The 144,179-nt window shown below is 44.0% G+C and overlaps 6 protein-coding genes and 1 pseudogene across 6 annotated transcripts; all 7 read left to right on the top strand.

Moving 5' to 3' along the window:
• The first annotated feature begins 54,866 nt into the window (after positions 1–54,866).
• Positions 54,867–68,596, top strand: LOC136548122 (thioredoxin H-type-like). Its single transcript, XM_066539754.1, has 3 exons — positions 54,867–54,959; positions 68,045–68,167; positions 68,304–68,596. Exons 1-3 carry the CDS (start codon positions 54,867–54,869, stop codon positions 68,454–68,456), a joined length of 369 nt encoding a protein of 122 aa, XP_066395851.1. The 3' UTR covers positions 68,457–68,596.
• An 11,025-nt stretch (positions 68,597–79,621) lies between these two features.
• On the top strand, positions 79,622–80,657 carry LOC136551032 (thioredoxin H-type-like). The gene is made up of 3 exons (XM_066542628.1): positions 79,622–79,786; positions 79,972–80,097; positions 80,278–80,657. Exons 1-3 carry the CDS (start codon positions 79,694–79,696, stop codon positions 80,437–80,439), a joined length of 381 nt encoding a protein of 126 aa, XP_066398725.1. The 5' UTR covers positions 79,622–79,693; the 3' UTR covers positions 80,440–80,657.
• Positions 80,658–85,516: 4,859 nt separating this feature from the next.
• Positions 85,517–86,292, top strand: LOC136551031 (thioredoxin H-type-like). The gene is made up of 3 exons (XM_066542627.1): positions 85,517–85,641; positions 85,825–85,950; positions 86,131–86,292. The coding sequence occupies exons 1-3, from the start codon at positions 85,549–85,551 to the stop codon at positions 86,290–86,292; spliced, it is 381 nt and encodes a 126-aa protein (XP_066398724.1). The 5' UTR covers positions 85,517–85,548.
• A 12,286-nt stretch (positions 86,293–98,578) lies between these two features.
• LOC136551030 (thioredoxin H-type-like) lies at positions 98,579–99,926 on the top strand. Its single transcript, XM_066542626.1, has 3 exons — positions 98,579–98,782; positions 99,273–99,395; positions 99,532–99,926. The coding sequence occupies exons 1-3, from the start codon at positions 98,693–98,695 to the stop codon at positions 99,682–99,684; spliced, it is 366 nt and encodes a 121-aa protein (XP_066398723.1). The 5' UTR covers positions 98,579–98,692; the 3' UTR covers positions 99,685–99,926.
• A 5,666-nt stretch (positions 99,927–105,592) lies between these two features.
• LOC136549471 (thioredoxin H-type-like) lies at positions 105,593–106,217 on the top strand. The gene is made up of 3 exons (XM_066540767.1): positions 105,593–105,682; positions 105,837–105,959; positions 106,113–106,217. Exons 1-3 carry the CDS (start codon positions 105,593–105,595, stop codon positions 106,215–106,217), a joined length of 318 nt encoding a protein of 105 aa, XP_066396864.1.
• Positions 106,218–122,328: 16,111 nt separating this feature from the next.
• On the top strand, positions 122,329–123,391 carry LOC136549470 (thioredoxin H-type-like). The gene is made up of 3 exons (XM_066540766.1): positions 122,329–122,492; positions 122,676–122,801; positions 122,982–123,391. Exons 1-3 carry the CDS (start codon positions 122,400–122,402, stop codon positions 123,141–123,143), a joined length of 381 nt encoding a protein of 126 aa, XP_066396863.1. The 5' UTR covers positions 122,329–122,399; the 3' UTR covers positions 123,144–123,391.
• A 5,855-nt stretch (positions 123,392–129,246) lies between these two features.
• On the top strand, positions 129,247–129,927 carry LOC136551028 (thioredoxin H-type-like; annotated as a pseudogene).
• Positions 129,928–144,179: the final 14,252 nt, after the last annotated feature.

Raw genomic sequence — 144,179 nt, 5'->3', positions numbered from 1 at the left:
TAACAGAAGATCGAGATCCCTGTCCCCATTCAGTGGTATTCAGAGCTAAGGTATACCGTTAGGTTCATATTTATCCCCTAGTTTTGAGTGTTTCACATTCGTACCTTAGTCTAGTGCCATACTCATTTTTTTCTATCCTAGAACCTTTCGCGCCATAGCCTTTGCATATTTTAGTTTTAGAGTCCATCATGTTGAGTTTGTGTCCTAGTCGAGGTCTTATTGCTGGTTAGGTCATGTTAGAGTCTAGTTCGTGTGTTTTACCCATCGTTTCCATCAAATCCTTACTGTCATGACCAATTTTGTGCGCATTGTTCCCATTTTGTCCTCTAATTCGGAGTCAGTTCTCAAAACTGGTCTAGTTTTCGCATACAAACTCGGATTTTAACGTTCCATATATCAAAATCGATCAGAAAAAAATTCAAATCCATTCATCCCTAGGCTTACCGAGGTCAGAAAATTTTATTTTGGCTAAAAAATGGTCACAAGATCCTCTTTTCATGGTCAAAAGCTTTGTGTCAATTTTGAGCACGCCTTTCACTTGTTTAAGCTCATATTTTCTGTGGTTACTTCTTTTGTGCTCCTAAGTGAAAAAAAATATCAAAAAAATAAAAAGAAAAAGTCAAAGTTTCCAAAAAAACGACAGCCCAAAAAAATAGAAAAAAGGGAGGGGCAAAAGAGGAACAATATCTAAAGGAGCACATAGAGAAGGCCCAAGTGAGCTATGTTAGCGTGTGCTGCGTGGTTCCTTATTCGTATTGCTCTTGCTATCCACCATACTTGTTTGTCACACACCTGACACTTGGAACATTTTAGACCAGCAATGAGAACAAGTACTTTGGACTATAATTCAGCATTACTTTCTGTTACTGACTTGTGTGCCAAATATACATATTATTCTTTGTGTGCCTTTCAAGCTCCACAAACTCTTCAGATCAGTACAGAAAAAGGCCCTTCCAATCTCGATACCATCCACTGCTTGCGTTGGTAAGAACTTTGTAAGAGCTTGGTAAGACGCTTCCACTTGCTGTGAAAAGTGACACCACTGCAACCACGTAGTCATTTGGTAGGGATAACTTTCACCATTTGTTCCTATTTTTGTGTTTACAATGGCAGGAGATGATCAGACTAGAGATAACAATCCCAAGGATTTCAACGAGTGTGTCAGCCAAGAGCAACTACAAGCTACTATAGAGAATGCCCAAAAAAGAATGAATGAGGCCGTCAGGAAGGCCGTCACTAACGCACTCATTGAACTCAACATTGGCAACACTATGGAGAGATTGGACAAACGGATTTCCACGTTAACTGACAAGGTTACTGGGTTGGAAACCTTTGTGGTGGCCAACAATGACGTCTCCAGCAGCAACACCGATGGTCTCTTACCAGAAGACTCAGTGTATGATGCCAATAGGAACATAGATCGAGCAGCCTTCCAACAAGCAAGATTACAACGACGTCTTCGCCGCAACACGACAGGTATGGGTGGTGTCCACCACCATCAAGGTAATAATCATCATGTGCCTGATGATCCTTATGCTAAGATTAAGTTCACAAAACCATCTTTTTTGGGTCATTATGATGCTGAGGGATATCTTGATTGGGAGATGATGGTAGAACAAAAGTTTAGTGCCCACCTTGTGCATGAGTAACATAGAGTTCGACAAGCTACTAGTGAGTTAAAGGACTTTGCCATTATTTGGTGGAATGGGCTAGCTGCACAGGATGCTTTACCTAGTACGTGGGAAGAACTTAAGATAGATATGTGTGATCGTTTTGTCCCTCCTTATCATAGAGACTTGCGTAAGAAATTGATGTGTTTAGAACAAGGAGAGAAATCTGTACATGATTACTATGGAAAGCTCCAAAAGGGATTGATGTGTTGTAGTGTTGTGGAGGGAAACAAAGATTCCATTTGTTGTTTCTCTTTGGGTTTGAGGCATGAGATTCAGGACATTGTTGATTATAAAGAATTTAACACTGTCAACCAGTTGTTTTAGTTCGCTATGCTTGCAGAAAAGGAATTGCAGGGGTGTGAATAGCAGAGCAAGAGCAAGGTCAACACCACATACACGCCACGCTCGGCACCATCATCGGGGCTAACCAAGCCAACCACTTTTCGAGCACCTCCACCTATCAGCAAGCGACCAGCAGCCTCTAGAGTTACCGCTACACCTAAGGCACCTCCCGCATGACCTTTAGATTCAGGTAAAAATACTTTGCAGGTGCCTGCCATGAGTGCCTCATCCGTTGCATCGACAGGACGCACTTCGGGCATTTAGTGCCACCACTGCCATGGAATTGGCCATGTGCAGAAGGATTGCCCAAGTCAGCAGGCATACATTGCTATAGAAGATGGTTACATCAGCACCTCTGACATTAAAGAGGAAGAAGACGAAGATACACATGAAGAGGGTGGCAAAGTCCTTGGTGACGAGGCCACGGTGGCCTATAGGAGCATCATTGTACAGCGGGTGCTCAACACACAAGTGCAGCAACCTGAGAAGCCACAACGCCATAACTTGTTTCAGATTTTCTTCGTCATCAGCAACCGTCGAGCATGTGCCATTATTGATGGAGGTAGCTGCAATAATTTAGTGAGTTCTAATTTGGTCAAGAAGCTTGGCTTGACCACATGCCTGCACCCACGTCCATACTATATTCAGTGGCTAAATGATTCTGGAAAAGCAAAGGTAACACAAACTTGTAGAGTTTCATTTTCCATTGGTTCTTATGCTGATTCTGTTGATTGTGATGTGGTACTTATGCAAGCCTATTCACTCTTATTGGGTCATCCTTGGGAACATGACAATGATGCTACACACCATGGTAGAAGTAATAAATACACTTTTGTGCATAAAGGAAAGAAAATTACTTTGGTACCTTTGACCCCTGCTCAAATTATACAAGCTGATAGAGAATGCGCTGCTAGTTTGAATGATGTTCAATCTGAAAATCAGCAAGTTTCTAATTCTATTCTCCCACCTAAAAAGAATAAGTCTACATCTATTTCTAAGGCCGAGGCGATTAAATTGAAGGGTGGTGTTATGCTTGCAACAAAATGTGACTTTGCTGAAATTTTTGATGATGATATTTGCTATGCTTTGGTATGCAAACAAGCTTGTTTTCGCTAGATGATATTGTTAGTTCGGTGCCTTCTGCTGTCACTAACCTTTTGCAGGAGTATGAGGAAATTTTCCCAGCTGAGATACCCCTGGGGCTACCACCTATAAGTGGGATAGAGCATCAAATCGATTTAATTCTGGGAGCAACCTTGCCCAACCGTGCTGCTTATCGAACCAATCCTGAGGAGACTAAGAAAATTCAGCGACAAGTCCAAGACCTTTTGGACCACGGGTATGTACGTGAAAGCCTTAGTCCTTGTGCCATTCCTGTACTTTTGGTTCCCAAGAAAGATAGAACTTGGCATATGTGTGTTGATTGTAGAGCCATCAATAATATTACTATTCGGTATCGTCATCCTATTCCTAGGCTAGACGACATGCTTGATGAGTTGTGTGGTTCTATAATTTTCACCAAGATTGACTTGCGAAGTGGCTACCACCAAACTAGAATGAAACTTGGAGATGAATGGAAAACCGCGTTTAAAACCAAATTTGGGTTGAATGAGTGGTTAGTAATGCCTTTTGGTTTGACAAATGCCCCTAGCACTTTTATGCGCTTAATGAATGAGGTTTTAAGAGCTTTTATTGGTCATTTTGTGGTAGTTTACTTTGATGATATATTGATTTACAACAAGTCTTTTGTTGAACATATGGATCACTTACGTGCTGTTTTTAATGCTTTACGTGATGCACAATTATTTGGTAACCTTGAGAAGTGCATCTTTTGCATGGATCAAGTTTCTTTTCTTGGCTATATTGTAACTCCACAGGGAATTGAGGTGGATGAGATGAAAATTAAAGCCATAAAGAGATGGTCGGTTCCCCAAACCGTCACATAGGTGAGGAGTTTTCTTGGTCTTGTAGGATTCTACCATCGCTTCGTCAAAGATTTCAGCACCATTGCTGCCACATTGCATGAGTTGACGAAGAAAGGGGTGGTGTTTCATTGGGGAAAGGCACATGAGGAGTCCTTTGACACATTGAAGGACAAGCTCACACAAGCACCATTGCTGCAACTTCTAAACTTTGGTAAGACTTTTGAGCTAGAATATGATGCTAGTGGAGTTGGCATTGTGGGTGTTTTGATGCAAGATGGTAAACCCATTGCTTACTTTAGTAAAAAATTGCATGACCCTATTCTGAATTATTCTATGTATGATAAGGAATTGTATGCACTTGTCCATTCTTTAGAGACGTGGCATCATTATTTGTGGCCTAAAGAATTTGTTATTCATTCTGATCATGAATCGCTTAAGTATCTTCGCTCTCAACATAATCTGAATCGTAGGCATGCTAAATGGGTTGAATTTATTGAATCTTTTCCTTATATTATCAAACACAAGAAAGGGAAGGATAATGTGATTGCTGATGCTTTGTCTAGACGATATACCTTGTTGTCCCAACTTGATTGTCAGATTTTTGGGCTTGAATCAATAAAAGAACAATATGCGATTGATCCTGATTTTAAGGACGTGTTGCTGAATTGTAGAGAGGGACATACATGGAATAAGTTTATGATCAACGGTGGGTTTTTGTTTAGAGCTAACTGCCTATGCATTCCAGTTGGCTCCGTTCGTCTTTTGTTGTTGCAGGAGGCACATGGAGGCAGATTGATGGGACATTTTGGTGCCAAAAAGACGGAGGATGTGTTGTCCACACATTTCTTTTGGCTAACGATGAGGCGAGATGTAGAATGGTACGTGGCTTGGTGCGCCACATGTCAAAAAGCTAAGTCACAGTTGAACCCATATGGTTTGTATATGCCTCTTCTTGTTCCTTCTACTCCTTGGGCTGATATATCTATGGATTTTGTATTGGGTTTGCCAATGACTAAGAGGGGGAGGGATAGTATTTTTGTGGTAGTTGATCGTTTTTCTAAGATGGCATATTTTATTCCTTGTCATAAGAGAGACGATGTTGTTCATATTGCTGACCTTTTCTTTCAAGAAATTATTCGTTTGCATGATATGCCTTCTACTATTGTTTCAGATCGCGATGCAAAATTCTTGAGTCATTTTTTGTGCACTTTGTGGAATAAATTAGGGACGAAGCTGTTGTTTTCTACAACATGTCATCCCCAAACTAATGGGCAAACTGAGGTAGTGAATCAAATATTGTCCACCATGTTGAGAGCAATTTTGAAGTGCAATTTGAAGATGTGAAAATAGTGTTTACCATATGTGGAGTTTACATATAACAGGACGGAACATACCATCACCAAGGTAAGTCCTTTTCAGATAGTGTATGGTTTTAACCCCCACGCTCCTATTGACCTTCTGTCTTTACCTACCACTGAGAGAACACATAGTGATGCTAGAGAGCGTGCTAATTTCATTCGTAAGTTGCACAAAACAACTAAAGCAAATATTGAAAGAATAAATGAAAAGTATAGAATTGCTGGTAGTAAAGGTAGAAAAGAAATTAAACTTGAACTGGATGATTTGGTTTGGTTACATTTGAGAAAAGATAGATTTCCTGAGCTGCGTAAGTCTAAATTAATGCCAAGAGCAGCTGGTCCATATAAGATAATTAAGAAAATAAATGATAATGCCTACAAACTTGAGTTGCCACCTGAGTTCGGGGTTAGTCCCACCTTTAACATTGCAGATTTGAAGCCTTATTTGGGAGAAGAAAATGAGCTTGAGTCGAGGACGAGTCAGTTTCAAGAGGGGGAGGATGATGAGGACATCACTCCTTCGGATGTACCCGCTGATCCTCCAACCGTCATGCAAGATCCAATGACTCGAGCTCGAATGCGTCAACTCAATTTAGAGGTGAGCTCGTTCTTAAGCGATCCTTTTCATACTTTTAAGAATAGACTACTACCTAATAATGTTATCTTGCTTAGGAACATAGGAGAGGGTAATGAGGAACTTGGAGAAAGGCATAGAGGTGGAGAAGACCAGCAAGGACGACCAACACAAGCTGGAGGCCCAGTCCAACTGAAGTTGGAGCCCATCTCGGGTTCCAGGACCAGTCTGTCATAAAATTGGTCACACAGGTGTGTCCGGGCTCCGTTTTCGACGATCCATATATGAATGGAAAGCTAATTAGATAAGGAAGCCAATGCAAGTGGTCTCACGTCAAAAGCCCTTCGGAATCAATAGGAATCGTCGAAACAAGTCAGCGTCCAGAATCTGCCAGGTGCTGTGACACCGGCTTTTGGTCCGTTGGACCGTGTATCGTATTTGGGCCCATTAGGGGGCGCGTCCAGAGGTCTTTGCACGACCCTAGAGTATTCATAAACAGCCGCCACCCCTCCATTAGGGTTGGGTTTTGCTTACATTAATCTGTCAAGAACAGTTTCGCCGTTCATCGGTTTGTGAGACCCTAACTTCGTGAGATTAATCATTCATCTGCAATTTGGTTGCTTTCTTTCTTGGTCTTGCTTGTGTTTTTCGTTGCGCAGGCAGGGATTAGCCTTCTTGGCGAGGTCAACCGGATCCGTGTCTCGGTTGATAACCAGAGGAGTTGTGGTGCTAAGATTGTAGGCTTCGATCTTTCGATTTGAAGTCGGATCAGTGTGTCATTCTCCGCCACAATGATAGTTACCTCTACCTGACAGAAGATTGGGATCTCCGTCCCCATTAACATGTTCCAGTTTTTCTCATTGATGCTGTCAAAACATCCTGTCTGCAATGGCTCAATACAATTATATGGATACATAGCAGCACGGGATGAGAAGGATGGCATGTGTAACTACCTTGTGAATTATAGCAGGGATAACCCCATCGTTGTGCAGCAGGGTCCTCTAATCGAATACTATGAGAAACTATTCAGGTTCATCTCTTGCATCTTCAATTGATTCCAGCAAGCGCTGTACATCCGTAGCCTTGTTGTCGAATACTCGTCTGCATCGCTGCTTCCATAGATTCCAAGCTGTGTATACTACGTGAGTATCAGTAATGCCTCTAGATGTGTTTCAAATATATACAGGGCATCCATGTTGTACTATTTGTTTATTTGGCCATCGCATTCTCCTATAATTAAAGCTGGTAATGGTTTGGGTTAAAACCAGCTTTAGGCCTTGTTTGTATACACATGTATTGGTCTCAATCCATATGTGTTGAAGTGGATTGAAGTGGAATTAAACTAAGTTCTATTCCATTCCACTCCAACATATGTGGATTGAAGTGAATACACGTGCATCTAAACAAGGCCTTACTGGTTTGGTGTTCTATTTGGTTATGTGTGATTTGGTTGGAAATTCTAATAGGCTGGTTTGGTTTGGATCAGTAACTACAATGGGTTGGGTTGGGTTGGAATTGGTTCTTGATGGTTCGGCTAAGGGATTCAGATCCAGTGTGCTTGCCAGCGCGTTCTTCACCAGCGACCGTGCTCATGGAGTCTGTGCTTGAGCTCAATGCCGAGCACAACATGCCCTTCCTTCGCACTCGCTTACGGTGCCACACCCATGGGCAACCATCTTCAGCATCTGGCGCGTGAACTCGTCGGCGTTGGAGACATGCACGACGTCCCCGCTGTATTGCGGCGCGTCGAGGGACCTGCTGACGGGTAAGCCCTCGCGGGCGACAGCCCAGGTTCCCATGAACCGCCACATGTACGGCCTGGCCGTCGGCGATGGCGTGGTGCACGTAGAGGCCCACGTAGAGGCCGAGCGCGATGCTGCCGTGGATACGCATGGTCTGCGCTAACATCACGGGCACCTTGGTAGGGAGCTCCGGCATCAGGTCAGAAACTCCGGGATGTTGTGCGCCTTGTCGCCTGCAAGCCGGCGGATGTCCATCATCTTCATCCTGGTGCAATCGGCCGACACCTCCGCAGCTTCGACGAAGGCGCCATGGCCATCCCCGGGTCGGCAGCGCAGTCAATAACCAACTCCACACCTCACTACACCTTAACAGAGTTCTATCTGAACATGCAAGTGTCCACGTTTACTATATATTATTAGACGCAATTATAACCAACTAGCATCTGCAATTATAATATCCACATCAACAAGACACATCATCATCTACTAATATGCTTTGAGTTGTACATATTAGCATGCCATGCCATTCACTGACATTAATTTATAATAGTTCTCTTCGTATAAGAAATTATATGTAGTCTAATTTTATTCTAAATCAACCGTAATTCTCGTAGCAACACACAGGTTATGCTTCTAGTATCTTATATAAATTTTTAAACCCCACACACTAGAAATTTTATTTCAACATGCGAGTCATCCGCACCATTCCTCACTAACTATCCATATCATGTCCCACTAATGCCACGGCAGCCCACTAACTTCTAACCTATTAATTAATGCAAGTCATTCACATCACCTCAATAAATGCAATTATTATTCTCAATATATACGAAATATGCAAATCATGCATATATTGTTATTTGTTTTTCATTCCATTATCTCTTATAATCCGATCTAATTCTTTTAGTCGTTTTTATTGGATCCTTTTGTTATTATGCCCAATTTTAATAAGAATTGATGCAAGAATATGTATGCATTGCGTGGCAACACGTGAGGTATGCTTCTTTCATTAATTATTCAGAACGACAGACCAAGTGCATCGTATATCACACACGTAAACAAAGGCATCATACCGCTGTGTTTTCTTGGACGAACTCTGGTTAAAAAATGTATGCTTCCATCCGCGGATACAGAGGAAGCATATGCTAAATACAGAATCCGTTTTTTCTTTTTTAAAAATGTAACATAGAGATGAAGCCTTGCACAAATTTAATTTGACAAAATTTGTTTACCCACCTAATACTATAAAATTGTGCTAATTAGTACTACTGCTGTATTTTTCAAGGCCAATACTTGATTATGAGTAGTCTATCCTATATACACTGATACCTAAATAAACGGAATGCATATGCCCTGAGCGTCTTGTCTTACGGGTGGCTTTTTCCTGGGCCTCCCATAGTCCCATTGCACGATAAGAAACCGCAGCAACAGATGATTGGTGCTTCCATGCTTGTAACTGCGACCGAACAAATTGGATGCATGCGAACGCGGAACTCAGATCACTCTGATGGCTACGCGTCTCCAAATACCAAATTCTTTGTTCCACTTCCAGATCACCTAGAGAATATGATGTTCCAAGGATGATGACATGCATTAGACATCAAGTTTAATTTGTTAAAATTCCTAAATAGTCCTTTTCCAACAATAATGTGCACAAACGCAGTTTGATGATAAAATTAAAATAGAAGCAAACTTATATTCATTGACTGGTTTGTACTCTGCATTTTCCTTAATTAAGTTGGAGTTCATACATTTTACTTTATATAAGTAGCAGTTATCAATAGAGATACGGCAATGCCCTAACGCGCTACTACTACTACAAGATATCGTTGGGTGGCAATGACCACCCTCACCTTCCAATAATAATAATCTCAAATGGTACATGGTTGGGTAGTGCACGACTCAATATTTTCCCTTCGCAGTAAACTTACATCACTTTATAAGTGCTGTGTACTACTAAGCATAGCTTAATTAGGCATGAGGGGATATGTATGCACAAGTGCAGCTTGATGACAAAATGAAAATAGCAGCAAACTTCTATTCATTGACACCCCATGTGCATATGTATGGTCTCTACTCTTTGCATCTTCCTGATTAAGTTTGGGGTTCATATATACATTATCAATAAAAACACGACAAATTCCCTAACGTGATACTAAGTCTTTAGGTGGCAATGACAAATCACCCTCACCTTCCAATAATATATCCGATCAAAGGTGTACATGGATAGTGCACGATTATGAAGTCTGCTTTGTCATACATCCCCTTTGCTACAAGCCTACAAACCTATACGTTCATATGGGGGGATATGTGTCAAGTTAAAGTACAAAGGGTCTAAAAAAATTTAATGTACAAAGGATTTTGAGAAGCTAGCTTGGGGTGTTTAGCACATGTGGTTGTAGTTCCTCCCCACCAAGGATCAAATACTAGGTTTTTGAATCCCGGTTTGTCTCATTAAGACAAAAAGTTATCTAGTATTGTAGTTTGTAGGCAACGTGTGCCGTGACAAAGAGGTTCCCAGGGTGACGGCTTCATCAACCTCAAGACTTAGCAGCTCCCTAATCACATTTCATATAGTGGTACGGACATCAACACACAGTAGTTATTTTTCTAAGAACATCATGACAAAATATTTTTAAACTACTAAAAAAGAAAAATTACCCATAGTAGCAAAAAATTAGCCATACATTTCTTTCCTAAAAGATAATTAAAATACACAAAAAGGTATTAATGGTCAAATTTTCCATACATTGACTATATTTGATTCATAGCATGGTTCAACGCTTCTAACGTCGAAGCGCTGAAAGTGCTCTTCTAGGGCGGCGGTAAGGAGTCGCGCCAATAGCAGCAGAAGCACAAGCAACTAAGGATGAAAACGGTACGGAAATATCCCGTACCGAACCGCATCGTTTTCTACATTTAATCCGATCGAACTCGTATTTTCGGACAAATTCGAATTCGGTTCGAAATTCAGAACACCAAATTCGAAATCGGAACGAAAAATGTTTAGACATTTTTTTGACCATTTTCTACTTTTCTACTTTTAATTCGGAGTATCCCGAATTCAAAATTTGGTTTCGAAATTCGGTTTAAACCAAATTTGGCCCACTACAAGTCCAACCTTAGAAAAATTATATCTTTTTCATACGATCTCAGATGAAGATGATTTTTATATGATAATTGTAGCTCTCGACGAGATCTACAACTTTCTTGTTCTTAGTTTTTTCATTGGATGTCTTGAAGATGTTCAAAAAAAATTAAACAAAGTCAGCGATATATTAATCACGTACAAGCGCTTGTTGCCTTAAACACTAGTAGAGAACAGACCTTTGATCCTCGGCCAAAATGGGCTCTAGTCCCGGAATTTTTTGCCCCCGGGACTAGAAATACCTTTAGTCCCGGTTGGTGGCTCCAACCGGGACTAAAGGTCCCTGCCCAACGGCTACTGCGCCAGACAGAGGTGGCAGGGACCTTTAGTCCCGGTTGGAGCCACCAACCGGGACTAAAGGTATACTTTTACTCCCGGTTGGTGGCTCCAACCGGGAGTAAAGGTCTACTCCCGGGCCGTGGCTGCGCCCGGGGTTGGAAAGTTACCTTTAGTCCCGATTGGATCTATCAACCGGGACTAAATGTTCTCCCTTTATAAATCGGCCGTCTCCTCCTTCCTCCCCGAGCCCGAGCTCAGCACATTTTGAAGCTCACTGCAGTAGTGTTCTTGCTTCCTCCCTCCCTCCATTGTTCCTCCATCCATTCTTCGATTCCTCCGTCGATTCTTCAGTTGTAAAGGTTACCAATCTCATACTCTCATTTTTTACCATTTTCTTATACCATTTTATTCACTATATATATTTATGGTTCTTTATTGTGGTTTTTTTTCATTTGTAAGCAATTTGAGCTCAAAATCACTTTAAGCTTGCATATTTACATGAAAGAAGGTTAAAGTATATATAAATATAAAGTTAGAAAATAGTTAGAAAATTATAGCAAATCCTTACTAGTTGAACTTGCGGACCGTGTTCAGGTCGGCGAGGATGTTCTCTGCCGAGCGGTAACGGACGTCAAGGAGGAGCTTTGATTCTACGAGGGAGAGCGATAACGGTCGTGGAAGACCGTGTTCCCTTCCTCGTAGAATCGGAGCTCTTCCTTGACCAAGTACGGTGCCGTCCGGTGGAGAAATCCTCGCCGAGCTGATCACGTAAGCAAGGTCAACTAGTACGGATGGTTATTTATTCACATGTCCCGATATCGTCGTAGTAGTCTGTCAATCACCGTACCTAAACGTAGTATATATAAATAAAAACTTAGAAAATAGTTAGAAAATTATAGAAAATCCGTACTAGTTGAACTTGCGGACCGTGTTCAGCTCGGCAAGCATGTTCTCTGTCGAGCGGTAACGGACATCAAGGAGGAGCTTTGATTATACGAGGGAGAGCGACAACGGTCGTGGGAGACCGTGTTCCCTTCCTCATAGAATCGGAGCTCTTCCTTGATCAAGTACGGTGCTGTCCGGTGGAGAAATGCTCGCCGAGATGATCACGTAAGCAAGGTCAACTAGTACGGATGGTTATTTATTCACACGTCCCGATATCGTCGTAGTAGTCTGTTATGTGTGTACATTCCCATTCTTCTGTTAATTTGCGGAAATATCATATGAATTACTTACCTGCCGCAGTAAAAGACGAGAACACAATGACCATTAAAAATATCATTGTTTAGAGATCTAGATAATTTTATAGTTTGTTAATTTTATTTGTTTATAAAAGAAGAAATTTATAGTGTATTAAAAAATGAGTATAGAGAGTAGATGGCAACTGCTTCCGGGTCCTCGGCCTCTCATGGGTTTCCAAAGCGACTTAGGCCGGGCCTTCCTCTCATTCCATGCGGCAAGTGTCGTGATGAGATGAAGATTGTGATGGAGTACCGAGTGAAGAAGGAGGGTCCCAACAAGGATCGTATCTTCTACAAGTGTCCGGATCGCAATGTGAGTTATTTTATCGTATTTAATGATTATGGTTAGTTTATACCTATTTTCATGATGGTTGTGATTAAAGTTCTAGTTTTTTGTTTTAATTTCAGTGGGATGGCAGTGGACGATGTTCAGGCTTCTACTGGGAGGAAGAGTATGTTGAACTCGTGCAAAAATATCTTGCACAACAGGCAGATACGGCGGCTAATGAGGCAGTGATCCAGTCGAAGAAGCCCAAAGATGTTGCACAATCGGGGGATCTGTCTGTTTTAGTTGAGATTGGTCGCGAAATCCTTGTGCTCCTGAAATGTATTTTAGCTTTAGTTCTTTTAGTGGTAGTTGGGATTGTCTACATTGTAGCGATGCTTTCATAAATTTGTATCTTTTGTGGTGGCACGCATGTTGTATAAATAATTAATTATGATCTAGGTTTTAATATGATATTTATGTCATGTATTGCAGATGAGCCGTCATTGGATGTATAATGCTGATCGCCGCTCACAAGAGTTCATTGACGGCGTGCATTCTTTATTACGTGCGGCCGAGACAAACAAACGCGACGGTTTCATGTGCTGCCCATGTGCCATATGTAAGAATACGGTGGAATATCCTTGCTCAAGGACTCTTCATTCACACTTGTTCAAGTCGGGTTTCATGCCAAACTATATTTGTTGGACAAAGCACGGAGAAACCGGTGTTGTAATGGAAGAAGATGAAGAAGAACAATGGGACGACAATGATATTATTCCTGATGGTGCGTGCTTCAATGATACTGCAATGGGAGAAGCTGAAGAAGAGGTAGCCGCAGAAGATGAGCCGGCTGATGATCTTTGTCAGGTCATTCGTGATGCACAAAGAGAATGTGAAAGTGAAAAGGAGAAGATCAAGTTCGAGCGGATGCTAGAAGATCACAAGAAATTGTTGTACCCAACTTGTGATGCAGGGCAGAAAAAGTTGGGAACCACACTAGAATTGCTGCAATGGAAGGCAAAGAATGGTGTATCTGACAAGGGATTTGGAGAGTTACTAAAAATCCAAAAGAAGATGCTTCCGAAGTACAATGAATTGCCCGCCACTACCTACGAAGCAAAACAAGTTGTCTGTCCTATGGGGCTAGAAATAGAGAAGATACATGCATGTCCTAATGACTGCATCCTATACCGTGGCAAAGAGTACGAGAAATTGGATGCATGCCCGGTATGCCATGCGTCGCGGTATAAGATCAGGCGAGATGACCCTGGTGATGTTGAGGGCGAACGTCCACGTAAGAAAATCCCTGCCAAGGTTATGTGGTATGCTCCTATAATACCACGCTTGAAACGTCTGTTCAGAAACAAAGAACATGCAAAATTGTTACGATGGCACAAAGAAGACCGTAAGGTAGACAATATGTTGAGACACCCTGCTGATGGGTCCCAGTGGAGAGCAATCGATAGAGAATTCCCGGAGTTTGCAAATGACGCAAGAAACTTAAGGTTTGCTTTAAGTACAGATGGTATCAATCCTTTTGGAGAGCAGAACAGTAGTCATAGCACTTGGCCTGTTACTCTAAGTATCTACAACATTCCTCCTTGGTTATGCATGAAGCGGAAGTTCATTATGATGCCTGTGCTCATCCAAGGCCCGAAGCAACCTGGCAATGACATCGATGTGTACCTGAGACCACTTATTGATGAACTTCTCATTTTGTGGAATAAAGAAGGTGTACGTGTGTGGGATGAGTACAAACAGGAACACTTTGATCTGCGAGCATTGTTGTTCGTAACAATCAATGATTGGCCTGCTCTAAGTAATCTTTCAGGACAGTCAAACAAGGGATATAATGCATGCACACACTGCTTCGGTGATATTAGAGGTGTATTCTTGAAAAAATATCGAAAGGTCGTGTACCTTGGCCATCGTCGATTTCTTCCTGCAAATCACCCCGTAAGAAAGAAAGGTAAGCATTTTAAAGGGAAAGCAGACCACCTGACCAAGCCTCGCAACCGAACCGGTGAGGATGTACTCGATATGGTCAATGATGTGAAAGTCGTCTTTGGAAAAGGACATGGAAGCCAACCTATTCCGAAAGACGCTAACGGTCACGCACCCATGTGGAAGAAAAAGTCCATATTTTGGGACCTACCCTATTGGCAAGTCCTGGAGGTCCGTAGCTCGATCGACGTGATGCACCTGACGAAGAATCTTTGTGTGAACCTGCTAGGCTTTATGGGTGTGTATGGAAAGCCTAAGGACACATTTGAAGCACGACAGGACCTGCGTTGTTTGAGAGAAAGAGACAACCTGCATCCAGAGAAGACAGATGATGGACGCCATTACTTACGTCCTGCTAGCTACACTCTAAGCAAAGAGGAGAAGGAAATCATGTTTGAATGCTTAAACAACATCAAGGTACCATCTGGATTCTCCTCGAATATAAAGGGTATTATAAATGTGACAGAGAAGAAATTCTGTAACTTAAAGTCCCATGACTGTCACGTTCTCATGACGCAATTACTTCCAGTTGCATTAAGAGGAATTCTACCTCCAAATGTACGTCTAGCCACCGTAAAGCTATGTGCATTCCTCAATGCAATTTCTCAGAAGGCAATTGATCCAACTGATCTAGCTAAACTACAGAATGATGTGGTTCAATGTCTCGTCAGCTTTGAGTTAGTGTTCCCTCCTTCCTTCTTTGATATTATGACACACCTCCTAGTTCACCTAGTCAAGGAGATTTTCACTCTCGGTCCTGTGTTCCTACACAACATGTTCCCCTTAGAGAGATTCATGGGAGTCCTAAAGAAATATGTTCACAACCGTGCTCGCCCAGAAGGAAGCATCGCCAAGGGCTATGGAACAGAAGAGGTCATTGAGTTCTGTGTTGACTTTATTCCCGACCTTGACTCGATTGGTGTTCCTGAATCGAGACATGAGGGGAGACTAAGCGGAAAGGGGACACTAGGGAGGAAAACATATATTGGTACGGATGATGATTATTTCAATAAAGCGCACTACACATTTTTGCATTAACGAAATAATAAATATTAGTTACATTATGTTTTATAATTCTAACAAAAAATAAAAAAAGTTAGGTTATCGATTTTTCCTATGTGCAATAAACAAAAATAAAATTCATATTTTTAACAAAATAATTTTATGCCTTTTATTTAATTTACTATGTATTTAATAAAAACTATTGCATTTCTATTGTATTTAACAAGACTATTGCTTAAAACAGGCGGGAAACGAAACTGCAGGCCACCTTTACTCCCGGGTGGGAAGCCCACCCGGGAGTAAAGGTGGGCTGCAGTTTCGTGGCCCGCCAAAAAAAGCCTTTACTCCCGGTGCGTGTTACCAACCGGGAGTAAAGGTATACCTTTACTCCTGGTTGGTAACACGCACCGGGAGTAAAGGTACCTTTACTCCCGGTTGGTAATACGCACCGGGAGTAAAGGGTTTTTACTCCCGGTTGGTGGCTGGCACCGGGAGTAATTCTCCTCTGCTATATAACCTCCAGCGCCTGGCAGATCGATCTGCTCGTCTTCTTCCTCGTCGAACACCGCTGCCCGGCCTCTTCTTCGACCTCGCGCCGCGTCGGTTCGCCTTCCGTGACACCGGCGCCGCCGTCTTCTTCCTCGTGCGGCCTCCACCGCGCGCGCCCGTGCCCCTCCTCCGCGCTTGCCCGTGGCCCTCCACCGCGCCCTCCTCCGCGCCCGAGGCCCTCCTCCACCGCGCGTTGCCCCACCGCGCCGGCCCGAGGCCCTCCAGTACGTACACTGCCGAGCTTCGAGGTGATATATTCGTCGATCTCTTTGTACATTCGTCCGAGCCCTCCACTGCCGAGTTATAGATCACATCGAAAACTACAACTTTGGTGTAAGCCATGTCAACGGTCGAGGTCGATTGAAAATTCCAAATTTTGAATCACAAAATCTATAGAAACTAAAAATGAATATTTGGAACTCTAAATGATTTTAAATAAAAACATATCTTAAGGCAAGTTTTGAATATTTGGAACTCTAAATGACAAGTATAATTAAGGATCACCAATGAAATTATTTTAGAAATTAATTAGATCGATGTAAATCCATGGCTTGTATAATAAACACGCTATATATTATTTGGAAACAACGCTACGAACCATCCGCTAATGATCCAGCCCATCAACCGCCATATATTCATCACTATATGATATGCCATTATTTCAAGATGCAGTTTCAATAGAAGAATTTTTTCTATCTTCATAGATCAATGTTTGTTAACGAAATTTTATCCAAATATATTCATGTAGGGTCTTTTTTTTTGAAGGATTTGTTGTAGGATATATAATGGTCAAATAGGAACTCAATTTTGATACCCAGTTTATAAACTAAGCGTTTTTTAGTTTATCAAAAATATCACATGTTTCTTCATTTGTGAACTTTGAATATACAAATATAATAAATATTAATGTTGCTAAAGTAATATGAGCATTACATATTTTTTTCCGGGAAGACTATCTTCAAACTTTATATCATAGCATCAGAGATCGCCTGTAGAAGAAGAAAATAAATTCTTATCATTTCGGAAATAGTAATGGTTATATGAGCAATAAGACACGTATACTTACATTTCATAATGGCTTATACTTATATTATTAACATAGAATTTTCTCATATGATGAATGACTACATGGTTGATCACATGGTACATAGGATCACAACATCACGCACCGACACCGCCCCGGCCCGCCTCACGTCGTCGTCGTCGTCAGCACGCCGGCCCGCCTCACGTCATCGTCGTCAGCACACCGGCCACCGCGCCGACACGTATATATACGTCATTTGTATTCATATGCATTTCGTCCATGCGTTTCTATGTATACGGCGGAGCACCGCCGCCCTCGTTCACCCATGTGTACAGACATATATACGGCGGAGTGGAGCACCGCCACTCTTGTCACACCGCCCTTTCTCGTGCCCTAATTCGCCCTAGTACCGACGTAGTTCGTCCTAGTGTGGCGAATTGCGTCCGTGATCGAGGGGCAAGATTTAATAATGCATATTGTTTGTAGATTTTACGCATGTAATAAGCAAAGATTTGACGTACTATATATTGGTTTTGTTTTTTGAAGCTAGATGGCCGACCCGAGAAATATGGATGAGGAGGAGTTGATGATGAATTTGATCAACACTGGCACTCAAGTTGCCGGCGATGATGGTGCTAAAAATAACGTGCAAGAGGATGTAGATGACGGGAGTCAGTACTTAGCTCTTGAACAAAATGAGCAACAACATATTGGCCAAGTATATATTTTTTATTATTAGCTATATATATATATTATCATATGTCTTATGTGTGCTCATGACATTAAAAATAATGTTTATGTTTTGTAGCCCTCTGGATCGACATCAACAACTACAACGAAGAGTAAAAATGTTCGAGGTCCCAAAAAGCCATTGGAGGGTCGCTTCATCATCTCGGAGTTCAATGTGGATACAGGAGAACCGGGGGGGCCGAATAAAATGAAATTTGTGCACCACTGTGGTTACCTTGTACGGGACCGGCTCCCGATTAGTACCCGTGAATGGAAGAAGAAGACCAATGCTCCTCATATCAGTTTTGTCTCCGATCGTGACAAGGCGTTAATTTGGAATGATGTCTTGGTACATTTCACGCTCCAAACAGATGATTATGATGATATAATAGATGGTGATGAATTGAAGGAGCGAGTTAGGGATTGGGCAATGAAGAAGATGGCCACCCAGTTTCAGACTTGGAAGAAACACCTATACACGACGTATGTCAAGAAGAACATAGCACCAGATTTTACTGTCCCAGGCCCGATCTCAAAGCAGAGGCCCTATTGGGATGAGTTTGTACAGTACAAGACTTCAGAAGAGGGTGTGAGTCGGGTGATAAAGAACCAACGTAATGCCCAACAGAAGACATACCACCATACCTTGGGATCAGGTGGCTACCCGACTGCCATTAAGAAGTGGAACAAAATGGAAGCAGACCTTCTTGCCAAGGGTATCAGACCAGAATCACTCGAGTGGGGAGAACGTGCAAAGAATTGGTTTTTCGCTCATGGGGGAACACTAGACCAGGAGACAGGGAAGTGCGTTTATGGCGCAAGACTGCAAGAAGCAGCAGAAAGATTGTTTTATGCTCAGAGAGCTGCTGCTAGTGGTGAGTTCAGGCCCAACAGAGAGAAGGATGAGCTGACATACGCCATCGGGACTATTGAACATGGTGGCCGAACTAGAGGCAAAGGAAGTGTCTCGTGGGAGCATGGATTCCCTCAGGACAGACCTTCCTACAGAAGTCGCCAGAGAAAGAAGGAAGAAGAGGCACACCGGCTCCAGAGGTTGGAGGAAGCGGTGCGTGAAGCACAGGAGCGGGAAAAAAACCTTGAAGCGAGAATGCAGGAGGAAATCAAAAGGCAAGTGCAAATAGCAGTGAGTGCAAGCAAGCAGGCATCAGAGCCAGGAATCAACATTAGCCAATCTGTTCAGTTGAAAAGCAGCTGCGCTTCCACGGAGATACCAAATCAAGGGGACACAGGACTGCGCTTCCCTGTGGATGACGTCACTGAACCTTGTACAACGTGTGAGCTACACATTCCGAAGGAGAATTCCACAATCAAGGTGGCTATCGGTCTTGTTAATCCTATCGACCGAACCAAGACACCAAGGATTCATGGGAATATAATCCAAGAAGGATATGCCACCATCTCGGTAGATAAAGCTGAAAAAGGTTTTAGTGATTTGCCTCTTGACATTCCTGGAGGTGATGGCGAGAAGACTCTAGGAGAAGCGGAGAAGACATTCATTCTATGGCGCAAGCGCTACATCATCATTCCAGGGATGTCGGCTCCACCTCCTTCTGAACTACCTCACCATAGGTACGTGCGGATGAAAACACTACATCATTAATTTGTATTGGCTTAAATAATTAACAATCTGCTCATAATAATATGTCATTCCTTTTTTTGTAGCAGATCCTCCCCCAACCTAAATCCAATTGTTCAATCGCCAGATCATCATAGTGCTCTGTATGATGACATTGTGTTGGAAGACGAGGCTGCATCCACACCCTCTCCAAGGAGGTCTCCAACGCCACAGCCACCACCTCCAAGGAGGTCTCCAACGCCGCTGCCAACACCTCCAAGGAGGTCTCCAACGCCGCTGCCAACACCTCCAAGGAGGTCTCCAACGCCTCCCCCGCCCCCGCCTACCAAGAAGCCTAGCAAGAGGCCAGCCCCTCAAACGAAGAACCAGTCCCCGCCTGCAAAGAAAGCCACCGTGAAACCAAGGGCTATTCCCAAAATAATATCTGAAGAGAAGGAAGAAGGAACTGATGCATATAAAAAAGACATGTCTAGATTCTATGACAAACTTAAAATGAATCAAGAAGCAAGGAGAAACTCAGAGAAACCGTACTTCTTCGTAGCTCCGGATATTTTAAGAAAAAAGGTGACTTCTTACCAGCATCAACAGCGGGAATCTCGTAAGCCGTCCAAATCAACGTTATCAGACTATGACCGCACTCTCACCAAGTCAATTGAGGCGGCACAGAAAAAGAAGCGGGCAGGGAAAGGAGTTGCCCAACTCGGACAACAAGCGCACCAATCAATCCCCCCGCTAGTTGTTGGTAATGAATATGGTTCGAATTTAGGATTAATGCATCAGGCAAACATACCTCCGGATGTCGATTTGGATCACCTTGGTGAATTTCTTGATGAGACTGGTCTCGACCTTTACCAGATGTTTGGTGATGGAAAAATTGAGAGTGCGGCGGAGGTTGATATTTGGAAGAAAAAATTTGTACTAGGCCAGAGTCTATACAACCCTCAAGCCTTATCTGATCTGGGGACGCAAATGTACCTGCTAAACAAGTGGTACATGCAGGCGTCTACCAGTGGAGACTTCTGCGTTGGTGTCAGAATTAGAGACGAACATTGGTTCCGTGGCGATGATGTTATGTATGTTGACTTTGCAGAATTTCATCAACTATGCCACCTTACCTCTCTGGACAAAGTTATCATTAGCTGCTATTGCCTGTAAGTAATAATTCTTTCGATCTATTATTAAACTCATCATATGTGTGCATATGCATATAAATTATCCTAACAAGTACTATATATATGCAGATTTACAATGACAGAGCTCAGAAAGGAAGGCTGCAATGAAATTGGTTTTGTTGATCCGCATATAGTATTCAAAGACCCAATTACTCCAATGACTAATTGGAAGTCTGAGTCAGAGAGTAACATCATGAACTTCTTAGTGAACCAACGCCACAAGAAGGATATACTCTTTCCCTATAACTTCAAGTGAGTGTTAATCATGTCGATCATAGCCTTAATGGCTCATATGTTGATTCTAGTTAATTAATGAGTGTTATGCGTTATATCCTATAAACACATGCAGCAATCACTGGATATTGATGGACATCGATCTGGTGAAAAGTCACTTGATAATCTATGACTCGATGAGAAAACCACAACAAGACTACCAAGATATGATAGATATTATCCAGAGGTAATTTCGGGATCTCTAGCAACTATATATACACACAAACATGATGATTAACTATATCTGATGACGTGGCAAATTTTTTATTGGGCAGTGTTTGAAAAACCTTTATTGAGAAGCAACACATGGAAAAATGCAAAGCGCCACTGAATGTAATCCCATTGAAAGTAAGTCCCCTGAATCGCATCATCTTTATTAATTAAACATATAGCTTTCACCGGATCACCAGATTGGATGACAAATCTTTTTCTCGTAAAGTGGTGTCTGAGGCAGGAACAGGGGAACAACTACTGTGGTTACTATGTTTGCAAGTTTATCAAGGTGCTCTCCCAAAGAACTCCTACAGAGAGACTCAAAGTACGTTAAAAATACACTATATATTCATTTAATTATTATTATTGATTGTGTTACTATGTCTTTATATATATATATATATGTACATATATTAATTTATTTTCCTTTAATTCAAACCTGTAGACTCGATGGTTGGAGGAAAAGGTCATACGGCAAGACCAAATCAAAGCAATTCAAGAGTCTATAGCCGGATTTTTTAATGAGCAGGTCATCGATTCCAAGGGCGAGTTCTACTTCGACCCAACACTGCCATTGAAGCCAAGCTAGAGGATGAGAAGAAACTTGTTATGTCACAACAACTATAATGCAATCTTTTGTAATATATGCACATGAAATAATATAATGTAAAATACACATATGCATGCATGCATGTAAATATATATATGATGCATGCATATATATATATATATATATATATATTTCTATGCTTGAATTGTGTGATTTAATACGTTCATTGTGCTTGAACCGAAACATACTATATGCGCATATAAATGTATAATTAGCAGCGTACAATACGACTTCGAAAACCTATTTTGAAAAGAAAACAAAAAAATGAAAAGAAAAGAAAAAAGAAAAAAACCTTTAGTCCCGGTTCGTATTACCAACCGGGACTAAAGGTGCCGGCCATCGTGGCATGTCAGGAGGCACCTTTAGTCCCGGTTGGTGTTACCCACCGGGACTAAAGGTCCTCCTTTAGTCCCGGTTCCTGACCCGGGACTAAAGGACCCCCCCTTTAGTCCCGGATGCTTGCTCCCGGGTGGGGAACCGGGACTAGAGGGGGTTCCCCACCGGGAGTAAAGCTCGGTTCTCTACCAGTGAAAAAATCATATCTTTCTTACATCGTGTCGAATGGAGATACTTTTTAAGAAAGTTGTAGGACTTGTTAGTTATTATGTACTTGTTAATTGTTATGCACTTGGTCCTACGGGTCAATATTCCGTATTGATTTTTCGTATATCGACCGTGTTCGACATAATTCCGCTCGAACTAGTTTGTTTTCGAAATTTTTGATATTCCGTAAGTTCGTGTTCGTTTTCGTGTTTGGCTTTACCGCTTTCGTATTCAAATGTAGAAGTAGAAAACAATTGAGAGGTTTTCCGATCGTTTCTGACCGTTTTCATCCCTACAAGCAACCTCCGATCCCTAGGTTGTGTCGCTGCTCTTGTCCCTGTTGTCTACCATGTGTATAATATCGAAATATGTACCTATTTGGTAGGATGATCCTGAGGGCTGTTTGTTTCGTTGGCCCAGGCTGCTAGCTATGCCCGCCGGAGCCACCTGCGTGTGATTGTTTCCTTGGAGAGCGCATGAGCCTGGCCAGCACGAGCACCAAAGCAGCCCAGCGCCAGGCTCTACGGGAACGGATGTTTCTTTCGTTTCTGCGGGGCACGGCTTGTTCCGGTGCACGCGCTCGCCCACGGTGCTCGTGAGTGGCTGGTGAGGGTGACTTCCAAGTAAACAAACATAGGCTGAGAGGAACTAGGCCCAAATGAGACAGGCAAACAAACATGACCATTTTTCCTCTGTGAACCAGCCCCAGCTGTCCTGGCCAGGCTGGGCCATAAGGGCCACCCTGAGCTAGGAAAACAAACAGGCCCGTCAGAAGCGCATCGTGTGTTTTAAACTTTTCTATCTTAATATAAAGATGCACAAATTTTTTGTGTATTCGAGAAAATTTTTTTGGTAGGTGAAGTACGATAATTTTGTTTTGGAACAAATCTAGCATAAGATCGAGTTGTCGATTATATTAAAACGGAAGTGCTAGCGTGTCGACGTCCGACGGACGCCCGCGCTGCACTTCGTCTCCGGCGCACTGCACTCACTCGCGCCAGCAGGTCTCTGCTGGGTGCAGCCGCCAGACTGCGCGCGGGGACCGCTCGTGCCCCTCCCGCTTCCCACGTGCATCTCTATGTGCAACACCCGATCTACTTTTAAAATATCAAGATACAACATTTGCAACTTAAGTCTAAGGACAGATGAAACACTTGAAACATGCTTATGAAATACTTGCACAAGCACCTGTAAAACACTTGAAAAAACATTGCAAAACATACGCAACATTCAGATAAAATATTTGCAGCATATGTGTGAAACGTATGCAACATATAGATAAACACACTTGCAACATACGTCTGAAAAAATATATGAAACATAGGGAACAAAAGCTTGCAACATACATGTACAACTATTGCAATATATGCAACATCTCGATCTGCTTTTGCAACATCTGCATGAAACAATTGCAACATAAATCTGAAACATTTGAAATATACACTTGCAACATGCGCTTTTAGCGCAACTGTAAGGAAAATGGACCCTAGGCCCATTTATTTTGGATTTTGGTGTTTGATGACCAACACAACCAATTTGGACTAATGAATTTGCAAGTAATTGTTTTGTAGTCCAATATGGTGCAAGACATGACTTGGACGAAGGCGACATGATGATACCATGATCAACACCATAAGCAAGACCCTAGACGCACAATAGAAGATCCAAGATATCGAGCAAAGTCCAAGCACGAAGATGGGAATCAAGCTGGACGCAAGATCGTGAAGAAACGAGCTCGGCAGAGGTGACTGGACGCGGCCCTATAAGTGACCGGACGCGTCCGATCAGTAGTCTGAGACTACGGCAAGCGTCAGCATGCGACCGGACGCTGAAGAAGAAACATGTCCGGACATGACGATGGCATTGTTCCTCGTCACAGCAAAATTTTCGGCATGACCGGACACGGCGGCACTGGACGACCGAAGGCAAGAACTACAGCGTCTGATCGAGTCCAGAGAGGTTCTAGAGCGGCGTCAGCGCGACCAGATGCGTTCGATCGATAGTGACCGGACTCAGCGCTGAGTCCGATCAACGCACGCGCTCCAATAGTCGAGACGACCAGACACGTTCGGTCAGGACGACAGCAGCGTTCGGTCAGTAGCAGAAAGCTGGGTTTCGTCCCCAACAGCTACTTTCTCAGTGGGCTTATAAATAGACCCCCAACCAGCCATTTGAGATGCGTGGAGCTGAGGAAACATACCAAGGGTGTTAATACACCATTTTAGTGATCTCCACTTACTAAGTGCTTAGTGATTCATTAGCTGATTAGCGTAGGTGCTTTGCGAAGTGCTTAGGTTGATTAGACCATCGCTTATGCGCTTACTCTAGGTTTAGGCCTAGTGTTTAGTGAGGTTTACATACCTCTTACCACTCGGTGCTTGCATGCACCATTGTTGTATATCGGATGGGCTTGTAGTCTTGCAAGACCACACCAACCGCGTTTATGGTGTGGCCGCCACTGTGTACCGGAGGGAACAAGGCTAGCGGCGTTTTGGCTGGAAGCTTGATAGTGAAGACGGCGGGGAGCGGTCCGGGAGAGGCTTGCCGGAAGGCACACCGAAGACCCACTTACGCGTGGGGAAGGACCGGGGCTATCCACAGAGTTACCCGACCGAGAGCTTGGCCCCTACGAGAGATTTCTTGCAAGGGGCTCTAACGAGGACTAGGGGGAAGCTTGCGCGCTTCTCGATACCTCGATAAAAATACCAGAGTCGTCGATGGGAGTTTGCATATCTCTACCTTACTCTTTGGCTTCCGCATTTATATTGCAATCTTGGTGTGTACTTTACTTTCCAAGCTTAGTGATAGGCTAGTTGATAGGTTTGGAACCTAGGTTGCATAACTCCTTTTACAGTAGAGATAGAAACATACTAGCAAAACTGTAGTTACACCTTTAGATAGTTTATCTTTTGCATAGGTTTTGCTAAGGGTAGAAAAAAGGCCATAGTTTAGAGTTAGAGTTTTAAGTTGCCTAATTCACGCCCCCTCTTAGACGTCATGGCTCTGTACAAGTGGTATCAGAGCCGGATGGCTTAATTTGGACCTTTGGCTTCACCGCCGTTGAGCCGACGCTATTTAGAGTGGTTGGAATGGATACCTCTAGGCCTCCATACTTTGACGGCACTAACTTCCCCTACTATAAAGGTAGAATGGCTTGTCACCTTAAGGTGGTAGATTTGGGTGTTTGAAGAGTCACTCGTGACGGAATGAAATCCATTAAAAATCCCGATAAACCCACAAAGAGTGAAGAAAAAGAAATTCATTTCAATGCTAGAGCTAAAAATTGCTTGTTTGAATCTTTTAGCATGGATGTGTTTAACCAAGTGTTCACTTTAGATATGGCACATGAAATTTGGTTAAAACTCCAAGAGCTCCATGATGGCATAACTAATGTCCGTGAGCAAAAATATTGTCTAGCTCAATAAAATTATTATTCCTCTAAAATAAATGATGATGAGCTTGTTCATGATATGTATTCTCGTTTGAATCTAATTATCAATGAGCTCCATTCAATAAGATTAACGAAGCTAGATGATGCGGACATCATGAGGAAGATCATCTCCGTGCTACCATAAAAGAAATATGCAAGCATCATCACCATTCTTCACAACATGGAGGACTTGAGCACCATGACCCCGGCCATAGTCATTGACAAGATAGTGGCATTTGAAATGTCACGGAAGATGGGTCAAGAAGAAGCCTCGTCATCAAGCAAAGGCAAAGCTCTCACATTTAGTGAAAAAAAGAAGACGAAGGGCAAGCAAGTTGAGACAAGCTCAAGCTCAAGCTCCTCAAGTGAAGAAGAAGAAGAAGAAGATGATAATGATGATGATGATGATGATGATGATGATGATGATGATGATGATGATGATGATGATGATGATGATGATGATGATGATGATTCAAGTGATGATGATCAATCTTCCTCCTCCACCTCCAACTCTGATGAAGAATCAATCAAACTTATCAATAAGGTGGAGAAGATGAACCAAAGGCTAAATGTCAAGGGTGTGCCCATCCAAATTCAAGATTTCATCTTCACCAATCAAAGAAATGAGCAAAGAAAAAAAAGGATGCTATGGATGCGGCGAGTTGGGGCACTTTGTGGAAGTTTGTTCAAACAAGCCCACACCCAAGACAAAGAAGAAGGCGTGCAAGAACAAAGCCCTCACATCAATAAGGTCATGGGATGATTCTTCAAGTAAAGAAGAAGACCACCACAAGAGGCGCGGGCACAAGCACTCATCATCAAGCACCTCACGTGTGTGCCTTATGGCACAAGGTAACAAAAAACCTATCTCTAGTGATTGTGACAATGATAGTGATAGTGATGATGAGCTACCTTCTTATGATGAAATTGTGCAAGAAAATCTTAACTTTGCTAAAGTTTGCACTAGTCAACAAAAGAAGCATGAAAAATTAAAAGAAAAACTAGATAGCTCACAACAAGCTTATGCTACTTTGCTTGAACAATATGAAACTTTTATCAATCTTAATATGGAGCTATCTACTAAAATTGAGCAACTTGAGACTAGTGCAAACACAAATAATTGCACAATCAATGATGATCAACTTGTAAAGAAAAATGAAAAATTAAAAGAAAAGTTAGCTAGCTCACAAGATGCTTATAAAAGTTTGCTTGCTAAAATAGAAACCATGCGTAAACATTGTGATGAGCTAACTAATGAAGTTGCTAATCTTGAAGCCATCGGTACAACCCTCACAAAGGCACCTAAAAGGAAAATTTCTATTTTTGACATGCCTAAAAAGGATGCTTCTACTTCTTGTAATGATTTATGTTTAGACTCACCCTTATGCAACCAAGTTTGTGTTAAGAAAGTTGTTGTAGATACATGCACACAAGAGGTTGCAATGGAGAATAAGCAACTCAAGCAAGAAGTGGCTCGCCTTACCAAGGACTTGACTCAAGTAAAATGCAAAATAGAGCAAGCCCAACTTCATCAAGATAACACCGTCAAGGGAGTGAAGAAGTTTGATGAAGGACAAATCGTGGTTTGCTATGTATGCCACAAGGAAGGCCACAAGTCCTATGAGTGCAAGGTAAAGAATGGGGGAGGAGCTAAGAAGAAAGAGAAAAACAAAAAGGAAACAAGCAAGCTCTCCAACATCTACACCAACAAGGTGGACAAAAAGGCCTCCACACCTTATCTCTTGAAGAAGAAGAAAAATAATAAGGTGGTGGCCATCAAGGTGAACAAGCAAGCCAACAATGGGGCCAAATATATTTGGGTGCCAAAGGAGATCATTTCCAACATGAAGAGCACCAAGAAGGTTTGGATCCCAAAAGGGAAGTGAGAAGTCCGATGGACTTTGGGGAATTTGGAGACTTGGCAAACTATGGGTGCATTTCATGGGGTGCATCATTATGGACAAGGTAATTGCCAAGTGGGTTAGTGGATACTATGGACCCAAATTCCCCTCCCTATGTTAGGTAACTAGATTTAATTTCTTGCAATTTCAATTAGCATCTAGTTCCTTTTCATGCCTAGGTTTGCATTTGCATGCTTAAATCTTGTCTTGCATACACTAGGTATATCTTATGGTAGGCTTGCTCGGTTTTACTCTTAACCCTTGGAGCAAACCTACATGGTTTAAATTGTTTAAGGAGCATGACACATAGCTTGTTTTACAATTGTTCATCTAATATGTGCCAAAGTCCAAATTATAGATAATTTCTCCTGGATATTACTTTCAAAAATGATTCTCACATTCGTGTGATGTCATCTTTCAAGTGGTATTTTTTATTCTAAAATCAATGTGCATGTCTCCTGTGCATAAATTTAGGGGGAGGTTACTCTACAAGTTGGATGCTTTGAGACTAACACCTCTTCAAGCTTATCATGTGTGTAGTAGTCTCATTGCAAGGAAAATGGAGTCCCCGGAGTTAAGCATCATAATTCAAATATCCACCACCTATTCCAAGTGGTATAAATCAAATTAGTTTTCACATGTGGTATTTCTAAACCGGTACCATCATGTTGATTTCACTTTGGTATTTATATGCTTTCTCCATGCATTATATAGATTAAACTCCCTTGAGCATTAATTTGCCAATTATGCATAAATTACACTCTCCATCATATGTATGCATATATTTAGGGGGAGCTTATTCTATATAATGTGTGAGTCAAATTTTATGACATATTCCACTCGACATACAAAGGATCACAAAGTTTGACCCTCCCTTGTGCTACTAATGTCTTCCTTTTCGGTGTTTGATTCCAAAGGGGGAGAATTTATAGGACCAAAAGCAAGCCCGATCATAATAATCTACAAGTGGTAATGGTCCGAGAAAGGGAGGATAGTGGATTATGGAGTTAGGGGGAGGCTTAAATCCATAATGCCACATGGGTATATTTGCAAGGGCAAGATAAGTTTCCAAAGATGTTTATATGTGGTATCTTTTAGCATCATATAACCTTGCTGAAGGGTCGAGATGGCGACTAGAGGGGGGGTGAATAGTCTTTTCTAAAACTTAATCGCATCGGCTAACCGATATAAATGCGAAATTAAAACTATCGGTCTAGCCAAGACTATACCCCACTAAATATGTTCACTAGCACCTTGCAAAGATAATAATTATGCAACAAAGGTGCCGGGCTAGCTAGAGCTCTCCTAAACAATTCTAGGAGCAAGGTTACACAAACCTATGCCACTAGTACTTTAAGTGACAAGGGAGCTCCTACACATGCTAGTAAGCAAAAGCACAAAGCTAACTAAGCTCACTAGCAATGCTCAATAACAAGGCAACCAATGCCTAATTAGAGAGCGCAAATACTTAGTTACACAAACTAAGCAATGTGACTAACAAGGTTACTAAAACCAAATTAGCCACGCAAGGGAGCTACTTCTATGCTACACAAGCAAGAAGGTAATTAGCAAGCTACACAAGCTATCTAATTACAAGAGCAACTACACAAGCTTAATATGTATAAAAGTAATTGCAAGCTTGTGTAATGGGGATGCAAACCAACGGGAAGAACAAGGTTGACACGATGATTTTTCTCCCGAGGTTCACGTGTTTGCCAACACGCTAGTCCCCGTTGTGTCGACCGCTCACTTGGTGGTTCGGCGGCTAATTAGCATCACCCGCTAAGCCCGCACATCGGGCGCCGCAAGAACCTACCCCTTGAGTGAGGGTAGCTCAATGACACACTTTACTAGAGTTGCTCTTCGCGGCTCCCGCGGGGCGAGCACAATGCCCCTCACAAGCACTTCTCCGGAGCGCCGCACAAGCTTCTTGCGCGCTTCGACGGAGACCACCACCAAGCCGTCTAGGAGGTGGCAACCTCCAAGAGTAACAAGCACCACCGGCTTGCAACTCGATCACCTAGTGCCACTCGATGCAACCTCACGATGCAATCGCACTAGAATCGCTCACTCACACAATCGAATGATCACTATCAAGTATATGTGTGATGGAGGGCTCCCAAGCACTCACAAGCATGGACACTAAGTCCCTTGAGGTGCTCCACACCAGCCATGGCCGAGGGCCACTTCTATTTATAGCCCCAGGGGCTAAACTAGCCGTTACCCCTTCACTGGGCAACGGTCGGGTCGACCGGACGCTCCGGTCGAGTTGACCGGATGCTGGACCTCAGCGTCCGGTCGCCCACAGACGACCACGTGTCCCGGTTCCAATGGTCACTTGACCTGACCGGACGCAGCAGCACTCAACTAACCGGACGCTGAACCCCCAGCGTCCGGTCGTTTCTAGTAAGCTCCCGAGCATGACCGGACGCGTCCGGTCGAACGCGATCGGACGCAGCCAGCGTCCGGTCACTCTCCAGCTACTGCGTCACCGTACGTCAGCGCGACCGGACGCAGCCTGCCAGCGTCCGGTGCATTCAGATCCAGTGTCCGGTCAGTTGACCGACGCCAGCATCTTCTCCATTCTCTTCACCCTTGCTCAAGTGTGCTAACCACAAGAATTTGCATCCGGCGCAATAGAAAATAGGCATTCCATTTTCCCAAAAGCGCTGAATCCCGCCGAGCATGTGTATGTGTGTTAGCATTTTCACAATCATTTCCCAAAGGATGTTAGCCACTCAACTTGCCACGCCACTCGATCCTAGCGACAATGCAAAGTTAGATCACTCGAGTGGCACTAGATGACCGATATGCAAACAAGTTTGCCCCTCTTGATAGTACGGCCATCTATCCTAAACCCGGTCATAAACTTCTCTACACACCTATGACCGGTGAAATGAAATGCCCTAGGTTATACCTTTGCCTTGCGCATTCCATTCCATCTCCTTTAATGTCGATGCAACACATGCACCAACATGATCAACAATGATATGATCCACTTCATATCATCACATGATCATATTGGTTCATCGATCTTGACTCTACTTGCTCTTCACCGTTGCCATCGTCCATCGGCGCCAAGTCTTGCTCAAGCTTCACCGCCACGCGGTCCATCACTCCAAAGCCTTCGACTTGCCCTTCACGCTTGCAACCGGTCCATCAAGCCAAGTCTTGTCTTGATCTTCTCCACCTTGATCACATGACTCAATGTCATGTCTCATGTGCATTTAAGCTCCTTCATCATCACATGTGTGAGCTTTGCAACATCTCCAAGCCATTTTCACCTCCATGGCATATGTTGCTCACACACATGTACCTGTGGACTAATCACCTGTGTATCTCACATAAACACAATTAGTCCACCTAAGTTGTCACTCAATTACCAAAACCAAACAAGGACCTTTCACTTGCCCTTTTACATTGCATCCTAGCAAGTAAATAGTTTTTAAACTCAAAAAAATTTATTATTTCCTTGTTTTGGTCATGTTTTCATCAATCACCAAAAAGAGGGAGATTGTAAGGAAAATGGACCCTAGGCCCATTTACTTTGGATTTTGGTGTTTGATGACCAACACAACCAATTTGGACTGATGAATTTGCAAGTAATTATTTTGTAGTTCAATAGGGTGCAAGACATGACTTGGATGAAGGCGACATGATGATCCCATGATCAACACCATAAGCAAGACTCTAGAAGTACAAGAGAAGATCCAAGATATCAAGCAAAGTCCAAGTAAGAAGATGGGAACCAAGCCGGACGCAAGATCATGAAGAAACAAGCTCGACAGAGGTGATCGGACGTGGCCCTATAAGTGACCGGACGCGTTCAATCAGTAGTCCGATACTGCGGCAAGTGTCAGCATGCGACCGGACACTGAAGAAGAAACATGACCGGACGCGATGATGGCACTATTCCTCATTACAGCAATGTTTTCAGTGTGATCGGATGCAGGAACTGCAGCGTCTAATCGAGTCCAGGGAGGTTCTAGAGCGGCGCTAGCGTGACCGGACGCATCCGATCGATAGTGACTGGACTCAACACTGAGTCCGATCAACGCACATGCTCCAATGGTCGGGACGACCGGACGTGTCCGGTTAGGATGACAGCAGCGTCCGGTCAGTAGCAGAAAGCTGGATTTCATCCCCAACGGCTACTTTCTCAGTGGGGCTTATAAATAGACCCTCCAACCGGCCATTTGAGATGCGTGGAGCTGAGGAAACATACCAAGGGTGTTAATACACCATTTTAGTGATCTCCACTTGCTAAGTGCTTAGTGATTCATTAGGTGATTAGCGTAGGTGCTTTGTGAAGTGCTTAGGTTGATTAGACCACCGCTTATGCGCTTGCTCTAGGTTTAGGCCTAGTGTTCAGTGTGGTTTGCATACCGCTTACCACTCGGTGCTTGCATGCACCATTGTTGTACATCGGAGGGGCTTGTAGTCTTGTAAGACCACACCAACCGCGTTTGTGGTGTGGCCGCCACTGTGTACCGGAGGGAACAAGGCCAGTGGCGTTTCGACCGAATGCTTGATAGTGAAGCCGGCGGGGAGCGGTCTGGGAGAGGCTTGCCAAAAGGCACACCGGAGACCCCACTTGTGCGTGGAGAAGGCCTGGGGCTATCCACGGAGTTACCTGACCAGAAGCTTGGCCCTTGCAAGGGATTCCTTGCGAGGGCCTCCAACGAGGACTAGGGGGAAGCTTGTGTGCTTCTCGATACCTCGGTAAAAATACCGGAGTCGTCGACGGAAGTTTGTATATCTGTACCTTACTCTTTAGCTTCCGCATTTACATTGGAATCTTGGTGTGTGCTTTACTTTCCTAGCTTAGTGATAGGCTAGTTGATAGGTTTGGAACCTAGGTTGCATAACTACTTTTGCGGTAGAGATAGCAACATACTAGCAAAACTATAGTTGCACCTTTAGATAGTTTATCTTTTGCATATGTTTTGATAAGGGTAGAAAAAGAGGCCATAGTTTAGAGTTAGAGTTTTAAGTTGCCTAATTCACCCTCCCCCTCTTAGGCATCACGGTCCCTTATAGCAACATGTCTTTGCTTCTTAGGAGAAATGTAGGCTCATCAGCATTTGAAGTTCATCGGCGTAGAGCTCGCCGGTAGCACGGAGCGAACGGCTAAGGGGACACGATGCCATCAAGCACATCACAGCCATGCTCTGCACCCCGCCATAGGCCCCTTGAGGCATCATGAGAACTGGGTCTAGATTCACATGGGGGAGGGTGCCCGTCGCTGCCACCGTCGGTGGGAGAGGGGAGGTGGCTTGCTGCCACCGCTAGTATTGAGGCGGAAGGGAGGGAATCGCGGCATAATCCATAGGCGAGGAGGAAGCATCGTTAGAGGGGAAGGAGAAGGAGCGCTGCCATCGGGAGAGGAATGGCCACCACGGTTGTCGTCGGAATTGGGTAGGGCGTCGTGATCGCCATTGTCGAGATGGGGAATGGCATATCATCACAACCGCGTGGGGCTACGGCCCCTCGGCCTCGGTCGCTTGCGGTGAAGAGAACCTTATCATTCCATCTAGATAATGGAGGCAGCAGGATAAGGTTAGAGACGTTGTTGGGCCGTTGGGCTGGTGCCGTGGCCCATGAACACGACCGTCTAGATAATCGAACACCCTGACCAGAGAATTTCTGATATTAAAAACAAGAGAAAGCTCAGATTAACCGGTACAATAAATCATTGATCACCCCAAATAGTCAGCAATCATGACAAAGGACCATATACCACAACTACTAAAAACAACTATCAACAACAGCCGATTATAAAGGGTCTCAACATGTACGCGCTGCACAACACCATCTTACGCTCCATAAGCCCCGTACTAGCACCAACCTGTTGGAGTATGATTTTTTTTCTGTCGCACCGATTTTGCGCCGTGGCAACCGACCGTCGATAAAAAACACACCGACAGGCACACCGTATCTAGAGATTGAGCTCAAGACCGGCCAATAATACGAATCGTACACAGGCCACACGGGACCAGAGCCCGGCCCGCTCCTAGCTCCCGCCTCGACCCCAAATGTCGTCGCTGTGGCTATAAAATCCACGCCTCGCGCCCTAGGTTAGGCCACCAATGCAATCTCTCTGCAAGCTAGCCATGCTGGTAGAGAATAGACTTTTGATTTTTGGTTTTTGTCACGGCCGGAATTTGGCCTAAGAGTAATAGGAGATTTAGTTCTGGTTAGAACCACCAACCAGGACTAGAATCATGTGCCTAACGGATAGTGCAGCAGGCTTTTGCTGCACGGACCTTTAGGTCATCTTTCAATCCTGGTTGGAACCACCAACCGAGACTATAGGTTGATCCTTTAGTCCTAGTAGGCTCCACCAAGTGGGACTAAAGGTCCCACCTATATATACCTGCTTCTAGTGTCCCTCCAGCCCGAGACACAGGCGGCCAAATCTTTGGTCTTTGCTTGTGCGCGTGTGTTCATCCGTGTTCTTGCTTGGGGAGCAAGTTCTTGCTCTCGGCTGCCGGCTTCATCTTCAATTTTCTAAAGGTTAGCAACTTCATCTTCTAAGCTTTCATTGCTAATAATGTAGATTATTTCATGGTTTAGTAATAAGCGTAGAAATATGTGGTTTTTTAATTAGGAATAATAATGGTGGATTTTATTTTTATTTATACATCATTTCTACATAAACTTAAACATTTATAGTTTTCTAGATCTTTGTTAGCAACATTATTTCTTGATGAGAGTTAATAATCGTAAAAAAATTATGTGCAAAATGTTTAAGTTTACTTGGCATGCATATATACATATATATATATATATATATATATCTTGATGATTTATTTTTTTATATGTTCCCTTAATATATATTGTTGCATGGTATATTTATATGGGGTTCTATGTTTAATCAGATGTTTTTTCAAATTTTTTAATTATGATGAATGGTGGTGGACTTCCCCAGCCACAGTAATCAGGTTTTCACCCTGGTGATCTTCCATTCGCGCCATCACAAAATAGGGCCGTTCCGCGTCACCCACACCCATCAATAGTATATAATATTTTAAATTTTGTGTGCTAATATAATTTTTGCATATATACATTCATTCATAACAAGATTGTTGCATATGTCATGGAATATAAAACCGATCAAGTGGCTAGAAGCAACACTATGACTTCTCGGGGTGTGGGACATCTTTGAGATGACGATAAGTGAGGTCGTGAATGATGGAGGCGAGTTATGGATGTGCAGTCTCACCTTGGACATCCCCATTAGGTACAATAATGAGGTGCGTCAGGACATCGTGCAGACTGGACGACAGTCACCAACCAACATAGGCGCCTAAATCGATGCTGTGTTGCTTTCTTTGCACGTAATTGAGCGAATTGGCTACCATATGCCTGATTTCTCATCCTTGAAGATAGAAGCTTTACGTCAGTATAGTCTTGATGTGCTGTGAGTAAGCGAGAGGCATGCGACATTCAACCACATGGATGTGGTACATCATGTATGATATGAGAGTAATGTTTATTTATTTTTATTATTATATGAGCGCTTCTTGATATTTTTTGTTTGTCCGCTTGCAGGTTTTGCTCTATGATCTCACCTATGCTACATGTAGCTTACAGCCCATTCTCACACAAGCTATTATGTGACTAGGGTACGGCTAGGACTTCATGGAAGCGATGGGCCAGAGGACGATAGCTGACATCTAGTATTGTGTAAGATTTAGGCAGAACTAGGCCATCGATAGTCTGTTAGTAGGCTACATCTATGGGATGCCATGTCATCGACATTGTGGGGCAATGGAGAGTGCTTTAGTGCGGGCCTTGCATTATATAGACAATGATCGTGGTTACACAATCCAAACACATACACTATTGGCAGTGGAGACAGGCTAGGGTTGTAGCCAGTTAGGATCCATGTGTTAGTTAGGTTTATTCGTACTGTTATGTTTAATTAGGTTTATTCAAATAGTTATATTTAATTTGTTTATTTGTATGGATATTTTAATTATGTTTGTATGCAAGTTATTTATGTTCATTAGGTTTATTTGTATGGATATTATAATTATGTTTGTATGGATTGAAATTTAACTCGTGTAGGATTGAAATGCATAAGCAAATAAAAAATCAGAGAAATAAAAACACAAGGCATTATATAGGAATAATAAACAGAAACAAAAAAGCCCTTTTAGTCTCGATTTGTACTACAAATTAGGGTTAAAGTGTACCTTTAATCCCGGTTTGTGTTACAAACTGAGACTAAAAGTCCCCCACCTACCACCACTGCTCCCACGCCACTTGATCACCACTCATCCCACCTACCACCCTGTAACACCCTAGTGTTAAGTATGCATTGGGCACTTGCATTTCATGAGCACAAGCATCATCCAAGCATTCATGAGCATGAGCATAAGAAGTTTCATCTCATTCACTTTATCTTTATCACGTGTGATGTTGCTTATATACATATATATATATATATATATATATATATATATATATATATATGCTTGCCATTGTGTGTGACCAATGCATGAAATGGTTGTGAAGTCACAAAAACAACTTAGACACACTTAGGATGGTACATGGAACAAGTTTGGTATTCATGACTTGGACCAAAACAGCCCCCAAGTCATAGTTAATCTAGAAACTTCTATTTTCATGTTACTACTTTGACCAAAGTTGAATTATAGCATAAAGTGTTTGCATGGTAGTGCACCCTTAAGGAAAGTTATAGTACTTGACTAGAGTAGCAACTTTTATTTTTGGGTCAAGAGCTAATTCAGTGCCTAACATGGTCAAATAGGGCTCACAAGAATCAATAAAATGTTGTTTTCAACTTAGAAAATTTTGTTGTCATGAACTGATTTTTAGTTTCGATGTACCATACTTTGAAGCTTTGCATTTTGAAAACCATGGTGAATAAGAGGAAACTTTATAAAGCAAAGTTGTAGACCTCGTGTAGCTCTACAATTCTTAGTAATGGAGTTTTTGCTAAGTCGCCATGGATTTGGAGTTAGACGATCACAAAGTAGCGTTGTTAGACACTATCATCGGAACTGATGGCTGTGTCCACGTGTGCGTTAGTGGCCGACCGGCCACAGGCCGTGGCCGCCGCGTAGCGGCCGTACACCAGTGATGGCCTAGCCGGTCAGGCTAGAGCATGCACAAAGGCGCCGAGTCCCTGCTGCTCACTCCACTCGTCCGCTCTCACTTCCTCCCTCTCGCTCTGCCTTGCCAAAGCAGAGCTCTGAGCTCGCTGCGTCACCGCCGTAGCTCCGCCATAGCCGGTCACCGCCGACGTAGCTCCACCGGTCGATTTGTCTCAGCCATAGCTGCTCCACCATCACCTCCACCTCCTCGAGCCACCAACACCACCTCTCGACCTAAGGTAAAGCGGTGTTTTGCTTCACCGTAGCCGCCATTGCCACCGGAGCGCCGCCGTGCTCTCAGCTCACCATGGCCCGGCAGCTCCACCGCATCCCCTACCTTTCTCTTCTCCGATCTGGCACCACGCTAGGATCTAGATGCTCAGGATAAATCTTGGGTAGACGCTACCACCAGGTTGCGTAGGAATGCGTTGTCGCTCTACGCGGCCGCCATGGCACTCGAGCTCGCCGTTGCCAAGGTAGCCCATCGCCTCCCTCCTCTCTCGCTTATCTTAGGTTGAGTAACCCTAGACCTAGCAGATGGCATGACGGAGACCTGCCTTTCACCGCCGTCTAGCCAGAACGGTGGGAGCACCACCGTGCTCCGTGCGTCGCCGCGCGGCCATGCATGCGGTCGGAGCTCACCGTCACCTCACCAGAACCCTAACCCACCCTAGATAGCTTCGTTAGGATTCCATGAAGCCATAGCACACCTCACTAGAGCACGTGATGGCCAAAGAACACCGGCGTACCGCTGCGCTACCTCCGTCGTCTGCCATTGTCGTCGGCGAGCCATCTCCGGTGAACCCTTAGTCACATCTTCACCACCAACCGACGCGGCTTGATGAGGGGAACATGTTGGTGTCACCCTCGTTGCCGGTGATCTCGCCACTAGCAAGATAGGGCTGGCTGGAGCGCCTCCCCTGCCTAGGTATCACTAACATGTGACTCCTACTGATCAGCGGGTCCCAGCTATCAGCGGCTGCATTAAGAATTTGAATTTATTCTTTTTCAAAAATATAGGCAAATTTTGAAAATTCATAACTAGAGTTGTAGATGTCCAAATTGAGTGAACCAAATTTTGTAGGATTCATCATGAAGTGTAATATTTGATAAAAATATGAAACCTACTTTTTGGGATGTTTTCCTAGGAGAATTAAATTAAGCTAGATAAGTGCTTTTAAATTGTTTTCAATCTTGTAAAATGCATAACTTGAGCTATGAAAGTGATAAAATTGTGATTTCAATTTTGCTGATCTTGTGTTGACATGATATAGCTATGAAAAATAGTAAACCTATAGTAAGAATACTTGGAATATGATCTTCCTATTTAGTCTTAAATAATTGCTAGTTTCTAGTGAAAATAAATAGGGTAAAAACACATAACTAATGATCATGAAAATTTTTACACAGTGATATGGTGCAAGGATGAATGTAAGAAAAATATGAAATATGTTGTTTGACACTTTTCACTAGGCTAAACTATTTTTGCTAAAATAAGCCTATGCAACTTGTCATTTTTGTAGGTATCCAAATGGCATGAAATTTGTACAGTAGACTTTTGGGGTCATATGTAGGCTATTGTAATTTTCTTAGAATTTACTCTACAATTTGATATATTTTCCTTATTTCACCTTAGCGTCTAAATAAATTAGTAAATGCATTTAAATAATTTATTTGGGCTTGACCATCATGTTTTCCAGAGTTTGTATGATGCCTATGAACTGTTGGTACCATTGGTTGTTCCCAAATTTGATTGCTTGTATGCTGTGAAATATTAATTGCTCTATAATTCAATTATAGTGACTGTTCGGACAGTTTTGGTTGTAAAGAAAATTGCATGGGTAAAATGATGTTTTCTGTAAATCTTGTCAATAACAAAATTGTAGATAACTTACTTATCTTGCTTGTATCAATTTATCATGGCAATAGCTAAATGGTTTGATAGTTATAGCTGTTAGAAGTTGGTCTCCAGAAATGCTTATTCTCTGGAATTTCTGGACAAATCTGGGAAATTACCTTGTTTGACCTTGATAACCATTGAATCATCTTGAGATGACTCTAATAAAGTTGTAGGCAGTTTTATAAGCTTTCTAGAAAGTCCAAGATCATAGTATTTGGTTGAGTAGAACTCTGGATATAGCCAAAATAAGTAGCTGTTGTTTACAGTAGAAAATGACTAAGTCAATTGTAGTTGTTGTCTTATGTGATGCTTGTGTAGATGCTTCAGCTAATTGAGATTAGTTGCTAGCTATAGGTTCTAAGCCTCTTAATAATGATGAACAACTATACCTTATGTTATTAAAACTTAGTGAGTGTATGTTTCTTGTATTATAGAAGAGATGTGCACTACTCCGTAAAGATCAATTAGAAGAAAGTTATACATCTACCTTGCCAACGAATGTTAAACTTATCATACATCTTGCGGATAACCATGCTCATGCTTATACAATTTATCATATCATATCACTCTTATGCATTCATGATACTCATTTGTGCATATGCATGCAATAGGTTCCCCGGAAGGAGTGACTCTACTTGAGTTTGAACCCGAGCATCAGGAGGAGCAGTAGGCAGCCTAGGAGCAGGAAGTTCAAGCGGAAGGAGAAGTCAATGTGGAAGATCTCCCTAAGTGTCCTGACCACCAACCTTCCTTATTCTTGAAAGGCAAGACCCAGAGCATTATAAGACTCCTATGTTTTTACAAATATCACTTGCGTCCTTTATGTTTGATGCATTAGGTTCTAGGAGTTGATTGGAAACACTTGCTGCATATATTCTCCTTGTCCAGACAAATATATTTTGAACCCTTTGTAGGTCCAGGATCAAATATATGCTTAGACTTACTTAGTCTGGTAGAAGTCGGGTGATTTCCTATCACCTGCAAGATATAGGTAGATATCTGATCACGGTTGGCTATAATTGCTATCATAGAAATAACCATATGTTGATGAATCACAAGGAGACTGGATAGGATTGTGATAGAGAAGCAACAAGACATGGAGGTTTTGGTGCCTATTTATCCCTGTTTGTGTCGGTTAAGGACCAATTTGCTGTACTTCCTCATGTCATGTTGAACGCATGCCTAGCACTTAGTTGGCCGGATAAGTCGTTCTGACCATGAAGCCAAGTAGCTCAACTCAAGCTGAGCCTTGGTAAGTGAAAGTGCGCACACTAGAGGTAGTAAGGATGTGAGGGGAGCCAGTGGCGTGAGTCCAAGGGTAGGCCAAGCCTGAACTTCCTGGCAGACTGGTAGAATCTCTAAGGATGCGACACTGATCGAACCTGTGAAGTTGGTTCCTGAGTTGTACCAATGGTGACCCGATGCGACCCCGATGGGGGAAGTATGGGTTTGTGTTAGAAATAATTCCCTAGCTGGGTTGGAATCGATTTGAGTCGACGTCTCTCCCGGATAGTGAGAACTTGACTGAGCAGTGGTGACATAGAGTAACTTAATGGAAACTTGATGGTTATGATGATGCTCAAATTATTACATTGGATATGGTTACTAATGCTTGTTAGCTTAATCAAGTGATTACTCTAGTACAGGTGCTAATCTAGAGATGCTTAATTGAATATGTATTCAAATTGATGCTAGAGGTACTAAATCTCCAAGTTATATTACTTAAGCTTTTATGCAAAATGTTGTCAAGCTAACTTCACCGATAAAGCCTTGCATACTCCTTGGTGTCACGTTATTTATGGTTTATGATGGGTAAGTCTAGCTGAGTACATTATCGTACTCAGGATTTATTCTCTCTTGTTGCAGACGATATGATGTATCATGGGTATTGTAAGAACTGCCATGGATGAGGACTAAACCATGGGGAATGGTACTCCTGAGTTATCCCCTCTGTTCTGCTTTTGCTAGAAATGACCGTGGTACTAGCATGTATTTGAACTAAGTGTGATGTTGATGTCAAACTACTTTGCTTCCACTATTTGAACTTGGTTTATAATAACTATGTGAACTCCGATGTATGTGAGATACTTGTGAACTATTTGTGAACTGTGATGTAACGGTGACGGGTTGTGTTGAATCATGTATGATCTTGGTTTGTATGTTAGTTTGTTTGACATCCTTCGTGATTTTATCGAACTACCAGGTTTATATGGGCTCAAGTATGACGGTTTGATCACTTCGGTGATTGCTATTGTACTTGTGCTCTTATAAATTGGATGGTTCTGTTACACACCCCGATGTTCATGTTTACAAAACCGACCCACCGGGCGCCATTCATCTCCTAGGACGACATGCATGCAATGTTCTGTTGCGCCCAATTCCATCCCAATTCATCAGTTGTTGTTCGCCCAATTTCTTATCCACATATATGGCCACTCTATGGGAGAAAGCCCTCCACATATAAATTTTATTACGCATAGTCAGCAATAATGCACACAAGAGATACTAGAAGAATGTTTTTGAAGATGGAGCAACGCTGAAGCCTGGAGAAGCTGGGTGCGACGCCTGTGCAACGTAATTGTTGCATGGGTTGTCTGCTACGTTGATGGATCTATCAAATGCGGTGTGCTCTGGACTATTTGCGGATTGTCTATCCATGAAAGGTATGAATGGGCTATCCGCAGGTTGATGGATCCATCCAAGGCATGAATGTACTGTCTTCCGAGAAACATGGGTTCATCGGAGCTCATGCAACCGCCCCCTTCGTCTCCAAATAGGAGTAGTTTGTCATCCACCTCTGGCATCCTTTAGCACCTATTTGATCGTACTTTGGTGATAGAAGAATGTTTTTGAGGTGGTTATTTTATAATGTGTTGGTACACTTTGATTGTAACATTGACCTACTCAGAGAAAGGTCTTTATTATCGTGTATGTAATTTTATTGTTCGGTCTTTGTTATCGTATATGTACCCCAAATATTTATTCTAAGGTTCTCTAAGATCTTTATTATTGTTTTTTATCTCACATGCGTCTCATAAACGACCATGAATGGAGAAATGTCTAAAATAAAAGATATAGATCTTAAAAAGATAAACAACTTCGCAGTTGACAACTTTTTCATTTGGAGTCATCTTGCCAAGGAAAGCTATGTTTGAATTTCACAAATTTGAAATTTAAATTTTTAAAATGACCTCAAACGGAGAAACAACCAATACGAAAGTTGTAGATCTCAAAAAATTATGCAACTTTGTAGTTGACAACTTTTTCATTTAGAATCATCTACTATTTCAAAATTTTATTTGAAATTAATTTTTTAAAAAAGTTTGATTTCTCTTTTTAATCTCTGGCTAAAACTTGTAGCTAGTCTTTCTTCGTGATACTAACTTCAAATTTAATGATTTTTTCCTAAAATTTTCAAAATTCATGCTCTATCAATTTATTGTGTTCCTTGGTCATCTTTTCATGTCAATTTGTTTTATCAATTCAAAATTTGATTCTCAAAAAATGGCAACTTCAAATAGCATTTTGAAGAAGTAAATGAATTTAGCTGCAAAATTCATAAACATAAAAGTTATAGAACTGATCAAGATCTACAACTTTTATTTTGGTCATTTCTTCTTTCGACAAAGTGGTAGTGCACATTATTCACAAATTTATATCTCTCTCTCTTATAGTTCATTTGTGAACAATGTGCACTACGACTTTGTCAGATGAAGAAATGACTAAAATAAAAATTGTACATCTTAAAAAGTTACACAACTTTATAGTTGACAACTTTTTGATTTAAAATCATTTTGTCAAGGAAAATTATGTTTGAATTTCTAAAATTTGAAATTTAAATTTTTAAAATGCCTTCAAATGGAGAAATAACTAAAACAAAAGTTGTAGATCTCAAAAAGTTATGCAACTTTGTATTTGACACCTTTTTCATTTGAAATCATCTTGTCAAAAAAACTATGTTTGAATTTCTCATATTTGAAATTTGAATTTATAAAATATAATTATAATTTATAGCATATGTTATTAAACATTTAAAGCATGAAACGCAAGCATTATAAATTGTATATGAATGCAATTTTGTATTGCAATTTTTTGAGCTATATTTATTTTACTACGCAATTTCCAATTTTGAGCCTATTTATGTTAAAGGAAATGTTTAAAACTGTTGCATGGGTGAGAAACGAAACTGGCGGATAGGCAGCAGTTTTGGCATGTGCCAAAATTTGGCTTTAGTCCTAGGTTGGACCACCAACTGGTATTGACAGACCTCTAGTCCCAGGTGGAGGCCCAACCCGGGACTAAAGGTATCAACCTTTAGTCAACCTTTAGTCCCAGGTTGGGCATCCAACCGGGAGTAGAGGTCATATACTCATCGCTTCTCTCCTCTTCCTCCTTTAAATCGTCGCCACTAGAGAGATCTCTCACGCATCTAGATCCGCCACCCCGCTGCTTGCCACCACGTCGCTCACCCATCAAACCTCGCCCTCGTCCTCGGCTCCGACGCACGCAGCCTCACCCCCTCCCTCGTCTCGATCCCGCGAGCCTCACCCTCATCCTCTCTCCCCGACGCAAGCAGCGGTGCCCGAGTCCTCGTCTTCGGCGACCAGCCTCACCCTCATCCTCGTCTCCGGCGCGCGCGGCCTTGCCCTCGCCCTCATCTTGCTCTGGCCAGCCTCATCCTCGTCCTCTCTCCCCAACACGTGTGGCAGCGCCCTCGTCCTCGTCTTCGGCGCTGGCCAACCTCACGCTGGTCCTCGGCTCCGACGACGTGATCATCCTCGTCTCTGGCGGCCGCCCTCTCCCTCGTCTCATCTCCGGCAGCGGCCAACCTCGCCCACATCCTCGGCTCCGGTGCAACGACCTAAGTTCATTGCAACCTAGGCAACCATTTGGATTTATCAAAAGGAGTCAGTTACCAACCATTAGTGAAGACTTGCACCGTGAAACGCAACACTTGACATTAAGAACATCCATTCAATGACTTAGTCAATTCAGCAACGATAGGGAATACCGGACCGCCCACCAGCACACCGGACCATACAATAAGAATCAGGACAGAACAGAGCTAAGTGGAAATTAAGTTGTTTCTTATTTATGGACTTGGGCCCATATGTCAGCACGAGTTGAGATACTTCACCAACTGATGGAGCACCCTCTCACCCACCCTCTCACTTATCCACTCATTTGCAAACACCCTCTCTCTCTACCTCTCAAGAATAAGGAAGAATCCTAGAACTAGAGAGAGAAAGGAATGAAGAGGAGATTGAAGGAGGAAAAGAGGAAGAAGAACAGAAGCATCAGTACCTCCCCATGGATTCCATCAACCTCTTCAACATGGTCATGGTGAGCTCAAGAGAGTAGCTCTCATTTTATGGATTTTTCCCAAAGTAGTTAATGTGTGGTTTTGATGGAGGTTGGAGATGAAGGGAGCTTGGATGGAAGAAGAGTTGGATCTCTACTCTTCAGGTATGGAAGCTCTTGATCTCAGAGACAAGGATCTCCATCTCGCTCCCAAGGTTTATCTCTCATCTCATGAGTTTTGGTTTAATCCCTAAGCCTTGAGCCACACTTAGTGAAACTAGCTTAGAACCGAGCCATAGTGAGCCTAGTAAGCCACCTAAACTACCATAGGAATGTTTCGCACATGCAAGATGCACAACTCCACAAATCTAAGCTTGAAGCCTAGGATTTCCTTGGAGCATAGGTTCTATCGCCCATGTGACGGAGTGTCCGTCAATCCATAGGAAACCACTAAGGAACCTTATCCCATGTCGGCTTAGTAGAATGGAGCATCCATGGCACTATGCGGAGTATCCATTGAACTATAGAGAACAGTAACCCAACAACCCGAGAACACCTAGTTCATACCAGAGCATCCGTCGATTGACCGGACTATCCGATGTGGACAGAGAACCCTAGAAATGCTTGAGTCCCAAACCAATTAGAGTCTCTGTGAACTCCATGGAGCGTCTATCAACCAGTACAGAGCCAGACTAGAGAAAACCCATCTTGGTATCCAGTACATTGGAGTGTCTGTCGGTAGAACAGAGTGCCCGCCAGTCATGGGAAGAGTGAGCTAGCTTAAGCAACCTACCCTAGTAACCAACCTACAACCAAGAGAGCTTAGTCACACCCACGGCAGTAGTAGAGCCACAGTTAGATGTCTCACCTTAAGTCCTAAGGTAGTAACCTAATCCTATTCACCCTCATCGTTCCGATCATCGATGTATCTCGTAGACGATCTTTCGTATTCTCTCAGGAACGTGCGTGAGTCTTCGTCGTCAACTTCTAGATGTCTGGATGGCAACACCATCAGGCAGGCAACCCACTATTACAAACCCTACTTTGGATACTTATCAAGTTGCATTATGAGTCAGGCATCGCATGTAGTCTTGGATAATGATCACTCTTATACTACACCTAGAGTAGCTTAATAATCTGTAGAAGCCTCTCATCTAAACAACGGGAATGGGAATGCTTAATTCTTATTGCTTAGTTGCTTGGGCAATGGTAGAAGTCGAGCATGAGAAGGGAACTCATACTTGTGCATGTAGAATGCTACACCTGGATAATTAACTACTAAAACCAATGAGGGTACAACTTGACTTACCTAACTAATCTGGCTAAAGACTAATATCCCTAATATGATAATCTTGATGATAACTTGGATATCTTGCTCATGCAATGGGTAGGTCGTCGTGAGTGTGGGATCTCAGATGACGTAGCTTGTGGGGCAATAAGGAACATGTATTGGGATACGTAAGTCCAAGTAACCACCCATACAAACCACATGTCGTGGATGGGGTCGACAAGCCAAGTAATTAGTTGTGACCTGTTTATCCGTGAAACGGGCAAGGGGTTTAGCGTCGGTCGGGAATGTCTGGGACATTCATCGGGCAACCGCTCGAACCTTTCATTGGAAACTCATGCCGGATTAGGGAAAGGTTGGAGACGTGAGGCAACCTTTATCTCTGGTGCACGAGATATGGAGGTTCGTCCTATTTCTCTGTGTGGGTGCAGTTGTACACCTCTATAGAGTCTTGAAATCTTGGAGTCCCTTGGGACGGAACTATTCGGTTGTTCTTTCTTTCTATACCCATGGTAGCATGACCATGGACTATGAGCACTTTGTTATAGTGATGAATACCTTTACTTCTATGTTGAGCATAGCATGTCTTATTATTAATGAACATCATTGCTTTCCGCACTTATTCAAATACTCGATAACTCCCTTATGCATCCACCAAATACAATATATTGGAATTAAGTCCTGCGAGTACGCAATGTACTCACGGTGCAGCCGTTAAGTTGTTTTGCAGGAACGCTGTAGACCGATGGAGGTCGAGTCCCCATCATCGCTGCCTAGTAGCATCAGGGAAGGACGACCCCGAGTATACATGTGGAGAAGAGTATATACACCTAATTTTTTCATATATAAGAGACATATTCATACTTTTTGAAGAGGAGTATATACCCATACTTTTTTTCTTGAAAGGAGTATTTATTCATACTTTTTTAAAAGGAGTATGTATGCATAATTTATTTTTCTAGTATGAATACATACGCCCAGATTTAGGTAGTATGAATACATACTTAAACCACGCTACCGGAGTATATGTGCGTATACATTCACGTAAGGAGATATACAAAACAAGAGAGTATGTATTCATACTATTTTTGGGAACAAAATATATCTGCATACTTCTGTGAGAATGGAGTATTTGTATATACTACTTTTGTTGACAAAATTACACCAATGTAATACTCACATGCAGAAATCAAAGCATTAGTGTAATAAAAATCCAAAGATAATAGAACCAGCCTTCACTGCCAATGCCGGCACCCTATCCGCATGGATTCCTTTCTGGTGCAGGTGGCAATTTGTGCTCCTCCGCTGGATACTCACGCCATGGAGAAAGCCAAGATAGATACGTCCGCGTCGAAGCCATCGCTAGATACGGCCACCAGGTGGAGGGGAGCAGCCGTCGCTGCTGGATCCGCGCATGAAGGGATCGGCGCCGCCACCGTTGAGGGAGCCAGGGAGGCGAGTTGCGTTGCGGCAGAATCCGCAGGGGAGGGAGCCCGCCGCCGTGCCGTGCGAAGGGCCTTCCCGTCGACTTGTGTAAGTACCGGTGAATAAGATGAGAACGGAGGTTTATGGTTTTGTTGAAACGGAGAAAGTATCGCGGGATAAAGATTAGTTTGAACGGACGTATCCCATCTCTTGGACGGATATATAATGATTAAAAAATATTTCCTCGGTGGGTGAAATACCGGGCCGTATACATAATTTAGCGGATTGCAATTGGAGACCCGCTAAGCGAGTGCGGCACCCTGATATGATGTACGTGGTTTAGATGAGGGTGTAACTACTCTAGCGACTAGGAAAAAATTTCCATATATATATATATATATATATATATATATATATATATATATATAGGGAGAGGCTATTCAATAGCCGGCTACAAAATAAGTTATTCTGTAGCCACCTCCATTTACTATAAATTTATATACTAATTTACCATAATGTCAATACATATTTACGATAGTTGGGTTACTATAACACATAGGGATATTTACCATAACATTATATTAAACCACTTAGTAAGGAGTTACTATAATCTCATAAATTAACATAGTAATTATCATAACTCAAAGTGGCTACAGAATAAGTTATTCTGTAGCCAGCTACAGGATAGTAGTTCTATATATATATATATATGGAAATTCTTAGGAATATATGAATTTTGGTGTATGAATTTATATATTGACTCTAGTGATATGGATTTTTATATATTAACTTTAGTGAGAAGAAATAGCTGGACGTCTCCCTGAACCGATTGTCCCAAGTTAGGGCTATTGTATTGCTTGGGGATTCAAACCAAGTTTGCTGGCTATATCGTTCAATCATATTAGCATAGTAAGCAACGATTTATGTTTTAATACATTAATATGTCTTAAATACGCTTGTACATAATATATTTTTCTGATATGTATATATATATGTGTTTCTTTAATGTACCGTAGGTAATTGATCCAATCATTTGGTTTGAAGAGACACTTTCATATTTCGGGGTTGAGGGAGTGGATGTTGATAGCTTTGATGTAGATAATGGTCAATTTGTCCAATCACGAATTGACTTTTCCATCGCCGCTAGGAGGGGTAGAGGTGTAGTACAAATCTCAGAGGTGGGAATAAAGGCACCTGAGAAGAAAATTGCAATTAAATATGCTGTCAAATCATGTTTGAATAAGGTTGAGAATATTGGGTACATCCTGCCTACACTATCCTCCGTAACAATACAAGCAATAGATGTGGGCTCTTATCATGATGTTGCGGGCTTCTGTGCAAGGATTGTTCGAACCAACCGAAATGATGTGGTAAAGTCGAAGTCGAACTCATAGCTTATATTCAAATTTGTTGTTATTCGAAAACTTTGTTCTCATATCTATTTTTTGTGCTAACAATTACAGGTTGAGGATTATAACTTAACCTATGCAGGTTGTAGCTTTAAAGTCATTCTAAACCAGACAATGTATGCATTGGGTTTTGATTGAAATATGTCGATGAATGGCCAACACTCACTATGGAAGGATTTAAAAAAAACTGATTATGACTAAGAGGGGATCATCTGACCCACCAACTTTTCGACCACCGCTTACCGTTGTTAGTAGACCCTATGCTCGTACTTTTAAAGCAAGGAGAGTGCACTACTTAATGCGTTGCTCCACATCAATAATATCGTGGATACAAAATAGGTGACCTACATTTCGCCAAGTACATAATACGACATGGTCAAACTTGGCGGTGATCTATTTGTGCTTGCATAAACTTAATTGAACTTTGGGGTTGGACATCTAGTTCATTGTAATGACTTGTTTTAAACTATTATGGTTTGTATGAACTTGATGAACAGGGATGATCATTGTAATATATAAGCTCTTATTTCATTCTTATTTATGGATGACGTACAATAGTATAGCATATAACATATAATGCGTGTACGAAAACTATTTGAATGGAAAGAAACTGTAAAAGAAAAGAAAAAAAATGATATTAAGTCCCGGTTGGTTATAGAGGTGCCCACACTAAATAGCACCATTCAATCTCGATTGTGAGGCCCGATAGTCCCAGATTAGCAATCCCGGTTAAGAAACCGGATTTCCAATCGGGACTGCAATCGAGACCTGCACTGGTGCCAGCCCCCGAGAGAAACCTTAGTCAGCGCGCCAGAAGCTTTCGATGCCACCAAGGAAGAAGAGAGCGAGGGGACCGTGATCGCTTGTCACACCAGGGATGAGTTCGACGCCCAGATGGCCAAGGCCTACGAGGCCGACAAGCTGGTACGTACGCCATCTGTCTCCCTGTAATTTAATTTCCTCGATAATATGCCCGCTGTCATCTGTTCAACGATGAGTTCTTGTTCTTCTTCTTGTTACTAACAATTCTTTCTAGCATTGAGCTTACTAATTTGTCAAACAACAACTAACTGGCCTGTTTTCACTATGTAGAAAAAGATTTATAGGGAAGGCTGGTAACCCTCTGTAGGGGCGGTTTTGCTAGCCGCTCCTATGAAAGAGTGACTAAAAATTATTGATTTGTAGGGGCGGCTGGTGTTATCAGCCGCCCCTATAAATTCGATTTGTAGGGGCGGCTGGATATTGAACCGCCCCTACAAATAAATTTCCAAAAACCACGAAAAAAGGGCAAAAAATAGCAATTTTTTTTAACCGAAGAGGTCCCACCGGCAGCCACACACACCCTCACTCTATGGTTGCCGTATTTTTTCACGATTTTTGCACACTTTGCGTCGGCCGGGATTCGAACCGACGACCTCTCTCTCACGCGTCATCTCCTCAACCACTACACCTCACATTTACTTGTGTCCACATTCACTTGTTTGAGGCCCTAAACTAATTCAAATGAAAAAGTTGTCAACTATAAAGTTTTATAACTTTTCGAGATCTACAACTTTCATTTTGGTAGTTTCTCCATCCGAGGTCACTTATAAAATTTGAATTTCAAATAATAGAAATTTGAACGTAGTTTTCCATGACAAGATGGTTTCAAATGAGAAAATTATCAAGTACAAAGTTTCATAACTTTTCAAGATCTACAACTTTCATTTTTACTGTTTGTCCATCCAAGGTCGTTTAAAAAAAATCAAATTTCAAATTTTTTAAAATTCAAACGTAGTTTTTCTTGATAAGATGATTTCAAATCAAAACGTTGTCAACTACAAAGTTTCATAACTTGTCGAGATCTACAACTTTTATTTTGGTTGTTTCTCCATCCGAGGTCGTTTACAAAATTTAAATTTCAAATCTTAGAAATTCAAACGTAATTTTCCTTGACAAGATGATTTCAAATTAAAAAGTTGTCAACTATAGAGTTTCATAACTTTTCGAGATCTACAACTTCTATTTTGATCATTTATTTATCCAACATAGTGGTAGTAACATTGTTCACAAATGTTACATATCCCTCTTATTGTTTATGAAACTATAAGAGAGATATGTAAATTTTGTGAACAATATTGTTACCACTTTATCGGATGAAGAAATGACCAAAATAAAACTTGTAGATCTTGATAAGTTCTGCAACTTCTATGTTCATGATTTTTTCATCTGAAATCAATTAATGTTCCAAAATAATGTTTGGCCTTCTCTATGTACTCCTCTATATATTGTTCCTCTTTTGCCCCTCTCTTTTTTCTATCTTTTAGGCTCTCGTTGTTTTTTGGGAAATTTTGACTTTTTTATTTTATTTTTTTGATATTTTTCCTTCACTTAGGAGCACAAAAGAAGTAACCACAGAAAATATGAGCTTAAACAAGTGAAAGACGTGGCCTGTGGAATTTTCAGAAAACGTGCTCAAAATCGACAAAAACCTTGTGACCACGAAAAGAGGATCTTCAGACCATTTTTTACCAATCTAAAAACTTCGAACCCCGGCAAAGCCGGGGATGGACGGATCCGAAATTTTTTTCCGATCGATTTTGATATATGGAACGTCGAAATCGGAGTTCGTATATGAAAACTAGACCAGTTTTAAGAATTGGCTCCGAATTAGAGGACAAAACGGGAACAATAATTTCAAACAGTATTTTCAATTAGTAAATGATCTCAACTGAAAAAGTTATCAACTACAAAGTTTCATAACTTTTCGAGATCTACAACTTTCATTTTGATTGTTTCTTCATCCAAGGTCGTTTACAAATTTTGAATTTTAGTGCTTACTTTTTAATATTCGGCGTCCATTTGTAGAGGCACTTCATTGTTGAGCCGCCCCTACAAATCGGGTCATTTATAGGGACGGCTGATAACACCGGCCGCCCATACAAATTGATTTGTAAGGACGGCTTATTTGGCAACTATTTATAGGAGCGGCTCTGTCACCAGCCGCCCCTAAAAAAAATTGTTCCATTGCTTAAAAAAAACGTTTTTTTACGTAGCGTTCATTTCACCTACCTACCCCTCGATCAGGTGGTGATTGACTTCATGTCCCTCACGTGCGGTCCTTGCCAAGCAATAGCCCCGGTGTTCGAGGAGTGCGCCAAGGAGTACCCTACTAAAGGTGTCTTCCTCAAGGTCGACATTCTCGAACTGGAGATGAGTATATATACTACGGTGTCGTCCCAATAGCCAATTATTATAGGTTGATTAATTCAAATTCACCACATCAAGTGCATGCATGCATTCGATTTCGATTCAACCCCATCATCATGCATGTCGTGCTATACTGATATGATGATCATGTGTGTTTCCTTGTTCGACGACGTACAGGAAGTTGCTAGCCGCTACAACATCCAGGGGACGCCGACCTTCTTCTTCATCAAGTACAATGTGACGCTGGAGAGCTTTTTTGGGGCCTATCCGGATAAGCTCCGCAACACCGTCAAGGAGTTCATGGGCTATCCTGCGACCTCAGCGTCGTCCGCCTAAGGAGATACTAGCAACAAATTAAATAGCATCATCACCAGTCGTCAATAAAGGCCAACGACGATCGACAAATATGGCGTGGTAGCTACTAGCAGTAGGCACCGCCATTATCGATCAGAGTTTGGTCGTCTAATTAAATAAGTGATTGTGTACTCTTATGTTCAGCTCGGAGTCGATATGTTGGCTCCCGAGCTGGACCGGTTAGCCATCTGATGATCGAGTATGTTCACGACCTTAAGAATTTTAGTAGCATAATATGCTACTAAAACTTTATATTAGTTTTTAGAGTATGTTAACGACTTTAAATATGAAAACTCAAAACTATAAACCTGTAGATATCACTAAGTGCTATAACTTTAATATAAAATATATCTTCATTTGACACCATATAAAAATGATATTATTTTTCTAATGCGACAAGCATGAGTACGCAATTATTATGATGTTGAAATTTTATATTATTTTTTCGTGCATTTCAACGCTCTCAAATGTAAAAAAACAAAAACTACAAAATTATAGATCTAGGTACAACTTTCATGTAAAAAATACCTTCATTTGACACCATACAAAAACGATATTATTTTTCTAATACGGCAAGCACTTATACGTGGTTATTATGGTCCTAAAATTTTATATTAATTTTTTGAAAATCTTAACCTCGTCAAATGAAAAAAAAACTCAAAACTACAAAGTTATAGATCTCATCGAGGGCTACAATTTTTATATAAATTTCATCTTCATCCGACATCGTATCAAAAGAGTTATGATTTTTTTAAAGATTTTGTCTTTTCAAGCCACTCCCACTTGCTTGACAGACCATGTTTCCACGTTATAAACATCATCCAACGTGGCACATCTTGTCGTGGCAATAGGGTGCGACAGCGTTATTTGGTCACGCCACACCAATCCACCTCACGACCAGCAAGGTTATATCTAAAAAAAATGATCGGTTATTATTAAAATATTAAATAAAAAATTAATAAAATATAAAAATTGTCCAGGGTCAGTGGATCAGAACAGCTCGAACCTTAGGGTCGAGTGGTTCGATCCGCCCCTGCCTCTCGTCCGTGTGGCGGCGACTCGGCGAGCCGGCAGAAGACACTGCCCGGCTCGATCTGCGCCGCCACCGCCGCAACTCGCTGTTCGGCTCGACTGCGCCGCCGCCGCCGTCTCTATCCGAGTAGTTCAACCCATCGCTCTGCGCCACCGGCTAAGAAGTAGCAGAAGGCAGCAGCCGGAGCGAGCGAGCGAGCGGGACGGGACCCGTCGCCGTCTCGTCGAGCTGCAAGAAACGGTCGTCTGCACGGACGGCTTCTCCACGTTCCTCTTCTCCGACTCCAACCTCAGATTCACCCGTTTCGTCTTCCAGAGTTCCAGGTCACCCCAATCTCCTCTATTAATTGCCCTTGCTATTCCACTGCGACTGCAAGATTCAGTTTTAATTTGGTGATATGTGTATGTTCGAACTGATGAACTGACGAACGAGAGGAGCTCTAGTTTCAGTAGTTTGTGCTCCTGAGCTTACTACAATGCCTTTCGGCCAAACCAATTGAATATAATTGTTTTTATAACATTTTGCTGTTGAAGTCGTTAGCAATCAAACCTCTTTTGTTCTGTGTGTTCCACTCTTTCGTTGTCTTGTGCTCTTCTTGTAGTTCTGAACGATGCTGAATTGCTGACCTCTTTTTAGTATAGGAGAATTCCATTAATTCTGTACACATGGATACCAGATGGCAGATGGTTGATTACAACATAACACCAACCATGGTTTAAACCGTCACCATCTGTAGTTCTTTGCATCAGATACAAAGATGTCAGCTATCTGAAGTTCTAAACTACCAGGACCCGGTTCTTGGTCAACTAGCGGCCAATCTGCCTCTGATTTACTAAGTGCTTAGCTTTGCGTTATTTGTTTGTGCGCTCTGAAACATGTTTTCTATTTGTTAGCAATTTGCGTAGCTCATATGAAGGCTGGAATAAAATTAAAGATTTTTCATTTTTTTCTAAAGATATCCCAAAAAGACCAAAATCATATAGTCATAGTCTAATGTACGTCATTCTTCAGCATGTAATGTATTTTGCCTCCTTTTCATTCTTCTGCATGTAATGTACGTCATTCTTCTGAAGGGTCATCATGGCTTAGATTTCTATTGACAACTGCAGTGTGTTTACAATTTTTGTATGCCTCTACAGCTTGTAGAAGGAAATTAATGGTGACCTTTTCTTTCTGCTGGCACCCTTTGTGGTTTATTTTCCTTATTCTGTACATTGAAATACTGCTTTTGCTCCATTAGCAGGCAGTTGTGTACAGATTTGTATAAGTAGTAGTTAGCTTATTGTATGCCTATGCAAATCGTCATGTCATTGTATGGCTATGCAGTGTTGAGGGAATGGAACCACAGATCAGAGAAGAAGAAAGACTGAACCGGAGCAGGATTGAAGCAGGTGAAGGGTCTGTACATTGAAGCAGTGTTGTAGGAAGCAGAAGATGTAGGAAGTAGGGGCAGCTGTTCTTTTTTTTTTTTTGTTAGTTTTCTGTTAGAGTTGACTGAAAGAAGCTAGAAGATTCAGGGAGAGGTGGTCTATGTGTTTCATTTTTATTTATGCCGTATATCAGATGGAACCTTTTAATATTCCTTATTCCTCTGTTTCAATGATGCACTGAGAAACCTGTACGTATGTTTGAAATCTCCACTTGGTCTGTATGTTTGAATGAGCGAACTGTACGTATGTTACTTGATATCTCCACTTGGCGAAGAAGTGTCATATGTCAAAGTTTTTTGCCTTTGTAAAACTTTGATGTGGTTACTGATTCATGTTCTTTATGTGGAAATCTTATGCATGCTCTTATAGCTTGATGTTGCAAGTTTTGTGCAAAGTCGTATTTGATGTTTTATAAAAAAAAAATGTACAAAACGGTAGCCGGTAGCAAGCAAGCCGTGCTCTTGTTTAAGCAAGCAACCAACGAGAAGCAGTAACCTCATCGTGCTCTTGTCTAAGTAATCAACCGGACCCATACTATCCATTGGTGCACCGCGGTACACAGCAAATGGGTCGATGGATCAGTTACGGTTGAACCACCCCCATCGTGACACCGTATGTAGAGATGGAGCTCAAGACCCCGGAATACGAATAGCACCGGGCCGGGATCGGAGCCGCCGCCCAAGCTCCCTCGACCCCACACGTTGCTGCGCCTATAAAAGCCGCCCAAGCCACCAGCCAGCCGCCGAGAGAAAACCTTAGTCAGCATCAGAAGCTAGCTTTCGATCCCAGCGAGGAAGAAGAAGACAGCGAGAGGGATGGCGGGCGCGGCGGAGGGGACCGTGATCGCGTGCCACACCAAGGAGGAGTTCGACGCCCAGTTGGCCAAGGGCAACGAGGCCGGCAAGCTGGTACGTACGCCATCGATCTGTCTCCCTGTAATTTAATTTTCTCGATAATATGCCCGCGCTGTGTGTTCAACGATGAGTTTTTTGTTCCTGTTCTTGTTACTACTAACAATTCTTTCTAGCATTGAGCTTACTAATTTGTCAGCAACCTGTTTCATGTCCTCTACCCGGCGTCGATCGATCAGGTGGTGATCGACTTCATGTCCCCCACGTGCGGTGCTTGCCAAGAGATGGCCCCGGTGTTCGCGGCGTGCGCCAAGGAGTACCCTACTAAAGGTGTCTTCCTCAAGGTCGACATTCTCGAACTGAAGGTGAGTACGTACGGTGTCGGTGTCGTCCCAATAATAGCCAATATATATAGGTGATTAATTAATTAATTCACCAAATCATGTGCATGCATTTGGTTTCAATTCAACCCGGCCCCATGATCGATCATGTCGTCGTCGTATGCTGATCATGCTAGGTGTGTTTCCTTGTTCGACGACGTACAGGAAGTTGCTAAGAGCTACAACATCCAGGCGGCGCCGACCTTCGTCTTCATCAGGGAAGATCTGACACTGGAGAGCTTTGTTGGTGCCTGTCCAGATAAGCTCCGCAACCCCATCAAGGAGTTCATCGACAAAAATTCTGCAGCCTCTGCGTCGTCCGCCTAAGGAGACGTATAGCAAACTAAGTATATATAGCATCTATCACCAGTCGTCAATAAGGGCCAACGAATGGCGTCGTAGCTAGCAGGAGGCACCGCCATTATCGATCAGTTTGGTCGTCTAATTAAATAAGTGATTATTGTGTACTCTTATGTTCAGCTCGGAGTCGATATGTTGGCTCCCGCGCTGGATCGGTTATCGATCTGATGAGAACAGAATGTATGGAGATACTTCTGACAGGGGTTGCAATAATCCGGGTGTCTGCCTTCATGTCTCTACGAGCATGACTGAATGAAACACATGATGATGACAACGCTGAGCTGCTTGTATCCTTTGCCCCAGGCTCATCCCCAGCACAAATCGTGTTGAGACTGGCGGTCTCAGACAATGAGGAGGAGGTAGTGGCCTTCGCTTGCTACGCCGCACCCCCCGGCAGAGGCACGGGAAACAGGCGCGATAGATGGGCGAGTAAGGGAATGGCACGGAAAGCTATGATTTCATTAATTCGTCCACCAACAACCCCCTTTTACTATTACAAGAGTTCCCTATTTATAGGGCTCAACTACCACATTCACTGAGTTTACAGTAGTATCCGTCAACTGCTACAGTACATTCTTGGGATATTCCTCTACTCGCCTTCCGTCTCGGGGGTAATCTTGCCATGCCGCCATCTGGTACTGGGCCTACATGATCAACCGGCCTATCGGGCCTCAAGACTCGGCGATGGGCTTTAGGGCCTCCGCCGTGGGTCTCCGCTCTATCCGGCCTCAGGATCCGACGACGAGCCTTTGGGCCTCCGCCTCTGGGAGTGCCGGAGCCGTAGGCCTCTGGCATCCCAGGATCGCCGATCTCCTGCTTGGGTCTTCGCCCCGACGGGCGGAGATCATGCTGGAGCACCCGCGCAGTCCACGAGCGCCCTCATCTGGTTACCTGCACATACCAAAACAATGTTGGCATTTAATTAATCTCCTGGCGGAGCGGCCTCCGCCCCAACTGCCGGAGACGCCTGCAAGCCGGCCGGGCGGAGACTGCGTCAGGGCCGTCGCCCGCAACCTACAAGCCCAATCTAACAAACCGTTCTCTTTCCCGGGTTTGGAGGTGTGGGAGCACAACCTCCGTTTTGGTAACAGGTCGGAGATGCCCTCGTAACCTGCTGACTGCGTAGGTCTCCACCACTCGCTGTGGCCATGTTACAACAGTTCCCCCTTTTGAGACCGCGGTCCGCCTGAGCATGCCGTGAGCTCAAAACGCCCTAAGCAAGGACGTCCGCGGGGGCAGAGACGTTGAGACTGGCGGTCTCAGACAGTGAGTAGGAGGTAGTGGCCTTCGCTTGCTACGCCGCACCCCCCGTCGGAGGCACGGGAAACAGGCGCAATAGATGGGCGAGTAAGGGAATGGCACGGAAAGCTATGGTTTCATTAATTCGTCCACCAACAACCCCCTTTTACTGTTACAAGAGTTCCCTATTTATAGGGCTCAACTACCACATTCACTGAGTTTACAGTAGTATCCATCAACTGCTACAGTACATTCTTGGGATATTCCTCTACTCACCTTCCGTCTCGGGGGTAATCTTGCCATGCCGCCATCTGGTACTGGGCTTGCATGATCAACTGGCCCATCGGGCCTCAAGACTCGGTGATGGGCTTTAGGGCCTCCGCCGTGGGTCTCCGCTCTGTCCGGCCTCAGGATCCGACAAGCCTTCGGGCCTCCGCCTCTGGGAGTGCCGGAGCCATAGGCCTCCGGCATCCCAGGATCGCCGATCTCCTGCTTGGGTCTTCACCCCGACGGGCGGAGACCATGCTGGAGCACTTGCGCAGTCCACGAGCGCCCTCATCTGGTTACCTGCACATACCAAAATAATGTTGGCATTTAATTAGTCTCCTGGCGGAGTGGCCTCTGCCCCAACTGCCGGAGACGCCTGCGAGCCGACCGGGCGGAGACCGTGTCAGGGCCGTCGCCCGCAACCTGCAAGCCCAATCTAACAAACCGTTCTCTTTCCCGGGTTTGGAGGCGTGGGTGCACAACCTCCGTTTTGGTAACAAGTCGGAGATGCCCTCATAACCTGCTGACTGCGTAGGTCTCCGCCACTCGCGGTGGCCATGTTACAACAGTTCCCCCCTTTTGAGACCGCGGTCCGCCTGAGCGTGCCGTGAGCTCGAAACACCCTAAGCAAGGACATCCGCGGGGGCAGAGACTGCGCATAGTCACGTCTCCGACCGATCTCCGCCGGTTCCCCCCTGGCCCGCTCTGGCGCGGCCATTGGTCTTGTCAAAGTAGCCGTTTGGCTGCAAATCTAGCCGTTGTGCATCTTGCGACTTATCTAGAGATGACCGTTGTTCGGCGGGAACCGAACCGCACGCCTGTGGCCAATATAAGGGCAGGGTCCCCCCGCACGACTCATTCGCTTTTCTTGCAGCGCCAGAAATCGGTCTCTGCTTTCTTTGCTTTCGCTTGAGCTGCCTTCGCGCGTTCCTTCTTTCCGCTTGCGCCTTCCTCCCAGGTCGCCGCCGCGGTGGCTTTCCTTTCCACCTTCGCCCATACTCGCCGGCCTGCCTTCTTCGGACCCTATCGCCACCTTCTTGGTGTTAGGGCAGGCGGCTGGGGTGCTCGCTTTGAGGAGTGCATGCTTGCCTCCGCCTCCGCGTTGGAGTTTGAGAAGCTGCTGGAGGAGGATTTGGGGAGTGTCTCCACGTCCGTCGGAGACCTGATCGCTGTGGATTCCGGAGTCATGGCAATAAAGTCATGGGATTTCGGCCCCTCCTCCATTACTGAGGAGGCGGTCGTGGAGATGTTGAAGGAATCGTATTTTCCTTCTACGAGGGTAAAAATCCCTCTGCCCGGCTAGACCGTTCCAGAGCCGGAGGAGGGATATGCGGTGGTGTTCCGAGACTTCTTCACCTGCGGCCTCTGCCTTCCTTATGCCCCCTTCCTCCGCCGGGTGTTGGAGACTTTCAACGTCCAGCTCCATCGTCTGACTCCTACGGCCTTCCTCACGCTCAGCAAATTCTGCTGGGCATGTGTCTCTTATGGCGCTGAGCCAGATGTGGATACCTTCTGCGCTTACTACGAGCTGTAGAAGCAGCCAAAGAAGAAGAAGGAGATGCGGGAAGGCAAAGAGGTGGAGGTGATCTACCAGTATGGTAGTTGCACCTTCATGTCGAAGAGGAACCAGGGCGTAGATCGCCTAGAGATTTTGTTCTGCCAGAAAGGCAAATGGGACCGTGGCTAGCTTGAGTAGTGGTTCTACGTGAAGACCTACGGGGTGTGTGGCACCACCGAGGATGGTGCGGAGGTCCGAGAATACCCACTGACCTCAAGGATGGAGGTGATGGCGCCGCATATGCGCGTGGAGCCGGCAGAGGCGGTGTCTCTGGCGAGGGAAGCCTGTGAACGGGCCTTTGCGCTGGCATGCCGTTACTCCGGGGGCCGCGATCTGGTGGAGGAGATAATGGCCTCCAACTATTGGCCCCTGAGCAAGGACAATCCACCCTTTCAGCTGGAAACGGTGCAGGTTCCTATTTTTGGGCCAAAGGCCGGGATTCCGTTCCCCCGCTTTGGCCAGTCTTTGGGGGAGGGGGTGACGGAGGACGGCTTTGTCTCCGAGGTTGAAGAAGCCACCATTGGGTTGGTCGGCAAAATTTCCGAGTGTGAGTACACATCTTGAAGAGCCATGGCAGGCACCATGCCGCGGCTCAATCGAGTTTTTGAGGAGCTCGGGATCATCTACCGGGAGCGCGAGGTTCCCGCGGAGGTCCTGGCTTCGATTGACAAGAAGAAGAAGAAGACCTCTGCGAAGAACGTTACGGTGGAGGCCGAGTCCAAGAAGAGGAAGGGCGCCGCTGTTGCACGGGCGCCTCCAAAAAAGAATAAGAAGTTTGGAACTCTGGTGATTGCGCCGGGCCGCGTCTTCGTCCGGTAGTGCGGGCATTGCCTCCGTCGGCAGTGAAGACGGCCAGAGCTCTTCCGTCCCGTCAAGGGACGTGCGGGTCATGGGCGGCAGAGATAGCGGCTCTCCTGGTGCTTCGGTGCGCCCTTTGCGCGGCGCTATGAGCGGTGCGGGGCGGCCAGAGGCCAGCTTCGCTCTGGCGCGATCCTTGCACAGTGCCACGAGTGGTGCCAAACAGCCGGAGGCCAGCGCCATGAATCCTATGTCTGACATTTCTGGCGGGATGTCCTCAAGTTCTGAAGATGGCGCGGAGGTCGACCTGCGGCATGCTCCTCCTGCTCCCGCCGTTGCTTTGCCTCCCCCCACGCCAGAGGCCGTCGATGAGCAGCCGGAGGCCATGCTTGCAGAGCAGGCCCCGGTGGCTCGGTCGCCGCATGATAGGGCGAAGACTTCTACCCAGGGGGCTCAGCGGGTGGCCCACCCTAGGCTTTTTATGAGTGAGTTGGTTTGGCGCACACTTTTGTTTTTACTGTCTTTGCCTGGTTTATTTGTTTATGTATTCTATGTTGCTTTTGCAGGTGATGTCATGGCTGGACTCCTCACTCCAGAGGAACGAGCGGCTGCTGCCAGCGTCAGGTTTGGTCCGGGGCAGCCGGGGCCGATGGTGCCGGGTCCAAGTGAGTGTGGAGTGTTTTTATCTTACTCGTCTCTTGGTTTGCCGTTATTGCCTATGTCTGATCGGCCCTCTGACCTGAGTTGTTGTTGTATTATTTTTTTTACGCAGGCTCCTCCGGCACTTCTATCTCACGTTGGGAAGAGTGCTATCTTGGGGTTCTTGGAGACGTCGGAGGTGGTCTCCGGCAATTTGTGTGTTCATTGTGAGATTTATTTTCCTCACCTTATGGTTTTGTATTTGTTTGTTCTTCTTTGAACAGATCGCTTCAAATAGCGTCTGAGGGACATGGATTTCTTCCGGCTTCTCCGTGTTCATCTAGAACACCAGAGCTTGGTTCATCTTCGGCAGTTTACATTTTTTGGTGTATGCTCGCCTTTATATTTGTTTTGTTTTATTTCTATTACTGATTGCCTTGGTCTTCTTCTTCTTTCTGATCGTAGGGGTATCACACGGGCGTTGTTATGGAAGAGCGCTGCACTCGCGATGTCTCCGACCGAGATTCTGCGATTGAAGCGCTCAAAGCGGAGAACGAGCGCCTGGAGGGTGACAAGGGGCGTTTGACCAACTCCCTTGCAGCTCTTCGTCTTTCACTGGCGGAGAAGGAAAAAGAAACGGAGGTGGCGAGGGCCGATCTCGCCAAGGCTGCCGAGCAGGCCCGTAAGGCGAATGAGTTGGCCGAGGGTCTCCGGCGAGAAGTGGCCTCTGAGAAGGAATCCACAGCTACGATGGAGGGGCAGCTGACTTTGACGACGAGGCGTTTGGACTCGGTCAAGGTGGTCCTTGATGCAACCATTAGCCAGTACCGTGCCACCGTCGCTGAGTTCGGTGGCGAAACCTCTGCTCCTTTGGAGGAAGACAGCGTCTACGCCCTCGTTTCCTGGCTAAGGCGTCACCTTACAAAGCTCCCCGATCTGGTGAATGGCTGCACGGACTACGGGGCGCTGGCGGGGGTGACGAACTACGCTAAGCTTCTAGTGCGCGGTGGGTATACGCATACTGAGAGTATTCCGGGGGGTGCTGCCGGGTCCGGAGGTGCTTGGTGAGACTTCTCCTGGTTTGCGAAAAAGCTTGAGGAATTTCATTGGGTACTTTTGGGCTCCGTTTGGGAGGCTTGCCGCCCGGAAGCTAGCGGAGGAGAAGAGGGCGAAGGTATTTGTAGTCCTTGTTGTCACTGTTTTTCCCTTTCCTTGTTTCTTGCGAAGCTATGGAGGCTTTTATTGCTCTCTGAAGCTGATATTGTGGTCTGTGCTTTAACAGGAGGCGCAGAAGGGTCTGGCGAGCAGGCCTCCGCCGATTCCTAGCTCGGCGACTGCGGGTGATGCCTTCGCCTCTGCTAACGCCCCGAAGAGCGCTACGATCGGCGGTGGTGACGCCCGGAAGCCGCAGGCACCATCTCCGTCCGTGTTTGGTGCAGGCTCCGCTCCTGGGACTTCTACAGCGTCCGGGACTCCGGAGGTGTAGGCTCTTTGTAGGATTTAGTTTTTTTAACTTGTATTTCGCAATCCGGTTGGACTCTTGTGAATAAAGTTTCTTTTGTTCTGAATGATTTTGTGGAAAATTTGAAACTTGCGCAGGTTCCGAATCTGGAGCCTGCGCAAGATGTTGCGCCTTTGAATCTCTACAATGACGGTATTTACGTGAGCGGAGAGCTTTGGGAGTACTGGCGTTCGGCTTTTCCGCGCAGCGTTGCGCGCGGCTTGTTTGAGTCAGTTAAGTTAGACATTGACGACGAGCGCGCTGGGTTTACTTGCTTTGGGTAATAGGCAGAGGCCAGTGTGGAGGGATGTATTTGGGTTGCGTTTAGCGCTGGGTACATTGGGCAGTACTGCTGGTGGCCAGTTGTGTAGGTGGTGTTGACCTCTCTTGCACTCTGCTGTGTCAGAGGTTGGGCAGTCTGCTTGTTCTTCATCCTTTCCTGTGTTTCTTTTGTCTCCGGACAATCTTTGGTGCTGTGCCCTGCGTTTTTGCCGTGAAAAACGCAATATGGCCTACGTTGTTTCTAGCTTTGGTTTCTGTTCCAGTTTTTGCCTTGGTAACCTTGTCGACCTTGGTTCCTTGTCTGGGTCTTCGGCCGTGTTGGCGCTGCCTGTTGCCCTTGCTCGGGGTGAGGTTGACCCTCGATGCTGAGCACTTGCCCCTGGCCTGGTTTCTGATTTGATACATTCTGGTTCGTATAGGTTTTCTGGGAATTTTTACTGCTGTTTTGTTGTCTGTTTTGACCTTGCTCCTCTAGCCTTTTGCGGAGGTCATTGTCTGATCTGCAGTACTTCTCGAACTCGTCATACAACTGTTGTATGGAAGTTGGTTTCTTTCTTGCTAGGTGTGCTGCGAACGGCCCGATTCGGAGGCCTTTGATCGCTGCTTCAATGGCGATCTCGTCTGGGACATCTGGTGCCTTCGCTTTTAGTTGCACGAATTTCCGGAAGTAGTCATGTAGTGTCTCTCCCTGCATTTGCTTGCACTGGAACAGATCTATGGAAGTCAGCGACTGTGCTGTTAGCCCCTTGAAGTTTGTTAATATCTTGTCCTGGAGGTTCTCCCAAGAATAGACTGTGCTTGGTTTGAGCATAGAATACCAAGCCAGCGCATCGCCTTCGGCTGCAATGACAAATGACTTTGCCAACACAACGTCGTCTCTGCCGATGGAGGCTACTACTGCCTCGTAACTCATAATGAACTGATGGGGGTCTGTCTTTCCGTTGAACTTTGGTAGTGTGATTGGCTTATACGCTGTTGGCCATGGCGACTATTGTATGCCTTCAGATAGTGGGGACTTAGGATTGATAGGCCTCCGCCTCACCTGAGATGGCATCGTCGGCTGGCTGATCATTGGTGTAGGGCCTTGTAACATGGTTGCAGTTGGTGTTGCTGCGGAGGTTGGGATTGCGGAGGTTGACGCTGGTACTGCATGCTGCATACTTAGCATCTTAGCATGTAGGACTGCCAACTGCTGCCTTATTTCTGTTGCTTGTGCTGACGCTTGAATAGCTTGCTGATTAGCTACGAATGCTGCTGCCATTCTGTCCCTCTCTTGTTGCGCTCTTTGCAACTATGCTTGCAACTGTTGCAGTTCTTGCTCGGGTGTTGTGGCTGAGTTTGGTTGGGCCTCCGAATCTTGAATCTCTGGATCTTGGGGTTCCGGTGGTTGGCCCTGGGCATCTGCTATAGTGTCATCCTCCACTGGCGAGGTTGCGTAGGTGCTACGAATGTTGCGCCTAGGCCTTCCTCGCTGACCCGTGGTCGCTGCTGCTCTGGTGGTGGTTTTTCTTTTCCCTGCCATCATTGATTTGCCTTGGCCAAACCACGGTGGGCGCCAATGTTGAGACTGACGGTCTCAGACAGTGAGGAGGAGGTAGTGGCCTTCGCTTGCTACGCCGCACCCCCCGACGGAGGCACGGGAAACAGGCGCGATAGATGGGTGAGTAAGGGAATGGCACGGAAAGCTATGGTTTCATTAATTCATCCACCAACAACCCCCTTTTACTGTTACAAGAGTTCCCTATTTATAGGGCTCAACTACCACATTCACTGAGTTTACAGTAGTATCCCTCAACTGCTACAGTACATTCTTGGGATATTCCTCTACTCGCCTTCCGTCTCGGGGGTAATCTTGCCATGCCGCCATCTGGTACTGGGCCTGCATGATCAACTGGCCCATCGGGCCTTAAGACTCGGCGATGGGCTATAGGGCCTCCGCCATGGGTCTCCGCTCTGTCCAGCCTCAGGATCCGACGACGAGCCTTCGGGCCTCCGCCTCTGGGAGTGCCGAAGCCGTAGGCCTCTGGCATCCTAGGATCGCCAATCTCCTGCTTGGGTCTTCGCCCCGACGGGCGGAGACCATGCTGGAGCACCCGCGCAGTCCACGAGCGCCCTCATCTGGTTACCTGCATGTACCAAAACAATGTTGGCATTTAATTAGTCTCCTAGCGGAGCGGCCTCCGCCCCAACTGCCGGAGACGCCTGCGAGCCGGCCGGGTGGAGACCGCGTCAGGGCCATTGTCCACAACCTGCAAGCCCAATCTAACAAACCTTTCTCTTTCTCGGGTTTGGAGGCGTGGGAGCACAACCTCCGTTTTGGTAACAGGTCGGAGATGCCCTCATAACCTGCTGACTGCGTAGGTCTCCGCCACTCGCGGTGGCCATGTTACAACAAATCGTATACCAATAACGCTAAAAAATCAATTTAAATTATATTAATACTCTTGTTACATCATGTAGGAAGCTTTAAATAAAAGATAATAAGACGTTAAGCCCTAGAATTTCTAGACGTGGATAAAAGATGCACAATTAATAAGATCAAAGAGTAAATTTTAGTATCGGTCCTCAAGCTCGTCCCGAGTTCTCATTTGGGTCTTGGTACTTTTTGAAATTTCACATTCAGCTCCTTAAACTTGTTTCGAGTTCTCATCCCGGTTGTGGGTACTTCCAAATTGCACGTTTGGTTCCCTAAACTTATCTCGGGTTCTCATATATGTCTCGGTTTCGGTACATGCAAATTGCACACTAAGGTCCCAAGTTCCTAAAATTCTCATAAAAGGATCCAAATAGGCATACTATTCGGGATGAGGGGTGTAACTTAGAGCGGTGGATTTTGGCATAGTGATGGACTAGGACTAACAAATAGTCATGTTAGCTCATATCTATAGACTAGTGGACTAACAATTAGTCTGCTTATTTGGATTCTTAGAGTCTAACAAATAGCCAACTAGTTGTTAGTCCTATAAATCCAAATAGGGTGATATGTGGTGGCTAAAAGATATATTACAAATACATATTTAAAAAATGAGAAAAAATGTAGAACTTTTGACAAAATTGTATAAGATAAAAAATGTTTCTAAGGGTCACAAAGCTTGCACATTTTTTTTTTTTGAGAGAACCAAAGCTTGTACATTTAGGACATTATTATATTTGTGACTAGAGTGATTATGTGCTCACTCTAGCTAGTCACAAATATAAGCAGTATATAGAACATTAGCACAGTATAAAAGGTGAAATTTTGATTCCAATTTCTATACAAGTAGCATTTTGTCATGATAAATCTTATAAAAACACTACTCCCTCCGTTCCAAATTATAAGTCGCTTTGACTCTTTTGGTACATCCATTTTGCTACGTATCTAGATATAATAATATGTCTAGATACATAGTAAAATTGATGAACCAAAAAAGTCAAAACGACTTATACGGTTTTTCTAAAAATTTGACTGATATCTAGAACTTAAGACGGAGCGAGTGCATATATCACACACATAAAGAGAGAGGAATCTACCCAGCCCTGTGTTCTCTTGGGAGAAACTATGTTTTCTTAACATACAACCGCACCTATGGATGCTTGATGCTTCCAGGTATTACACGTGAGTAACTGTAACTGTACAAATTAGATGCGAATGTGGAACTGAAATCACTGATAGCTACACCTCTCCAAATACCAAATTCCTTGTTCCACTTGCAGAGCACCTAGTAGAGAATATGATGTTCCAAGGATGATGACATGCGTTAGATATCAAGTCCAATTTGTAAATAGTCATTTCCCAACAATAATGTGCACAAATGCAGCTTGATGACAAAATTGAAATTGCAGCGAACTTCTATTATTCATTGACACCCGAGGTATATATGGTTTCTACTTTCTACTCTTTGCAGCTTCCTTAAGTTGGGGTCCTTACATTTTATTTTATATGAGTAGCTGTTATCAAAGAAACACGGGACACGCTATACTATATTACTGTACAAAGTAATCGTTGGGTGGCAATGGCAACCACCCTCACCTTCCAATAATATCTTCAAATGGTACATGGTGGCTATAGTGCACGACTCATATATAGTTTCCCTTTGCAATAAACTGATATCACTTTATTTGTGGGGTGTACAAAGCGTCTAAGCATGACTTAATTGGTCACATGGGGATATATGTGCACTATGTGGTTCAACTCATTTTCCAACAATGTATGCATAAGTGCAGCTTGATGATAAAACTAAAATAGCAGCAAACTTCTATTCATTGACACCCGATGTATACATGTATGTTCTACTCTTTGCATCTTCCTTAATTAAGTTGGGGTTCGTATATTATCAATAAAAACACGACAATACCCTAACACGTTACTACTACAAAGAAGACTTTGGATGCAATGGCAAGCTACCGTGTCACCTTCAAATAATATATCTAAAATGATCCATGCATGGGTACGTAGTGCACGATACTTCCCCTTTGCTACAAACTTATACGATCACGGGGATAAGATAAAGTACAAAGGGCAAAAGTGCATGTAGCCTATTAGTTATAAGAGTATCAGTAGCACTTTAAATCCTGGATTCGACTCCCGTGGGAGTGAATATTCTAGGATTTAACGGCGTTGTGCTTTCAGTGGTAAGCGACGTTTTCGTCGTAAGCGAGGCACTTATGGTGAATTCGTTAATCTCGAGGATGCTCATAGAGGTAGGATTTGCGTGCATGCATTCATAGGGGTGAGTGTGCGTGCGTTGTGAGTGTCTGAGTTATATTGTGCAGTAGCAAAAAAAATAGTAAAAGTACAAAGGGTTCAAACTTATACGATCAACGGATGCGGTTGGAAATGGAAGCCGTCTCTACAAATCTATTTTTAGAGATGGTTGTACTCTAGCCGCCTCGGGTACATTTCACGCCAAGATTTGCTCTAGTATATTTCCCACCAAAATTCAAACTGTGTTTGTGATTTAATATACAGACAGTTGTTCAAACGTCGAAACACACCACGTTTGGGTGCCAATGTGCTGAAACGCGTTCACGAGGACGTTTGATAGTACTCCCTTCGTACTCATAAATAAAGTCGTTTTGGACAAGGCTTGGTCAAACATTGAGAATATAAATCATGAATAACTTTAAAGTTGTTAGAGTTTGGAAATGTGAAAATCATATAAAAAGATTTGTCTTGAAAAATACTTTCATAAAAATATACATATACCACTTTTTGATAAATAGTTTTATAAAGATATGGAGTCAAAGTTATGCTTTGGAGACCGTTTCACTGTCCAAAACAACTTTATTTTTAAATAATGAGGGAGTATGAGCTAATACACGCGTCGATAATAATTTAAGTCAGTACACACTAGGAAATCCAGCATCTTGTGCTATATTCCCTATCTAGAGATTTTCTAATCCCAGTGATCCACTAAACCAAACACTTGATATCCATGTATGCTCCATTCCATCCATGCATATCCAACCAACCAAGCACACGCTAAAAAAGCACCCGTGTCAAGCAGAGAGTTGAAGACCGCCGCCAAAGCTCCCCCGCCGCAACCCAACAGGCGCCAACACGTACTCGCTCGCCCCCTCCCACTCCCAGTCGCTGCGCCTATAAAAGCCGCAAGGCACGCGCCCCATATGAAGCCACCAACGCAATAATCTCCGCAAGCCATCCCGTGATATATTGTTGTTTGGGAAAAGCTGTTCAGGTTTCCTCAATTGGTCTCTCTGGTTTCCGAAATTGCAAAAGCTCTGTTCAGGTTTCCACGATTCGTCTCTGGTTTCCAAATTTGTTCTGAATTGCATCGAAGGTGCTCGCGTTTGGGCGCGTGTTGGGATTATTGCCAGATCGAAATGAAATCAGTGTGAGCTTGCGGTAACTTAATTTTGACTGACTGGTTAACTGGAGGCGGCAATTGTGACATGAATCATGCATGCGCGTCCAGTGTGAGGGTTAGCAGCCAATATACTACATGTATGCAAGGTTCCCATGCATGGTATGCTGTCTGTTCAACGATTAGGATGAGTTCTTGTTCTTTTTTTTCCCCCGACAATGATGATGAGTTCTTGTTCTTGTGATGCAACAATTCTACAGCCTCTGACATTGAGCTTTATCAACCTGTCTCACCGGCCTACCCCTTATCATCAGGTGATCATCGACTTCATGTCCCCCTCGTGCCCTTTTTGCCTAGAGATTGCCCCGGTGTACGCGGAGTGGGCCAAGAAGTTCCCTAGCGCTGTCTTCCTCGAGGTTAATGTTTTCGAACTCAAGGTGAGCGACGATGGTGTAGTCCCAAACTCCCACAATATATATATTGGTACTGGTATGATGCATGCATGCATGTGCGTTTGATTTCAACCCCGCCCATGCATGTACTGATCATGCTGTTTCCTCGATGGTTCGACAGGAAGTTGCTGACTTCTACAAGATCGACGGGATGCCGACCTTCGTCTTCATCAAGAACGGCGAGACGCTGGAGACCATTGAAGGTCCCGAGAAGGATGAGATCCTGGACGCCATCAAGAAGTACATCGGCACTCCTGCCTCGGCGTCCGCCTAAGGACGACGTACATGTATAATCCAGCAAATATATAGCATCACCAGTGTCGTCAATAAGGGCCAACAAATCAATAATGGCGTGCTAACTAGCTAGCACTTAGCAGCAGTATAGGCACCGCCATCATCGATCAGCATGCAGTTTGGTCTAAGTGATTGTGTACTATGTTCAGCTTGGAGTCGATCCCGTGCTGGACCGGTTGTCTTATCGATCGATCTGATGAATATAATACAGTATATATGTATGGACACTTTCTGACTGGGGTTGCAATCCGGATGCATCTCTGCCTTCATTATTAATTATGACTGAATGAAATACATGATGATGACAATCTGCTTACTATTATTAATTGGCGGCTCTAATGTAACATTAATCCTCACGATATGTGTTAAGAAAAAAATAAATCTTAAAAACTCTCGTATATTCATAAGCATCTGGTCATTAATTTACTAGACTCTAACAATTATCGTTAATAATAACCATTGGATCTATTTTTTAACAATTACCACCACTTTATGCCATTATGAAAAATAAATAAAATAATCATATAAAATTGCGTCTAAATACACACTTTAGCCGTTATAAAAGACAATTTAAATTAACATATTAAATTTGCATCTATATTATTCACATTTGTCATAATGAAAGATAATTTAAAAATAAATCATAATTTTGCATTTAAATAACTCACCTCTTTGATTATAATTTATAAAAGATAATACGGTAACCCTTAAGTTCTCACCTAAATTAGAACATATGTTGCTATAAAAATAATATAAATAACCCCTTTAATTTGCATCTAGATATCCATCTCTATTGTTATGAAATATAAACTACATATGTGCTAAAATATCCCTTGCCAAGTTGAAAGACCGGCCTTACATGTAGGGGTCATGTCAATGCACAGTCAACGTGCCACGTCAGCGTACATAGCGGGTTAAGACCCGTTTGGACCTGGATAATACACAAAGCCAAGTTCATAGACCTAGAAATAACATTTGAGAGTAGATGGACCTAGCTAGGTGACACCCCTTGCCAAGTTGAAGAACCGACCTTATATGTAGGGATCACGTCAATGCACAGCCAGCATGCCACGTTATCGTTAAGAGCGGTAGGAGCCGTTTGGATCTCGATGATATCTACAAGTTCATAAACCTAGAAATAACATTTTAAGAGTAGAGAAACTAAGAGATATCCCCTGTCAAGTTGAAGAACAGGTCATGAATTTCCATGTATGGCACACGTAAACATAGGCATCTACAAGGCCTTGTGTTCTCTTGGGCGAAACTGTGTCTTCTTATCTTGCAAGTAGCTCGTCTTCGGATACAGAGGAAGCTTATGCTAGATATAGAATCCATTTTTTCTTTTAAAAATGTAACAAAGATGAATCCTTGCACAAATTTGACAGAATTTGTTACCCACCTATAATATGATAAAATTGTGCTTTGTAGTACACCATTGCTGTATTTTTCAAGGCCAAAATCGATTACGAGTAACTAAACGGAGTGCATATGCCCTGTGCCGTCGTATCTTACTGGTGGCTTTTCTTGGGCCTCCCATTTTGCACGATAAGAGAAACCGCACCAGTGGATGCTTGATGCTTCCAGATATTACGTAAATGCGAGTAACTGTGATCGTACAAATTAGATGCGAATGTGGAACTCAGATCACGTACTGATAGCTACACCTCTCCAAATACCAAATTCCTTGTTCCAATTGCAGAGCACCAACAGAATATGATGTTCCAAGGATGATGACATGCGTTAGATATCAAGTTCAATTTGTAAAGTAGTCATTTCTTCCCAACAATAATGTGCACAAATGCAGCTTGATGACAAAATTAAAATAGCAGCGAACTCCTATTATTCATTGACACCCGAGGTATATATGGTTTCTACTTTCTACTCTTTAATTTGCATCTTCCTTAGTTGGGGTTCATACATTTTATTTTATATGAGTAACAGTTGTCAATAGAAACACGTCAATACACCAGAAACGACTTTTGATCCACTTCAAAATTTAGCTTTAGTGCCGGTATTTTTTGCGCCCGGGACTAAAGGTCCCAACCCAACGGCTACTGCAACAAACTTTTGCTGCAGGGGACCTTTAGTCCCGGTTGGAACTATCAACCGGGACTAAAGATTAACTTTTACTCCCGGTTGGTCCCTGTAACACCCTAAAATTTGCCTCTTTTGGAAAATAGGTTTAAAATGATTTAATTTTATATTTTGTGCTCATGAAATGTAGAAATAAATAAATTTCTCATGAATTTAAAATTTATCATAAAGTAGTAACATGTATGTGCATTCATGCTGCTGCATATTATTTTGTGAATGTTTAGTATTGATAAAAAATTTCAAAGAGAATTGAAATTTGAATTGGAATTGGTTTTGAAAATATGTTTTAGGAAATAGAAAAGGAGTTTTATTATTTCTCTTCCCCCTTCTCTGTTTTTGGCCCGCAGGCCTTTTCTCCCCACTAGCCCAGCTCTCCTTTTTCTCCTCCCTTGCGCACTGCGCCAGCCCAGCAAGGTGCCGGCCCACTCGGGCGGGCTGGCAACTGCCTCGGCCGCTCGGCCCAGCAAGCCCCGCCAGCCCAACTCGGGAGCAACCGCCGCGCCTTCCCCGCGTTTCAGTCGATGACCGCCTGGGCCCACATGCCAGCGCTGTCCTCCTCCTCCCGCTCTCCCGGCGCCAGTCAATCGCGAGCCGCAACTGCTCCGCACCCTCCGCGCCCACGTCGCGTATCGTGGGAGCGCCCCCCCCCCCCCCCCCCCCCCGCGGCCGGCCTCTATAAATCGGCGCCGAGCCCGTCGCCGCCTCTCCCTGCTGCCTCCCTGTTTCTTTTTCACCTTCGCCAAGCGCTCGCTGTGCACGGAAGACGCAACCGCCGCGACGCCGAGGTCCACCGTCCACCATCCACGTCGTCCGTCGTCCTCGAGCCGCCTCCGTCCTCGTTTTCCCCCCGCTGTGAGAACCCCCGTGCTCCCCTCTTTCTTCCCGTGCAGTTATTCGAGTGTTTCGTGGTCGTTTGAGCCTTAGACGAGTGCGCCCGTGAGTTCTTGCTCACTGGCCATGGCGACCGCCGCGTCGGCCCTCTTCTCCGGCCGCCGTATAGGCCTAGCCGAGATCCCCCTGTTCCTCCGCAACTCCCCGGTGCCCTCGGTTCTTCGAACCGTGGCCCCTAGCCCCTGAACCGCGCGCTCCGGCGAGTCCTTGCCGCCGGCCATGGAGCTTGCCGTCGGAATCACTGTGCCAGCCGGCGTCTCCTCCTCTCTCCCCCTCACTGATCTAATCTGGCCGTTCATTTCAAATCCAACGGCCACCAGAGGCTGATACCCCTTCGTGGGTGGATTTGCTAAAGAGCCCCCCTGTTTTCGCTTAATTGTACCCGCAGTCCATAGCGCGAATTCCTGAGTATGCTTTCTTCTTTTGAAAACGTAAACTAAACTATTTTAGTCCAAAGTACGTTTTCAGTATTTACAAAAATGCCATTTGTACTGTTTTGCTTATAAAATCGTCGTTTTAGCTCCGAATTGATCCGTTCAAATTGCGTTAGCTTCGTAATTTCATAATCTATGTGTTAGTACCACTGTTAATCAAGTTTGCAACTTTTAAATTTCATGATTAGTTTTAATTACATAAAGTGCTATAGAAAACCCTGTTTAATTCATAACTTTCGCGTTTTAGCTCTGATTTTCGTAAACTTCGCGTTGACGTGGTCGTAGCGAGACATAGATTATTTCCATAAACATTTTATCTTATTTTCTATACTGTTGGTATACTATTCTAACTGTAGGATTGTTTGCTTTGTATGAATGTCTTTGGAATGTTGTATGTTGCCGTGTTGGTCGCGTTCAGACGGTGAGGAGAACGTTGGAGATCAAGAGTTCTTCGACGACCAGCAGGACCAGCAAGAGTTTGTGAACCAAGGCAAGTATAGCATGGACCTACCTTGATGTCCTATTCACTTTAATCATTTACTCATGTGCATGTGTCTAATTTTGATAACCATAAGGACATTCTAGTCGTTTGATGACTTGTTCCCTTGACTCCTATGGGTTAATTGCATATGGATAGATTGCTAGTGCTCTAACTGAACATGATCTACATGATGGTGAATGGTTCTATGAAACTAAAAGTATAACATGATTTATAACAACTGATCCATAGGGCGAATGTGCAAATGACTTTTGATCATGTTGCTCCTGGCCCTCCATAAGGACTTATCTGTCGGGAAAAGCTGGGACTGACAGTGCAACCGGAAGAGTCATATGGCTCTGACTTTAGCTCAGTAATAGGGCCTTTTCTAGCTTGTTAGAGGTTACCTTTATGGCACAAGAGGGGCTTGCCACGTTGGGTATAGGGCTGCCTCTATTTCTATGTGTATAGCCATGATGGATATATGCCATAGGAAAGGGGGGTTCCTACATCTGCCTGCCGAGGAAACCTAGCGGCCCTAACTTGTTAGAGAAACTTATGAAATGGCTTCATAGTGTACCCTGCCCGCTCACCTTGGCAGTGACATGGGAGTAGTTAACCCGGGCATATGAGAATCACGACTCGCGGTGAATGTGCACCACCTCTGTAGAGGGTTACAAACTGTTATAACAGCCGTGCTCACGGTCATGAGCGGCCTGGAAAACTCACAGAATAATTGGTTACTCATTGTTGTTCAGTTATGATGGTTTATGATGATATGATCCAAATGATGCCGATGTCTGATTAAGTGGGTTCAAATGGGAGCTTAAGCATAACTTGATTAAACTTGATAATAAAATCTGGACTTACTAAAAGTGCTAACTGCAGTAAACCAGTGTCGTCCTTTTTTAGCTACATAACCCCATGTTATCTTGTTAAGTACGGGAAGTACTTACACTTGTTTATTTCTATATTTGGATAAAAATCCCAGATGGGTAACAGATGACAATGGGTATGAGGAATTCCCTGAGGATTATTAGGCTTGTGGTCAACCAGTTGACCTTCCCTGTGATGAAGTCCCACGAGAGAGTTATCTTTCTATATTCCGCTATGTGATATAAGACTAAGTTATATTATGGATCTTGATGTAAGAGACACCGTGATGATACTTTATATAATTTGTTAGCTTGTGTGTGTGACTGATCCCTGGGCACACACAAGTTTTGTGCATTCAATTTTATCCTTAAAATTGGGTGTGACAGTCCCTCCAACCGGGAGTAAAAGTCTACTCCTGGCTGGAGGCTCTGTCCGGGACTAGAAAGGGACCTTTAGTCTCGGTTGATATCTCTAACCGGGACTAAAGGTCCCCTCCTATATACCCCTTCTTCCTCCCCGAGCCTGAGCCACTTCAACCTCAGTGTTCTTGCTTCATCGTCGGCCTCTCTTCTTCCTCATCGCTGGTAATCACAAGATTTCTTCGATTCCTCCATCGATTCTTCGGTTCTAAAGGTTACCAACTTTATACTCTCATGTTTCATTAGTAGCATATCTCATTTTGTGGACTAGATATATGTGGTTTTTTATGGTGGATTTTTTTATTGGTAAGCCATTTAAGCTCAAAATCACTTTAAAGTTTGCATATTTGGATGAAGGAAGGTTAAAGTATTCAAAACTAGTATTCAGCTTTTATTTCTAGCATGCATAGCACACTTCATGGTTTAGAGATATAGAGAATTTTAGAGTTTTTTTTATTTTATTTGTTTATAAAATGAGAAATTTATATTATATTAAAAATGAGTATAGAGAGTAGATGGCAACTGCTTCCGGGTCCTCGACCTCTCATCGGGTTCCAAAGCGACTGAGGCCGGACCTCCCTCTCATTGCATGCGGCAAGTATGAGGAGAAGATTGTTATGGAGTACCGGGTGAGGAAGGAGTGTCCCAACAAGGACCGTATCTTCTACAAGTGTTTGGATCACAATATGAGTTATTTTGTCGCATTTTATGATTATGGTTAATTTATACTTATTTTCATGATGATTGTGATTAAAATTCTAATTTTTTGTTTTAATTTCAGTGATATGGCACTGGATGTTCAGGCTGGTACTGGGAGGAAGAGTATATTGAACACGTGCAAACTCTCTTGCATAGGCGGCTACGGCGGCTGATGAGGCAGTGATCCTGCGGAAGAAGCCCATAGATATTGAACAAACTCATGATCTGTTTGTTTTAGTTGGGATTGGTTGTGAAATCCTTATGCTGCTGAAGTGTATTTTAACTTTAGTTTTTTTAGTGGTTGTTGGGATTGTCTACATTGTAGTGAGACTTTCATAAATTAATACCTTGTGTGGTGGTATGCATGTCATATAATTAACTAATTATGTTCTAGGTTTTAATATGGTATGTATGCCATGTAATGTAGATGAGCCGGCATTGGATGTACAATGCTGATCACCGCTCCCGAGAGTTCATTGAGGCTGTGTACTCTTTCTTACATGTGGCCGAGGCAAACAAACGCGATGGTTTCATATGCTGCCCATGTGCCATATGTAAGAATTTGAAGAAATATGCTAGCTCAAGGAGTCTTCATTCACACTTATTGAAGTCAGGTTTCATGCCGAACTATATTTGTTGGACGAAGCACGGAGAAACCGGGGTTGTAATGGAAGAAGATGAAGAAGAACAATGGGAGGATGATGACATTATTGCTGAATATGGTGCCTTCAATGGGGGAAGCTGAAGAAGAGGTAGGGGCAGAAGATGAGCCCACTGATGATCTTGGTTAGGCCATTCGTGATGCACAAAGAGAATGCGAAAGTGAAAAGGAGAAGATCAAGTTCGAGCGCATGCTAGAGGATCACAAGAAATTGCTATACCCAACTTGTGATGCAGGGCAGAAAAAGTTGGGTACCACACTAGAATTGCTGCAATAAAAGGCAAAGAATGGTGTATCTGACAAGGGATTTGGGGAGTTACTGAAAATCCAAAAGAAGATGCTTCCGAAGGATAACGAATTGCCCGCCACTACGTACGAAGCAAAACAGGTAGTCTGCCCTTTGGGATTAGAAATCTAGAAGATACATGCATGTCCTAATGACTGCATCCTCTACCATGGTGAGGGGTACGAGAAGTTAGATGCATGCCCGGTATGTCATGCATCGCGATATAAGATCAGGCGAGATGACCCTGGTGATGTTGAGGGTGAACGTCCCATGAAGAAAATCCTTGTCAAGATTATGTGGTATGCTCCTATAATACCACGCTTGAAACGTCTGTTCAGAAACAAAGACCATTCAAACTTGTTGCGATGGCACAAAGGAGACTGTAAGGTAGACAATATGTTGAGACACCCTGCTGATGGGTCCCAGTGGAGAGCAATCGATAGAGAATTCCCGAAGTTTACAAATGACGCAAGAAACTTAAGGTTTGCTTTAAGTACGAATAGTATGAATCCTTTTGGGGAGCAGAGCAGTAGTCATAGCACTTGGTCTGTTACTCTATGTATCTACAACCTTCCTCCCTGGTTATGCATGAAGCGTAAGTTTATTATAATGCCAGTGCTCATCCAAGGCCCAAGGCAACCTGGCAACGACATCGATGTGTACCTGAGGCCACTAGTTCAAGAACTTCTACTTTTGTGGAACAGACCAGGTGTACATTTGTGGGATGAGCACAAACAGGAGCACTTTGACCTACGAGCATTGTTGTTCGTAACAATCAATGATTGGCCTGCTCTAAGTAATCTTTTATGACAATCAAACAAGGGATATAATGCATGCACGCACTGTTTCGATGATATTAAAGGTATATTCTTGAAAAAATGTTGAAAGGTCGTGTACCTTGGCCATCGTCGATTTCTTCCTGCGAATCACCCCCTAAGAAAGAAATGCAAGCATTTTTAAGGTAAGGTAGACCACCAAACCAAGCCGGGCAACCAAACTGGTGAGGATGTACTCAATATGGTCAAGGATGTAAAAGTAGTATTTGGAAAGGTACATGGTAGCAAACATGTTCCGAACGATACCGACGGTCACGCACCCATGTGGAAGAAGAAGTCTATATTTTGAGAGCTACCCTATTGGCAAGTCCTAGAGGTCTATAGCGCGATCGACGTGATGCACCTGACGAAGAATCTTTGTGTGAACCTGTTAGGCTTCATGGGTGTGTATGGGAAGCCTAAGGACACACTTGAAGCATGATAGGACCTGCGGTGTTTGAAAGAACGAGACAACCAGCATCTAGAAAAGACAGATGATGGACGCCATTACTTAAGTCCTGCCAGCTACACTCTTAGCAAAGAAGAGAAGAAAAGCATGTTTGAATGCCTAGCAAGAATCAAGGTATCATCTAGATTCTCCTCGAATATAAAGGGTATAATAAATGTGCCAAAGAAGAAATTCCTAAACTTAAAGTCCCATGACTGCCACATGCTCATGACGTAATTGCTTCCAGTTGCATTAAGAGGAATTCTACCTTCAAATGTACGTCTAGCCACCGTGAAGCTATGTGCATTCCTCAATGCAATTTCTCAGAAGGCAATCGATTCAATGGATCTAGCTAAACTACAGAATGATGTGGTTCAATGTCTTGTCAGCTTTGAGTTGGTGTTCTCTCCTTCCTTCTTTAATATCATGACACACCTCCTAGCTCACCTGGTCAAGGAGATTAGCATTCTCGGTCCTGTGTTCCTGCACAACATGTTCCCCTTTGAGAGGTTCATGGGAGTCGTAAAGAAATATGTTCACAACCGTGCTCGGTCAGAAGAAAGCATCGCCAAGGGATATGGAACAGAGGAGGTCATTGAGTTTTTTGTTGACTTTATTCCCAACCTTGACCCGATTGGTGTTCCTGAATCGCGACACGAGGGGAGACTAAGTGGAAAGGGGACACTAGGGAAGAAACCATATATTGGTACATAGGACAATTATTTTAATAAAGCACACTACACAGTTCTGCAAAACTCCTCCTTGGTGGATCCGTATATCGAGGCACATAAAGAGTTGCTCCGATCCAAGTTTCCAGGGAAGTCTGAAGCTTGGATTACGCGTCAGCACATGGAAACTTTCAGCGACCTTGCGAAAAGAATGTCAGGGTGATGAGAGTATTGATGAGCAATTGTATTTGTTGGCTAGGCAGCCATCGTGGCATATCCTCACATATAAAGGGTACGAGATAAATGGGAATATATTTTACACAGTAGCTCAAGATAAAAGGAGCACCAACCAAAACAGTGGTGTCCGCATAGATGCCACCGACCCTAATGGAAATAAGCAAACATATTATGGCCGCGTAGAGGAGATATGGGAACTAAACTATGCACCTACTTTTAAGGTACCTTTGTTCAAGTGCCAATGGGTAAAGGCTGGAGGCAGGGTAGCAGTCGACAACTAGTATGGAATGACAATCGTGGACCTCAACAATATTGGGTACAAAGACGAACCGTTCGTCCTTGCCAAGGATGTGAATCAGGTGTTCTATGTCAAGGACATGTCTACAAAACCAAAGAGAGGGAAAAACAACAATGACCCAATCAATGAGCCAAAGCGCCACATAGTTCTTTCAGGGAAAAGAAACATCATCAGAATTGAAGACAAGTCAGACATATTAGAAGATTATGAAAATGATGACCGAATTCCACCCTTCACAGTGAACAAAGACCCAAGCATCCAGCTAAATGATGAGGACACTCCAAGGTTACGTCGCGATCATAACCAAGGGATATACGTTAAGAAGAAGTTCACTACTGTGCCCACTTGATATATATAGTGATGTTTAATAGTGTGTATTAGAGGTATTATGTAATAATTATGAATTCAGAGATGTTTATTAGGTGTTTCCTTTTTTTCTATGTTCAGATTAAATTTGTGTTTGATGGTGGGATTTCCATGTCGCACAAAGCAAAAAGCAAAAGCAATGCATCTGATGTGAAAAAAATGTTTTAGTCCCGGCTTGATATGGTGATGTATTAGACCTATTATGTAATAATTGTGACTTCAGATTTTTTTGTCGTGTTTTCATATTTTCTACGGTTTAAATGAATTTTCTGCTTGACGGTGGATTTCCCGTGGAGAATGTGTGATGAAAAACCAAATGATCAACATTAATGAGCAACCCTGCCCAACCGTGTTGCCTATCGAACCAATCCTGAGGAGACTAAGGAAATTCAGCGGCAAGTCCAAGACCTTTTGGACCACGGGTATGTACGTGAAAGCCTTAGTCCTTGTGTCGTTCCTGTACTTTTGGTTCCTAAGAAAGATGAAACTTGGCGTATGTGTGTTGATTGTAGAGCCATCAATAATATTACTATTCGGTATCGTCATCCTATTGCTAAGCTAGACAACATGCTTGATGAGTTATCTGGTTCTATAATTTTCATGCGCTTAATGCACCACAGATCAGAGAAGAAGAAAGACTGAACCGGAGCAGGATTGAAGCAGGTGAAGGGTCTGTACATTGAAGCAGTGTTGAAGGAAGCAGAAGATGTAGGAAGCAGGGGCAGCTGTTCTTTTTTTTTTTGTTAGTTTTCTGTTAGAGTTGACTGAAAGAAGCTAGAAGATTCAGGGAGAGGTGGTCTATGTGTTTCATTTTTATTTATGCCGTATATTAGATGGAACCTTTTAATATTCCTTATTCCTCTGTTTGAATGATGCACTGAGAAACCTATATGTACGTTTGAAATCTCCACTTGGTCTGTATGTTTGAATGAGCGAACTGTACGTATGTTACTTGATATCTCCACTTGGCGAAGAAGTGTCATATGTCAAAGTTTTTTGCCTTTGTAAAACTTTGATGCGGTTACTGATTCATGTTCTTTATGTGGAAATCTTATGCATGCTCTTATAGCTTGATGTTGCAACTTTTGTGCAAAGTCGTATTTGATGTTTTATAAAAGAAAATGTACAAAACGGTAGCCGGTAGCAAGCAAGCCGTGCTCTTGTTTAAGCAAGCAACCAACGAGAAGCAGTAACCTCATCGTGCTCTTGTCTAAGTAATCAACCGACCCATACTATCCATTGGTGCACCACGGTACACAGCAAATGGGTCGATGGATCAGTTACGGTTCGATCCAAGGTTGAACCACCCCCATCGTGACACCGTATGTAGAGATGGAGCTCAAGACCCCGGAATACGAATAGCACCGGGCCGGGATCGGAGCCGCCGCCCAAGCTCCCTCGACCCCACACGTTGCTGCGCCTATAAAAGCCGCGGCTCGCGCCCCAGGTTAGGCCAGTGGCCACCAGTCAGCCGCCGAGAGAAAACCTTAGTCAGCATCAGAAGCTAGCTTTCGATCCCAGCGAGGAAGAAGAAGACAGCGAGAGGAATGGCGGGCGCGGCGGAGGGGACCGTGATCGCGTGCCACACCAAGGAGGAGTTCGACGCCCAGTTGGCCAAGGGCAACGAGGCCGGCAAGCTGGTACGTACGCCATCGATCTGTCTCCCTGTAATTTAATTTTGTCGATAATATGCCCGCGCTGTCTCTTCAACGTTGAGTTTTTTGCTCCTGTTCTTGTTACTACTAACAATTCTTTCTAGCATTGATGAGCTTACTAATTTGTCAGCAACCTGTTTCATGTCCTCTACCCGGCGTCGATTGATCAGGTGGTGATCGACTTCATGTCCCCCACGTGCGGTGCTTGCCAAGAGATAGCCCCGGTGTTCGCGGCGTGCGCTAAGGAGTACCCTACTAAAGGTGTCTTCCTCAAGGTCGACATTCTCGAACTGAAGGTGAGTACGTACGGTGTCGGTGTCGTCCCAATAATAGCCAATATATATAGGTGATTAATTAATTAATTCACCAAATCATGTGCATGCATTTGGTTTCAATTCAACCCGGCCCCATGATCGATCATGTCGTCGTCGTATGCTGATCATGCTAGGTGTGTTTCCTTGTTCGACGACGTACAGGAAGTTGCTAAGAGCTACAACATCCAGGCGGCGCCGACCTTCGTCTTCATCGGGGACGATCTGACGCTGGAGAGCTTTGTTGGTGCCTATCCAGATAAGCTCCGCAACACCATCAAGGAGTTCATCGACAACACTTCTGCAGCCTCTGCGTCGTCCGCCTAAGGAGACGTATAGCAAACTAAGTATAGCATCTATCACCAGTCGTCAATAAGGGCCAACGAATGGCGTGGTAGCTAGCAGGATGCACCGCCATTATCGATCAGTTTGGTCGTCTAATTAAATAAGTGATTATTGTGTACTCTTATGTTCAGCTCGGAGTCGATATGTTGGCTCCCGCGCTGGATCGGTTATCCATCTGATGAGTACAGAATGTATGGAGATACTTCTGACTGGAGTTGCAATAATCCGGATGTCTGCCTTCATGTCTCTACGAGCATGACTGAATGAAACACATGATGATGACGACGCTGAGCTACTTGTATCCTTTGCCCCAGGCTCATCCCCAGCACATAAAGCTAAGCCATATACGGTGACAGTGAATTATATTAATACTCTTGTTACATTACGTAGGAAACTTTAAATAAAAGATAATAAGACGTTAAGCCCTAGAGTTTCTAGACGTGGATAAAAGATGCACAATTAATAAAATCAAAGAGTAAATTTTAGTAGCGGTCCTAAAACTTGTCCCGAGTTCTCATTTGGGTCTTGGTACTTTTTGAAATTGCACATTTAGCTCCTTAAACTTGTTTCGAGTTCTCATCCCGGTTGTGGAACTTGCAAATTGCACGTTTGGTTCCCTAAACTTATCTCAGGTTCTCATATATGTCTCGGTTTCGGTACATGCAAATTGCACACTAAGGTCCCAAGTTCCTAAAATTCTCATAAAAGGCAAGTCTATTCGGGACGAGGGGAGTAATTTAGAGTGGCGGATTTTGGCATAGTGATGGACTAGGACTAACAAATAGTCATGTTAGCTCATATCTATAGACTAGTGGACTAACAATTAGTCTGCCTATTTGGATCCTTGGGGTCTAACAAATAGTCAACTAGTTGTTAGTCCTATAAATCCAAATAGGGTGATATGTGGTGGCTAAAAGATATATTACAAATACATATTTTAAAAATGAGAAAAAAAATGTAGAACTTTTGACAAAATTGTATAAGATAAAAAATGTTTCTAAGGGTCACAAAGCTTGCACATTTTCTTTTTGAGAGAACCAAAGCTTGTACATTTAAGACATTATTATATTTGTGACTAGAGTGATTATGTGCTCACTCTAGCTAGTCACAAATATAAGCAGTATATAGAACATTAGCACAGTATAAAAGGTGAAATTTTGATTCCAATTTCTATACAAGTAGCATTTTGTCATGATAAATCTTATAAAAACACTACTCCCTCCGTTCCAAATTATAAGTCGCTTTGACTCTTTTGGTACATCCATTTTGCTATGTATCTACATATAATAATATGTCTAGATACATAGTAAAATTGATGAACCAAAAAAGTCAAAGCGACTTATACGGTTTTTCTAAAAATTTGACTGATATCTAGAACTTAAGACGGAGGGAGTGCATATATCACACACATAAAGAGAGAGGAATCTACCCAGCCCTGTGTTCTCTTGGGCGAAACTATCTTTTCTTAACATACAACAATTAGCTCTGAAAAAAAAGAGCATCCATGCTTCCGTCTTCGGATACAGAGAGGAAGCTTATGCTAGATACATGATCCATTTTTTCTTTCTTAAAAAAATGTAACATGGATGAAGCCTTGCACAAATTTGACAAAATTTGTTTATTACCCACCTATATAATACTATAAAATTGTGTTAAGTAGTACTATTGCTGTATTTTTCAAGGCCAATATCAATTATGAGTAACTAAACAGAATGTATATGCCCTGTGCCGTCTTATCTTACTGGTGGCCTTTCTTGGGCCTCCCATTTTGCACGACAAGAAAACCGCACCTATGGATGCTTGATGCTTCCAGGTATTACACGTGAGTAACTGTAACTGTACAAATTAGATGCGAATGTGGAACTCAAATCACTGATAGTTACACCTCTCCAAATACCAAATTCCTTTGTTCCACTTGCAGAGCACCTAGTAGAGAATATGATGTTCCAAGGATGATGACATGCGTTAGATATCAAGTTCCATTTGTAAATAGTCATTTCCCAACAATAATGTGCACAAATGCAGCTTGATGACAAAATTGAAATAGCAGCGAACTTCTATTATTTATTGACACCCGAGGTATATATGGTTTCTACTTTCTACTCTTTGCAGCTTCCTTAAGTTGGGGTCCATACATTTTATTTTATATATATGAGTAGCTGTTATCAAAGAAACACGGGACGCGCTATACTATATTACTGTACAAAGTAATCGTTGGGTGGCAATGGCAACCACCCTCACCTTCCAATAATATCTCAAATGGTACATGGTGGGTATAGTGCACGACTCATATATAGTTTCCCTTTGCAATAAACTGATATCACTTTATATGTGGGGTGTACTAAGCGTCTAAGCATGACTTAATTGGTCACAAGGGGATATATGTGCACGATGTGGTTCAACTCATTTTCCAACAATGTATGCATAAGTGCAGCTTGATGATAAAACTAAAATAGCAGCAAACTTCTATTCATTGACACCCGATGTATACATGTATGTTCTACTCTTTGCATCTTCCTTAATTAAGTTGGGGTTCGTATATTGTCAATGAAAACACGACAATACCCTAACTCGTTACTACTACAAAGAAGACTTTGGATGCAATGGCAAGCTACCGTGTCACCTTCAAATAATATATCTAAAATGGTCCATGCATGGGTAGTGCATGATACATCCCCTTTGCTACAAACTTATACGATCACGGGGATAAGATAAAGTACAAAGGGCGAAAGCGCCTGTAGCCTATTAGTTATAAGAGTCTCAGTAGCACTTTAAGTCCGGGATTCGACTCCCGTGGGAGTGAATATTTCAGGATTTAACGGCGTTGTGCTTTCAATGGTAAGCGACGTTTTCGTCGCAAGCAAGGCACTTGTGGTGACTTCGTCAATCTCGATGATGCTCATAAAGGTAGGGTTTACGTGCATGCATTCATATGGGTGAGTATGCGTGCGTTGTGAGTGTCTGAGTTATATTGTGCAGTAGCAAAAAACATAAAAAAAGTACAAAGGGTCCAAACTTATCCGATCAACGGATGCGGTTGGAAATAGAAGCCGTCTCTACAAATCTATTTTTAGAGATGGTTGTACTCTAGCCGCATCTGGTACATTTCACGCCAAGATTTGCTCTAGTATATTTCCCACCAAAATTCAAACTGTGTTTGTGATTTAATATACATACAGTTGTTCAAACGTCGAAACACACACCACGTTTGGGTGCCAATGTGCTGAAACGCATTCAATTGGATGCACCAGGACGTTTGATAGTACTCCCTTCATACTCACAAATAAAGTCGTTTTGGACAAGGCTTGGATTAAACATTGAGAATATAAATCATAAATAACTTTTAAGTTGTTGAGTTTGGAAATATGAAAATCATATAAAAAGATTTGTCTTGAAAAATACTTTCATAAAAATATACATATACCACTTTTTGATAAATAGTTTTATAAAAATAAGGAGTCAAAGTTATGCTTTGAAGATCGTTTCGCTGTCAAGACGACTTTATCTTTGAATAATGAGGGAGTATGAGATAATACACGCGTCAATAATAATTTAAGTCAGTACACACTAGGAAATCCAGCATCTTGTGATATATTCTCTATCTAGAGAATTCCTGATCCCAATGATCCACCAAACCAAACACTTGATATGGAAATTTTTTTAACACTTTTTGTAAACTAATTTTAAATCTAACACTGTTTGTTTGTTTTTTTCAAAACTAACACTTTTGGCCGCGCCTATTGCAATGGCGCGGCGAAACGCCTGTGCCGCGCCATGCATGGTGACGTGGCGACGACCGGGGCTGCTGATCGGTGACGTGGCAGGGTCTGCCGCGCCACCGATCTTGCCTCCTTTTCATTCTTCTGCATGTAATGTACGTCATTCTTCTGAAGGGTCATCATGGCTTAGATTTCTATTGACAACTGCAGTGCGTTTTCAATTTTTGTATGCCTCTACAGCTTGTAGAAGGAAATTAATGGTGACCTTTTCTTTCTGCTGGCACCCTTTGTGGTTTATTTTCCTTATTCTGTACATTGAAATACTGCTTTTGCTCCATTAGCAGGCAGTTGTGTACAAATTTGTATAAGTAGTAGTTAGCTTATTGTATGCCTATGCAAATCGTCATGTCATTGTATGCCTATGCAGTGTTGAGGGAATGGATCGGAGCCACAGATCAGAGAAGAAGAAAGACTGAACCGGAGCAGGATTGAAGCAGGTGAAGGGTCTGTACATTAAAGCAGTGTTGATGGAAGCAGAAGATGTAGGAAGTAGGGGCAGCTGTTCTTTTTTTTCTGTTAGAGTTGACTGAAAGAAGCTAGAAGATTCAGGGAGAGGTGGTCTATGTGTTTCATTTTTATTTATGCCGTATATCAGATGGAACCTTTTAATATTCCTTATTCCTCTATTTGAATGATGCACTGAGAAACCTGTACGTATGTTTGAAATCTCCACTTGGTCTGTATGTTTGAATGAGCGAACTGTACGTATGTTACTTGATATCTCCACTTGGCGAAGAAGTGTCATATGTCAAAGTTTTTTGCCTTTGTAAAACTTTGATGTGGTTACTGATTCATGTTCTTTATGTGGAAATCTTATGCATGCTCTTATAGCTTGATGTTGCAACTTTTGTGCAAAGTCGTATTTGATGTTTTATAAAAAAAATTGTACAAAACGGTAGCCGGTAGCAAACAAGCCGTGCTCTTGTTTAAGCAAGCAACCAACGAGAAGCAGTAACCTCATCGTGCTCTTGTCCAAGTAATCAACCGACCCATATACTATCCATTGGTGCACCGCGGTACACAGCAAATGGATCGATGGATCAGTTACGGTTCGATTCAAGGTTGAACCACCCCCATCGTGACACCGTATGTAGAGATGGAGCTCAAGACCCCGGAATACGAATAGCACCGGGCCGGATCGGAGCCGCCGCGCCCAAGCTCCCTCGACCCCACACGTTGCTGCGCCTATAAAAGCCGCGGCTCGCGCCCCAGGTTAGGCCACTGGCCACCAGGCAGCCGCCGAGAGAAAACCTTAGTCAGCATCAGAAGCTAGCTTTCGATCCCAGCGAGGAAGAAGAAGACAGCGAGAGGAATGGCGGACGCGGCGGAGGGGACCGTCATCGCGTGCCACACCAAGGAGGAGTTCGACGCCCAGTTGGCCAAGGGCAACGAGGCCGGCAAGCTGGTACGTACGCCATCGATCTGTCTCCCTGTAATTTAATTTTCTCGATAATATGCCCGCGCTGTCTGTTCAACGATGAGTTTTTTGTTCCTGTTCTTGTTACTACTAACAATTCTTTCTAGCATTGAGCTTACTAATTTGTCAGCAACCTGTTTCATGTCCTCTACCCCGGCGTCGATCGATCAGGTGGTGATCGACTTCATGTCCCCCACGTGCGGTGCTTGCCAAGAGATAGCCCCGGTGTTCGCGGCGTGCGCCAAGGAGTACCCTACTAAAGGTGTCTTCCTCAAGGTCGACATTCTCGAACTGAAGGTGAGTACGTACGGTGTCGGTGTCGTCCCAATAATAGCCAATATATATAGGTGATTAATTAATTAATTCACCAAATCATGTGCATGCATTTGGTTTCAATTCAACCCGGCCCCATGATCGATCATGTCGTCGTCGTATGCTGATCATGCTAGGTGTGTTTCCTTGTTCGACGACGTACAGGAAGTTGCTAAGAGCTACAACATCCAGGCGGCGCCGACCTTCGTCTTCATCAGGGAAGATCTGACGCTGGAGAGCTTTGTTGGTGCCTGTCCAGATAAGCTCCGCAACACCATCAAGGAGTTCATCGACAACACTTCTGCAGCCTCTGCGTCGTCCGCCTAAGGAGACGTATAGCAAACTAAGTATAGCATCTATCACCAGTCGTCAATAAGGGCCAACGAATGGCGTCGTAGCTAGCAGGAGGCACCGCCATTATCGATCAGTTTGGTCGTCTAATTAAATAAGTGATTATTGTGTACTCTTATGTTCAGCTCGGAGTCGATATGTTGGCTCCCGCGCTGGATCGGTTATCGATCTGATGAGTACAGAATGTATGGAGATACTTCTGACAGGGGTTGCAATAATCCGTGTGTCTGCCTTCATGTCTCTACGAGCATGACTGAATGAAACACATGATGATGACAACGCTGAGCTGCTTGTATCCTTTGCCCCAGGCTCATCCCCAGCACAAATCGTGTTGAGACTGGCGGTCTTAGACAGTGAGGAGGAGGCAGTGGCCTTCGCTTGCTACGCTGCACCCCCCGGCAGAGGCACGGGAAACAGGCGCGATAGATGGGCGAGTAAGGGAATGACACGGAAAGCTATGGTTTCATTAATTCATCCACCAACAACCCCCTTTTACTGTTACAAGAGTTCTCTATTTATAGGGCTCAACTACCACATTCACTGAGTTTACAGTAGTATCCCTCAACTGCTACAGTACATTCTTAGGATATTCCTCTACTCGCCTTCCGTCTCGGGGGTAATCTTGCCATGCCGCCATCTGGTACTGGGCCTACATGATCAACCGGCCCATTGGGCCTCAAGACTCGGCGATGGGCTTTAGGGCCTCCGTCGTGGGTCTCCGCTCTATCCGGCCTCAGGATCCGACGACGAGCCTTCGGGCCTCCGCCTCTGGGAGTGCCGGAGCCGTAGGCCTCCGGCATCCCAGGATCGCCGATCTCCTACTTGGGTCTTCGCCCCGACGGGCGGAGACCATGCTGGAGCACCCGCGCAGTCCACGAGCGCCCTCATCAGGTTACCTGCACATACCAAAACAATGTTGGCATTTAATTAGTCTCCTGGCGGAGCGGCCTCCGCCCCAACTGCCGGAGACGCCTGCGAGCCGGCCGGGCGGAGACCGCGTCAGGGCCGTCGCCCGCAACCTGCAAGCCCAATCTAACAAACCGTTCTCTTTCCCGGGTTTGGAGGCATGGGAGCACAACCTCCGTTTTGGTAACAGGTCGGAGATGCCCTCGTAACCTGCTGACTGCGTAGGTTTCCGCCACTTGCGGTGGCCATGTTACAACAGTTCCCCCCTTTTGAGACCGCGGTCCGCCTGAGCATGCCGTGAGCTCAAAACGCCCTAAGCAAGGACGTCCGTGGGGGCAGAGACGTTGAGACTGGCAGTCTCAGACAGTGAGGAGGAGGTAGTGGCCTTCGCTTGCTACGCCGCACCCCCCGTCGGAGGCACGGGAAACAGGCGCGATAGATGGGCGAGTAAGGGAATGACACGGAAAGCTATGGTTTCATTAATTCGTCCACCAACAACCCCTTTTACTGTTACAAGAGTTCCCTATTTATAGGGCTCAACTACCACATTCACTGAGTTTACAGTAGTATCCCTCAACTGCAAAAGTACGTTCTTGGGATATTCCTCTACTCACCTTCCGTCTCGGGGGTAATCTTGCCATGCCGCCATCTGGTACTGGGCCTGCATGATCAACTGGCCCATCAGGCCTCAAGACTCGGCGATGGGCTTTAGGGCCTTCGCCGTGGGTCTTCGCTCTGTCCGGCCTCAGGATCCGACGACGAGCCTTTGGGCCTCTGCCTCTGGGAGTGCTGGAGCCGTAGGCCTCCGGCATCCCAGGATCACCGATCTCCTGCTTGGGTCTTCGTCCCGACGGGCGGAGACCATGCTGGAGCACCCGTGCAGTCCACGAGCGCCCTCATCTGGTTACCTGCACATACCAAAACAATGTTGGCATTTAATTAGTCTCCTGGCGGAGCGGCCTCTGCCCCAACTACCAGAGACGCCTGCGAGCCGGCCGGGCGGAGACCGCGTCAGGGCCGTCGCCCGCAACCTGCAAGTCCAATCCAACAAACCGTTCTCTTTCCCGGGTTTGGAGGCGTGGGAGCACAACCTCCGTTTTGGTAACAAGTCGGAGATGCCCTCGTAACCTGCTGACTACGTAGGTCTCCGCCACTCGCGGTGGCCATGTTACAACAGTTCCCCCCTTTTGAGACCGTGCCGTGAGCCCGAAACGCCCTAAGCAAGGACGTCCGCGGGGGCAGAGACTGCGCATAGTCACGTCTCCGACCGATCTCCGCCGGTTCCCCCCTGGCCCGCTCTGGCGCGGCCGTTGGTCTTGTCAAAGTAGCCGTTTGGCTACAAATCTAGTCGTTGTGCATCTTGCGACTTATCCGGAGATGACCGTTGTTCGGCGGGAACCGAACCGCCCGCCCGTGGCCTATATAAGGGTGGGGTTGGTGGCGGGGTCCCCCCCCCCCGCACAACTCATTCGCTTTTCTTGCAGCACCAGAAATCGGTCTCTGCTTTCTTTGCTTTCGCTTGAGCTGCCTTCGCGCGTTCCTTCTTTCCGCTTGCGCCTTCCTCCCAGTTCGCCGCCGCGGTGGCTTTCCTTTCCACCTTCGCCCATACTCACCGGCCTGCCTTCTTCGGACCCTATCGCCACCTTCTTGGTGTTAGGGCAGGCGGCTGGGGTGCTCGCTTTGAGGAGTGCATGCTTGCCTCCGCCTCCGCGTTAGAGTTTGAGAAGCTGCTGGAGGAGGATTTGGGGAGTGTCTCCGTGTCTGTCGAAGACCTGATCGCTGTGGATTCCGGAGTCATGGCGATAAAGTCATGGGATTTCGGCCCCTCCTCCATTACTGAGGAGGCGGTCGCGGAGATGTTGAAGGAATCGTATTTTCCTTCTACGAGGGTAAAAATCCCTCTGCCCGGCTAGACCGTTCCGGAGCCGGAGGAGGGATATGCGGTGGTGTTCCGAGACTTCTTCACCTGTGGCCTCCGCCTTCCTTATGCCCCCTTCCTCCGCTGGGTGTTGGAGACTTTCAACGTCCAGCTCCATCATCTGACTCCTACGGCCTTCCTCACGCTCAGCAAATTCTGCTGGGCGTGTGTCTCTTATGGCGCCGAGCCAGATGTGGACACCTTCTGCGCTTACTATGAGCTGCAGAAGCAGCCAAAGAAGAAGAAGGAGATGCAGGAAGGCAAAGAGGTGGAGGTGATCTACCAGTATGGTAGTTGCACCTTCATGTCGAAGAGGAACCAGGCCGTAGATCGCCTGGAGATTTCGTTCTGCCAGAAAGGCAAATGGGACCGCGGCTAGCTTGAGCAGTGGTTCTACGTGAAGACCTACGGGGTGTGTGGCACCATCGAGGATGGTGCGGAGGTCCGGGAATACCCACTGACCTCAAGGATGGAGGTGATGGCACCGCATATGCGTGTGGAGCCGTCGAAGGCGGTGTCTCCGGCGAGGGAAGCCTATGAACGGGCCTTTGCGCTGGCGTGCCGTTACTCCGGGGGCCGCGACCTGGTGGAGGAGATAATGGCCTCCAACTATTGGCCCCTGAGCAAGGACAATCCACCCTTTCAGCTGGAAACGGTGCAGGTTCCCGTTTTTGGGCCGGAGGCCGGGATTCCGTTCCCCCGCTTTGGCCAGTCTTTGGGGGAGGGGGGTGACGGAGGACGGCTTTGTCTCTGAGGTTGAAGAAGCCACCATTGGGTTGATCAGCAAAATTTCCGAGCGTGAGTACACGTCTTGGAGAGCCGTGGTAGGCACCATGCCGTGGCTCAATCGAGTTTTTGAGTAGCTCGGGATCATCTACCGGGAACGCGAGGTTCCCGCGGAGGTCCTAGCTTCGATTGACAAGAAGAAGAAGAAGACCTCCGCGAAGAATGTTACAGTGGAGGCCGAGTCCAAGAAGAGGAAGGGCGCCGCTGTTGCACGGGCGCCTCCAAAAAAGAAGAAGAAGTTCGGAACTCCGGTGATTGCGCCGGCCGCGTCTTCGTCCGGTAGTGCGGGCGTTGCCTCCGTCGGCAGTGAAGACAGCCAGAGCTCTTCCGTCCCATCAAGGGACGTGCGGGTCATGGGCGGCGGAGATAGCGGCTCTCCTGGTGCTTCGGTGCGCCCTTTGCGCGGCGCTGTGAGCGGTGCGGGGCGGCCAGAGGCTAGCTCCGCTCCGGCGCGATCCTTGCACGGTGCCACAAGTGGCGCCGAACAGCCGGAGGCCAGCACCATGAATCCTATGCTCGACATTTCTGGTGGGATGTCCTCAAGTTCTGAAGAGGGCGCGGAGGTCGACCTGCAGCATGCTCCTCCTGCTCCCGCCGTTGCTTTGCCTCCCCCCGCACCAGAGGCCGTCGATGAGCAGCCGGAGGCCATGCTTGCAGAGCAGGCCCCGGTGGCTCGGTCGCCGCATGATAGGGCGGAGACTTCTACCCAGGGGGCTCAGCAGGCGGCCCACCCTGGGCTTTTTATGAGTGAGTTGGTTTGGCGCACACTTTTGTTTTTACTGTCTTTTCCCGGTTTATTTGTTTATGTATTCTATGTTGCTTTTGCAGGTGATGTCATGGCCGGACTCCTCACTCCGGAGGAACGAGCGGCTGCTGCCAGCGCTAGGTTTGGTCCGGGGCAGCCGGGGCCGATGGCGCCGGGTCCAAGTGAGTGTGGAGTGTTTTTATCTTACTCGTCTCTTGGTCTGCCGTTATTGCCTATGTCTGATCGGCCCTCTGACCTGAGTTGTTGTTGTATTATTTTTTTTACGCAGGCTCCTCCGGCACTTCTATCTCAGGTTGGGAAGAGTGCTATCTTGGGGTTCTTGGAGACGTCGGAGGTGGTCTCCGGCAGTTTGTGTGTTCATTGTGAGATTTGTTTTCCTCACCTTATGGTTTTGTATTTGTTTGTTCTTCTTTGAACAGATCGCTTCAAACAGCGTCTGAGGGACATGGATTTCTTCCAGCTTCTCCGTGTTCATCTAGAACACCAGAGCTTGGTTCGTCTTCGGCAGTTTACGTTTTTTGGTGTATGCTCGCCTTTATATTTGTTTTGTTTTATTTCTATTACTGATCGCCTTGGTCTTCTTCTTCTTTCTGATCGTAGGGGTATCACACGGGCGTTGTTATGGAAGAGCGCTGCACTCGCGAGGTCTCCGACCGAGATTCTACGATTGAAGCGCTCAAAGCGGAGAACGAGCGCCTGGAGGGTGACAAGGGGCGTTTGACCAACTCCCTTGCAGCTCTTCGTCTTTCACTGGCGGAGAAGGAAAAAGAAACGGAGGTGGCGAGGGCTGATCTCGCCAAGGCTGCCGAGTAGGCCCATAAGGCGAACGAGTTGGCCGAGGGTCTCCGGCGAGAACTGGCCTCTGAGAAGGAATCCGCAGCTGCGATGGAGGGGCAGCTGACTTTGACGACGAGGCGTTTGGACTCGGTCAAGGTGGTCCTTGCTGCAACCGTTAGCTAGTACCGTGCTGCCGTCGCTGAGTTCGGTGGCGAAACCTTCGCTCCTTTGGAGGAAGACAGCGTCTACGCCCTCGTTTCCTGGCTAAAGCGTCACCTTGCAAAGCTCCTCGATCTGGTGAACAGCTGCACGGACTACGGGGCGCTGGCGGGGGTGACGAACTACGCCAAGCTTCTAGTGCGCGGTGGGTATACGCATACTAAGAGTATTCCGGGGGGTGCTGCCGGGTCCGGAGGTGCTTGGTGAGACTTCTCCTGGTTTGCGAAAAAGCTTGAGGAATTTCATTGGGTACTTTTGGGCTCCGTTTGGGAGGCTTGCCGCCCGGAAGCTAACGGAGGAGAAGAGGGCGAAGGTATTTGTAGTCTTTGTTGTCGCTGTTTTTCCCTTTCCTTGTTTCTTGCGAAGCTGTGGAGGCTTTTATTGCTCTCTGAAGCTGATATTGTGGTCTGTGCTTTACCAGGAGGCGCAGAAGGGTTTGGCGAGCAGGCCTCCGCCGATTCCTAGCTCGGCGACTGCGGGTGATGCCTCCGCCTCTGCTAACACCCCGAAGAGCGCTACGATCAGCGGTGGTGACGCCCGGAAGCCGCAGGCACCGTCTCCGTCCATGTTTGGTGCGGGCTCCGCTCCTAGGACTGCTACAGCGTCCGGGACTCCGGAGGTCTAGGCTCTTTGTAGGATTTAGTTTTTTTAACTTGTATTTCGCAGTCCGGTTGGACTCTTGTGAATAAAGTTTCTTTTGTTCTGAATGATTTTGTGGAAAATTTTAAACTTGCGCAGGTTCCGAATCTGGAGCCTGCGCAAGATGTTGCGCCTTTGAATCTCTACAACGACGGTATTTACGTGAGCGGAGAGCTTTGGGAGTACTGGCGTTCGGCTTTTCCGCGCAGCATTGCGCGCGGCTTGTTTGAGTCAGTTAAGTTAGACATTGACGATGAGCGCGCTGGGTTTACTCGCTTTGGGTAATAGGCAGAGGCCAGTGTGGAGGGATGTATTTGGGTTGCATTTAGCGCTGGGTACATTGGGCAGTACTGCTGGTGGCCAGTTGTGTAGGTGGTGTTGACCTCTCTTGCGCTCTGCTGTGTCGGAGGTTGGGCAGTCTGCTTGTTCTTCATCCTTTCCTGTGTTTCTTTTGTCTCCGGACAATCTTTGGTGCTGTGCCCTGCGTTTTCGCCGTGAAAAACGCAATATGGCCTGCGTTGTTTCTGGCTTTGGTTTCTGTTCTAGTTTTTGCCTTGGTAACCTTGCCGACCTTGGTTCCTTGTCTGGGTCTCCGGCCGTGTTGGCGCTGCCTGTTGCCCTTGCTCGGGGTGAGGTTGACCCTCGATGCTGAGCACTTGCCCCTGGCCTAGTTTCTGATTTGATACATTCTGGTTCGTATAGGTTTTCTGGGAATTTTTGCTGCTGTTTTGTTGTCTGTTTTGACCTTGCTCCTCCAGCCTTTTGCGGAGGTCATTGTCTGATCTGCAGTACTTCTCGAACTCATCATACAACTGCTGTATGGAAGTTGGTTTCTTTCTTGCTAGGTGTGCTGCGAACGGCCCGATTCGGAGGCCTTTGATCGCTGCTTCAATGGCGATCTCGTCTGGGACATCTGGTGCCTTCGCCTTTAGTTGCATGAATTTTCGAAAGTAGTCATGTAGTGTCTCTCCCTGCATTTGCTTGCACTGGAACAGATCTATGGAAGTCAGCGACTGTGCTGTTAGCCCCTTGAAGTTTGTCAATATCTTGTCCCGGAGGTTCTCCCAAGAATAGACTGTGCTTGGTTTGAGCATAGAATACCAAGCCAGCGCGTCGCCTTCGGCTGCAATGACAAATGACTTTGCCAAGACGGCATTGTCTCCGCCGGCAGAGGCTACTGCTGCCTCGTAACTCATAATGAACTGATGGGGGTCTGTCTTTCCGTTGAACTTTGGTAGTGTGATTGGCTTGTACGCTGTTGGCCATGGCGACTGTTGTATGCCTTCAGATAGTGGGGACTTGGGATCGATAGGCCTCCGCCTCACCTGAGATGGCATCGTCGGCTGGCTGATCATTGGTGTAGGGCCTTGTAACATGGTTGTAGTTGGTGTTGCTGCGGAGGCTGGGATTGCGGAGGTTGACGCTGGTACTGCATGCTGCATACTTAGCATCTCAGCATGTAGGACTGCCAACTGCTGCCTTATTTCTGCTGCTTGTGCTGACGCTTGAATAGCTTGCTGATTAGCTGCGAATGCTGCTGCCATTCTACCCCTCTCTTATTGCGCTCTTTGCAACTGTGCTTGCAACTGTTGCAGTTCTTGCTCGGGTGTTGTGGCTGAGTTTGGTTGGGCCTCCGAATCTTGAATCTCTGGATCTTAGGGTTCCGGTGGTTGGCCCTAGGCATCTGCTCTGGTGTCATCCTCCACTGGCGAGGTTGCGTAGGTGCTACGAATGTTGCGCCTAGGCCTTCCTCGCTGACCCGTGGTCGCTGCTGCTCTGGTGGTGGTTTTTCTTTTCCTTGCCATCGTTGGTTTGCCTTGGCCAAACCACGGTGGGCGCCAATGTTGAGACTGACGGTCTCAGACAGTGAGGAGGAGGTAGTGGCCTTCGCTTGCTACACCGCACCCCCCGGCGGAGGCACGGGAAATAGGCGTGATAGATGGGCGAGTAAGGGAATGACACGGAAAGCTATGGTTTCATTAATTCGTCCACCAACAACCCCCTTTTACTGTTACAAGAGTTCCCTATTTATAGGGTTCAACTACCACATTCACTGAGTTTACAGTAGTATCCCTCAACTGCTACAGTACATTCTTGGGATATTCCTCTACTCGCCTTCCGTCTTGGGGGTAATCTTGCCATGCCACCATCTGGTACTGGGCCTGCATGATCAACCGGCCCATCGGGCCTCAAGACTCGGCGATGGGCTTTAGGGCCTCCGTCGTGGGTCTCCGCTCTGTCCGGCCTCAGGATCCGACGACGAGCCTTCGGGCCTCCGCCTCTGGGAGTGCCGGAGCCGTAGGCCTCCGGCATCCCAGGATCGCCGATCTCCTGCTTGGGTCTTCGCCCCGACGGGCGGAGACCATGCTGGAGCACCCGTGCAGTCCACGAGCGCCCTCATCTGGTTACCTGCACATACCAAAACAATGTTGGCATTTAATTAGTCTTCTGGCGGAGCGGCCTCCGCCCCAACTACCAGAGACGCCTACGAGCCGGCCGGGCGGAGACCGCGTCAGGGCCGTCGCCCGCAACCTGCAAGCCCAATCTAACAAACCGTTCTCTTTCTCGGGTTTGGAGGCGTGGGAGCACAACCTTTGTTTTGGTAACAGGTCGGAGATACCCTCGTAACCTGCTGACTGCGTAGGTCTCCGCCACTCGCGGTGGCCATGTTACAACAAATCGTATACCAATAACGCTAAAAAATCAATTTAAATTATATTAATACTCTTGTTACATCATGTAGGAAACTTTAAATAAAAGATAATAAGATGTTAAGCCCTAGAGTTTCTAGACGTGGATAAAAGATGCACAATTAATAAGATCAAAGAGTAAATTTTAGTATCGGTCCTCAAGCTTGTCCCGAGTTCTCATTTGGGTCTTGGTACTTTTTGAAATTTCACATTCAGCTCCTTAAACTTGTTTCGAGTTCTCATCCCGGTTGTGGGTACTTCCAAATTGCACGTTTGGTTCCCTAAACTTATCTCGGGTTCTCATATATGTCTCAGTTTCGGTACATGCAAATTGCACACTAAGGTCCCAAGTTCCTAAAATTCTCATAAAAGGATCCAAATAGGCATACTATTCGGGATGAGGGGAGTAACTTAGAGTGGCGGATTTTGGCATAGTGATGGACTAGGACTAACAAATAGTCATGTTAGCTCATATCTATAGACTAGTGGACTAACAATTAGTCTGCCTATTTGGATTCTTAGGGTCTAACAAATAGCCAACTAGTTGTTAGTCCTATAAATCCAAATAAGGTGATATGTGGTGGCTAAAAGATATATTACAAATACATATTTAAAAAAAGAGAAAAAAATGTAGAACTTTTGACAAAATTGTATAAGATAAAACATGTTTCTAAGGGTCACAAAGCTTGCACTTTTTTTTTGAGAGAACCAAAGCTTGTACATTTAGGACATTATTATATTTGTGACTAGAGTGATTATGTGCTCACTCTAGCTAGTCACAAATATAAGCAGTATATAGAACATTAGCACAGTATAAAAGGTGAAATTTTGATTCCAATTTCTATACAAGTAGCATTTTGTCATGATAAATCTTATAAAAACACTACTCCCTCCGTTCCAAATTATAAGTCGCTTTGACTCTTTTGGTACATCCATTTTGCTACGTATCTAGATATAATAATATGTCTAGATACATAGTAAAATTGATGAACCAAAAAAGTCAAAACGACTTATACGGTTTTTCTAAAAATTTGACTGATATCTAGAACTTAAGACGGAGGGAGTGCATATATCACACACATAAAGAGAGAGGAATCTACCCAGCCCTGTGTTCTCTTGGGAGAAACTATGTTTTCTTAACATACAACAATTAGCTCTGAAAAAAAAAGAGCATCCATGCTTCCTGTCTTTGGATACAGAGAGGAAGCTTATGCTAGATACACGATCCATTTTTTCTTTCTTAAAAAAATGTAACATAGATGAAGCCTTGCACAAATTTGACAAAATTTGTTTACCCACCTATATAATACTATAAAATTGTGTTAAGTAGTACTATTGCTGTATTTTTCAAGGCCAATATCAATTATGAGTAACTAAACAAAATGTATATGCCCTGTGCCGTCTTATCTTACTGGTGGCCTTTCTTGGGCCTCCCATTTTGCACGACAAGAAAACCGCACCTATGGATGCTTGATGCTTCCAGGTATTGCACGTGAGTAACTGTGACTGTACAAATTAGATGCGAATGTGGAACTCAAATCACTGATAGCTACACCTCTCCAAATACAAAATTCCTTGTTCCACTTGCAGAGCACCTAGTAGAGAATATGATGTTCCAAGGATGATGACATGCGTTAGATATCAAGTTCAATTTGTAAATAGTCATTTCCCAACAATAATGTGCACAAATGCAGCTTGATGACAAAATTAAAATAGCAGCGAACTTCTATTATTCATTGACACCCGAGGTATATATGGTTTCTACTTTCTACTCTTTGCAGCTTCCTTAAGTTGGGGTCCATACATTTTATTTTATATATATGAGTAGCTGTTATCAAAGAAACACGGGACGCGCTATACTACATTACTGTACAAAGTAATCGTTGGGTGGCAATGGCAACCACCCTCACCTTCCAATAATATCTCAAATGGTACATGGTGGGTATATAGTGCACGACTCATATATAGTTTCCCTTTGCAATAAACTGGTATCACTTTATATGTGGGGTGTACTTAGCGTCTAAGCATGACTTAATTGGTCACAAATTAAAGGGGATATATGTGCACGATGTGGTTCAACTCATTTTCCAACAATGTATGCATAAGTGCAGCTTGATGATAAAACTAAAATAGCAGCAAACTTCTATTCATTGACACCCGATGTATACATGTATGTTCTACTCTTTGCATCTTCCTTAATTAAGTTGGGGTTCGTATATTATCAATAAAAACATGACAATACCCTAACACGTTACTACTACAAAGAAGACTTTGGATGCAATGGCAAGCTACCGTGTCACCTTCAAATAATATATCTAAAATGATCCATGCATGGGTATGTAGTGCATGATACTTCCCCTTTGCTACAAACTTATACGATCACGGGGATAAGATAAAGTACAAAGGGCAAAAGTGCATGTAGCCTATTAGTTATAAGAGTATCAGTAGCACTTTAATAAGTCCTGGATTCGACTCCCGTGAGAGTGAATATTCTAGGATTTAATGGCGTTGTGCTTTTCAGTGGTAAGCGACGTTTTCGTCGTAAGCGAGTCACTTATGGTGACTTCGTTAATCTCGAGGATGCTCATAGAGGTAGAATTTGCGTGCATGCATTTATAGGGGTGAGTGTGCGTGCGTTGTGAGTGTCTGAGTTATATTGTGCAGTAGCAAAAAAATAGTAAAAGTACAAAGGGTCCAAACTTATACGATCAACGGATCGGATGCGGTTGGAAATGGAAGCCGTCTCTACAAATCTATTTTTAGAAATGGTTGTACTCTAGCCGCCTCCGGTACATTTGACGCCAAGATTTGCTCTAGTATATTTCCCACCAAAATTCAAACTGTGTTTGTGATTTAATATACAGACAGTTGTTCAAACGTCGAAACACACACCACGTTTGGGTGCCAATGTGCTGAAACGCGTTCACTTGGATGCACGAGGACGTTTGATATTACTCTCTTCATACTCACAAATAAAGTCGTTTTAGACAAGGCTTGAGTTAAACATTAAGAATATAAATCATGAACAACTTTTAAGTTGTTAAGTTTAGAAATATTAAAATCATATAAAAAGATATGTCTTGAAAAATACTTTCATAAAAATATACATATACCACTTTTTGATAAATAGTTTTATAAAAATAAGGAGTCAAAGTTATGATTTGGAGACTATTTCGCTGTCCAAGACGACTTTATCTTTGAATAATGAGGGAGTATGAGATAATACCCGCATCGATAATAATTTAAGTCAGTACACACTAGAAAATCCAGCATCTTGTGCTATATTCCCTATCTAGAGATTTTCTGATCCCAATGATCCACCAAACCAAACACTTGATATCCATGTATGCTCCATTCCATCCATGCATATCCAACCAACCAAGCACACGCTAAAAAAAATCGACAGGCACACCGTGTCAAGCAGAGAGTTGAAGACCACCGCCAAAGCTCCCCCGCCGCAACCCAACAGGCGCCAACACGTACTCGCTCGCCCCCTCCCACTCCCAGTCGCTGCGCCTATAAAAGCCGCAAGGCACGCGCCCCATATGAAGCCACCAACGCAATAATCTCCGCAAGCCTTCCCGGCCCCGAGAGAAACCTCAGTTCTCAGTCAGCATCAGAAGCTAGCTTTTGATCCCACCGGGGAGCGGGGATCGGAAGAAGAGAGGGAGAGGAATGGCAGCCGCGCAGGGGGCCGTGATCGCGTGCCACACCAAGGATGAGTTCGACGCCCAGATGGCCAAGGGCAAGGAGGCCGGCAAGCTGGTACGCCATCTGCATCCCGTGATATATTGTTGTTTGGGAAAAGCTGTTCAGGTTTCCTCAATTCGTCTCTCTGGTTTCCGAAATTGCAAAAGCTCTGTTCGGGTTTCCACGATTCGTCTCTGGTTTCCAAATTTGTTCTGAATTGCATCGAAGGTGCTCGCGTTTGGGCGCGTGTTGGGATTATTGCCAGATCGAAATGAAATCAGTGTGAGCTTGCGGTAACTTAATTTTGACTGACTGGTTAACTGGAGGCGGCAATTGTGACATGAATCATGCATGCGCGTCCAGTGTGAGGGTTATAGCAGCCAATATACTACATGTATGCAAGGTTCCCATGCATGAATCCATGCATGGTATGCTGGGATGAGTTCTTGTTCTTGTTTTTTCCCCGACAATGATGATGAGTTCTTGTTCTTGTGATGCAACAATTCTACAGCCTCTGACATTGAGCTTTATCAACCTGTCTCACCGGCCTACCCCTTATCATCAGGTGATCATCGACTTCATGTCCCCCTCGTGCCCTTTTTGCCTAGAGATTGCCCCGGTGTACGCGGAGTGGGCCAAGAAGTTCCCTAGCGCTGTCTTCCTCGAGGTTAATGTTTTCGAACTCAAGGTGAGCGACGGCGGTGTCGTCCCAAACTCCCACAATATATATATTGGTACTGGTATGATGCATGCATGCATGTGCGTTTGATTTCAACCCCGCCCATGCATGTACTGATCATGCTGTTTCCTCGATGGTTCGACAGGAAGTTGCTGACTTCTACAAGATCGACGGGATGCCGACCTTCGTCTTCATCAAGAACGGCGAGACGCTGGAGACCATTGAAGGTCCCGAGAAGGATGAGATCCTGGACGCCATCAAGAAGTACATCGGCACTCCTGCCTCGGCGTCCGCCTAAGGACGACGTACATGTATAATCCAGCAAATATATAGCATCACCAGTGTCGTCAATAAGGGCCAACAAATCAATAATGGCGTGCTAACTAGCTAGCGCTTAGCAGCAGTATAGGCACCGCCATCATCGATCAGCATGCAGTTTGGTCTAAGTGATTGTGTACTATGTTCAGCTCGGAGTCGATCCCGTGCTGGACCGGTTGTCTTATCGATCCATCTGATGAATACAGTATATATGTATGGACACTTTCTGACTGGGGTTGCAATCCGGATGCATCTCTGCCTTCATTATTAATTATGACTGAATGAAATACATGATGATGACAATCTGCTTACTATTATTAATTGGCGGCTCTAATGTAACATTAATCCTCACGATACGTGTTAAGAAAAAAAATCTTAAAAACTCTCGTATATTCATAAGCATCTGGTCATTAATTTACTAGACTCTAACAATTATTGTTAATAATAACCATTGAATCTATTTTTTAACAATTACCACCACTTTATGCCATTATGAAAAATAAATAAAATAATCATATGAAATTGCGTCTAAATACACACTTTAGCCATTATAAAAGACAATTTAAATTAACATATTAAACTTGCATCTATATTATTCACAATTGCCATCGTGAAAGATAATTTAAAAATAAATCCTAATTTTGCATTTAAATAACTCACCTCTTTGATTATAATTTATAAAAGATAATATGGTAACCCTTAAGTTCTCATCTAAATTAGAACATATGTTGCTATAAAAATAATATAAATAACCCCTTTAATTTGCATCTAGATATCCATCTCTATTGTTATGAAATATAAACTACATATGTGCTAAAATATCCCTTGCCAAGTTGAAAGACAGGCCTTACATGTAGGGGTCATGTCAATGCACAGTCAACGTGCCACGTCAGCGTACATAGCGGGTTAAGACCCATTTGGACCTGGATAATTTACACAAAGCCAAGTTCATAGACTTAGAAATAACATTTGAGAGTAGATGGACCTAGCTAGGTGACACCCCTTGCCGAGTTGAATAACCGACCTTATATGTAGGGGTCACGTCAATGCACAGCCAGCATGCCACGTTATCGTTAAGAGTGGTAGGAGCTGTTTGGATCTCGATGATATCTACAAGTTCATAAACCTAGAAATAACATTTTAAGAGTAGAGAAACTAAGAGACATCCCCTGTCAAGTTGAAGAACAGATCATGAATTTCCATGTATGGCACACGTAAACATAGGCATATAGGCCTTGTGTTCTCTTGGGCGAAACTGTGTCTTCTTATCTCGCAAGTAGCTCGTCTTCGGATACAGAGGAAGCTTATGCTAGATATAGAATCCATTTTTTCTTTTAAAAATGTAACATAGATGAATCCTTGCACAAATTTGACAGAATTTGTTACCCACCTATAATATGATAAAATTGTGCTTTGTAGTACACTATTGCTGTATTTTTCAAGGCCAAAATCGATTACGAGTAACTAAACGGAGTGCATATGCCCTGTGCCGTCGTATCTTACTGGTGGCTTTTCTTGGGCCTCCCATTTTGCACGATAAGAGAAACCGCACCAGTGGATGCTTGATGCTTCCAGATATTACGTAAATGCGAGTAACTGTGATCGTACAAATTAGATGCGAATGTGGAACTCAGATCACTGATAGCTACACCTCTCCAAATACCAAATTCCTTGTTCCAATTGCAGAGCACCAACAGAATATGATGTTCCAAGGATGATGACATGCGTTAGATATCAAGTTCAATTTGTAAAGTAGTCATTTCTTCCCAACAATAATGTGCACAAATGCAGCTTGATGACAAAATTAAAATAGCAGCGAACTTCTATTATTCATTGACACCCGAGGTATATATGGTTTCTACTTTCTACTCTTTAATTTGCATCTTCCTTAGTTGGGGTTCATACATTTTATTTTATATGAGTAGCAGTTATCAATAGAAACACGTCAATACCCTAATTAACGCACAAAAGAAATCGTTGAGTGCAATGGCGGCAACCACCCTTACGTTCCAATAATATCTCAAATGGTACATGCATGGTGGATAGTGCACGGCTCATATATATAGTTTCCCTTTGCAATAAACATTATACCACTTTACATGTGGGGAGTACTAAGCATAGCTTAATTAGTCATCAGGGAATATGTGTGGACTATGGTTCAACTCCTTTTCCGACAATGTATGGACAAGTGCAGCTTGATGATAAAATGAAAATAGCAGCGCACACTTCTCTATTCATTGACACTCGATGTATATATGTATGATCTCTACTCTTTCCATCTTCCTTAAGTTTTCCGGGGTTTATACATTATTATCAATAAAAACACGACAATAACACGTTACTACAAAGAAGTCTTTGGGTGGCAATGGCAAACCATCCTCACCTTCCAATAATAATACATCTGAAATGGTACATAAGTAGTGCACGACGATACTATACTTCCCCTTTGCTACGAACTTATACGTCTATGGGGATATGTGTCAAGTTAAAGTACAAAGGATTTTGAGAAGCAGCTTCGGGTGTTTAGCACATGGGGACTGATGGCTTCATCAATCTCAAGACTTATCAGCCTAATCTATAACAAATGTTTACACTATATGTTTGTAAAAGTACAAAGTGTTCTTAACCTGCACATAACTTATAGTCCCTCCGTTTTATTTACATGTCATATTAGTTTTGTTCAAAGTCAAATATTTATATTTTTTATCATTAATTTAAAAAAATATAGGTTCACCGTACCAGACCTATGTTTTTAATTAAATTCACTGTGAGAATACTTTCATAATGTAAATTTGTATATTGTAAAACTATAAAAAGGGTAATATTATTTTACTTAGGATAAACCTAATGTTACATGTAAAAACAAACAGTGGGGAGTACATGTAATTTCTTACTCCCCAATCACATTGTCACGGACATCAAGACAGTAGTTATTTTTTTCTAAGAACATCGCAACAAAAGTATTACCATTAATTCATAAATAAAAAATAGAAATTTAAATAATATTATTAAACTGTTTAAACAGGAAATTTAGACAAACTAGCAAAAAAATACCATACATTTCTTTTTTAAAAGTTAATTAAAATATGCAAAAAGATATTAATGTTTAAGTTTTCCAGTACACCGACTACTTGATTCAAACGGTTTAATTAATTTGTTGCTTATGAAGTACTCCAATTTCAAATTACAAAACGTTTTGACCTTTCTAAACATATTACTTTTACTATATATATAATTGACATAGTGTATAACTAGATACGTAGCAAAATTACATATCTAGAAAAGATAAAACGTCTTATAATAATTTGGAACCGAGGGTGTACGATTTTTTAGATTTTGCAGAACGGCGACCGTCACAAGTGCACACCATCCCTTGGTCCCTGCCGAGACAGGTGCGACTGCGTCCCGAGCGACACGCACACCGTATCAAGCAGAGAGTTGAAGACCTCGGAGTCGGAGAATAACAAACACAGGGCCGGGGACGCGCCGGGCGCCGCCCGCTGGCAAAGCTCCCCCGACCCCGACGCGACCCAACTGGCCGACACGCACTCGCGCCCCTCCTGGCTCCCACCTCCCACCTCCCACCTCCCACCTCCCAGTCGCTGCGCCTATAAAAGCCACAAGGCACGCGCCCCAGATGAAGCCACCACCACCACCAATGCAATCTCTGCGAGGCAGCCCCAGCCCCGAGGACTTTTTTTAAAATTTTAACACTTTTTCGAACTTAATTTTAAATCTAACACTCTCGGTTTAAAAAAAAAAACTAACATTTTTTGCCGCGCCTATTGCCCTGGCGCGGCCAAATGCCTGTGCCGCACCGTGTATGGTGGCGCGGTAGAGGGCTGACGTGGCGGCGACCAGAAGCGCTGGCCGCTGATGTGGCAGGGCTCTGCCGCGCCACCGATCTTGGCGCGGCAGTGCCGCGCCCTGATCCATGGCGTGGTAGAGCCGGGTATAACCTCCGCCGCGGCCAGTCCCGCTGCCCGAGCAGCAAAGCGGCCTAGGCGTCGCTCCCGCTCCCGCCCGTCGCCAAGCACGTCGGCCGTCGCTGCATATCAAGTGGTACCTTAACTCCTGGTCTGAATGAGTGACGGTGTACGGTCTATGGTGGTACACAGCATAGTCCTAAAGGAAGAGTTTCATCTCTGACATTGTGTTGAATATCATCCCCTTCCTAAGGGTATCTGTCTCATGGTTATACAATGAATTCCTACACATCTGAAGACCGGTATCATAAACTGTCATATCTATCATACTGACATCCCTATAGTTCGGAACGCCCCTGAAAGGTACGTTCTTGGACCTTAGTTGCTCAAGCTCAGTCGCTGAGTAAGGTGGTGGTGGAACATACTGCTGCGCTTCGCTAATTCTAGCCCATCAATCATAGGGGATATCATCTGCAGCCAAATCTGTGACTAGTCTACCCTGAGCATGGACACCTTGCAAAACCTCAGTTGGTACTGGTAATGGCATAGTATGTACCGGGACTGGCATGACATCAGCCGTTGTTGCCATAGCATCTGTACCTCCTTGGTCATCATCAGAATCGTCTAAATCACTGCTAACTACATCACCGATCCTATCCTCCTCCTGCTGCTCCTCTTCCCGTTCGAACTCATTCACATCGAAGTCATTGCTTATACAGCCTACTGTAGTTGAATGAAACTGCTCCTGCGTCAACTGACCGTCCAAATCCATGTTATCCTGAGTTGCTTCCCCTTCGACCCCTAATTCTTTTTCATTGCCTCCAAAATCATCAATGGACGAGCCGTCCTGAACACCATGCATCATGTACCCATTCTCCACCACCACCTCAGCCATGGGCACATTGGAACCTTGGAGAACCCTAGTGTAGCGCGACCAGTGAGCAGGGTCGCGCAAGGGCATGAGGACATAGTGTGCCCTAGTCTTCCCAGTATCAAACATCCCCTTTAGTGTGAAATCACCGTCAAACTTTATATTCAAACGGACACAAAGGTCGTTGAAGCTAGGAGGTTCATCAAACCATTCCAATTCTTCTTCCATATCCTCAAACATACCATCCTCTCTCCTAACACTTCCTCCGTACAAAACTCTAACACAACAATCCATTTGCAGAAGCATTTCAAGAAACTTCATTAAGTCGTCGAAATCATCGTACGTAATGTCCATACTAACATTAATATATTTTCTAACTATAACTATACTAACTAATCAAATATTAACATCTATACGAGGCATACTATAACTGTACTAACTAAACTACCTAACTTTACTACCTATACTAACTTATTATATTACGTATACTAACTAAACTAACTAACTTTACTAACTATACTAACTATACTTTAATAATTTTACTAACTTTATTAACTGTGCTAACTATATTAGTAGAGTACCTCGTTGCAGTGCGCAAGACCGGGCCGGGAGGCGCGGGCGCAGGGCAAGCGCCGTGCGTGACCGGAGGTTCTGGCCAGAGGGGGAGGCGCGGTGGCCGCACTCGGCGGCCGGCGGCCTGGCTGGCGCGGGCGGGCGGACGCGACTGGCTTGCTGGCGCGGGCGGGCTGGATGGCGTGGGCGGACACGGGCGCGGCGGCCAGCCTTGCTGCGCTACTCGGAGAGAACGGCGACTGCTCGGGCACGCAGGCCGCGGCGGAGGTTATACCCGGCTCTGTCGCCGCCTCGTCAGCCCTCTGCCGCGCTACCATGAATGGCGCGGCACAGGTATTTGGCCGCGTCAGGGCAATAGACGCAGCCAAAAGTGTTAGTTTAAAAAAACCGAGAGTGTTAGATTTAAAATTAAGTTCGAAAAGGTGTTAAAATTAAAAAAAAAAATCGCCCCGAGAGGAACCTTGGTCAGCATCAGAAGCTAGCTTTCGATCCCAGCGAGGAAGAAGAGAGGAAGAGGAATGGCGGCCGTAGAGGGGGCGGTGATCGCGTGCCACACCAAGGATGAGTTCGACGCCCAGATGGCCAAGGCCTACGAGGCCGGCAAGCTGGTACGTACGCGCGCGGCCCCGATCGATCACCATCTTGTTCCTGTGATGGCACAGCTGATCTGCGTCGACGTTTTGCACCTGCAACAATTCTACAGCCTCTAACATTTTGAGCTTAATTTGTCAACCTGTTTCTTTCACCGTACCTGCCCCTCAGGTGATCATCGACTTCATGACCTCCTGGTGCCATGGTTGCCAAGAGATAGCCCCGGTGTACGCGGAGTACGCCAAGAAGTACCCTGCCGCTGTCTTCCTCAAGGTTAATACTGAGGAACTGGAGGTGAGCGAGCGCAGTACGTGTCCCGAAGAATCCCCACACATAGGCGATCGATTCACCCAATCTTGCATTTGATTTCAACCCCAACCCAACGACTTCGTCTTACGCCGTCGTACTGATCATGCTGTGTTTCCTTGTTCTACACTACACGTACAGGAAGTTGCTAAGAAGTACAACATCCATAGCTACCCGACCTTCTTCTTCATCAGGAACGGCGGGACGCTCGAGAGCTTTGTTGGTGCCGATCCCGAGAAGCTCTAGGACACCATCAAGAAGTACTACGTCGTCGGCGCTAGCTCCTCCCTCGGCGTCCGCCTAAGGAGATAGTACTACTGGCAAATAGCATCACCAGTCGTCGTCAATAAGGGCCAACAAATAAATGGCGTGCGTGCTAGCACTTAGCAGTAGGCATCGCCATTATCGATCAGCAGTTTGGTCTATCTGATTAAGTAGTAATTGTGTATTATGTTCAGCTCGGAGTCGATATGTTGGCTCCCGACCTCCCGTGCTGGACCGGTTATCGATCTGATGAATACAATATGTATGGATGTACTTGTGACTGGGGATGCAATAATCTGGATGTCTGCCTTCATTTCTCTTCGAGTTTGACTGAATGAAGAATGAAATATGACAGCGCTAAGCTTGTATCCTTTATTTGCCCCAGGCTCATCAGAGAAAATTGCTAAAATAGGACTCCCAAACATGTGCCTTTGCTAAAATAGGACTCCTAACGTTGGCTTTGCTCAAATAGGATTCGAAACGTTGTCACTTTGTTATAATGACATTTTGACAACTTTTTAATCATATTCCAAAACTCAAATACATGTATTTTCTCATATTGACTGTATTGCCCTTCTAGTATTTTAATCTATCTGTGGACTTGGAGCCCTGGCCGACGAGAACATCTTCCGTCGTTCCTTCTTCCGTACGTCGTTCCTTCTTCCTTCCTCCTTCTTGCTGGACGCCGCCGGGCATGGACTTGGAGGCAACCGACGCCGCCGCGAGTGGTGAATCCCTGGCCGCGCGTGGTGGAGGCCTGGCCGCGCGTGGTGGAGCCCTGGCCGCGCGTGGTGCCGAGGCCGTGCCTGGTGCCCTAGCCACGGCGTCGCCCGGTGCTCTGGCCTCGGCGTTCCTCCCTCCCGCTGGTGAATCCCTGGCCGCGCGTGGTGGAGGCCTGGCCACGCGTGTTGGATTCTTGGCCGCGCGTGGTGGAGCCCTGGCCGCGCGTGGTGCCGAGGCCGCGCCTGGTGCCCTAGCCACGGCGTCGCCCGGTGCTCTGGCCTCGGCGTTCCTCCCTCCCGCTGCCCCTCCTTCCCTGTCGACGCCGCCGGCCATGGACTCGGAGGCAACCGAAGCCCTGGCCGCGCGTGGTGCCCTAGCCGAGGCAGCGCCTGGTGCCCTAGTCGCGGCGTCGCTCGGTGCTCTAGCCTCGACGTCGCCTGGTGCCCTGGCCGCGGCACCTGATGGCCAAGCTTCCCAGGCTGGGGCAACCGATGGCCTGCAGCCAGCAGTGGAGGCCTCCATCGATGCTCTAGCCCTAGCAAGGTCACTTCTGCCTACTGCTCCTCATCCGGCAAGAGAGTGCAACATTCATGTTCTTCAAGTGCAAAGGTATATATTGCATCCACTAGATCTTTTTTTTCAGTACAAGTACCGTACAGAAATAAAACTAGGTTTGGCTTGTTTATAGGTCCGAAGTGAATGATGTGGAAACTATAGGAAAAGTTGATTGGGCAACATTACAAATTGTGGAAACACATGATGATGAAGGTTGAATTGAAGTTATGAGCGAGAGCCGGATGTGTGAGTTTTTAGGCTTGACAGAAGAGGGCACAACAAATCAGTCAACAAATGTACCTACACAAGGCTTTGGTTGTCGAATGGATGAACAAGTGAATGATACTGCGCTTGGGCAAGATATTGATGGTGCTGCCATCCCTACTAGTGATGCCGTACCCGGTGAGATGGTCATTACGTATGATAAGAAGAACCCATCAATGGAGGTAGGGACAATGTACCCAACAATGGAGGAGTTCAAGCTGGCAGTTCGGCAATTTGCCATCAACAAGGAGTTCCATTTACGAGTAGAGAAGTCAACTAAGACGGTATATAGGGCTTATTGCAATTCCGGTGATGAAGATCGCCCTTGCATTTGGAGGATAAATGGCAGAAAACTGCAAGGCAGTGCTACAACGGAGGTATACAGGGCTTATTTCATTAATTCTACATTGCCTGTGTTTAATTGTCCGGATGAAAGTGTTTTACTGCCATGTAGTACTATATATACATATATGCTTGCATGCCTCTGTACGATTCATTTGGTACTACTTGATTGGCCGGACGTGTGCATGCTCCTGTGCTTGATTGTCTACTTTCCTAGCTGCTGTGAACGTGCATTATTTCATATGTGTCTATATATGACTGAGAAGTCCTTGATTTTTTTTTGTGCTATATATGATGCAACAGTACACAATATATCTCATTGATTTATTTTTTCTTGCAGGTTACCGTCTTAGTCAATGACCATACATGTGTGTCTAGCATGAGGATGGCAACTACAACTCCAAGTTGCAAGTGGGTAGCTCTATGGGCTACGAGTATACTTAGAGCTGAACCAAATATTGGTGCTAGGGAACTGCAAAAGAGGTTGGAGACAGATCACAAGTGTGAAATTGCATATGACACTGTGTGGCGGGGTAAAGCAAAAGCTCTTGATGAGGTTTATGGCAAATGGTCAGAGAGTTTTCAGCTGCTATATAGGTGGAAGGCCGAGGTCGAGAAGCGGAGCTCGGGGAGTGTAGTTGAGATTGATGTTCTTGAGGTGGATGGTGAGGTATATTTCCACCGTTTTTTCTGTGCTCTTAAACCATGTATTGATGGTTTCTTGGAAGGTTGTAGGCCTCATTTGAGCATAGATGCTACAGCCCTTAATGGAAGGTGGAATGGTCACTTGGCCGCAGCTGTAGCAGTTGATGGTCACAATTGGATGTATCCAGTCGCTTATGGCTTCATTGCTTCTGAGACAACAGTCAACTGGACTTGGTTCATGGAACAGTTGAAGAAGGCTATAGGTGATCCTCCACTACTTGCTATATGTTCTGATGCTTGCAAAGGCTTAGAGAATGCAGTGAAGAATGTATTCCCAAATGCAGAGCAAAGGGAATGCTTTTATCATCTAGCCAGAAACTTCAAAAAGAGATTTAGAGGGTTTGTCTAGATATATCCTGCTGCAAGAGCTTACAGAGAGGAGATTTTCTATGACAATTTAGCAAAAATGCTAAGTGAGTCATCAGAAGTAGTGCAATGGTTACAGGCCAATCACAAAGCTTCTATGGTATAGGTGTGGTTTCAATCCAGACATTAAGTGTGACTACATAACTAGTAACATTGCTGAGTCATTTAATAACTGGATTAGAGACCATAAGGACCTACCTGTTGCTGACCTTGCTGATAAGATCGGAGAAATGATCATGGTACTGTGGCACAAGAGAAGAATTATTGCATACAGGCTACCTGAGGGCATGATTCTTCCAGCTATTATGGTTCAGCTAAGAGCAAATACTAGAGGTTTGGGACACTTGAAAATTGTGAAATGTTCTAATTGGAGTGCAGAGGTGTGGGACCATAGCAGCGGCGTTTCTGTGAGACACATTGTCAAGTTAGAGCAAAGGACTTGTACTTGTCAAGAATGGCAGCACACTGGTAAGCCATGTCAGCATGTATTGGCCTATGTAACCCGCCAAAGGGGAATTGACCTAGAACAGTTCGTGCATGACTACTACTCGGTGAATAGGTTTAGGGCGGCTTATGGAAGAGAGATTGAACCGATGACAGATAAAACACAATGGCCAGAAGTCGACCTACCTTTTTTAGTTGGTGCACCTCTAGCTAAATTACCTCCTGGAAGATTGAGGAAACTAAGAATCAAGGGATGAATGGAAGGTGGACACAAGAAGAAAGGTTCCAAAGATGGAAAATTTAGCAATGAGATGGAGGGTGAGAAGGGATGTGACAATGATACTGCTCCAACAAATGCAAAGGGAAAGAAGATGATCAGAGGACCTATGACTTGCAAAAGATGCGGAGAAAAAAGTCATAGGCAAGCTAGTTCCAAGTGCCCGCTCAATGGGACTGCAAAAAAGAGGTAAATAGTATGTACATTCCACAACTTTGTTTAGTCTGTACATGTATTTCCTTTGCGACCAAGGAAAAATGTTACATGTATTTCAATCTTGTATATATATGCATATATGCATGCATGCAGTACGTATATGAGGCCACTAGCATATATATGCATATAAGAACTATGAACTTTGCTTTGCTGATTAACTTGGATTTTTTTTTCTGATTAACTTGGATTGCTCAAGTTTGTGGTTGTTATCTTTGATTGTCTAGAAAGTGTAGGCAACCAAGAAAAAATGTTACAATACAGCCAGCGGAACCTAGCACTCCACGGAGGCCGACTAGAGAAGAAATTCTACGTGATAGTCCAGGAAGGGTCACAAGAAGGTAAAAAATTATAAATATAGAAATTGACACATTTACCGTACACTAATTTTTCCAAACATCTAATTGTCGTATTAAATTTATATACAGCATGCTTGCGACGTTATTAGGGGAGGGCACATCTTCACAAGTTGACACCAATAGTCCCGTGAGGATGTCTACCGCTGCAGCACCCAAGAAGATGACACCGAAGAGGAAGCTACATATTGGATGAATTACTTTAGTTGTGTGATGAGATGTAAACTGCTCATGATTTATTTAATGACTTGAATCTTGTTTTAAACTAAATTATAGTCTTATGCGATGAACTTGTAATTGCTAGAATCATGGTTTTATGATATGAACTTCGCAAGCACTAATTACCACTATTATGCAATTTGTATCAAAATTTACTTGGATGTCAATTTGATCTTGACAAATAAGAAGGGTTCAAACATCTCATATTACATCACCAATCAGTTTATCAATTAACATCCGTAACTTTCTTTCAATGATGAGCTGGAGATTTCCTCTCTTCGGGTATGTTGATCTTATTGAAATAAATTCATGGTGTGGCCATTATCTATGTTCTATGAGCCCTGGCGTAATCTGTCTAATTAGTTAGGTTTTAAATATTCCTTATTTCCTATATGCATTTGGTACATGTTTTCTTTGGAACCTGTTAGTTCAAATAAGTTGTGCAATCACAACACTGTGGTGTCTAGTTTTAGTTTTTCTCTCCCTGTACAACCCTTCTTTAGTTAACCAAAGAGAATTTTACCTGATTGCTATATGTGCCATTTTGCGGGCCAGCCAAGCCATGGCCAGGCGGCCGGCCATCCAGCCCAGGCAGCGGCCAGCAGCCCACCAATACACATGTTTTAAAGGCCTAAGGGCAAAATAGTCAGCTCAAGGCAAATACATGTATTTGAGATGACAAATGTAATTAAAAGTGTCAAAATGTTATTATAACAAAGTGACAACGTTTCGAGTCCTATTTGAGCAAAGCCAACGTTAGGAGTCCTATTTTAGCAAAGGCACATGTTTGGGAGTCCTATTTTAGCAATTGTCTCGGCTCATCATCCCTTTCTCTGCACATAAGCTACTAAGCAATATGGTGACAGTGATTTCCTGTCAACGAATGATCGTCGTCTCAAACCTTACCAATATTACAGATACATGGATTTTGTAGACTCAAGAAAAAGATACATACATGGATTTTGTTCATCAAGATATGTATTCGATCAAACTTTACTAAAGATGGATCATTGTTTTCCATTAATATCTCAAGCTAAAAGTGTTAAAAAAATGAAAGGAATATTTCTTCCTATGTGATCATGTATAGTGCTATAAAATTCCCGGACCAACGCGCAGGCTATCATCTAGTAAGATCAAAAGATGAAAGCCAAATATGAATTCGCTATGTCACATAAATGATACAATAAGAAGATATAATCCTTATACAACTTGAACTTAGATTTCAACTAAATACATATCAAAGACCCATATATAAAGATGCAGTACAAATTAAGGATGATATATTCACACAATAATGATATATGACGATCGTCCGGACGGGAACGGACGCACCCAAACCCACGCCGAACCGACCCGCCCCTACCGCACGTCGTCTATCAAACGTTGTCTCCCGCACTCGTCCTTATCCTCTCCTCGCTCACTCTCGCAGCCGTTCCTCTCCTCGCTCACTCCCGTAATCGGGACGGACACCGCACCCAGTCGCTGCCGCCCCGTCCACCCGCCGGCGCTCCCTCCCTCCCTCCCGCGACTCCATTGGTACCCCGTGGCCCCAGCGACACAGCTTCTGCGCCTCCCACCGGAGACGAGGACGACGGTGGTGGCTCCAACGAGGTAGGTCAGTTCTTCTCTGAATCTGAACCCTCCTCCACCACCACCACCACCACCACCTCCTCCTCTGGATCTGAGTGCTCCTCCTCCTCCTCCTCATCCACTGGATCTGAGGGACGCGGCGGTGGCTAGGGTTCCGGCGAGCTCTATTGCAGTAGCCTTGTGTTGCTGTTGCAACGAGTAATATTTCTTTGTTGCATTAGTCTTTTTTCCTGATGTTGCTTTCTCGCATTGCGCTTTGTTCTGTTGTTGCAGTAGTCTTGTTCTGATGTTGCAACAAGTAATATTTTTTGTTGCATTAGTCTCTTTTTTCTGATCTTGCATCTCACATTGCAGTAGCTTTATTCTATTGTTGCAAACGCCTTGTTCTGATGTTACAGTAGACTTATTCTAATGTTGCAAACAAGTAATACTTCTGATGTTTGCATCTCGCATTGCTCCATGTTGCAAGGTGGTGGAGCACGGTGGGGATGGGGCGTGGAGGGCAACGGGATGGGGCGTGCAGGGGATGGCAGCACGGCGGGGGATGGCGACGCAACGAGGCACGACAGCGCAGCGGTGGACAGGCTGTACGCGGGGGGGGCGCTCGTTTTAAGACACAGGGGCGCGCTCGTTCTATTCGTATCGGATAGGTGGTCCCGTAGGGCGCGGCGGGAGGACGAGCCGTGGTCGGAATCAAAACGTTACGTGGATTAGGTGCGTCCGGACGCACCACTATAGCCGGGTGTCCGGACGTTAGTTGCATCATATATTCGTATCATAATATTACTAACGGGATTGTTGGACGCCCCTAGCAGAGGCACCCCACCACGTCACCCCTGTGAGAGACCTCGTTAGGAAAAAAAGTATGAAGCCTAAAAATTCTCATAATAAATTCATATGGATCTAGCCATCAAGTTCTCTTTTTTTTCTGCGCAAAGATCCGGCCACCAATTTCATAGACTCTAATCACCATTCACCAATGACAACGCTAGCCAGTAGATCTATTCTTAAACTCGTGGGCCTTGCTAGTGTGTGGCTTGGAGTTATTTTTGGGCGCTAGGCCTAGTGGGCTCATGAAGAAATTGGAACAAATGGAACCGGATGGCAAGCCACAACCAGGCCCGTCTCTGGGGAGGTGCACCGGGTGCGACTGCTTTGGGCCCAGTCCAGGGAGAGGCCCAAACCCAGGTATGCAACCCCCAATAGGCCATTAGCAAATATGGCCTTCCCAGTGCCCAAAGCCGACGAGAGCCCAAGCAGGAAACTTGAAACATTCGCGCGAACTCTGCTGCCCAGTCCTGGGCCTTAAGCCTGGGCAAAATACCCGATACCCATTACCCGTACCCGAATTACCCGAACCCGGACCCGAATTACCCGAACCCGAGATACCCGATCCCAAATTCGGATAGCGATTTTGATTACCCGAAATTAGTTTGGGTAATTCGGGTAATATCTCCCGGTACCCAAACTACCCGAACTACCCAAAGATTTGTTTTGTCTTTGTATTCATCATGTGTTATTAGCTGAACCATTTAACTTATCACTTTATTAGAATATAATTCTCTCTATTTGAATGAGTGACTGTAATATATTATTCTCTACAAATTGCTATTGAAATTCTATACAAATTGCTGCTGAAATTATGTATAGATCGCTACTGAAATTTAGTGTAGTTTGTTGTTTTCTGTAAATTTGGGTATATCGGGTAATACCCGAACCCGAACCCGAATTATCGGGTACCCGAATTTGCGGGTAGTGTTTTTTCGGAGGTAATATCGGGTAGCAATTTTTATTACCCGAATTTTGAATTACCCGAATTACCCGACCCGAAAAAATCGGGTAACCCGAACGCCCAGGCTTACTGGGCCTCCTGGCCCACTCCATCCGTGATCCGTCGCATCGCTTCAGTTCCCTGACGCGTGCATGCTCGCGACACTGCAACAGAAGCCTTTTTTTTTTTTTTTTTTGCTATTTGACCTTTTTTTTTCGAAGAAAATTTACATTTGGCCCATGGGAGATTTAAACTCATCTTTGACCCTGGGTCGGCGCCATGAGTCCTGGCACCGAGGTAACACGTCTTGGCGCCACAGATTTTGGCGCCGAGGTGCCTAACCGTGCATAGCAGGGAATCCTAGGTGACGTTGACGTGGCCGGTACCTCGGTGCCAGAACATATGGCGCCGAGCATGCATTCAAAGCGTGTGGTGGGTAGCAGATGCGGTGGGTAGCAGGAATAGTAGAGCACCCTGGGCGAGCCTTTACTCTCTGCTGTCATCATCACATGCCCGGGTGGTCGGGCGTTCATCTGTTTAGCCTGTTCGCTTGGTCGTATTTGGCTTATAAGCCATGGCTTATCAGCCAATAAATAGTATTTTTCTCTCACACAAAAAAACCAACAGTACTTTCACCCATAGTTTATAAACCAAACCAAACCAAAGCGGTTATCTGTGTTGTGGTACTCCTACCTCTTGGTCCGTGCGCTCGGACGGGGTGTTTGGTTCCACGGACTAAATTTTAGTCCACGACACATTGGATGTTCGGATGTTAATTAGGAGGATTAAACATGAGTTAATTATAAAACTAATTACACAGATGGAGACTAATTTACGAGACGAATTTATTAAGCCTAATTAACCCGTCATTAGCATATATTTACTGTAGCACCACGTTGTCAAATCATGGACTAATTAGGCTTAAAAAATTCATCTCATAAATTAGTCGCAATCTATGTAATTAGTTATTTTTTAGTCTATATATAATACTCCATACATGTGTCAAATATATGATAAAATGAAAACTAAAATTCGGTCTACGGAACCGCCCTGTGACTTTAGCCGGAAGCGAGGTGCGGTGATGTGCATGCACCATATCATGCAGCAGTTCGACCGGATGAACAGCACTAAAAAATCAAAGGCAGTGCCTAGGGCTTGGGAATGCGGGATGCATGCAATGGACAGCAAGGTGGCGTGGCGGTCGTCGTCGTCAGAGCCTACGCCTGATGGAGCCTCGCTGACTGACTGATTGACAGGGAGGGAGAGAGACAGGCAGATCAGACGGCCGGAGTTGGTGGCCGGACACCGGACACGGACAGACATACGCGCGCGACGCGGCAATTCTTTTGACCTAGCTTGCAGCTAAGCTAGCTGCTAGCTGTTGGGGGTTCAACTTCAACTCAGAGCGTGTTTAGGCACCGTTTAGATCAAAAAAAAAAAATTTAGATTTTGACTACTGTAGCACTTTTATTTTTATTTGGTAATTAGTGTCTAATTATGGACTAATTAGGTTCGAAAGTTTCGTCTCGCGATTTCTCACCCAACTGTGTAATTAGTTTTTTTCGTCTACATTTAGTACTCCATGCATACGTCGCAAGATTCGATGTGACAGGTACTGCGCAAAAATTTTTGGGTTTTTGGGGCATATAAACGGAGCCTTAGTTGTCCAAACTTTGGAATTTGGGCTACTGTAGCATTTTCATTTTTATTTAGCAAATAGTATTCAATCGTGGACTAATTAGGCTCAAAACGTTCGTCTCGCAATTTTCAACCAAACTGTGTAATTAGTTTTTTTTTTTTGTCTACGTTTAATGCTCCATGCACGTACTGTAAGATTTGATGTGATGGATATTGTAGTATTTTTTTTGAAAGTTAGGATAGGAACTAAGGCCTTGTTTAGATCCCATCAAAATTCCAAATTTTTTCACTATCTCTCCATCCCATTAATTTTTGGATGCATGCATGGAATATTAAATATAGGTAAAAAAAAACTAATTACATAGTTTGGTTGTAAATTACGAGACGAATCTTTTGAGCCTAGTTAGTCCATGATCGGACAAAGTTTGTCAAATACAAACGAAACGTGTTACAGTGTCCAAATTGCAAAAATTTGTAATCTAAACCAGGCCTAAACATGCGCTCAACTGCCCTCCTGTATGTTGCTTCCTGCCGCCATATTTTATTGCAAAAAAGTTGTGAACTGCAGGCACGCACTGCTCTTCTTCTTCGACTCTTCTTGCTTGGCTTGCATTGCAAAGAAGAGGGATGTCCATGTGCAGATGCATGATTATAATGTGAATGTGAACCAAACCAACGGTAGTGCTTCTTAATTAACAATGGATTTAGTATGCCCTTCCGCGTACACGTACATTCATCAGCTGCTACTAGTAGTATATACATATTCTAATCCATCCGGCGTCGGTTGGCTGGGCATAGTTAAATGATGATTGTTTACAGGTAACGTGTCCACGTTAGTTTGACGACATGGACGGAGGCCGAAAAGCTCGGCAAACTATACTCGCAGTGTTCATGGCTTCTATACACTAGGGGGTGTTTGTTCTTACTTCTAAAATTCATGTCACATCGAATGTTTAAATACTAATAAAGAGTATTAAATATAGATTAATTACAAAATCAATTATATAAATAGAGGCTAATTTGCGAGATGATTTTTAAGCCTAATTAATATGTCATTAGCATATGTTTATTGTAGTACCATGTTGTTAAATCATGGACTGATTAGTCGCAAGTTGTGTAATTAGTTTCGTAATTAGTCTATATTTAATGCTCTATGCATGTGTCTAAATATTCGATGCGACACAAATTTTAGAAATGCCTATAGAAACCAAACAAAGTCTAAGGAATAGGGATACCAAGGAAAGCTTACTTACAAATTAAACTATTCTAATTAAGCATTGATTGTTGATAGGATGGCACGTTGCTTCACATTGCCGTTTAGCAGCTGCCAGGCGTTTGCATTGACATTGGCATTGGCTTCCGTGCACAGTAGTGTGACTCTGAAACAGAGATGTTGGGGTTTGCGTTTTTGTGGGTCCGCAAGATTCCTGGTCGATCATAGAGTTGTTAACAAATGAATGACAAAGCTAGCTGGCCCTTGATGAGTTACTCCAAACTCATAAAAAATGTATTATATAAAAAGAAGATTCTCTGTCACATTAAATTTATGATATATGTATGGAGTACTAAATATAGACGAAATAAAAAACTAATTGCACAGTTTGCTTTAACTTTACGAGACGAATCTTTTGAGCCTAATTAGTCAATGTTTGGACAATAATTCACAAATACAAACAAAATACTACAATAAAAAATCTTCGCTATATAAAATTTATCTGCGTAAACTTTGCCCAACTAAACACCCCCGGTGGATCGATGCAAATGAGAAAATTGTGCTCCTACTCGAACGCGTCGCATACACCTGCCTCGCTCCCTGCCTGTCTATGAATTTTTTATATATGTTTGTGATGGTGACGGCAGAGAGTAAAGGCTCGTCCAGTCCTGCTACCGACCGCACGCTTTGAATGTATGCTTGACGTCAGAATATATTGTCACATCTAATTTTAAGGACAAAATCGAGTGCACATCATATGTATGTCAGGATCAATTATTCATACATATAACAATGTTATGATAGTATCACTGCATTGTTCAAAACTTAAAAACTAACTTCATTACAAAATGACCCGTGGGTCTAAAAGAAAATTATATAAACTTTATTCAAACTCCAGTGGAAAGGACTCCATCTTCACAGGAATGTCGATTGGGGGCAGCACCAGCCTAGTGCACTTCATCGGGGTCGAAGGCACCGTCTTCAACGTACTCATCTTCGCCGTCTCCGGCGCCTGGGTGGGGTAGCAGGGGGGCAAAGAGGAAGGATGAGCACATCAAAATATACTCTACAAGTATAAAAAAGTATGACATGCGGGCCAACACAAGGAAAGGCTAACAGGGTTTAACACAAGCCCTTAAGCAACCCACCTATTACCTTAAACCTTAAGCACCTATTTAACTAGATGAGATCTTCCTTCACCTCAAAGAACCACTGTAACCAACACTCGATTCCCATCCAAGCACCACACCTGGATTCCATCCAAGCAAACCAACACTTGGATTCCATCCAAGCCTCCCAACTAAACCAGGGCCATCTAATCAAGAAGAAGTCTAGGCCGCTCTTGACCGTGAGCACGACTGATATATTAGTTTTACACTCTGCAGAGGTTGCACACTTTTCCCATGAGTCATGTTTCCCCATCACGCTTCACACTACCTAGGTGCTCAGCGGGGTCACACTACAAGGCCTTTACAAAGTCCCTCCAAGTCTGTTTTACACCTTCACTAAGGTTTTTAACCGCTAACAGTGGGTACCAACACCACTGCAGAAGCCCCCTCTTGTGCCATACAAACTAACCCGATGTAGCATAACTTGGAGGAAACTAATTACTTGGCTAGGGCCAGAGCCATATAGCCCTCGAGGTTGCGCTGTTAAGCTAGGTTACTTGTCCATGAACTGGTCCTTAGAATCCAAACAGGAATGAGCACAATCCATTCCACCAATTCCAACAATCCACCAGAAAACATTTACCCCAAATCTGGCACACACCTCCACCAAAACCAACCATCCTGTCGGATTCCTATTCACCATGTTGCTATAAACATTACCAACCCAAGTTGCATAAATCATTAATCAATATTAAATGATAACCTTTCCAACCCAAGACTGCAAGCTAAGCAAGACAGCTACCCAACCAACCCAGGTTACAAGGATGATAACATCAAGTTCTAGTAAACCCTAACATAGGATTCAAATTATGACTCAGCATGCAACTAATGATCTAACTACACTAACTCAAAGTAAAACAAATGTAGGAGCAAGATGGTCAAGGACACTTGCCTTCGAACTGGTTCGGATCAGAGGTGTTGAATTCCTAGTCCTAGAAGTTCACGGTGTCGGCACCTTCTGCGCACAAACAAGCATGGGCCCACAAAACAATTAAATAACAGTACACCATAGCACATTAAAAGTTTATAAAAACCTATACTAAACAGTAGTACTCGTCGCTACGATCGCGCGGATAAAAAGAACGCGAAAAATGGAGTTGAAACAGAGAAGTTACGGCCTCCCGAAGACCGGAGACTAATCTGTAGAGAAATTAGGGACTAATCCGCGAAACTAGAAAATATTTATTTGCAATCAGGTCCTTCTTCTTCCTTGGGTCGGGTACTGTAGCTGTTCGCGTGTACAGTGCTGGCCGGCTGGGAGGTCAGCAGAAAAGCACAGGGGCAGGGTGCAGGCCCAGCAGAGGGGCTAGGCGGCTGGCTGGGGAGGAGGCAGGGCCGACCGGGAAGGGGCGCGGCCGGCCAAAGAGCGGCGTCGGCGGCCAGCAGCAAGGAGCAGAGAAGAAACGAGGGTCCTGGCAATGGAGTTTGCTCGCCGGAGAAGGTAAATGAGATGGGAGTTTGCTTGCCCAGCAGAAGGTAAATGAGTTTGCGCCGTGCAAAAAAGATATACCACGGCGTAGAGAACGAAGAGATCTACCTCTGGGTGGTGGTGGTTGTCGCCGGATCGCGATGGTTTGCCCGGAAAAGCTCGCTGGAAGTTCGCCGGAAACTTAGCCTCTTTCAAACTTCGGCGTCCGATCTAGGAGGCTACGGGTGGCGGCTGCGGAAACGGGTTGTACTACCCTTGCATCGAGAGGAACACCGGCATATATATAGTCCTAGGATTTGGAAAAGTTTCAGAATTTCTTAATTTCGGAATTTATTTCCTGTTTAAAAATAATTCTAGGAAATTTCTGAAATCATATTTAAGACACGAAAAATCACAGAAATTAGAGAAAATTCTGAGAAAATTTCCGGAGGTAGATATGAACATGATGGATCAAAATATGGAGTTTGGAGCTCATGAAAAGGTTATTGGAAGGTTTCAATAAAAAGATTAAGCAGTGGAAAAAAGGAATTTAATTCTCGAAAAAGCGAGAAAAATTCCCGGGAGACTCGAAACGACTCCTAAACGTGTTTTGAAAGTTATCACATCATAAAACCAAGATGCAAACAGGATGAATGCAACAAAACAATTAAAGCCTATGTTGAATTGAGTTTTAATTGTAAATAGTTTTTCCTCCAACTATAAATTTGGTCATATCTCTACTCTAGTTCTATCAAAATTTAGAAACTTGCAAAAATTAAAAAGTTCGGGTGTTACATGCATGGCGCCGGGGTACCGGCCACGTCAACGCCACCTAGGATTCTCTGCTGTGCACGGCCAGGCACCTCGGCGCCAAAATATGTGTCGCCGAGATGTGTTACCTCGGCGCTAGAACTCATGGCGCCAACCTTCAGGGTCCAAAGATGAGTTTAAGTCTTCCAAGAGGCAAAACGTAAATTTTGTAAAAAAGAAAAAGTCGAATAGTAAAAAATTACGACCAGAAGTCACCCTCGCTGATCACCGTCAGTCCGTAATGGCATCTCTCCTCTCGCCGCGGCCTTGGACGCTCGAACGGACACACGGATGGCAATGGGACTCGCAGTCTGGCACACCGGAGTACTGGCCACAAGACCACGGGAACGAGACACTCAGGCTGCAGTCGACGTAATTTCCTTGTTCGGTTTTCACACAATTTAATCTTCCTAATTACTCCTTCCGTACATAAAAGAATACAGTTTTTATTTTTCAAAGAGCCAAGCGATTAAATATTTGACCACTCCTAGTGCTATATAAAAAAAATACTACTTCTTTCATTCCAAATTTTAAATCTTTCTCGGACATAGTTTTTATATGTATCTAGACATAATTCCTCACAAAAAAAAATGTATCTAAACATAATATATCTTTAGATACATAACAAAAAAATCTACATACCTAGAAAAGCTAAACAATTTACAATTTGGAACGAAGGGAGTAACATTTATGATACAAAACAAGTACCATTAAACTAATTATGAAATATATTTTCATAGTAAATCTAAGTTGGAGACATAAATGTTAATACTATTCACTACAAATTTGGTCAAAATTAAACTATTTTAACTTGCACAAATCTCATAGTTTTATTACTGTGTGGACAAAGGGAGTTTGTAGTAGTCTAATAGGTTACATATACATACTGGTAATTCATATAGTCATATGTTTTACTAAGAAGGATATTTTGAATACTCTTGAGATTAACTCTCGAAGGAAATGTAAATTTTGAGATCATGTCCCGATGGCAACAAGTGGAAGAGTCCAATTCAATATGAATTTATGAGAATGCTAAAGTGCAATGGGATTGTAATCATGGAATAACACCTTTCTGTTCCTGTGTTGCTATGTATAGTGATTGTAATCTTGGAATTATTCTATATTCTTGCTATTCTTTTTGAATTTGAAAGGCTCAAAATCGGCTGCATCTGCATGAGCCTCTTCTTGCTGGCTGCAGTAGCTAGGCTGTGAAGTAGCCGCCGATCAAACTGACTATTTGGCCGTCGTTGCAACCACAGTAGTTGGATAGCAGCCCCAAATAGCATGAGTTGTGGCAATTTATAACATTTTAACATTTTAAAAGAAAATTATAACCGTATTTGCTAAAAAATAACCATTTTTAAAAATAATCAAAAAGATAATAATGGTCAAGTTTCAAATACGTTGACCGGCTCGTTTGTGGAACGTAGGAACACGAAATTTTCTTGTCGCACATAGACCCCGTTCGTTTGGAGAAATTTTGGAAGAATCTAAATAAATCTGGAGTAATTTGTAAGAGAAAAACACTGTTCCAGAAAAAAAAAAAGAAGCGAATCGAGCCGGATTTTTGATGTGGTTACTGATTCATGTTCTTTATGTGGAAATCTTATGCATGCTCTTATAGCTTGATGTTGCAACTTTTGTGCAAAGTCGTATTTGATGTTTTATAAAAAAATTTGTACAAAACGGTAGCCGGTAGCAAGCAAGCCGTGCTCTTGTTTAAGCAAGCAACCAACGAGAAGCAGTAACCTCATCGTGCTCTTGTCTAAGTAATCAACCAACCCATACTATCCATTGGTGCACCGCGGTACACAGCAAATGGGTCGATGGATCAGTTACGGTTCGATCCAAGGTTGAACCACCCCATCGTGACACCGTATGTAGAGATGGAGCTCAAGACCCCGGAATACGAATAGCACCGGGCCGGGATCGGAGCGGCCGCCCAAGCTCCCTCGACCCCACACGTTGCTGCGCCTATAAAAGCCGCGGCTCGCGCCCCAGGTTAGGCCAGTGGCCACCAGCCAGCCGCCGAGAGAAAACCTTAGTCAGCATCAGAAGCTAGCTTTCGATCCCAGCGAGGAAGAAGAAGACAGCGAGAGGAATGGCGGGCGCGGCGGAGGGGACCGTGATCGCGTGCCACACCAAGGAGGAGTTCGACGCCCAGTTGGCCAAGGGCAACGAGGCCGGCAAGCTGGTACGTACGCCATTGATCTGTCTCCCTGTAATTTAATTTTCTCGATGATATGCCCGCGCTGTCTGTTCAACGATGAGTTTTTTGTTCCTGTTCTTGTTACTACTAACAATTCTTTCTAGCATTGAGCTTACTAATTTGTCAGCAACCTGTTTCATGTCCTCTACCCCGGCGTCGATCGATCAGGTGGTGATCGACTTCATGTCCCCCACGTGCGGTGCTTGCCAAGAGATAGCCCCGGTGTTCGCGGCGTGCGCCAAGGAGTACCCTACTAAAGGTGTCTTCCTCAAGGTCAACATTCTCGAACTGAAGGTGAGTACGTACGGTGTCGGTGTCGTCCCAATAATAGCCAATATATATAGGTGATTAATTAATTAATTCACCAAATCATGTGCATGCATTTGGTTTCAATTCAACCCGGCCCCATGATCGATCATGTCGTCGTCGTATGCTGATCATGCTAGGTGTGTTTCCTTGTTCGACGACGTACAGGAAGTTGCTAAGAGCTACAGCATCCAGGCGGCGCCGACCTTCGTCTTCATCGGGGACGATCTGACGCTGGAGAGCTTTGTTGGTGCCTATCCAGATAAGCTCCGCAACACCATCAAGGAGTTCATCGACAACACTTCTGCAGCCTCTGCGTCGTCCGCCTAAGGAGACGTATAGCAAACTAAGTATAGCATCTATCACCAGTCGTCAATAAGGGCCAACGAATGGCGTGGTAGCTAGCAGGAGGCACCGCCATTATCGATCAGTTTGGTCGTCTAATTAAATAAGTGATTATTGTGTACACTTATGTTCAGCTCGGAGTCGATATGTTGGCTCCCGCGCTGGATCGGTTATCGATCTGATGAGTACAGAATGTATGGAGATACTTCTGACTGGGGTTGCAATAATCCGGGTGTCTGCCTTCATGTCTCTACGAGCATGACTGAATGAAACACATGATGATGACAACGCAGAGCTGCTTGTATCCTTTGCCCCAGGCTCATCCCCAGCACATAAAGCTAAGCCATATACGGTGACAGTGAATTCCCTTCACAAATCCTATACCAATAACGCTAAAAATCACTTTAAATTATATTAATACTCTTGTTACATCATGTAGGAAACTTTAAATAAAAGATAATAAGACGTTAAGCCCTAGAGTTTCTAGACGTGGATAAAAGATGCACAATTAATAAGATCAAAGAGTAAATTTTAGTAGCGGTCCTCAAACTTGCCCCGAGTTCTCATTTGGGTCTTGGTACTTTTTGAAATTGCACATTCAGCTCCTTAAACTTTCGAGTTCTCATCCCGGTTGTGGTACTTGCAAATTGCACGTTTGGTTTCCTAAACTTATCTCGGGTTCTTATATATGTCTCGGTTTCGGTACATGCAAATTGCACACTAAGGTCCCAAGTTCCTAAAATTCTCATAAAAGGCAAGTCTATTCGGGATGAGGGGAGTAATTTAGAGTGGCGGATTTTGACATAGTGATGGACTAGGACTAACAAATAGTCATGTTAGTTCATATCATCTATAGATTAGTGGACTAACAATTAGTCTGCCTATTTGCATCCTTGGGGTCTAACAAATAGTCAACTAGTTGTTAGTCCTATAAATCCAAATAGGGTGATATGTGGTGGCTAAAAGATATATTACAAATACATATTTAAAAAATGAGAAAAAATGTAGGACTTTTGACAAAATTGTATAAGATAAAAAAATGTTTCTAAGGGTCACAAAGCTTGCACATTTTTTTTTGAGAGAACCAAAGCTTGTACATTTAAGACATTATTATATTTGTGACTAGAGTGATTATGTGCTCACTCTAGGTAGTCACAAATATAAGCAGTATATAGAACATTAGCACAGCATAAAAGGTGAAATTTTGATTCCAATTTCTATACAAGTAGCATTTTGTCATGATAAATATTATAAAAACACTACTCCCTCCGTTCCAAATTATAAGTCGCTTTGACTTTTTTTGGTACATCCATTTTGCTGCGTATCTAGATATAATAGTATGTCTAGATACATAGTAAAATTGATGAACCAAAAAAGTCAAAACGACTTATACGGTTTTTCTAAAAAATTTACTGATATCTAGAACTTAAGACGGAAGGAGTGCATATATCACACACATAAAGAGAGAGGAATCTACCCAGCCCTGTGTTCTCTTGGGCGAAACTATGTTTTCTTAACATACAACAATTAGCTCTGAAAAAAAAGAACATCCATGCTTCCGTCTTCGGATACAGAGAGGAAGCTTATGCTAGATACACGATCCATTTTTTTTCCTTAAAAAATGTAACATAGATGAAGCCTTGCACAAATTTGACAAAATTTGTTCCCATGCATGAATCCATGCATGGTATGCAATTGTGACATGAATCATGCATGCGCGCCCAGTGTGAGGGTTAGCAGCCAATATACTACATGTATATATGCAAGGTTCCCATGCATGAATCCATGCATGGTATGCTGTCTGTTCAACGATTAGGATGAGTTCTTGTTCTTTTTTTTCCCCCGACAATGATGATGAGTTCTTGTTCTTGTGATGCAACAATTCTACAGCCTCTGACATTGAGCTTTATCAACCAGTCTCACCGGCCTACCCCTTATCATCAGGTGATCATCGACTTCGTGTCCCCCTCGTGCCCTTATCATCAGGTTCGACAGGAAGTTGCTGACTTCTACAAGATCGACGGGATGCCGACCTTCGTCTTCATCAAGAACGGCGAGACGCTGGAGACCATTGAAGGTCCCGAGAAGGATGAGATCCTGGACGCCATCAAGAAGTACATCGGCACTCCTGCCTCGGCGTCCGCCTAAGGACGACGTACATGTATAATCCAGCAAATATATAGCATCACCAGTGTCGTCAATAAGGGCCAACAAATCAATAATGGCGTGCTAACTAGCTAGCACTTAGCAGCAGTATAGGCACCGCCATCATCGATCAGCATGCAGTTTGGTCTAAGTGATTGTGTACTATGTTCAGCTTGGAGTCGATCCCGTGCTGGACCGGTTGTCTTATCGATCGATCTGATGAATATAATACAGTATATATGTATGGACACTTTCTGACTGGGGTTGCAATCCGGATGCATCTCTGCCTTCATTATTAATTATGACTGAATGAAATACATGATGATGACAATCTGCTTACTATTATTAATTGGCGGCTCTAATGTAACATTAATCCTCATGATACGTGTTAAGAAAAAAAAATCTTAAAAGCTCTTGTATATTCATAAGCATCTGGTCATTAATTTACTAGACTCTAACAATTATCGTTAATAATAACCATTGGATCTATTTTTAACAATTACCACCACTTTATGCCATTATGAAAAATAAATAAAATAATCATATAAAATTGCGTCTAAATACCCACTTTAGCCATTATAAAAGACAATTTAAATTAACATATTAAATTTGCATCTATATTATTCACATTTGTCATCGTGAAAGATAATTTAAAAATAAATCCTAACTTTGCATTTAAATAACTCACCTCTTTGATTATAATTTATAAAAGATAATACGGTAACCCTTAAGTTCTCATCTAAATTAGAACATATGTTGCTATAAAAATAATATAAATAACCCCTTTAATTTGCATCTAGATATCCATCTCTATTGTTATGAAATATAAACTACATATGTGCTAAAATATCCCTTGCCAAGTTGAAAGACCCATGTAGGGGTCATGTCAATGCACAGTCAACGTGCCACGTCAGCGTACATAGCGGGTTAAGGCCCGTTTGGACCTAGATAATACACAAAGCCAAGTTCATAGACCTAGAAATAACATTTGAGAGTAGATGGACCTAGCTAGGTGACACCCCTTGCCAAGTTGAAGAACCGACCTTATATGTAGGGGTCACGTCAATGCACAGCCAGCATGCCACGTTATCGTTAAGAGCGGTAGGAGCCGTTTGGATCTCGATGATATCTACAAGTTCATAAACCTAGAAATAACATTTTAAGAGTAGAGAAACTAAGAGACATCCCCTGTCAAGTTGAAGAACAGATCATGAATTTCCATGTATGGCACACGTAAACATAGGCATCTACTAGGCCTTGTGTTCTCTTGGGCGAAACTGTGTCTTCTTATCATGCAAGTAGCTCGTCTTCGGATACAGAGGAAGCTAATTATGCTAGATATAGAATCCATTTTTTCTTTTAAAAATGTAACATAGATGAATCCTTGCACAAATTTGACAGAATTTGTTACCCACCTATAATATGATAAAATTGTGCTTTGTAGTACACTATTGCTGTATTTTTCAAGGCCAAAATCGATTACGAGTAACTAAACGGAGTGCATATGCCCTGTGCCGTCGTATCTTACTGGTGGCTTTTCTTGGGCCTCCCATTTTGCACGATAAGAGAAACCGCACCAGTGGATGCTTGATGCTTCCAGATATTACGTAAATGCGAGTAACTGTGATCGTACAAATTAGATGCGAATGTGGAACTCAGATCACTGATAGCTACACCTCTCCAAATACCAAATTCCTTGTTCCAATTGCAGAGCACCAACAGAATATGATGTTCCAAGGATGATGACATGCGTTAGATATCAAGTTCAATTTGTAAAGTAGTCATTTCTTCCCAACAATAATGTGCACAAATGCAGCTTGATGACAAAATTAAAATAGCAGCGAACTTCTATTATTCATTGACACCCAAGGTATATATGGTTTCTACTTTCTACTCTTTAATTTGCATCTTCCTTAGTTGGGGTTCATACATTTTATTTTATATGAGTAGCAGTTATCAATAGAAACACGTCAATACCCTAATTAACGCACAAAGAAATCGTTGAGTGCAATGGCGGCAACCACCCTTACTTTCCAATAATATCTCAAATGGTACATGGTGGATAGTGCACGGCTCATATATATAGTTTCCCTTTGCAATAAACATTATATCACTTTACATGTGGGGAGTACTAAGCATAGCTTAATTAGTCATGAGGGAATATGTGTGGACTATGGTTCAATTCCTTTTCCGACAATGTATGGACAAGTGCAGCTTGATGATAAAATGAAAATAGCAGCGCACACTTCTCTATTCATTGACACTCGATGTATATATGTATGATCTCTACTCTTTCCATCTTCCTTAAGTTTGCCGGGGTTTATACATTATTATCAATAAAAACACGACAATAACACGTTACTACAAAGAAGTCTTTGGGTGGCAATGGCAAACCATCCTCACCTTCCAATAATAATATATCTGAAATGGTACATAGGTAGTGCACGACGATACTATACTTCCCCTTTGCTACGAACTTATACGTCTATGGGGATATGCAGTGGCGGATGCACGATGCGGGATAAGGGGGGGCTAAAACAATGGAGATGTTGATTTGTATGAAGATTTAATGGTGAAATCAAGCTTTTGCTACAGTGATTAATGGTGAAATCAAGCCATTAGGGGGGGCTGGAGCCCCCCCAGACCCCCCTTTGGATCCGCCGCTGGGGATATGTGTCAAGTTAAAGTACAAAGGATTTTGAGAAGCAGCTTCGGGTGTTTAGCACATGGGGACTGATGGCTTCATCAATCTCAAGACTTATCAGCCTAATCTATAACAAATGTTTACACTATATGTTTGTTAAAGTACAAAGAGTTCTTAACTTGCACATAACTTATACTCCCTCCGTTTTATTTACATGTCATATTAGTTTTGTTCAAAGTCAAATATTTATATTTTTTATCATTAATTTACAAAATATATAGGTTCACCGTACCAGACCTATGTTTTTAATTAAATTCACTGTGAGAATACTTTCATAATGTAAATTTGTATATTGTAAAACTATAAAAAGGGTAATATTATTTTACTTAGGATAAACCTAATGTTACATGTAAAAACAAACAGTGGGGAGTACATGTAATTTCTTACTCCCCAATCACATTGTCACAGACATCAAGACAGTAGTTATTTTTTCTAAGAACATCGCAACAAAAGTATTACCATTAATTCATAAATAAAAAATAGAAATTTAGATAATATTATTAAACTGTTTAAACGGGAAATTTAGACATAGTAGCAAAAAAATACCATACATTTCTTTTTTTTAAGTTAATTAAAATATGCAAAAAGATATTAATGTTTAAGTTTTCCAGTACACCGACTACTTGATTCAAACGGTTTAATTAATTTGTTGCTTATGAAGTACTCCAATTTCAAATTACAAAACGTTTTGACCTTTCTAAACACATTGCTTTTACTATGTATATAGTAGACATAGTGTATAACTAAATACAGAGCAAAATTACATATTAAAAAAGATAAAACATCTTATATAATAATTTGGAGCAGAGGGTGTACAATTTTTTTTTCTATCGCACCGAGGATTTTCCAGAACGGCGACCGTCGACAAGTGCACACCGTCCCTCGGTCCCTGCCGAGACAGGCGCGACTGCGGCCCGAGCGACAGGCACACCGTATCAAGCAGAGAGTTGAAGACCTCGGAGTCGGAGAATAACAAACACAGGGCCGGGGACGCGCCGGGCGCCGCCCGCCGGCAAAGCTCCCCCGACCCCGACGCGACCCAACTGGCCGACACGTACTCGCGCCCCTCCCGGCTCCCACCTCCCACCTCCCAGTCACTGCGCCTATAAAAGCCGCAAGGCACGCGCCCCAGATGAAGCCACCACCACCACCAACGCAATCTCTGCGAGGCAGCCCCGGCCCCGAGAGGAACCTTGGTCAGCATCAGAAGCTAGCTTTCGATCCCAGAGAGGAAGAGGAATGGCGGCCGCAGAGGGGGCGGTGATCGCGTGCCACACCAAGGATGAGTTCGACGCCCAGATGGCCAAGGCCTACGAGGCCGGCAACCTGGTACGTACGCGCGCGCGGCCCCGATCGATCACCATCTTGTTCCTGTGATGGCACAGCTGATCTGCGTCGACGTTTTGCACCTGTAACAATTCTACAGCCAATAACATTTTGAGCTTAATTTGTCAACCTGTTTCTTTCACCGTACCTGCCCCTCAGGTGATCATCGACTTCATGACCTCCTGGTGCCATGGTTGCCAAGAGATAGCCCCGGTGTACGCGGAGTACGCCAAGAAGTACCCTGCCGCTGTCTTCCTCAAGGTTAATACTGAGGAACTGGAGGTGAGCGAGCGCAGTGTCCCGAAGAATCCCCACACATAGGCGATCGATTCACCCAATCTTGCATTTGATTTCAACCCCAACCCAACGACTTCGTCTTACGCCGTCGTACTGATCATGCTGTGTTTCCTTGTTCTACACTACACGTACAGGAAGTTGCTAAGAAGTACAACATCCATAGCTACCCGACCTTCTTCTTCATCAGGAACGGCGGGACGCTCGAGAGCTGTGATGGTGCCGATCCGGAGAAGCTCGAGGACACCGTCAAGAAGTACTACGTCGTCGGCGCTAGCTCCTGCCTCGGCGTCCGCCTAAGGAGATAGTACTACTGGCAAATAGCATCACCAGTCGACGTCAATAAGGGCCAACAAATAAATGGCGTGCGTGCTAGCACTTAGCAGTAGGCATCGCCATTATCGATCAGCAGTTTGGTCTATCTGATTAAGTAGTAATTGTGTACTATGTTCAGCTCGGAGTCGATATGTTGGCTCCCGTGCTGGACCGGTTATCGATCTGATGAATACAATATGTATGGATATACTTGTGACTCGGGATGCAATAATCTGGATGTCTGCCTTCATTTCTCTTCGAGTTTGACTGAATGAAGAATGAAATACATGACGATGACAGCCCTAAGCTTGTATCCTTTATTTGTCCCAGGCTCATCATCCCTTTCCCTGCACATAAGCTACTAAGCAATATGGTGACAGTGATTTCCTGTCAACGAATGATCCTCCTCCCAAACCTTACCAATATTACAGATACATGGATTTTGTAGACTCAAGAAAAAGATACATACATGGATTTTGTTCATCAAGATGTATTCGATCAAACTTTACTAAAGATGGATCATTGTTTTCCATTAATATCTCAAGCTAAAAGTGTTAAAACAAATGAAAGGAATATTTCTTCCTATGTGATCATGTATAGTGATATAAAATTCCCGGACCAACGCGCGGGCTATCATCTAGTAAGATCAAAAGATGAAAGCCAAATATGAATTCGCTATGTCACAGAAATGATACAATAAGAAGATATAATCCTTATACAACTTGAACTTAGATTTCAACTAAATACATATCAAAGAACCATATATAAAGATGCAGTACAAATTAAGGATGATATATTCACACGATAATGATATATGACGATCGTCCGGATGGGAACGGACGCACCCAAAGCCGCGCCGAACCGACCCGCCCCTACCGCACGCCGTCTATCAGACGCTGTCTCCCGCACTCATCCTTATCCTCTCCTCGCTCACTCTCGCAGCCGTTCCTCTCCTCGCTCACTCCCGCAACCGGGACGGACGCCGTGCTCAGTCGCTGCCGCCCCGTCCACCCGCCGGCGCTCCTTCCCTCCCTCCCGCGACTCCTGTAACACCCCTGGTGTTTAGCTTCCACATTTGCACTGCATTTCATAAACATGAGCATCATGCATCCATTCGTGAACTTATAGCACATGAAACATAATTTCGAAACATTGTAACGTGTTGTATATTTCATGTGTGTTGTTCTTTTATGAAATGTAAAGTGTGCAACACTTAAGTGCAACATGTGCCACTCACTTAGTGAAACAAGATTAGTTAATACTATGCAACAAGATCATGAAACATGTGAAACATGACTATGAAACAATTGTAACATTTCATGTGTTTTTCATTGTTTCAGTACATACCTTGCTTGATTCTTGTGTGACCAATGTGTGGTGTGGTTAATAATCATCCTAAGTAACTTAGTTACACCTAGAATGTCATTAGGAACAATGTTCATGTGGATCATTTTGCCTAATTAGGTTTCCAAGTCATGGTTGACCAATTTGGAACCCTAGAGCTCCTGTGTTTGACTGTTTAAAATGTGTGGCTTAGGATGTTTGCATGTCTGAGCAACCTAAAGCAAAGTTGTAGAGGATTATGTAAGGAACAAAAGTTATTTTATGGCCATCTCATGAAAATGTGCACAACATGCCCAAAAAGGTCCCACAAGTCAGCTTTGAAGGTGGATTCAACACTTGAAATTATTTCTAAGTCCTAAGTGCAATTTCAGTTTCATGTACCCTTGTTTAGAGCTCTGTAGTTCGCAAACAAAGCCAAATCAGCTCGAGCTCCGATTGTAAGAATTATAGTTCACATGTAGACGTTCAACTTTGTTAATTACCTCTTGAGCTAGATCATCACGGTTTAGGAGATAATCATCGTTGAAATTCGCCTGTCAGTCGGGACTGTCGATTCTGAAATGAAATTTCAGACTCGCTACAGTGACCGACCGGCGTCAGGCCGTCGCCGCCGCGTGTCCGCCACGCGCTCGGCTCGCCCTGACCGCACCACGCGCTGGCCGCCTTGAAGTGGAGCATGCCCGCACGCCCTCTGCCCTCCCATTCACTCTCTTTTCTCCTCCTTCGCCTTCCATCGCGAGCAGCAACCGACCAGCAGCTCCGCCATTGCTCCGTCGTGCTCGTGCCTGCTCGCCGGGTCACCACCGCCAGCTAGCTTCCGTCCAGAGCTCCGCAGTGCCCTCCTCTAACTTGTCAGCCTTCTAGCCGCGACATCCGAGCCCTGGGTGAGAGCCATTGACCGTTTTTCCGACGCCGTCGCCATGGCCGTACCTCGCCGGAGCTAGCGCTCGTCGTGGCCGGCCGCCTCCGCTCCCTTACTGCCTCTTCTAGTGCGCGCATGGGGACCCTTAGGAGCCGTAGTGTCTACCTCGAAGACGTAGTCACGGGATTCACCGCCGTTGAGCCGGAACACGGCCGCGCGCCGCCGTGCGCCATGGCCGAGCCGCCGAGCTCCGTGGCCGGGGTACCTAGAGACCAGTAGGGTTTGCGGTTAGGGTACCAATCGACGTGGTAGGTCTAGGCGGTCACGTTGGTGCCGTTTTCGTCGCCGGTGAGGTCACCGTCGGCGAGCTGCGCCGTCTTCCGCGCCGTCACAGCCGTGTCCTCTGTTTCGTCTCGCTGACCGGTGGGGTCGGCTGTCAGCCGGGTCCCACACGTCAGTGGCTAGGGATTCTTAAGCTAGTTCAAAAATGCAGTTTTGAATGCTGATTTGATATTTTTGTATCTCCTGTTTTGTAGATCCAAATTGAGTAATTCCAATTTTGTTAGACTCACAGTTAGGTCTAGTATTTAAGAAAAATATGTCTTGAGCACTTTATGTAGAAATTTTGGATGAATTAAATAGGAACTTGAAATGTGTTTTTGAATGCATGCAAACTTGTTTGAATCATATCTTGAGTTTCCTTGATCCAAAAATTGTGAAATTTTGTGGGTAAGCTAGTCTTCCTTAGTAGAAGCTCTGGTTAAAATTTGAGAGTCATTGCATATGTAGTTGTTGAGTTATAGATTTTCTTTTTATCATTGGTAGATACTTGGGTGAATTTTTGTAAATTAATTATGAATCCTATGGCCATGAAACTTGGTATGTAGTATCTTGGTACCTTATAGATGGTAGGAAAAATATGAAATCTGTTGCTTGACACTTTTCCCTAAGGTTTCCTAATTATGCTATTTTTAGCCATTCTGCCTTACCATTTTTGTGTAGGTTGTTATACTTACTCAAATGGTGTGAAATTTTTATGGTAGTCTACTTAGAGCATGAAGTGTCTACTGTAATTTTTGTAGAATTAATGGGGTAGTTTTCATATATGTTTACTATTTCCACTAATTAATTAAATAAATTAAGAAAGGTAGTAAAAGAAATGTTTTGGTGATGAACACTTTACTTTCTGGTGTTCTTGTGATATGTGTGATATATCAGTAAAGTTAGTTTTGTCCAATTAAGTGTTTATATCATAAGTTAGTAATTAATTGTTTGCATTATGTCCCTCTGGACAGATCTGGGGACTTTGAAAAGTTCCCCATGATAGTTTGGTTTTCTGTGAATGAGTTGAATACAAGAGTTGTAGATAAATTAGGTAGCTAGCACCTGTCAAAATTTGAGGGCATTTGGCCCAGTAGTTTAGAAACTACAGCTGTTTAAAGTTAGGTTGCAGTTTTTGGCTGATTCTCTGCCTTGTGAGGACATGAGGAATTCGACCTGGTAAAGGTTTGAATCATACTTTGAGGTTTGAAAATGTATTGTAGACAATTTTATAAGTTTTCCAGATTGTCTTGTTGCATATCATTTGGATTTATAAATCTCTAGTTATGGCTAGTTTACTGCACCGCTGCATAGTATTCATCTTGCTGAAATGCAATTGCTTGAGTGTATGTGGTTGCAATGTTCTCGTTGATTGTTTAGGGGTTAGCCTAACTTGAGAATATGCTTAGGTGCAGGTGCTAGGTCATTAACGGAAGATGAGCAATTATACCTTAGGTTGTATAAACGTGGTAAGTGAAAGTGATTTGAATAGGGCTTAAGTTGGAATATGCAAACTACAGCGAACATGTGCATTCCCCGAGCATCCCCGACATTCGTACATGTGCATCCATGATATTTATCTTGCGTATTCATGCAATAGGTGTGCCGGAGGGAGTGACGTTGCTGGAGTTCGAGGGAGCCAACCAGGAGGAGGAACCCGAAGTGCAGGAAGCCGACGAAGCAGTCGCCGCGGAGGAATTGCCCGAGTGCCCTGACCACCAGCCTTCCTCGTTCCTGAAAGGCAAGCCCCGGAGCATATTAAGCCTCCTATGTTTTCACAAATACATTGAGTATCTTTTATTGTTGATGATGCATTAAGTATAGGAATTGGTTGAAACCAATTGCTGCATTATATCCTTCCTTGTCCAGATATCGCACTGGAATCCTATTTAAGTTCAGGAACGGGTTAAATGCTTAGCCATGCTTAGTGCGGTAGAAGTCAGGTGATTTCCTGTCACCTGCGAGCTTTAGGATGAGGTGGATCACGGTTGGCTATATTTGCTATCGTAGAAAAGAACCATGTAAATAATGAATTAAGACCGGGCGGGGTCTTGTGTAGGTTTGAACATAGTGACTCCGTCTGAGTCGTTTAAGGACCGATACGCTGTACGTCCTCATGTCATGTTGAACGCAGCCTAACACTTAGCTGGCCGGATAAGTCGTTCCGACCGCGAAGCCTAGTAGCTCGATTCAGGCCGGGAACGCGAGCAGTGGCGGCACTCTGGAGGTAGTAAGGATGTGCGGAGAGCCATTGGCATAAGTCCAAGGCGGGTTAGAGTCCCGAACAACCTTGGCAGAGTGGTTCTCTGAGAATGCCGATCTGTTCGGACCCGCGACTCCTGAATTGTACCAAAGGTGACTTGTTGCGACCCTGACGGGGGAAGCAGGGTTTGTGTTTAGGAATAACCCTCCAGCTGGATAGGAATCGATTCGAATCGCCGTCTCTCCCGGATAGTGAGAACTTGACTGAGCAGCGGCAACGTAGATTCAATTAATTTAATGATATGGTTAAATGGATGATGACAAGGTTGCCACAATGAATACCTGATATGGTTATTAATGTTTGCACCCTAATAAAATGATTGCTTAGTACAGGTGCTAATATAGATGACAGGTTAATGGCTAAAAAGTTACTACTAGTTCAGGTTAAGAGTTGATCATTATTACTTATGCTTTTCTGTAAAAAGAAAATGTCAGCCAGCTCCACTACATTAAGCTATGCATAATCCTTGGTGTCATTTGTTTGGTTTTCGACGGGTAAGTCTAGCTGAGTATATTCCCGTACTCAGGGTTTATTCCCTCTTGTTGCAGATGACCTCCTATATCAGGGATTCTGCAAGTATTGTCTCCACCCGGCGGGTGATGAGGACTAGATCATGGGCATGATCTCCTTTCTCTTATCTAAATGCTTTTGCGGTCTGTGATCAGCGAACCAGTATGTGTATTTGAACTCGGTGTGTGAGTTAAACTATTTGCTTCCGCATGTTTTACAAGACTCGTTTTCTAATAACAATGACTCTGTGATGATGTAATCTATTTGCGAACATCTGTGAAATGTTGTAACGTACGATATGTTATGTTGGATTACTGTGATCTTGGTTGTATGCAAGTTGGTTTGAAATCCTTCGAGATTTCGGTTGACTACCGGGTTTATATGGGCTCAAGTTCGAGAATTTGATCGTTCCGGCGATTGTTTTTGTACTTGTGCTCTTATAAATTGGTCGGTTCTGTGACAGCTGGTATCAGAGCTAGATTCAACCTTAAACATGTCTTACGGCTATTTAAAACAAAAGCTTTTGTTGTAAAAATGGTTTTCAAACTTATAATTATATATATAAGTGTTCAAAAATCAAAATTTTTATGGTATACTGGTGATCACATCCTTTATAGCCCACTTAAGGACTTCTAGGTGGCTTATATATAATTACTAACTTGGGGGAATTGATTGTCTCTATTTCGTCGTCCATGCGGCGTGATATTGCATGGATACCATTCGTTGAATGGTAATGTATGGATCAATTACCTCTACGCTAAGGTAAGAGTGAGTTGTGAGAGCATGACCGTCCAACCGTCGGTCTAGGGGAGAGCTAGTTGTGGTTACTAGAGTATTTACATGTTGCATACATGTATATATGAAAGTACTTAATGGTGGGTACATTTGTCGGGTAGCTTGGATACCGAAGTATATATATCGGGGGATGTATATATGGAGAGTATCTTAGTACTACTTGTGTAATTAGCATTATATCTTGTTGGGTTGGGCTGCAATGAAGTTTTTCTGCAGGTACGCTAACAACGCACCGTGTAGATCGACTAGTTACCGCTAATTGAGAGAACGTATGTATGCCACCTTATAGTCCGCTAAAGCTTAAATTTTCTTAGGTTTGGGAAGACGTACGGAACGAGCATGCATCATATTCACTCATGACATTCATATTGCATTACTCCCTCCCTTATAATTGCTTATCCCAAGTATAAAGTGAAATCTCTCGGCAAGAAGTTAGAAGGAGAGGAATACCCGAAAGAAGTCCAAGGTGTCTCCAATGTGGACAGTAATCACTTCGACGAGTAGTTCGTTAGCAAGTCTCACAAATTAAGCTTTTGCAGTCATACTGGTAATGTACTTTAATTCGCTCCCTTCGGGATGCGTAACGTCGGTGAAGTTTAAAACTTGTCATGTTGGAATGCACTGCATATGGCGCTAGTAATCTACTTGATGATGTGGGGATTGGAGAATGAATTATTGCCTCTGTTTATTGTATGAAGTTTTCATTCTCGTCAGTAAATACAGTTTGGCACGATTGTATTGTTCCTCTCTAATGTGCTGACATCATCAATAATTACTAGTTGCGCATTGTGCAGATGCCTCGTACTCGTTCCACCGGTGCGAGTGATGATGATGATCTTCCGCCACCACCACCCACACCCACGGAACTAATAGCAATGCTTGCGGAAGGACAGCGCACTATGGCCGAGGCCCTCCGTACGATTGCGAATCGTGATGGCCGTGGTCCACGCCAAGGACCGGATCCAAATCAGTACAGTGATTTCAAGGATTTTCTTGACACGAAACCCCCAATCTTCAAGGAGGCTGAGGAGCCTCTACAAGCTGATGAGTGGTTGAATACTCTCGAGCAGAAGTTCCGTCTGCTCCGCTTGACTGAGGTGCTAAAAACTAAGTACGCATCGCACCAACTTCATGGGCCTGCTGGCATTTGGTGGAGTCATCATCGGTCCACTATGCCTGCTAATGCCCAAATCACATGGGATCAGTTCAAGTCTGCTTTCAGGGGAAATTACATTCCTCCTAGTCTTATGGCGATCAAACATACAGAGTTCATGAAGCTGACTTAGGGAAACAAGAGCCTGAACGAATACCTACAAGCTTTCAACAACCTTGCAAGGTATGCTACCGAGTTTGTGGACACAGATGCCAAGAAGATTGCAAGCTTCAAGCGGGGACTTAGCCCCAAACTGATGAAGACCATGGGAAATTGCAAGTGCGCTCATTTTAATGAGTTTGTGAGTGATGCTTTATCGCAAGAGAACAACAATGCTGTGTATGCTGCTTCAAAAAGTCGTAAGAGGGCCTATGAGGCGGGTGCCTCACAATCTAAGGCTCCCGTCGCACAAAGGGCTCCATTCCGTCCTCCAGCGTCAGCCGCCAAGTTTCGCCCCCCGTAGAAGAAGAATCCCGCCAAGACTGGGTTTCGCAAGGCATTTACAGTTGCTCTTCCCAAGGGCACTACCAGTCAGGGCAGTTCCAGGGCTCCACCAAGCAACATGCCGTGCTGGAACTGCAACAAGACAGGTCACTGGGCAAGGGAATGCCCTTACCCTAAGAAGAATAATTACCAGGGTGGCCGTCTGGGACAAGTGAACCACACTAATATTACTGAGATTCCTTCAGGTGAGGTAGTGACTGCCGGTAAGTTTCTGATTGACCAACACCCCGCAGTTGTACTATTTGATTCAGGTGCTTCGCATTCCTTCATTAGTCCAGCATTTGCATCCAAGTTTATGCAGAAAACATATACTGTTGAGGGTGAGGGTTATTGTATTAGGGCTGTCAGTGGTATTATCCCAACCAAGCTGGTAGTTGGGGACGTACAATTTGAGATAGAGGGGCGAAGTTATCAGGTTGATTTGATAGTTTTACCGGGGTTAGGTATCGATGTGATATTGGGAATGAACTGGATGAGCCGTCATGGAGTGCTTATTGATACGTCGACTAGAGTAGTCATGCTCAGAGATCCTGGTAATCAGGAGGGTTTTCTAGTACAGTTACCCAAGGACATCAATCTTTCTTGCACGACCAATGCGGTGCAAGCAAAGTCTCTGGCAGATATCCCTGTCGTGTGTGACTTTCCGGATGTTTTTCCTGATGATTTGCCTGGATTGCCCCCGGATCGAGAAGTAGAATTCAAGATAGAGTTGCTTCCTGGTACAGCTCCCATATCTAGAAGGCCATATAGAATGCCTCCCAATGAACTAGCTGAACTCAAGACCTAGTTGAATGAACTACTACAGAAAGGCCTTATCCGCCCTAGTTCATCTCCGTGGGGGTGCCCAGCCATCTTTGTGAAGAAGAAGGATCAATCTCTACGCATGTGTGTAGATTATAGACCCTTGAATGCAGTTACAATCAAGAATAAGTACCCTCTGCCACGCATAGATATCTTGTTTGATCAGTTATCTAAAGCAAAAGTCTTTTCTAAGATTGATTTGAGATCTGGGTATCATCAAATCAAAATTCGGCCTGAGGATGTCCCAAAAACTGCATTCTCTACAAGATATGGTCTGTATGAATACCTTGTTATGTCTTTTAGATTGACCAATGCCCCCGCACATTTTACGTATCTGATGAATTCAGTGTTTATGCCTGAGTTGGACAAATTTGTGGTGGTATTCATAGATGATATCCTGGTCTATTCTGAGAATGAAGAAGATCATGTTGAACATTTGCGGGTGGTTCTTACTAGATTGCGAGAACACCAGCTGTATGCAAAGTTCAGCAAATGTGAATTTTGGCTTCGTGAGGTACCTTTTCTTGGACACGTGTTGTCCGATGGTGGAATTATGGTTGATCCCACCAAGGTGCAAGAAGTATTGAACTGGAAGGCTCCCATCTCGGTGCATGAGGTTCGGAGTTTTCTGGGGTTGGCTGGCTATTATCGTCGCTTCATCCCGGATTTCTCTAAAATAGCCAAGCCTATGACTCGATTGCTACAAAAAGACATGAAGTTTGTCTGGACTCCTGAGTGTGATGCGGCTTTCCATACCCTGCGAACTCTTCTAACATCGGCTCCGGTTTTAGCACAACCGGATATCGAAAAACATTTTGATGTGTTCTATGATGCATCAGGTAGTGGGTTAGGAGGTGTTCTTATGCAAGAGGGTAGAGTCATCGCTTATACCTCTCGCCAACTTCGGAAGCATGAAGTGAATTATCCAACGCATGACTTGGAACTCGCTGCAGTTGTTCATGCTTTGAAGGCCTGGAGACATTATCTACTTGGCAATGTGTGCAACATCTACACTGATCACAAAAGCCTCAAGTACATCTTCACTCAGCCAGAGTTAAATATGCGTCAGAGAAGATGGCTCGAGTTGATCAAGGATTATAACCTTCAAGTGCACTATCACCCTGGCAAGGCAAACGTCGTCGCGGATGCCTTAAGCAGAAAGTCTCATTGCCACTCGTTGATTGAGAGTGATGTCCATTTGTCAAAGCTCCTTCATCCTGCAGTCCTGCACAACATCACTGTCAGTTGTACTCTACAGAGTCGCATTATCGAGCTACAGAAGACAGATGCAGGTGTGTTTCACATCAAGCGCAAGATGAAAGAGCAAGAAATCAAACATTTTCGAGTAGATGAGGAAGGCGTGTTATGGTTCAAGGATAGGTTAGTAGTTCTGAAGGATAGAGAGCTTAGAAACCAAATCATATCCGAAGCTCATTCCTCTAAACTATCTATTCATCCTGGTAGTAGTAAAATGTATCATGATTTAAAGCCTCGATTTTGGTGGACCAAAATGAAGAAAGAGATAGCTGCTTATGTGGCTAGGTGTGACACTTGTTGTCGGGTCAAGGCGGTACACATGAAAGCTGGATTACTTCAGCCACTCTCTATTCTAGGTTGGAAATGGGAAGAGATAAGTATGGATTTTATAGTTGGACTCCCTACCACTCAGAGGAATTTTAACTCAATTTGGGTAATTGTGGACCGACTGACCAAGTCGGCATACTTTATTCCTGTCCGCATAGACTTTCGTCCAACCGACTACGCGGAGTTGTACTTCAACCAGATAGTCCGACTTCATGGGATCCCTCGTACTATTAGTCTCAGATAGAGGACCATCAGTTCACTGCTCGCTTTTGGGAGCACTTACACGGATTATTAGGGACTAAGCTCGTAAGAAGTTCTGCCTATCATCCGCAAACCAATAGGGCAAACTGAACGAGTGAATCAAATCTTAGAAGATATGTTGAGAGCTTGTGTCATCTCGGCTAAGGGCTCATGGGAAAAATGGTTACCCCTAGCTGAATTCTCAGTACAATAATAGTTATCAAGAGAACATAAAGATGGCACCGTTTGAAGCATTGTATGGCCGGAAGTGTAGAACCCCGTTGAACTGGGTAGAAGCCAGGTGAAAGGAGATATTATGGAATTGATTTCGTTCAAGAAGCTGAAGAACAAGTCCTGTACTATCCAAACCCACATGGCCGCAGCTCAAGCTAGGCAGAAGAGTTATGCTGATCGACGTAGGAAACCTATTGAGTTCGAAGTTGGAGACTTCGTTTATCTGAAAGTCTCACCTATGAAGAGTGTCCAACGCTTTGGTGTGAAGCGAAAGCTTGCGCCGAGATATGTTGGTCCAGTTTGAAATCATTAGACAAAGTGGTAAAGTGGCGTACAAGATTCAATTACCTCCTGAGATGAGTAGCTATCTTCAATGTCTTTCATGTATCCCAATTGAAGAAATGTCTTCGCGTCCCTGAAGAGAGAGTTCCATTGGGGGATATCGAGTTAAAATCGGATTTGACCTTTGAAGAAAAGCCAGTTCGAGTGATTGACACCTGTGAGCGAGTGACTCGGAGTCGGGTAGTCAAGTTCTATAAAGTCATGTGGAGCAATCAGGGTAGTGAACGCGATGCAACGTGGGAAAGGGAAGACTATTTGAGGGATGGTTATAAGGAATTCTATCAACAATGGTACGCTTTTCAAATCTTGGGATGAGATTTTTATAAGGGGGGAGGGCTGTAACACCCCTGGTGTTTAGCTTCCACATTTGCACTGCATTTCATAAACATGAGCATCATGCATCCATTCGTGAACTTATAGCACATGAAACATAATTTCGAAACATTGCAACGTGTTGTATATTTCATGTGTGTTGTTCTTTTATGAAATGTAAAGTGTGCAACACTTAAGTGCAACATGTGCCACTCACTTAGTGAAACAAGATTAGTTAATACTATGCAACAAGATCATGAAACATGTGAAACATGACTATGAAACAATTGTAACATTTCATGTGTTTTTCATTGTTTCAGTACATACCTTGCTTGATTCTTGTGTGACCAATGTGTCGTGTGGTTAATAATCATCCTAAGTAACTTAGTTACACCTAGAATGTCATTAGGAACAATGTTCATGTGGATCATTTTGCCTAATTAGGTTTCCAAGTCATGGTTGACCAATTTGGAACCCTAGAGCTCCTGTGTTTGACTGTTTAAAATGTGTGGCTTAGGATGTTTGCATGTCTGAGCAACCTAAAGCAAAGTTGTAGAGGATTATGTAAGGAACAAAAGTTATTTTATGGCCATCTCATGAAAATGTGCACAACATGCCCAAAAAGGTCCCACAAGTCAGCTTTGAAGGTGGATTCAACACTTGAAATTATTTCTAAGTCCTAAGTGCAATTTTAGTTTCATGTACCCTTGTTTAGAGCTCTGTAGTTCGCAAACAAAGCCAAATCAGCTCGAGCTCCGATTGTAAGAATTATAGTTCACATGTAGACGTTCAACTTTGTTAATTACCTCTTGAGCTAGATCATCACGGTTTAGGAGATAATCATCGTTGAAATTCGCCTGTCAGTCGGGACTGTCGATTCTGAAATGAAATTTCAGACTCGCTACAGTGACCGACCGGCGTCAGGCCGTCGCCGCCGCGTGTCCGCCACGCGCCTCGGCTCGCCCTGACCGCACCGCGCGCTGGCCGCCTTGAAGTGGAGCATGCCCGCACGCCCTCTGCCCTCCCATTCACTCTCTTTTCCTCCTCCTTCGCCTTCCATCGCGAGCAGCAACCGACCAGCAGCTCCGCCATTGCTCCGTCGTGCTCGTGCCTGCTCGCCGGGTCACCACCGCCAGCTAGCTTCCGTCCAGAGCTCCGCAGTGCCCTCCTCTAACTCGTCAGCCTTCTAGCCGCGACATCCGAGCCCTGGGTGAGAGCCATTGACCGTTTTTCCGACGCCGTCGCCATGGCCGTACCTTGCCGGAGCTAGCGCTCGTCGTGGCCGGCCGCCTCCGCTCCCTTACTGCCTCTTCTAGTGCGCGCATGGGGACCCTTAGGAGCCGTAGTGTCTACCTCGAAGACGTAGTCACGGGATTCACCGCCGTTGAGCCGGAACACGGCCGCGCGCCGCCAGTGCGCCATGGCCGAGCCGCCGAGCTCCGTGGCCGGGGTACCTAGAGGTCGGTAGGGTTTGCGGTTAGGGTGCCAATCGACGCAGTAGGTCTAGGCGGTCACGTTGGTGCCGTTTTCGTCGCCGGTGAGGTCACCGTCGGCGAGCTGCGCCGTCTTCCGCGCCGTCGCAGCCGTGTCCTCTGTTTCGTCTCGCTGACCGGTGGGGTCGGCTGTCAGCCGGGTCCCACACGTCAGTGGCTAGGGATTCTTAAGCTAGTTCAAAAATGCAGTTTTGAATGCTGATTTGATATTTTTGTATCTCCTGTTTTGTAGATCCAAATTGAGTAATTCCAATTTTGTTAGACTCACAGTTAGGTCTAGTATTTAAGAAAAATATGTCTTGAGCACTTTATGTAGAAATTTTGGATGAATTAAATAGGAACTTGAAATGTGTTTTTGAATGCATGCAAACTTGTTTGAATCATATCTTGAGTTTCCTTGATCCAAAAATTGTGAAATTTTGTGGGTAAGCTAGTCTTCCTTAGTAGAAGCTCTGGTTAAAATTTGAGAGTCATTGCATGTGTAGTTGTTGAGTTATAGATTTTCTTTTTATCATTGGTAGATACTTGGGTGAATTTTTGTAAATTAATTATGAATCCTATGGCCATGAAACTTGGTATGTAGTATCTTGGTACCTTATAGATGGTAGGAAAAATATGAAATCTGTTGCTTGACACTTTTCCCTAAGGTTTCCTAATTATGCTATTTTTAGCCATTCTGCCTTACCATTTTTGTGTAGGTTGTTATACTTACTCAAATGGTGTGAAAGTTTTATGGTAGTCTACTTAGAGCATTTAGTGTCTACTATAATTTTTGTAGAATTAATGGGGTAGTTTTCATATATGTTTACTATTTCCACTAATTAATTAAATAAATTAAGAAAGGTAGTAAAAGAAATGTTTTGGTGATGAACACTTTACTTTCTGGTGTTCTTGTGATATGTGTGATATATCAGTAAAGTTAGTTTTGTCCAATTAAGTGTTTATATCATAAGTTAGTAATTAATTGTTTGCATTATGTCCCTCTGGACAGATCTGGGGACTTTGAAAAGTTTCCCATGATAGTTTGGTTTTCTGTGAATGAGTTGAATACAAGAGTTGTAGATAAATTAGGTAGCTAGCACCTGTCAAAATTTGAGGGCATTTGGCCCAGTAGTTTAGAAACTACAGCTGTTTAAAGTTAGGTTGCAGTTTTTGGCTGATTCTCTGCCTTGTGAGGACATGAGGAATTCGACCTGGTAAAGGTTTGAATCATACTTTGAGGTTTGAAAATGTATTGTAGACAATTTTATAAGTTTTCCAGATTGTCTTGTTGCATATCATTTGGATTTATAAATCTCTAGTTATGGCTAGTTTACTGCACCGCTGTATAGTATTCATCTTGCTGAAATGCAATTGCTTGAGTGTATGTGGTTGCAATGTTCTCGTTGATTGTTTAGGGGTTAGCCTAACTTGAGAATATGCTTAGGTGCAGGTGCTAGGTCATTAACGGAAGATGAGCAATTATACCTTAGGTTGTAT

This window comes from Miscanthus floridulus, chromosome 4, assembly GCF_019320115.1.
Source record: "Miscanthus floridulus cultivar M001 chromosome 4, ASM1932011v1, whole genome shotgun sequence".
Classification (NCBI taxonomy): Eukaryota; Viridiplantae; Streptophyta; class Magnoliopsida; order Poales; family Poaceae; genus Miscanthus; species Miscanthus floridulus.
This window is presented reverse-complemented; position numbering and strand designations above follow the sequence as displayed.

Excerpts from the sequence above, each read along its gene's own strand:
- LOC136549471 (XM_066540767.1), top strand. The coding sequence starts at position 105,593 with ATGGCGGCCGTAGAGGGGGCGGTGATCGCGTGCCACACCAAGGATGAG. Across the intron at positions 105,683-105,836 it reads CCTACGAGGCCGGCAAGCTG|GTGATCATCGACTTCATGAC; the intron begins GTACGTACGCGC and ends CCTGCCCCTCAG. Across the intron at positions 105,960-106,112 it reads TTAATACTGAGGAACTGGAG|GAAGTTGCTAAGAAGTACAA; the intron begins GTGAGCGAGCGC and ends CTACACGTACAG.
- LOC136548122 (XM_066539754.1), top strand. The coding sequence starts at position 54,867 with ATGGCGGGCGCGGCGGAGGGGACCGTGATCGCGTGCCACACCAAGGAG. Across the intron at positions 54,960-68,044 it reads GCAACGAGGCCGGCAAGCTG|GTGATCATCGACTTCATGTC; the intron begins GTACGTACGCCA and ends CCTTATCATCAG. Across the intron at positions 68,168-68,303 it reads TTAATGTTTTCGAACTCAAG|GAAGTTGCTGACTTCTACAA; the intron begins GTGAGCGACGAT and ends ATGGTTCGACAG.
- LOC136551032 (XM_066542628.1), top strand. The coding sequence starts at position 79,694 with ATGGCGGGCGCGGCGGAGGGGACCGTGATCGCGTGCCACACCAAGGAG. Across the intron at positions 79,787-79,971 it reads GCAACGAGGCCGGCAAGCTG|GTGGTGATCGACTTCATGTC; the intron begins GTACGTACGCCA and ends TCGATTGATCAG. Across the intron at positions 80,098-80,277 it reads TCGACATTCTCGAACTGAAG|GAAGTTGCTAAGAGCTACAA; the intron begins GTGAGTACGTAC and ends GACGACGTACAG.
- LOC136551031 (XM_066542627.1), top strand. The coding sequence starts at position 85,549 with ATGGCGGACGCGGCGGAGGGGACCGTCATCGCGTGCCACACCAAGGAG. Across the intron at positions 85,642-85,824 it reads GCAACGAGGCCGGCAAGCTG|GTGGTGATCGACTTCATGTC; the intron begins GTACGTACGCCA and ends TCGATCGATCAG. Across the intron at positions 85,951-86,130 it reads TCGACATTCTCGAACTGAAG|GAAGTTGCTAAGAGCTACAA; the intron begins GTGAGTACGTAC and ends GACGACGTACAG.
- LOC136549470 (XM_066540766.1), top strand. The coding sequence starts at position 122,400 with ATGGCGGGCGCGGCGGAGGGGACCGTGATCGCGTGCCACACCAAGGAG. Across the intron at positions 122,493-122,675 it reads GCAACGAGGCCGGCAAGCTG|GTGGTGATCGACTTCATGTC; the intron begins GTACGTACGCCA and ends TCGATCGATCAG. Across the intron at positions 122,802-122,981 it reads TCAACATTCTCGAACTGAAG|GAAGTTGCTAAGAGCTACAG; the intron begins GTGAGTACGTAC and ends GACGACGTACAG.
- LOC136551030 (XM_066542626.1), top strand. The coding sequence starts at position 98,693 with ATGGCAGCCGCGCAGGGGGCCGTGATCGCGTGCCACACCAAGGATGAG. Across the intron at positions 98,783-99,272 it reads GCAAGGAGGCCGGCAAGCTG|GTGATCATCGACTTCATGTC; the intron begins GTACGCCATCTG and ends CCTTATCATCAG. Across the intron at positions 99,396-99,531 it reads TTAATGTTTTCGAACTCAAG|GAAGTTGCTGACTTCTACAA; the intron begins GTGAGCGACGGC and ends ATGGTTCGACAG.